Source organism: Ciconia boyciana, chromosome 21 (assembly GCF_034638445.1).
Source record: "Ciconia boyciana chromosome 21, ASM3463844v1, whole genome shotgun sequence".
NCBI lineage: Eukaryota > Metazoa > Chordata > Aves > Ciconiiformes > Ciconiidae > Ciconia > Ciconia boyciana.
The window spans coordinates 8,227,774-8,371,952 of NC_132954.1; the positions used below are offsets into that span (position 1 = coordinate 8,227,774).

The 144,179-nt window shown below is 40.6% G+C and overlaps 1 long non-coding RNA gene across 1 annotated transcript; it reads right to left on the reverse strand.

Moving 5' to 3' along the window:
* Positions 1–36,259: 36,259 nt before the first annotated feature.
* On the reverse strand, positions 36,260–106,576 carry LOC140662241 (uncharacterized). Its single transcript, XR_012046021.1, has 4 exons — positions 106,418–106,576; positions 61,253–61,396; positions 39,355–39,501; positions 36,260–36,585 (listed from the first exon to the last, which is right to left on the reverse strand). It is a non-coding gene; the product is annotated as an uncharacterized lncRNA (long non-coding RNA).
* Between the last annotated feature and the right edge of the window lie 37,603 nt (positions 106,577–144,179).

The following is a 144,179-nucleotide window of genomic DNA, read 5'->3' on the forward strand; positions in this document are numbered from 1 at the left end:
AGGAAAAAAAAAAAAGTCATTTGAAATCCCAGAACTTCTGTTTTCTAACAATTGAGTCCTAGATTTCCTTCATAGGGTACAGTGGGGTGCAAAATGCTACGTCTTACTACAGCTGTCAGTACGTTGCTGTACCCCAATATCAGGTCCACAGCGGGCTCCGGGGGTTAATCTGCTGCCTCAAGGCACCATGTGAGCAATATCATGCAGGAGCGTGCAACTGCTCCGTGCAGAAGGCCCTCATTTCCCACATCTTACACCTCACACAGCTGGCTTCCACTGAACAAGCACAGAAGTCTATCTGGTTTGATCACTCGGGTATAATATATACTCACCAGTAATATATATAATATTATTATATATATAATATATATATACTCACCAGTATAAAAGCAGGACTAGACTCTTTGAAATGGTTCACCCTGTTACTTTTCCATAAACTGTATAAACATTGTGTACCATGAAGTATATAGAGAGACATGCAACTAATGCATGATTAAAACTTCTCTAACTAAATTATTGTAAGTTTTTATTTTAAGAATCTCATGTTCTTTTCCTTTCTCTTTTAAAGGAGAAGGTTAGGAATATCAAAATAACTAAAGAAAGCAAAGAAGTCTGAGGATTGCAGTTATTATTCATCAGGCTCCCAGAAATGCATTATAATGTACTATAGGCTGTAAGACTAAAAATTATTCCCCACTGAAATGGTATTCACACAGCTTCTGCTGTACTGAGGCGTACATCGTAATATAATCATAATAACTAAAGTAAGTTTCCCTTGGGGATTATACCTCTGTGTGATTTAATCCTTAAATTTGTTTTGCTTTCATCCCCAGGAGAAGAGAGATTTCAGTTATAAAGTATTCTTCCTAGAAATACCAGATACTGCACATGCATTCATAATCTGCACTTACATTTACAAAGCCCAGGCCAGGGGGTAAGCAGAATTGGAAGCATAAGTGTTACCATTTTGTTTGAAGAAACATGGTTTATTTTTCAAAAAAAGAAGGGCATAGCAGAGGGAGGAGTCCTGCTCATCCGGGAAAGTTCCCCATATAACCCTCCCCTCATGTAACAGAGGAAATGATTTGCTTTCGAGAGGGCTGTCACTCAGAACGTCTGAAAAGTAAAGATCAGAGAGAAAGGGTTTTGCGTGATAACAAATAAAGTGTGGAATGAAATGTAAACTTAAGCGTAAAAACTTCAAGAGTTTCTGTGTAATTCTGGGTCTTAATTCATATCTTAAAAGACAGCGTAGGCACTTCAGAGGGTAGGTCACAGTGACTTTCAGTATGACACAGATATCTGAGGTCCAGGTGTTCCATTACATTTTGCAGCCAAATTTTGAGATGGACTTCCAGAAGAACTATATATCTAAAGCCTCTGAAGCTTGACGCACAAGCTCCTAAATCACTTTGCCTTTGCAATACTGATTGATATAACAGCTAAATCTCTGTAAAAGAGAAAATCTTGAACTAGGCTTCTTAATGATTTAGATACTTTGAAAATTTGTCTTTAGTGATCTTATTTCAACCAATTGACTTCTGCGTACCTGGATCACACAAAACAGACATCAGAATATGCCAGTTACATGTACTGTCCCACGACTATACAGACAGAAAGCAAACAGACACTTCCATGTTCTTGCTTGTCCTTCTAATACATACGAGAGACCAGGAAAGCAAAAGTATTTATCAGACCTGAGGAACGCCATTTGTGATGGTGAATGCTGACACAAGCTGCAGGCCTTTAGTTTTTAATACACTTAGCCATCCACTTCCTGATCTTTTCTTTCATCTACGGAATAACTCTAGACTTTTGTCTTTAAAATTAAAGCTTTCACATCTTTGTTCAAGGCCGTACCTACGACGTGGGATACCCACATAAGATGGGATGGCACTTCCAGCTCATATCTACACACGCCTGGTGTTTTCTGGTGTAACTACACCTGGGTTTCTGTGCTTCAATGATCTGTTAACAACAAAGAGCCAAAAGTGACTTCAGCAGGTTTTGACTTAAAGCCTCAGTCATAAAACCCAAAGGCTGAACACCAAAAAACTCTATCTCTGCAGAAGCTACCTAACAAAATCCATACTACAGAAACAGTTTGGAAACAGCACCTTAAGATGCACAATAGTCTAATAACAGTTACATCTGGCGAATGATATTCTAGCCCCATATGTAGTAATTGTTATCACAAAGTGTGAAAAGAAAAGCAGCCAGCAGCATATTGATAATGCAAGTCAAACTATGATTTGTTTATTCCATTGTTAAGACTGTTGTGAAAGACAGTGGTACTTTACGGAGTGATCGTACCCGATAACAGCGATTTTGTCAACAGAGTAATCATTATTCAGTCACCAGCACACCATGCTTTTCTTCTGTACACAAATTTGTTCACAACACATGTTCATAACACTGAAATGGAATGTATATTCTTCAACTGGGATAGAGTGTGCTCACCTTAAAAAAAAATCATTCACAATCCAGTTGCACTTGGGATATACAAAACCAAAAGGAAAGTATAGCCTAGTGCAGAAAACTTCATTTGCATCACACTAATCTTTATATATTTAATTATTTTCAGAAAGGTGCTCCTGAAGCACAAATTAGATCACAAATCAAGGCTTATCTGTCAGCAGCTTTCACCTATAGGAAAAGTTTACATTGTGTTACAGCTTTATCACCTTCTGGAAAAAGTACTAAAATAATTTTCTTCCCACGACAGTCTTCAGGGAAACTGCTCCAAATACTAATTTGATAAATACAATTCTTAATTAGCTACTTTCAGTAGACAGTAAACCACTACCCTCCTTTTTCAAACATCTACTAGGGAACAAAAATATGTAGTCATCTAGTGGAAATAATGAATGCCCTGCCATATGAGCAATTTAAAAATAGCCTGGGAAAAAAAAAAGACAGAAAGACACAGTTTGAATCATAAATATACTATTAAAGATTAATTACATGTGCAGTTGGTATGCATAGCTACATACAATCATCAGTTGCAGCTGATATGCAACACATCCCACCTGGGATGCAGACATCGCCTTTAACACCCAGGAATGACTTGTCTGGGATGACGCTTGTGGAAGGGGCAGCAGAGGATAAATGTCCCCTTGATCTTTAAGCAGTCAATTGTTTATACTACACCTTCAAAATCACTTGTCGACTGCCAAGATGTTCCCAGTTCTACTGAAAACAATGCGGAAGCAAACCCATTCTCATAATCTCTGAAGTCAGGACATAAAGGGCCTCCCCCCCGCCTTTTTTTCCTTTTAATTTGACTGCATAGCATCAGGAGCAAGGGCAAGCTCGAGAGCTCTGCAGTTGTGTTTGTCACTCTCAGAAGCACCCCCTGACTCTTCAGGTTGGATGTCAAAGCTGTGCCAGAAGCTTGTGAAGCCCTGGAAGAAAGAGGTCACAGCAGGAAAATAGGTCCTAGCCGGTTTCTCCAAGGCAGTTAATCAGATTGTACTTGTAGGAACATCAAACCAAGCATGTGCTTCTACTTCCTCATTGTAATGAGTTTAGAGTTAAGTCAGATGGAATGGGAGGAGACCTTTCAACATGAAAATCACCTGGCAGGAAGTCAGAGTGTGCACAAAGATCCACTGACTTCCCAGACCCCACCTTCGGGGCGCAGTGCATTGCAGGGGAACAGGTATCGGTCTAGCAATCACAAACTCCCACAGGGCCTCCGGCAGAGCTTAAAAGCTCAGACGTACGTTGCTAAAGCTTTATGGGACTTCTCCAGGGAGTCAAAGCAAAGGACAAATGCCTTCTCTTTAGAGTGTTTTAAACAAGCTTCTTACAAAGAGAGCTCACTGGCACCTACTGGCTTTATAGCAATGCATTTGTGCAATTGCATGCACCGTCATTTCCTGAGTTTAACCGTGACAGTCTGGGCCCACATTGCCCAAGGTCTGGGTCTAGCAGCACTGTGAGAGGCTCTACAGCATCGTGTTTTCACATATTTGTCTGGGCTGTCCTAGAATTCACTGCTCACAGGATGTCATTTTGTGATACTGTCTTGGGGTACACATGTTTAATAACGTAGATATAATGTCACACCAAGACAGCCTTTGGCGGTCTGCAAAAAATAACCTGAGATGAGATGGTATCGTGTCACTGCTGCATAGTACCGGTCAATACAGCAAGTAGCCTGAAACCATAGATCTGCTACAGTAATGCTTTTAGTGGCCAAATGATTGGCCAATTACCTTCCCCAGCTCACAGCTGCTGCTTCTTGCGGTCAAGTGACAGTGAAAGCCTCCCAGGTCATGCCCGTGGGCTGCCCCTCTGCCCCAGCTACCAGCATGACCACTTGCCAAGAGCCCTGCTGTAGCCTGCAGTATTCACAGGGCACATGCATGGCTAGGGCAGGCTTCACATCAATACACACCAAGGAAGAACGTCACATTGCCAGCCACATGCAACCTTCTGTTCTAAAGCACCAGAGTAAGGTTGTTAATAAGCAAAGAGTTACTACACTATTTATTTCTAACCATTTTTCTTCAGTCAACACCTATGTAGGCATTTTCAAAAAAATGCAAGTGAAACATTTGAACAAACATTGCTAATCATTTTTAATCTGGAAGACACCACAGAAATGTTGAACATGAGTCACAAATTCAAAGCAGAAAATAAGAAAGCTTGTAAATTGTGATGCAGTCTTATTGTGATTTGAGGAGAAAGTATCCTTAGCGCTTCTAGCATCTCTGGAATTCTCAAAGATCAAATCAATTTTGCCAGCACTGTGCCCAGCCTGGTCTGTCTTTGTGACTAGGATTCTGAGGCACAACAAATACTTCAATGGAGAACCAAAACCCCGGTCCGGTTATAGCCATAGCTTTGAGGAAATTACTCTCTTTCTGTAACAGGTTATGGGGCTATTCTAAGGTGATGTACAGTATGAAGTTACTGCACTGTAGCTGTGTTATTTATTAATAGCACAGCTGTATCGATCCCATAAAGCTTTCTTTAAGTATAGGGTGATTTGAATTAATAGCTTTTACCTTGTGCTAGCAGCCATGCAGACACGCTATAAATCAGACAGTCCCTGCCCCAAAGTGCTCACAAACCAGATTAGAACAAGATGCAGCAGGTGGAGGAGACAAACTCGAGGGGAGGGAGGAGGAGGAAGTGGAAAAGCAAGCAGCATTATGCACATTAAGCAGAACTCTCTGCTCAGCAACAGCTAGGCACTGCCAGCTGGCAGGGATCTGCAGGCATCAAAGATGAGTCTTCAGAGGGCCTTAAAGAAGGTTAAGGAAGTGACTGTTTTAAGGGAGTTTCCCTTATGTATGTATAAGAAATAGCCTGCGGGAAAAGCACATGGTGCTTGTGGGTGAAGCAGACTAGTAGACAGCTCTATCTTCCAAAGGGCTGGGTGCTACTGCTGGTCTAATGGGTCAAGAAAATTGGCCTGTGAAGCGTGCCTGATTTTCTTCCATTCACTCAGATACACCTCTCCGTCTCTGAATTTCTACCCAGAACATTTAGAAGATAGTGAAATAGACTTTAAAGGTGCTAATGATGTAATTATAAAGACACACAAAAGACATCTCAGCATTTCAAGATAAATTCAAGCCAAGTGCACTGCCAACTTGCCACACTCCGTGCTTCCCCTTTGAAATAAATGGCTTTACGCACTTCAAAGAGGGCTTTGTTTCACTTGTTTAGCACGAGATGCAAATACATTGTCAGACAGAGCAGAAGAGAAAATGCATTTTGCACCATGGGGAGCAAAAATACCCAACCAGCCACTCGGATGAGAATGATCTCAGGTTTGGAGGCACAGCAGGCAGGGGAGGCACTAGATTTCTTCTATCTAGTTTATTCCATTTTTAATTAAAATTATTTTTAAAAACAAATCTCCTTGCAACAAGAGCAGTAGAGAGATTTTCTTAACAGAGCTTCCCTTGCACGTACAAAGCCAGGGTAGAGCTGAACACAGAAATGGGAGCATGGCCATGACACAGTCTTCCGTTTCACTGCATAAGAGCTCAGATATTTTTGATTTTCTAGAAAAAAAACTAGCACTTTAACAGGTCACACAACTGAGACATGGGAGAGAATCTTCTAATACTCCCTGGGAAAAGGATCACCAGACACTTTCCCCCCCCCCTCTTTTGAGTGTTGTTCCAGGAGAGGTAACATTTGGAGGGCAGCGTCTGCCCTGAGCCTGGGATGAGCAGGTCTGATAAAGAACTTGTTTCCATACTGCTGAGGATGCTAGCATTGTTCGGGCCCCTTACACCAAGTCTCAGCTAGAAACACATCTCCCATCTCCCGGCCCTCCCTTCTCAAGGTAGGATACAACTGAGCTGGATCACCTCAAATCCATGCCAGAGAGGAGTTTCTTTTATCTGGCAGAAATTAACCGTTACCCCAGAACTCTACAATTAGCTTCAGAAGTGTTTCTAAAAAGTAGACCAATCAGCTTGCTCATTAGCAAACTTGCTTGCCCCTCATCAGCTATTACCCACTGAGCGGAGACCTCAGCCTTGACTAGGCTAGAACGGCAAATAAGCATTCACTCTGATGCTGATCGGAGCAGGGAGAGATGACGCGAGAGCCCCTTTAAAGGATGCGATATACTTGAGGCTGCTGTGCCCTGCGCTCTCCTCCATGGTGGGCTCCCACAAAAGGCGAATGCAAAGGGGCTGGGAGGAAAACAAAACAAGATTCACCTTCTTACTTCTCCCAGCTACTAAGAAATTGTCTTCCTTGAAAAAAACCTTCCTGTTCTGATTGTGGTCCTGTTTCAGCAGAGCTCATCTGAGATGGGAATTACAGCAGAATCATACAGCAGTGTGATAATATGGGAATTTCTAGGGAAGCTGCACAGTGGAGACTCTTGAGAAGGAGATGTGGCTTTTCAATAGCAGCTGATGAACCTAATGCAGGAAAGAAAGAAAAATTTGTGCACATTTGAGCAGGATCTCCACTGACACAAAGAAAAAAGTCAGAGGTTGGGTCTTCCCGTTACTTGCCAGTTCTGTAGGGCACGCAAGAGAGATCCTGAAAGACACTTCACACTTGGAAGAAGTTATGCCATCCTGAAATCGGTTCACTCCTGATCTGGCATCCATCTCCAACCTCCTACTTCTGTCAGGGGTCCCTTCACCACAAGGCAGGTATTTGAAAATGTTATTAACTCTCCTGAGCAAAGCAGAGTAGCTTGCAGGGTTCCGAAAATTTTAATCTGGGGCTGTCTGAAGAGAGACTGGAAGGGGGTTGAGGCCTTTCATCTTGAATTTAATAAGGTAGTGGCTAGGGTTGGCACTGCCTACCCTCTCTGTGCTCTCCAGGCATTTCACTCCACACCTACAATTTACTGGAGTCTTTCCACAGGCTTTGCCTTTCCCAGGCACACAGGTGGTATAACCGAGAGGACAAAGGGAAAGAACTTGGTATTGTTTTGGAAACACTCCCAGTTCAAACATCAGTTTCATTCCCCAGCTGCCCTCCACATGATGTAATGGCCATTGCATGTGCACTACAATTGTGTCCAGAACCTCTCAGGAGCACCGCGCCCGGGCTGCGCTCTCCTCACATGCACCCAGTCTCAGGAATGTTTTAGCAGCAGTAACTTTCCTCCACCTGCTCAAACTTGGCACCCCCCTCTCCTCTATCCCAAAACAGGATAGGGAAGCTCTCATGTATTTCTTCCCAGACATTATCTGGCTCAGCACAGCGATGACAGAACTGACTAAAGCTTCATTATGAAATATGGAAACATTTCAAACCTCCTGCTCCAACTTTAATTTGTGCATTATAGCTGCCGCAAGTACTGCATTTATCATAATAGAGTCCTTTATTTATTGGTTCATCCAAAAATAAAATTATGAAAATGGATTTAAAGAGAAAAATATGTTTAATGAGTAGAACTGTCTCTGCAGTCCTCTTCTCTGTGCTGGAAGGAATGGCTGAGATTCTGGCACAAGGTGGGAAGCTCAATAACTGCACTTCAGTGCATCTGCCAGAAAGAATGTACTCAAGAACAGAATAGAACCTTAACATTACGCCATATTTCTTCCAGCCCAAAGCTTCCTGTGCATAACCCTGTGTGGCAGGTAAATGCTGCAAGTGGAGTTCCTGAATCCGTATCTGGTGACTTACAGAGACCCCACAGAAACCTCCATTTCCTATTCACAACATCCATACAACATGTTCGTGACCTCGAAGGATAACCCAAAGCAAAACGGGAGCTAAACCCCACTGGGACAAAGTATCACTCGGCAGATGATCCGAATGAAACACAGCTTTTCCTCTTTGATTCTTTTTATACATTTTTAAGTCACTGTAATGGATGCTGAAAGGCGCCACCCTGACAACTCTGGATCCAAAATTGCCTCTTTGCCCACAGGGAAACAGGCAGCACAGACACACCGCGTGGTCGCGTCCTTCTGTCCCAGGGGACGGAAGGAGGACAGTCACCCTGGCCCTCGTCCCTGGGAGGCTCTGTGAAGGCTGCCAGAGGCCAGCCACTGTGGTGAGTGACGACGTCAGTCACGCACTCTCCTGAAAAGGAGCAGCTTGAGCAATGCTATTTGATAGCCCCTGAAACAACACCTTAGCTGAAAATAAAATACACCTTGATTGAACAAGTGAAAAATTCTCTGGCCAGAAACAGGTGTCTGGATGATTTGCCTGCATGTGCTGCTCTGCCACTCAACAGACTTTTCATATCCATTTCATATTGACTTACAGCCTAAAGGCCCTAATCTTTGTGGCCGTTCCTTTCAGGGCTTGTTAAAAATTGATGTCTTGAGAGGAAAACCAAGAGTGGAAACTCTAACTTTCCTTTCTTCATTTAGAAAGTGACATATCTTGTTGGATCTTATCTTCTGTTGTATTCTAATATTCTCAGTCTTAGCTTCTACGAACTATTTCCCATAATTCATACCCTTACTTGCAATTCTAGACACTGTTGATCTTGCAGTTGTTCTCTAACATATTCAATCAGCTTGAAGTGGTATGGCTGAGACCTCAAAGTTTATAAATAAACAGCAGATGTGAAATTGGCATCAGAACAGGAAAAGGTTAACGCTACTGCTCGCTTTCCCAAAGCCATGACAAAAGGGTTTATACAGATCACTAAAGCCTCCCTCATTCTCTAGTTCCTTTTATGTGCAAGCTGAGTCCTAGCCCAGAAAGCCAGTGGTTTCTGCAAACAGGAGAGAACGCGGATAGAATGACTGCGGGAAACTCAAGTTCCCAACTAGAGCCTCCATTGCAGGAGACTGAGGCCAGCTACAAATTAAGTATCAAGTGGATACTTACTTAGCAATAGGTAATTTATTAGTATTTTGGCTCCCTGATCTGTGTCTCTTGAATAAACAAGGTAGTGGCCTGCGTCACTGGGAATAAAAGGGAAAGTTCCTACTGTACATTCTGAAAGATAGCATGACCTTGAGGACAATTTGTTTCAGGGGGAAAAGCACAGTAAGACTTCTTACAGAGTGCTCAGAGAAGCAGACCCTGCTCGTTCCCCAAATGTATTCAGAACAGAGGCAAACACTTCTCACTGCAATTCAAGGATGCCTGAGTTTTCACCTGTAGATACGCAGATAAACTTATATCATCAGCTTCCAGGTTTCTGTGGGCTGGTATGTCAGCAACAGCTACAGTGATTTACTGCAACAGCTCCAAATGGATTAAATCACAGAGTCATTTGAATTTTACCCAGGCTTGTCACACAAATCTCAGAAACTACTGTCTTGCATAAAAACTTCCTCTTGCTACTCCTGAGGAGTCATGACATAAACCAAAAATTAGGTCGAAAATGAGAAACAAAGATCTCTAGCATGGAAAACAGAGGCAGCACAAACATCACATTTGACTGAAAAAATGTTAATGGCATTATTGTAGCAACTTCCTGTATTTTATTTAGTATATTTTCCCCATTTTTGATACATTATCATGAATCTTATAGTGTATTTTTTAAAATGAAGTCAGTTTTTATTTGATCTCCACTCAAATGGAATATTCTTCAAACATTCCACTCTTCAAAAGGAATGTTACTGTATATTAAGTTCTGAAATATTTTAGTAAGTACAATACCACTAGAATGTTACCTGTGTGCACAACCAAATATCTTTTCTATTTAAGAGCCTCCTCAAAGAGTGGCATAGCAAAAAGAAATTTGCTACTGACTTCACTGAAGCTAGATTTCACTTTCTATCTTGAGTGATAAAAGTTATTTGTGATTTTATGGTCCCCAAAGTTTAACTATATCTTGCACTTATTTCAGCATTGCCTGGGTAAGGATATTTGAATCAACTCAGTAAAAGGGCAGTTGTAATTTCTTTAAAAACCTATTAAAATGACTCCTAACAATAATGTATCTGATGTATGCACTTTTCTTCATCTCTGTTTGTAGGATTTAGACAGACACATCTACCTACAAACTGTTTAGTATTTCCAATGATGTTATGACACCCTCTGTGGATTATATTTACTCTCTGGTCCCCAAGTAAAGTTGCCATTTGGATGACATGAGCCACGAGACATCATTCCTGACCCCCGGTTCCCTGTAAGTTACTATGCATCAAAGGCTTTCAGGTTCAAATGTTTCCTGAAAAGATATTCTAGCTTCACTTTTGCAAGTACTGAACATGGAATAAAGACTTTTTTTCATGTAAAAATTCCTACTCAAAAAAGGATTACAAAAATTATGTAAATATAAGTCAAACACATCTAAGAAAACCTTTTTTTCACATGCATCTGATTTTTTCCCCTGAAGTGTTTACTCAACTTTCCAATTTTTTCTGATAAATCTAAAAAAAAAAAAAAAGGTTTTTTTGCTTTGCTAGTTCTACAATTCACTCACTGTTGTATTCATACCAGGTCACTGCTATAGCAGGTACCTTTGAGAAATGCATGTGAGCCTTCTAGGATTCATTGCCTTTAACTTCCCTAGCAGGAACGACCAGATGAGAAGGCTGCTCCAGCTACCCCACGCTTCCATCCTTCACAAGGAAGGCAGCAGCATATTTCTGATACCAAGACTCTCACAAGCGCAGTGGAGGTAATGACCACCTCTCACTGACCTCCTGCAGTAACTGGAGAGAAAGCAGGAAGCAGCAGATCCTAAAACACCAGCTATATAAATTTAGCCACACTACAAATGCATTCCTTACGCAAGTGCTCTCCATACACAGAACCTCTTCAGCTTGGATACCACAGCACACAGTTTAGCTTATTTGCCTTAGCAGGAGACATGGAATAAAGCTTGACTAAGTACAATTCATCAGAGGCTATTATAATCACTCTACCACACGCACGCAGGCTAGGTCCACTCACGTACTATTGTATTCCAGGCTTTTCTTCCGAGTCCTATCACACATCCCAAAAGGACTAAGAATAGTTGGCAGCAGCTCATAGAACAACAGCTTAGCCAGTCTCAGGACAAAAAACTAAAGCTGCTAAATGCAGTTGCTTTTATTCCAGTGAGGCCAACTGGGGAGAAGAAACTCAGGTGCAGGCAACTTGACGTAATGTCAGGGTGAAGGCAGGTCCTCAAAGAAACGATGCACAGGTGCAGGGGTTTCCCTCATGTCACACCTTTCAGGGGGCTTTTCAAGGGCTCTTTGCACTTAGACTGACGTTAGGAGATTAGCAGCACACTAAGCGCACAAGATCAGGTATTTGCCTATAGTGCACGTACACTGGAATAATCATGTAATCTCTTTTCTTTGGTTTTTGAGGCAGATATGACTGTACCTGAAGGAGATACTGATCTGTCTACTTAACAATCAGAAATACCTTATAAAATATGTCTGAAATGAATCCATTGTGCAGGTAAGAAGGGAAAACATAAATATCCTCATTAACTCATACATACATACACACACAAAACTTTACATAACATACAGAGTATTTGGAAAGATGCCCGCAGACATAATTGCATTTCTGTGTGAAAAGCATTTACACTCTCATCTCTGCTTTCCCCATTCATTTTAGTAATTACATGGAGAGAAGCAGCTAACACGCTTGTAATTAAAACCAGCAGTGAAGGATTTTTAGGTGTTTTGATACATGAGAATTGACATGGAAAGCAAGCAGAGCTAGCAGGAGGGGATTACTACAGTCATATAAAACAACTCAGCCCCAGAAAAGTCTGTGCTAGCGTGCCCACATGGTGCTCATGAGTACAGTGCATGGGTGCAGGCAATGGCAATAAAAGTCCAGGTCACACACATTCTCTGCATTCAGTGTTTGCTAAAAGATACTCGATCACAAGACCTAGAGCTGCTTTTTGCTGCTGGAGACCTCTTGTTTCTGTCCCCTAAATTCACAGAGTGGAAAACAGCCGCTTCGCACAACCTACATTGCTTCATTTTCTATCCATTTCATTTGGCATTTTATTGGCAAAGGCTGTAACAGTTATTTCAGTTGGGTGGGTGGAGTTGCTATGAAAACTCCAGGTCTTCTCATTTTGATGATGAATATTCATGATTCAAGCAGTCTGTACCAGGCAGACTTTGTTGCCCTTTCTTTCCCTTCCCTACTACCCAAGTAGTAGCTGTGCAGAATGTTCTATTTGATGTGCAAATAATATTCTCTTCCATTTTAAAATGAAAACTGGACAATGCCTGTGCTTAAGCTGGAAGGTCCTTGTATTGAGCTATAGTATGGCATGCTTGCAGCCCAAGTATCAAGAGCTCACACGAAGAACTAGATGGATGGCAGAAAGTGGGAACAGTAACTGAAGAGTCAGATCTTTCCCTGGGAGCTTCTGCCTCAACATAGTCCAGAAACTAGCTTTTGAAAATGTGCTCTCTGGGGCAATTTACAAAAAAAATCCCAAGATTTTTCCTCTAGACTGTTTCTATGGTCATCTGAGCATCTTTGCAGCTTCCTGCCAACTGAACAGGCAGGGAAAGACCTAAATCACATTAACACTTCATGTTCTTTTAGCAAGAACAGAAGCATTCATTCCAGAAGAGACACACTTGACCAATACAAGCTGTCAGTGATATTATGCAGATGATAACAGAAATATTATCCTGTGGTAAGTCACAACTGCACGATGAACCCCATGATAGGTGAGTGATTCTTGAGTATTTTTTATGAAGTCTGTAAAATAATCTGTAAAACACCCAGCTCTATACAAAGCACCGAATAGACAGAACTCCCCATTTTGTGTTCAGAGTTGCCATCACGAAGGGCAAGGGACCAACATCACGTTCTTTAGTATACCACACCATTTTGTAGGCTGGATTTTAGAGTTCACATATATTCTACTTGTAAAGGAAGATGCATTCCATAGTACAACATCTCAAAGAAATGCAGCATGGCAGTTTGCACCCTATGAAATGACACAATGCACTATACGTAATGCACTTGCATGTCGGTCCTGCGAAGTTATACCTCTAATATGCTCATAGAGGAACTCCACTCGCCTACTGATAGCTGTACAAAACTCTGAGATGTGGATCAGAGGGTGCATGCCAGAGCAGAGGCACTGAAAAGTTTTTTATCAAAATAGTTATATTAAGATAGATCTATATTAAGCCTGAACTGTAATTGACCCTTTAATGCTGCCCTGATGATCTGTTCAGCTAAACTGACTTTCATGGCTTTGGGAACTTCAGCTTGGTCACACACTGTACTGAAAGAACATTTGTCAGGAGCGACATATTGAACAGCATGATCAAGTCCTTACCTCAGATAAATATACTGAGACAAGTTGAAGCTTATAAATACATCCCGTTTACCTGGTCAGCACAACCCAGAGCAGTGGTCTTGGCTAGTATTATTCCTATACAACTTTGTCAGAATCACTCTCCTTCCCTGAACTCTCAAGTACAACACATTTTGTACTTCAGACTGACTGCAGAGCAATCAGATCTCCCATGCAGTGCTGGAAAGTTTTGGAGTGTGTATGGGTGTGGGGTGGGTTTTCTACAGATTCTTCTTAACTAAGAAAAGCTTACCTTGCTGCCAACATCTACAGAGGCTGGCTCTCATGATCCATACGTGGCACCAAGGCATCTGTAAATGCACATATGGATCACATCAGTGCAGGGAGGATCAAAACCCATGGCTCTGTTTTCACCTGCTAGAAGTACCTGGTTGACCTGGATGCCCTTCAGCTGAATCCTCTTGGGGACTGGGAACAAGAACCCTTTAAAAAGATTTCTTGTAGTTGCCATCCATAGCCTGGCCATCTTTTCTGTCTTCTCCGTATGGCTTGTTGCATCCAGAAAGTTTCAGCCTGTTCTCTGACTGTGGAAAGATGGAGGCTGACCTGTCTCTTGCCCTGAGCTCTGGGCTAGCTGGGGCTTGAGCAAAGCATCAACCGCTCTAAGGAAAGAGTAACCAACAGGCTTTTCTTTCTATTAAAAGTGATCTTTGATAACCAGTTTTATGGTTCTGTTGTTGCCTTGCAAAAAGTTTGAGTAACTGCCACAGCAGACTTACGTAATTAAAACAGCTAATGATCCATTTGCCTATGTTTTTAAATGTGAACTCTCAAAAACAGGATTTCTATGGATACAGGGCTGCACCCTCCTGATGAAGTACAAGATTTCATTTTGCATAGTGAACTAGTTCACCTCCAAATCATAGCACAAAGGGGAGAGAAGTCCCTGGCTTCAGCATGCCAATACTGCTGAGAATGTTCACAAGTGAGCGTGCACCATGCTGCATCGCTGAACATGTTGGCAACGGTCAGCCTGGACTGGAGCTCCTACCTCAGCAGGAATGAATTTAACACACGTTCTATGCAGCTACCCTCGTGGGTAACAGTTAAGCATAGCAAATATCTTTTAGCTGGAGAAGCAGCTCTTACATGGCCTCCGGTGGATTCAGTAGAAGATCAGTTGGACCAAAAATGCCCCATGTTCTTTAAGTCATTCCACCACTTCATGTTTTTTTGATAGCAGATAGCCAACAGTCACTGAGGTATTTTTGCCATAGGCTTCCTCACAATGGTTCAGAGCTGCCTAAACGGTCACAAATGAACATCTTGCAACAAGAGCAAGGACCCAGCCCTTCTCCGAGTTCTTTGCCCAACTCCCTGATCCACTTGTCCCCCAGCTCCTCACCTTCTTTGCTCTCCCCCATCTGCTTTCTTAGCTCTTCTTGCAAAACTAGTACTGATGGAAACCGAGGGAAATATGTTGTGGCCAGGACCACAGCAAGCATGAGGAACAGAACAAGATCTGAAGATATAGTGAGAGCCATGTGAGACTTGCTTTTGTAGGCTACACTGTATGAGGGCCAGTGCCCACTCCCACCTTTTTTCTTGCCAGTTCTACAAGGTCAGAATAAATACTCCAACAGATAGCACTTGCTATCTGGATACATAGTAGGGCACTGCTGAGGTGTGCCCAAAGCAGAGGCACTCAACAATTATTCCTCAGAGATGAGCTAAAGAGGTGTATTTGAAGGCCTGGCCAGATGAGAGGAACAAACTGAAAGCAGGATAAGAATATGGGAATTCCCACAGCTGCAGCAGGTATAGAAAACCCATAGAAAGGCTTATAAACACCAGAGAGAGATAATAAAAGGTGAGGTAATATGTGCTTTAGCAAATGTGGCTTCAGTGACCATTTTCCTTCACCAGATTTGTGGCTTGTTTACCTCTAGTTCTTTCACTAAAATTGGCAGTTCAGTTAAAAAGACAAGAAAAGTGTATGCTATGGCAGAGCCTCAGGGTACTAGCCTTGTTAGCCTGTGCACTAACAAGGTCAGGGAGCGTATTTTTTGTACTATTCAATAGAGAAAAATAGAGGGAAAACTACCCTACACCACACACAGCACATCACACGAGGCACAGTGCCTCCTGACACACACCTGCTCAGATGTGCGCACCCCGGCAGCAGCAGGTCACTGCAGACCTGTTTGTTCACCTGTCTGCAAATTCACATTTTGGAAAGAAGGGTGTGCTGGGACACTTAAGAGCAGTTCCAGCTTTCTAACTCGTACCTTTCTGAAAGAACCTTGAAAATATTCACCAAAGAAAGGATTTTTATCCTTTGTTTCCCTTTTTAGTGCTCTGCCCAGAACAGGGCAGCCGTCTCTGGTAACGGGACTGGGAGAACAAACAGCCGCTAGTAAGCATGGCTTTCCAGCCCCCGTCCTGCAGAAAATGGAGAGGCCAGCAGCTACCTTGTTGTCCTGCTTCAGGAGCTTCACCCGTCCTCTGCCCTACCTGTGCGCAAAGCCATCACTGCAGAGCTGTGAGAAAGAGGTGGGAAGCCTCAGCAACCGTGCTCTGTCCTTGCGGACCCCAAGCTTCAACCCACAGACGCTACCGAGGACCAGCAAAGCCAGGGGACATGACCCACGCCACGCTGCGCTCAGAATGGCACACGGTGTGTACAGCCGAGCAGCCCAGCCCTGGAGCGGGACCTGACCAGGTATCGCCCTAACAGAGTGGCTGCCTGTCATCCCTGTCTCCCTTTGCTGCTTCTGCCCTGTGTCCCCTTAGAAAAAAACTGCCGACGGGGACAAACTCGCCTGCAGTTCTCTGACTGGAGTTGCTGGCAGAGTTTGAATCCAGGCCTCCAAGGAAGAAAGGTCAGATCACAGCTCACTACCATGTTGCCACTGAGAGGAAAGAGTGCATTTTTTGTTTGCTGCAGAATCCTGCTGCACAGAAGTGCTGTGCTAACTTCCTTGGCCAACACAGAAGTCAGGCTGCTACAAGCTTATTTTGGACTCTTGCCACTGCAGAGTGTGAAAGAGTGACTGAAACAAGCAGCATACAAGTCAAATGTGGGAAACATGGAGCAGAGATAAACCCTTGTTTGCACCACGGGCCGGTGGATGGACACTAGGAAAACACACAAATCTGGAAATGAAATGTTGTACCTGCAAGGAAGAATGTGCCTTGGGGCTGCGAGACTAGCTGACCTTCCCAGGCACGTGGGCCCTACAGACTTGGTCAAGGCAAAAGGGCGGTGCAGCTGTTACGTACGTGAAATGATGCTCTCAGTGCTGAGAAAGCTGAAGATGCTGGGGTGAGGAGGGCTTGTGATTTTGTAACTTAGGTGATAAATACCCAGTAGGGAACTCACGAGTTTCGTTTGAAAGCGACCCCTGTGGTGATGAGAGGGTGCTCCCTGGGCTTTCTTTGCCAAGCAAATTTTAAATCAGGAATTCAGGTTGCTGTTTATTTTTCTCCAACAATGGAGTTTTTTTCATTCATTTTCAGCCTCTCTCCAGCCACGCCATAGCATAATCTGCCTGTCTACACTGCTGAATTTTCCATGCTTAAGGACTGTCCGCTCAAGACTAGCGCTGACCAGATAGGACAAAATTATTTGGCCATTACTTACTTGAATTTAAAGATCAGTTTTGCAATAAAATCAAGTCCGTAGTTTTGGGGCATATTTGTTTTCTACGGATATCTGAGCCAAAATCTGCAAAAGAGGTTTTCATATATTTTAAGTGGGAATGCACGAGTAAGAGAATTAATTCATGTACCGTCACCAAGCTCTGAGCTGAGTATTTGGCAAAGAACTGGCATTTGCACTTCAGGTTGTGCTGCTGACTTGCATTCCTCTGGCCAGTCATGGAACAGGCATACTCTACAAAAGTTAAATAATTAATTAATACGAAGTAAATTTCAAAAGTTCACATAAAAAATTTACTATGAAGTATTCACAAACTGTTTTTCCGATACAGAAATACCGAGCGGGAATCTCATGAATAAATCTAAATAATGAGGGCATTTGAAACCTCACATTTACTTGGCACCATTTAAAAAAAAAGAGAAGAAAAGAGTGAGACGGAGACAGAGCGAAAATACGGCAAAGAGCTGCGATTACTCGGTTCGGTGCGGTGGAACCGAGCGGCCCCCGGCTCCGGCTCGGGCCCTGCCCGCGCACCCGCGCACGCAGGGGCCGGCGCAGCGTTCCGCGGAGCCCGCCGGTGCCAGCCGCCAGCTCCCCGCAGACCCCCGGCAGCCCCGCGGGACGCGCCGGCCGCCGGCAGCGGCCCTCGCGGGTCCCCCGCGCCCGCTGCCCGCGCCCTCCCTCCCCCGCCGCCGGCCCGGGCCCGCCCCGGCCCGCCGAGCCCCGCCGGCTGCCGCGCCGCAGGGCGGGACGCGGCCGCTGCCCGGCCCCTGCCCGCCGCGGGCCCGCCGGCTGCCCCCGCTGCGCGGCCCCGGGCGGGAGGCCGGGGAGGGAGAGCCGCCCCGGCTGCGGCGGCGGGGCAGGGCTGGCCCGAGGGCGGCGCAGCGCTGCCGGCTGCCGCGGGGAGCAGGAGCTCGGCCGCGGGAGGGAAGGAGACGGCGCTCGGTGGGGACGCGCCTCCTCGGGGCGGGCAGAGAGGCTCGCCGGCCTCGGGCAGGGCGGCAGGCCGCCCGGCACCAGCCCCTCACCGTGGGCCCGGAGCCGTAACTCTCCAGGGACGAGGGTGCCCGGCGCCTCCGACACCGGGCCCAGCCCTTCGGCTTCCGACACCGTCCTGGGCGGCCGCGGCCCCGCATGCGCTGCCCCCCGCTGCAGCGGTGGAGCAAAGGGGCCGCAGGCTTCCCACGGCTCGCAAGGCGTAGAAACGCCTGCTGTGTTATGGCAACGTAGTTGCTGTCGAAAGAGAAGTAACGTAAGAGCAGAGGGCAGGAAGAGCTCTGCCCAAGGCAGCACGAAAATAAGAAACAGCAGGTCTCGCTGATGAGTTTCTCCAGTGCGCCCTGCCCCTCTCAGGAGACACATCAAAGGGAGACGGGGAAATCAGTCCACGGCAGCGAGCCTGCTGGAGCCCGCTTGCTCAGCACAGGCAAAATTAATTAAGAGGGAGGGAGAAAAAGAGCCAATGCGAGTCTGATTCTGTCAGGGAGCGCGGCACTGACAACCAGCAAATGCTAATTCAGGAGTTTTCCATCTCTTTCACACCTGCCAAAGAGGAGCACGACTCAGGTTTGAAATAGGCTGGATTTGGATACCTCTAACACATCGCACAATGCCATCTCCACCACTGCTTGCCTGGAAGCCTATGAAAACTAAAGGTAGCTGAAGAGAAACTCAGCCCCTGTAATACAAGGTTTAAGGGAAACACATCAGTGTGTTGGTTATTGCTGTTACAGAAAACAAAGCAAAGGTGAGGCCTCACACACAGCAGGAGAAGCCACAAATAGGGACCTCTTACCCTGCTATCGGTGAGCATCTCATCAGAACAAGGCAAACATAACCAACAAACAATTCAGGAGAAATTAATTCAATTTTATTTGACATAATAAGCACTAAGGCTTATTAATACTGCTTTTCTATGTACTGAACACTACAGGGTTGGAAACATGAGACCCACGCTAGCAGGAGGCAACAAAATATCAAATGGAAAACTCTTAAAATGCAGGATTTCCAGGCATTCAGGTGCTGTAGTAGGGAGTCCCTGGAAATGCTCATAAATTAATTAGATTAAAGATGTAAAGCCATCACTCCAGGGGTATCGTTGCTCTACTGTTTTTTCTTGCTCATAATTCAAAACGGAGATGAAGCATCTGAGCCCAGTTTGGGAGTAATCATTTCTAAATAAAAGATAAATATGTCACAGAATCACAAATAGAAAGGAGAGCATGGCACTATAAATAAGCTTTAAAATTTGTTTTATTGTAAAGTTTATCTGGTCGAGCTCCTGCCTTTTACAGAATGCTCCTATTACTATTATACATCCGGGTGCATTAAAAAATTCCACTGGAAAAGAGACTTGCTTTATGTCCCGAAGAATTCCTGAAGCACTGCTTATGGAGTACTCTCTGCAGCCCTATGGCACAGCTCCGCTGAGCCAATTGCCCGTGAACATTTAGCAAACAGCCATTGTGCTGCATCTGCTCTGAGCAGTTTTTTTGGACTATGCGACAGGTGTGTTAAGCTGTGTGTGTGTTGCCTTCTTTTTTTTTTTTTTCCTGTTCATGGATATTACAACCATAGTCCTCAAATCTATACAGTACAGTTAGTCTGAAGAGCTCCCACGATACCTTCTAAACTCATGGCCAAAGATGTGTGAGGACGATATCCCAACAGCTGGCAGTCCTTGACTACCAGGCACAAAAAGGCATTGCCCAAGAAACTGGTCCACTAGTGCTATGCTTTCTAGGGGCAGACGGATGACTCTTAGGCTACCATCTGCCCAGCAGTTAAGCAAAGTAATGCCTGTTTCATCTAGAGTGTAAAAGGTGCTTTGTTCAAGTCGAATAGAATCATGTATCAGCAACATACATTAATAACTGATAACACATAAATATCCAGTGCATTTAATACTATCAAACTAATTAGGTGTTGGTTTGCCAGGAATAAAGGCGAGGTTTAAAAATCCAAGATGGCATGATTACCACTGAGTAAGACATTCTTGCTCATCCTGAACACAGGCTAAAAGCATAGGTGACTGAGACAAGTCACCAGGCTGGAAGCCAAACTTATTTCATGCACTAAATTTGCAATGAAAATTCTAATGAAGCCATCCTGACAAGCTAAAACACTGCTACTCTGGCCAGAGGTCTCCAGCCAGCTCACTCTGAGGTAGATCTGGAAGCATTAACTTGCTGAAGGGTCACTCAGTGCATGGAGCACATGTTACTGCTAAAGCTAGCATTGCAAAAATGTCAAGACTGCCATGAAAACTTGGCAGTCCAGATGCAAGGAAAAAAAAAAAAATCACTTGCCACCCTTACTGCAATTGTACCAAAGAACGTGCTTATTAAACTCATGTACTTGCTCCACTCAGGCAGAGAAGTTCTTCTGAGCCTGAAACACTGCATGTACTAACCTTTCATTCTGTGTGAGAGCGCTGGTGTTAAATAGGGTCAGAACTACACTTGCTCTGGGGAGAAGAAAGCCTCACTTTGAAGACAGGCTGGTTACCCTGTTTTTCTTCCTACACCACAGCTTTCAGACTGCAGCTAGAGCTTGAAGGGAGTTGTTCCCACAAGCTCTCCAGCCCAATGTCTCCACCCGAGAGGCTTGAGTAAATAGCAGAAGCTCTGGATATGAATCAGATGGAAAAGATTCAGCCCTCTCTGCTAGGTCTGAGTTCAAAGGCATCCATAGCTGAACAGCTAAATCAAGATCACTATCTGCATGTGAGGGCAGAATGGAGCATTCAGTAGTAATGAACTGCTCACCCTTACACGCTCATTTCTAGATGTAGCGTAGCAGGTTGTAAGTGGAGTCCAGTTGAAGAAGTCCCTGTACCATTGTACATAACACTGAGAGAGGTGGGGAAGTCTGATTCTTTTAGGAGACCTTCTTTCCTCTGTTTCCTTTCTGTTCTTCTTTAACTGCCTCCAGCTGAAATCTTGGACCTGACCTCTCAGTATCAGTGCTCAGCCTCACTGCCAGAGGAAGACCACAGGTGCCACAGAACGTAGCACAGAGCAGAGAGCTCAGCCTACAGCACTCGGGTCCATGACAGACCTCCTCCTCCTTGTACGTGCTAAGACCCAGAGCGGCCTGTCATCACGAACAGTGTGCATGATCCATTCCCCATATGCGCGCATCAGACCTGAGTTTTGTTACGTGACATTGTGCTCCGACACACAGGTTACATCTACACAGGTGTTGGCACCTGAGCAGGTACACTCAAGCAAATTCAAGTGAATATAGCCATGCTGCAGCCACATCTCGCTGCATTACACCTACGGAAAGCAAGTTGTGCCATGATAAGCTTATGTATAAATGGGCAGAAGTCAGGGACAAAGAGGATGCACAAAGGGAAGGATGTGTCCATAGAGAACAAAGCAGCTCAGTGTCAGCGCTTGGGTGAGAGCACAGGGGCCTCTGAAGACCTCCTGCTCAGTGACAAATCTGTTCACCTGTGCCATTTCTGCAGGTCATAGCATCCATGTCTGTGTTCCCTTGTGTATGCAGGCACAGCCCTAACTCCTCACCAGCGAGGGTACCCTGCTTGTTAGCTGATGCTGGAATACAGCTGGAGCCCACAGCTAGGGTGTGCCTGTACCTCCCTCTGTGAAGCTGCCTGGTTTATTATCTGTAGAACAGCACACCTGGGAAGATGAGCCAAATGAGTATTAGATATAATCAGATACTTTCTGTCTTCAGGTGCCACCCATGTGCACACCTTCCCTACAAGCTGTGGAGTGAACATGCTAACGATTCTATTAATAACAAGCAGTATAAGTAGGTGAACTGGATGAACTTGTGTGAAAGCAAAACCCCAGAGGTAGATCAGTTGCTCTGTTCAAAGCAAACAGATAACTATCCCAGGCTGCAGGCAACTCTCCCCCTTTCCCACCTCCTCCTCTGGGACATCTCCAGGCATGTCCAGGGTGGTGCAGCCTGGCAAACAGACATTTAATCAGTGATTTATACATTTAAAAAAAGAATCACAAAGCCACCAATGACCCTGGGAAATGCTGAGTGCCAGAACGTCCTCTGAGGACTCTCCTTTGTATTCATCTTCACTGTACATGACACTGTTCACGCATGAAATAAAATTGTTTGTTCCTCAGGGGGTTGTGTCCCCCTGCTTCTCACCTGCTATCCGAAGTCCCAATCTACCTGCAGCATCACAGCCAGCTGACTGTGATATCACACAGAGAGGACTGGCTTCAACTGAGAATAGAGCAGCAGGGGTGGTGAGCAATGCCTAAAACATGTAGCCTACTTGCAGGCAAAGCTAGTCATTGACCGCAGGAGAAGAATACCGGATCACACTGCAGAGCGTCCACCGTTCCCTGGGGCCCTTTCGCTTCCAATGCAAAGTCTGAGTTTCGTGTCTGTGCAGTGAAGAACAAGGAACAGACTCTGGAGTGTGGGTTTGTTAGTTGGCGACTGTGCCATTCACAGGCCACTCTTGTTGAGACCAAACCATGCACAACCACACGCGAGCTGGCAGTCAGAATAATGGCAGATGGGAGGCGCTCAGACAGACATTGTTGAACCCTTGACAAGAATTAAAATCTGCTGCCTTGGGGGTTATGATTGTCAAGGGGCCACAGACTTAGCGTTAGTGTGATGAGTAGGGCACTGCCAGAGAGGCGGAGAGAGATGGCCTCAGGACCACAAGGACCGAGGAAGGGCAGTCTCCTCAGCAAGATTTCAGGTAGCTTGAGCTACTGGTATGCTTCTGAAATGCATACACTTTGCCTGCCTCTCCTCCCTTCTTCAGATCTAAGGACAGGACTCAAAGGCGCAGGCAGGGCTGCCTGGAGAAAATGTGGCATAACCTCTAGTACTGCAAGGAATGTTTGTGATGAGGTGCCTGATCTGAAATTCACTTGCACAAAGACCCTGCAAACAGCCTCTTATGCAGGAACAAATTCAAGTATTTGAAACCTAGTAGAAACAACAGGGTTTTTTTGTCCTCTGGTATTTAAAAGGCCTTTTCATGCAGCTTTTTGCTTGGCTGCACAAATCCAACACAAAGTGCAAAGTTCTATAATATCCTAGAATTTTACTGAAAGGACCAGTTCATTGACAGGAACTGGTCAAACATAATACTAGGAACATGTCATAACAGGAGAAAAGGTTTCAGAGCCAGCTGACGTATTTAGTCCTCACTGAACATAAATAGGGATTCCCATTCCTCTTCCTTCTCATCTAGAACAGATTAAGGTCTCCTTACATTTTTTTTCTGAAGTCCTCTTGAAATGCAGGTGCCACACCAGGGTCTCTCACTGAGATTCTTATGTCAAGCATGTTAAAAAAGGACAAATATTATACATGGTGTATATAAAGTAATTTAATAACATAGCTCTATTAGTAATGTCAGTGACAGTAACCCCTTCAAAATTATGCTGAGGCCGGGGCATTGAAATGGAAAGGATAAATGATATTGTTCTATTGAAAGGTGTTTTCATTCTCCAAATGGAGATTTGTATTAAAATTCCAGATTCACCTGGTAATAAATTATGTTGTTTAAAGATAAATATTACACCTTTTGCAAACTCTGAAGGGAAAGGAAGTAAGGCTGGACAGGCAGACTCCCTACTCAGTGCTGCTCTGGCTCTGTGCCATTCACTGACTGACAGCTGATAATTATCTTTGATTTAATGTCACTTAATGTTCCCCCCCCCCCCCCAACACCTTGGTTATTCTCCTCCTGTACTGACATATACTAGGAAAAGGAGGGTCTTGGAAGAAAAGGTGAAAAGGAATATACTGCTTCAGTAAGCTACAGAGAAAATGCATGCCGATTTTATTTATTCCTTAAAAATGTTAAACAATGTGCCAGCTAAGAAAACTATAATTAAAGCTTCAAACTTCAGAGAAGAGTGTAAAACATGGGTAAAATGACTAGCCCTAGATATAAATGAATTTAGGCAGTTTTTTTATTTGCAGAGCAGCAGCACTGAGCATTCCTGAAGATACATTCTGGAATCAAGAAAATCAAGGCTTTTCTGATTTTCAGCACACGGAACATCATTCATTTCATTGCCTTGAAAAAGTACCAAGGAGGCCTAAGCTTCTAGGCGAAGGAAAGGCAATGAGGAAGGCAAAGGGCTTTCCTATTATTTTCTCGGAGTGTGGAGCACAAGGAGGGACTCCCACTCCCCCCTCAGCTTTGCCCCTTCTTCTCTGGAGTTCAGGTCTCTCCTTTCTGCCTTCGCCTTTCCTCTAATGAGAGGTGCGTTTATAAGTTATGCTGAAAATCAAGAAAAGCCTCAAGTCTATCTGCTTCCCATCTGACTCGCAGAAGAAACTGAAAGCAACAACTAGGTCACTGACTGTTGTAACTTGGCATCTGACAGTGTCTCCCAGACCTCAAGCTCCCCAGTCTCTCTTTACAAATGTGATAGCCTCTTCTTAGCAGACTTTTGCCCTGATTTTTTTTTTTTTCCACTTTTTAGCTTGTATTTCAGAAAATGCTCGTGTCTCGTACCAAACAGTCCAATTAGCTGTTTTGGGGATTGTAAAATAATTTCGAGGTGTTACATATTTGTACTTGCAGTAGCTTCTCTAGGGAAAAAACCCCATCATTCTAATTTACTGAATTTTTAGTATGCAGATGCATTCTGGCCAAAGAGGATCCCACAGCAAATCCAGTTGGGGTCTCAGAGGGACTTTTTTGTTTTGTATAGTTCTCCATGTGAAATAAGACAATGTTCATTTCAGATTAACATCCATATGGCAGAGTCTTTTAGATTCTGGAGTTTTCTGCCTGTCATTATGGGTAAAAATTTCAACAGCTTTAAAAACAGTTAGCAGCCTAAAGCCTGTTTCAAGAGGGATTTTGCAGTCAACAGCAAGGATTTTTGAAAGCATCTGTGTAAGGTAAAGGTCCAATTCCCATTGCTGTTCAGTGGGGCTTTGGGTGCTCTGCCACTTAGCTGGCTTCCCAGGTACTATTCCAAAGTCACAGATAAGAAATAATGAAGAATCTTAAAACAATGCAATAAATATTATTATTGCTGTTTAGTACATACATATTGGGGTAACCAGAGAGAAGAGAGCAAAATTCATAGCTTAAAAATAAGTTCCTTTGCTTTGGGAACGCTCAGAGAACACAAAGAAAATTAATCTGAAACCAGAGCTGTATTTCCTCTGTGAAAAGGGGACAGATTAAGGTACCATTCAGATTATTTATATACTATTAAGTGCATTAGGAAAGGAAGGCAGGAGAGACCCGCATAAAGCCATGTGGAGGGATCCCTTAATACTGCAGTAAAGCAAACTGTAATTTGATTTCTCGCTTGGCACGCAAACCTCCTCCTCCTTCCTTTCCCAGTCTCCTACCCTTAACTAACAGCAGTTTCACCCAGGGAAATGTTTGTGTTTCAGCAATGAAGATGCTGAGCCCTCGCACTGTGAGGTGACACTCAGTAAGGTTGACCAACCTCAGTCCTCACATACCCCTCTTATGGTACCGTTGGCAACAGCACTCAGAGTGCTTTCTCCACCTATACTAAGCTCTTCAAAAAGCATCTCTTCTCAGTAGAGGGTTTAGCATTCCCCTCTTATGTTAGGAAATGATAGCTTCTGGCTCCATTGTGAGTGTTTACCTGATCTCATCATTACACCACAACTCTGTCTTCTTATGCCAAAGCCCACATGGTGCCATGGTACTGTCTTATGGCCCATTTATCTCTCATGCTATTCCAAAAAGTGTCCAGAAAAAAATATTTTTTTGTGTCTGTGCACCAAAAAAAGTGGAAGGCACGCCGGATTCTTCCTTTGCATGAGGATATGTATTCACTGATGGCATCGTTTATAAACACATCACGTATTCCACCTAAAGGTGCTGTGTGCTCTGAAAGAGCCAAATATATTAGCATTCTTCCACCATAACTTTTGAAGTCGGCATTTGACTATTTTTGCATTTCTTCCAGGTTGTAGTTAGACAACTCCTAATTCTATGGGGAAAGCAAAGACTATAAAATTCCAGAGCTCCACTCTGCTGAAATAACATTAGCGAAATATCAAGTCCTTTATGATGTCATGAGGGATTCCTTAATGTGACTATAGCCTCCTAATGACATCATAAAAAACAACTGCAGCATCAGAAAACAGCCAAGGGTCATCAATCAGCCCATCCTCTCTCCTACTCACCAGGGGCAGCAGCCCAACTTGCTCCTATCTGCTTTTTATGAGCAGTGCTGTCCGCTGAATAGCACACAGAGAAGATACTAATAATCATACAAATATCAGGGAGAGCGGTCAATCATCACCTGAAATGTTCAGTACACCTGAGGGAAATTCGGGTGCTGTAGCCTGAAGAGTCTGCAAGTTTAGCATGTAGAAGAGACAACATTACTCCCTTAGAGGTGACCTGGTGTTCTCTGGGCAACAGGCAACACCAGTTAGCAATTCAGTAATTTTTAAAATGTGGGGAGAATGGGACTAAAAATGAATTCTTTGGTTGCTCTCTTCGTTCTCTGGCCGTAAGCAAAAGGCTTTTTCATGTTGCCCAGATACCCATCTGCATGTCCCATATTACAAAGACCACACTGAAAGAAGGCTTTGCATCCTCAAATTGAAATGGGTGATAGTCCCAACGAGATGCAGTGGCTGCCAAATCCTCTGGCAAGAATGGAAGCAGCCTCCTCCACATTTGAAAATGCAATGCCTCAGAGTTAAAGCCTCATTATGCTCTCTTAGGAATGCTTGGAAGTTTTCCAGGGTTGGGGATGTCTCGAGGAGTTTCCCAGAGTCTCAGAAAAAAAAAATAGTGACAGATACTGTGGTCTCCAGATGTTTCACAGTCACTCTTGGAAGGTATTTAAAATGGAGCTTCTGCCAACATAGTGCTGACCAAAGAAAAGGGGGGTTTTTGCCAGATAAGAAGGGAAAGGATCTGGTTCCTTACCTTGTTCCTCACAATTTTGCAACTGTTCATGCAGTGTGCTCCTGAGTGGGCAGGCTGTAGTTGGGGTACTTTACAGTGGGCCGTAGAAAATCCTACTTAGGCATCATCGAGCATGACTACTGTTAAGAAATTGTAACTTTTACAGGCGTGGATCCTAAGAGGTAACCAAGAATAGGGGCACACTGTGCTAAGCACTGAACAAACAGAGCAACAGAGAGCACTACCTGATTAGATATAAGAACTTCTGTAGCTGGGAAAAGGGGTAAAAGAGCCCAGCAGAACAGGCAAGCTGATGGCAACAAACAGCATTAACATTGCCATAATTTAAGTAAAGGAGAGAATTCAATGCAACATAAATAAATAGGAAGGGCAGGAGAGGACAACCAAGAAAAAGGGTAAGAGGTGCACAAGTGGAATGAAACTGAGGTGAAGAGATGTGCGAGGGAAGGAGAAAGAGGAACGACACAAAACTAACCAGCACAAGGTAGTAACAGCCCAACATGCAGAAAATCTTTGAGATGACTACAAGTCCTGCCTTGGCTTATGGTCTGGAGCCCCTGACCTAGCTCTGCTCTCAAGTTTTCCAACAGGCCCAAGGAGGCAGGAGGGGAAGTAGCCCTCTGTACGTGCATGTGCAACCTGGCTAGATGACATCTTCCCAGCTTCATCTATCAGGGATCAGTGGTATGAGCTCCTTCACACACAAGAGTTTCCCTTTCCTATACAGGCTCCTGAGTCTTGTTCTCCAATACAAAGCAGAATTGCAACTCCCCAAAACAGTCCTATTCAATTCCTCCCTATTTTACTCATGAGGGGAAAGTATGACTTTCAGCTGGAGTACTGCCCTGTGTTCCTAGCTGGGTTAAGAAAAAATGGTCAGGAAGTTTCTCATACTCTAAAAATCTTATAACCTGCTCAGATGGTAACTACACACTATAGGAGTGTTCCTGAACTATTAACAAGGATTACCCATTACTGTAGCACACACCGTATTGCAGACTTCTCTCCTGTAATCTCCTAGGCAATCTATGAGATAGAAACAGATTCTAAGCCACCAGAACACAGCTGATTTACTTCCCTTTCCAGCACTGCCAAAGATTCAAATGTTTCAAAAAGAGTTTGGCATCACAATCCCCAAATTTGTTAACAACTACTGTGTTAAATTTTCAATTCAGCTAGCTTAGCCCCATTGGCAACATTTTAGGGTATCATTTCCCGCTTCGTTTAGGACCACACTGATGATTCTCACCACCTCTCTGTGAAGCAACTCTGGGTGAATTCTTTTCATGACATTTGTAAATTAGCAATACTTTAATATTAGGATTATCTTCATGTGAGAGAGAAAGCAGTAAACTAGGAAAAGCAGAGAAGTGTCTTCCTGCATCATATGGGGCACAAAAGACATTATACAAACTCCCTTGGTTAAAAGCAGTATGCCACTTCACATTCAATGCAATCATCATGACTATATCAAATAGTACTTTATCACTTCCATTCCCAAATCATCAGAATAATTTAAAAAATTTTCTGTATGCTTATTCTAGCCAAAACTATATAGTACAAACTGACATCAGCTCAGAGGGCACTCCGCTGTTCAGAGCAGATTTGAGCTACTCTGTGTCTGCTGTAAGGGCATTCTGCAGTTCTCCTATAAAACTTCTTGCAAGGAGAAAGATTCTGTGATGGGCTGGTACAGGCTAATGCATGCACAGAAAGAGACTGTTTCAGAACGTGCACAGATCCACCTGATCCTGTACCACTGCGATGCAAGCTGGACTGACCCTCATAATTCTAAAGTATAAGCTAGTGAAAAATCAACTGCTTTTCATATAGTTGTCTAACCCCTCTAGTCTCCAGATTCTCTGCCCATTTGGCCTTGCTTTTTATTTTCTAATATTCAGCAGCTGCTCATACCGATACTCAGAATGAACTTTTTTCTTTTCTAAAATATGTAGCTGCTATTTCAAGACAAGGCCATGGAGCACAACAGGCTTCAGAATGGAAAACCAAAGTGATATGCAACTATATGAATCAGTTAACCACCTTGGTAGTACTAGTAACAGAGAACACCAGACTCAGAAGTCATGAAAACTTTCCTTGTCAGTCCCCACATTTGGAGGCACTGGGAAGAGGAATTTGTTACAGCTCTAAAATTAACTGAAACTGGAGATTGTCTCTTGGCTTAACAGTGAGAGTGCACTTGAGCTCTCTCTGACTCTGAACTCTTTTAAGGGCGTGCAGGGTAGAACCATCACCAGCTTTGTGTTTCACCTGCTCCTCTCCCTAAGCAGCTGCAGGGGGAAGTCTGTTTTCATAGATGATTTCTGATTTGGAGGTTGTGTTTTGGCTTTACTTCGGGGTTCCAGTGTCTCACACCAGCCTATGGAGAAGCACACAGCACCCTTCTCCCCTCCTTTCCACATCCTTCGGTAGCTGCAGAAATGATCTTAGGGACAAACAACAAGGCAACAGCTCAAAGACCGGCCATTCTGGGGGCCAAGTCAATTAAATCAATAGAAACGAAAGTCATCCAATTAACTGGGTGAGGGAGCAGCAACCCCACTCCCTTTTCCTGGGGCTTAGAAGTCTCAGTTGCTCTGAGAGGCTTGTATCACCTTCCTTGGTCCTTGTAGTGCTCTGCTGGCTACCGTCTGATGAATGCCTGTCCATGCCAATTCCCCACCTTCAATGCGTGCTGGGCCAGTCATTTCTGTTTACCCATTAGCTAGTAGATACTAGACCACCCTCCCCTTTTATTTATTTATTTCACAACATGAGGTAAAAACAATTTGTGTATTTTTTAAACACCGTTGAGGAGGCTGGAGGGAGCAAGCCTCTGACAGAGGTGTGCAGAATGGGACAGTATCAATGGCAGGGCTTGGCTGATGCATGTTCACACCCTCACCAGCATAGCGATTCCTGAAAACAGCAGTTCAAGTGCAAATCAGTCTGAGAGCAGCTGCTATGACTTGCAGCCATACCCTGCTCAGGATGCCCCATGTGGCATTTTCTGCAGCGGGCAGTAGGCCACACTGTCTGTGTCCCTTTTTTCAGCCCAAGCCAATTCTCTGGTCAGAAGGTCCCCAGTGTGTGTCTCAGGAGAAAGTGGTCTCAATGGGGCCAACTGAACATGGGCTAACGACTGATTAGCCAAGCCCAATGGACTGGCTGATCCCTGAGTATAAATCTTGTCGCTTTATTTTTTTTACACCTTGCCATTAGCGTCCTCTTAGTTTCAGTCTTGTAGGACCAGTGCAACTGCCAGGCCACAAAGCCTGATGAGGTCAAATACTCCTGCTGCACAAACTCTCTTCCCCAGGGTTTCTTTCAGTTTCTCTTTCTTTTGTTGCAAACAGCAATCCTATGCTGAACGGTGCTCTCAAACAGTTCATTAATTTAAGGACACCAGAGCCCAAGCAGCTCATTTACAAGTCAGCAGGAAGGAGAGAGAAAAGGAGGAGGCAGTGCTGCTGGCACTTCGGATAAACAAGACATTCAGTAATTTTAATCTCAGTGTAACTCTGCTATTTCCAGATTATATAATCCCACTCTTGAAAGAGCGTTATTTGAGCAGACTGTCACAGTAAATAAACGCATTTGCCGCATATGTTAATTGCAGTAGAAAGCTGTTAAGCAAATAAGCTTGTTGCACCAAAATGTTATTCTTTTAGCAGGTCTGTTCCTTTCATGGATCTCCAATTCACAAGCCATGCTCTTTCAGAATGCACATTTCAGTTTAAGGCAAAGAAATGTGTTCACTGAACTGATCAATTTTTTTATTACGTTGACTTTTGGTTAAATTTTAAGGCATGCTGTGCCACAGAAGTAAATTCTTTTAAACAAGTTTATTTCTACAGCAAGATTTCAATGGAAAGATTTGAAACTGTATGTGGAGAAGGACTAACAAAAAATGTATTTTCTTAACAGATACTAGCATTAATAAATCCTGCAGCGTACTGCCCAACACACCCCACTCTAATACTATCCATTTACTAAGTTCTGTTTATTGCTTACTTCAGGGTCTATATTCTGTGGAAAAGCACCTGTGTTACAATCTAAGCACTGATCATATTTATTGTTACTATTTGTTATGCAATAAAATCCCCTTAGCCGCATGTTATTCTTAAAAAAAAATCATAGTTTTTGATCATGTATTTCCGATTCAGTGAAAAGAGGGGTATATATTATATACAGGGAGAGAATAATGGTATCATGGTGCTTCTAAATTCACACATCGTGGTTTCTTTAGGCAAGTGAAGGAGGCTGAAATGAAGCAGAAGCCTACGCAAATCGGAATACACACAATCTTCTGGCAATCACTGAGTCTGCATCTTTCTTTTGTGAAATCTAGTAACAGCTGGTTCATTTCACATGCAACGTAGGAGCATCATACAGAATAGAGAAATAGAGAGCAGACTGGAAGTGGACTGGTTCTAAAATGGTCATTGGCTTCTTTTCCTTCAGAGAGGTGGAGAATATCAGCGTTTCACATACAAACCTAAACATGAATTAACAATTCAAGTCATACATTTCCAAGCCAAGAGCCATTCTGCGGTAGCTGATGGCAGTTTTCAAGGGGAAAAGGAAGTTGCTCTAATAACCTTTGATTTTTGAAAAGACAAATCTGATCTTTGTAAGCCTAAATTTGCACATTCAAACTCACGCGCAAATTTTAAAAATAAATAAGAAATGTGGCCAAATGCATGTCCCTGGGATTCTTCATGGGATCAGAAAAAAATTCAGAGGTCTATGTATGTGTACCATGCATCCAGACACATAAGAAATTACATGGCATTCTTACCTGTAATAGGTGCCAAAGCATTCTCAGTCCATATTCACCAAAGTTTTGTTCTCTCTGTCACCCCAGAAAAATTCTCTTAGTTCTGTTTTTGGTAAACTTATGCATCCATGTCATTTCACCTGCTTATCAGGATCTCAGTCACACTTGTGCAGTGCTGTCAACCATATCCTGAAGGCACAGGAGTGCTTGAGGTATTCCTGCAACTAGAATTTACAGGGAAAAAAATAATCTACTGATGATGCATAAAATATCAAATTTAATTCAGTCTCTCAGAGAGCACAGGAAGACCATTCTGACAACAGTAACCACTCCGCTAATGTCAGCAGACCTGACTCTCAGGGAGAAGATGAGCTAAGTGAGGCCAGGTCAAATTCACATAATTACTTTTCAGAGCAGAAACACATTTCAAAAAGCATAGGCAAGCAGTTTTAATTTCTCCTTTTGACCATTTCCATGTATTATCAATGTACGTTTGCACTTCATGTAAAAGTCAAGATAAACTGAATATAAAGAAACTACCCAAAGCAATCTCCTTTCACAAGCAACCTGCAGGAAAATGTTTCCTTAAAGGGCCTCTAAATGAACCACATCGAGAAAATAAAGAACATTATGATCTGCAAAAGCTGTGTGCTTGCTAGCCATATACTGCTTAAGCACAGCATCCATAAAAGGGAAGCATAAAAAACCCCAACCAGCTTTAGGGAGTGCCGGAGTGAAGACAGAAGGAATAAAAATGGACTAAACTTGCAGGTGAGGAAAACAGAGACTCAGGAAGGTATATCAGTTTCAGAAATTCAGCAAGGCCCCTTAGCAGGACAGCACAGTGTAGGCAACATGTATGATATCAGCCAAAGCATGAAATGAACTAAGACTCAGTTCCGTCAAGTGAGTCTCTCTGTAGCTGATCTTATCTTAGCTAGAAGTCTTCCTCTTACACAAAACTTGGCAAACTGGACGGCTAATCCCACTAACATGCCATGAGAAAGACTGGGAGATTGTTATCCACGACGAGCACTACCTACCTCGGGCTACAGAGCTTCATCTAAGCTCATCTTCTCACAACTCTACGTCTGGCCTTTGCAGCAAAATCATGGGTCAGTTATGCTTCCCTGACATCTTGCAGTGTAACCTTAAGCAACTTGGTCAAACTTCAGAGTTGGTCCTGCTTTGAGTGGGGGGTTAAACCAAATGCATCTAGAGGTCCCTTCCAAGCTGAATTAACCTGTTTTTCCATGATTCCAAGGTGGTTGAACACAGATGTTCCAGAAAAAGGGATGGACCAATTTGGGATGCTAGGTTGCTCCTCGCTCAAGGGGCAGTTTCCTCATGAACCAAGCTAGTTATCAACTTATATCCAAAGGAGGTTTGATCATTAATATAATAATTTAACTGATGCAATTACATGGGCAACTAACATATGATCTCTTTAGAATCTCTACTGTTCCAATAGTATACTGTCTTCTCCATACAGTCCCACAGCCATGGTCACATTCCGCATCAAGCGACTGCAGGATTTAATTGCAAAACCCCCTTACTCTGCCTCACGCAACACGCTTAGAAATGTGCTAAAGCCTTGTCCTGCACTGCCAGCTGTAGTACTGGCAAGGTACCATCTTCGTATGTAACGCCACTGTCTGCTTCTCAGCCAAAGAGACATAATCTCCTATGTGCCACTAACTATGCATCCAGGAAGCTGAGGGAGACAAGTGAAGCCGGTTTCCTTCTAAACTGGTTGGCAGCCTCCCGTTTCAGAACAAATGCTATCTGCATTTTACCTTGGAACACCAAACCAGATTGTGGGGCACTCTAGTTCAGTTAGGAAAGGATTTGCTGTAGTCAGGGATGCCTGGGTACTAAGCTTCATTATTTATTAGGTTTGGTAAGATTTGTGGGGATGTCTCCCTGGCTACCCTTCTCTCAGTCTTTCTTCATCTGTGTTGAACATTGTTTCAAATGCATAATTTAAAAATGAAAAATGCCAGGCAAGCTCCATGAAGTATTTTTCAGAAAGTTTTCCAGTCCTTCCCACCTCCACCTCATCCTGTATTTTTAACTCCCCATTGAACTCACTGTCAAATGTCTGGTGGGACTCTTCTCAGTACTGTGTAGAGAGCCTGGCTAGTTACATTTGTATGTAAACCCTATCATTTCACCCAACAGTTCCCAGGAAATTGTGGTTTTGAGGTCATTCTTATACTATTTTCATTCCATATGTAAAACTCAAGTTAATGATATCTGGGTCCACGGCTCTTGTCTTAACAAAGCCCAGTGACTCAGATCTTAGCTGGATGGTGCTTGAATTCATTTGCTCGTGCTCCAGACCCCAGATAAATACATACAGTTAGTACAGCAGACTATGCAAAGTGCTGGGTTGAAGTCATGTCTCGGGTACTACTTACATTAAAGCATTGTAGTAGCACATCTACTAGCAGTAGGAGCAGATGTGTAGAACAAAGCCCCTGGTGCTGAGGACCTGACAGCAACATTACACACATTTGAGACTTTTTTTTGTCTGTTTGTTTGTTTTAAACTTTGGACTGTCTCTAGTGTGATCCCCCATGGGCCAGATACCATTTGCAGCTGTAGCTCATCATGAGCACTCCTGGAGTGCATCTTCCATTTTAGCGTTATCTGAAAGGAATCCAGGTCATGCACACCACGACCACCTCAAGATGAATACCAAGACACAGACAGCAACCGTAGACAGCTAGGACATCTCAGTTGAAAGCCCGCCACTGATCCCAGCTAAAACACTAATGTTGATGCAGCATCAGAGACGAACAGCTTTTGTACCTAAATGAATTGCAAACGTGGTTTTGTATGCTTCTAGGGCCTGTCTTCTGACAGGATCACCCAAAAAGGCTTCCACAGCTACAAACTACTGTAATGCCAGGGGTACTGCACAATGTGTAACTGTGGACATTAAGGTGAGTAGCTTGCTACCTGAAGCTTTCTCATTGCAATATTTCCATCGTCCTGCTCAGATAGTGTATTAATTACAGGTTGGAAAGGACTCATTACAAGTTCATAAGCAGAAGGAAACTAGGAAGAATCTTCACACAAATCAATAAACTAAAATCCCACTGACAGTACTACTGCTTACCGGAGTTCACAAGACAAAGAGATATCTGAAAAAGCTAAAAGGACATGAACAAGGGGTAATGCATATCAAGAAGAGAAAAAAAACCCCACAATGCTAAAATGTGGAACAGTATCTGAATATGAATTCCTGGCGAGAAATAAATTTTTATTTATAGGAATAATATGTTGCAAAATCTTCCGTATTCTTCAGAGCTTGTTTGCAGAGCAGAATGTGAGGCTGAGAATCATTAAAAGTTTCTGCCGGCAGTGGGGCATCTCCTGTTGAGGCACAAAATATAAATTGGTCTGTGACAGTAGGAGAGGCAGCAGGAAGTGAAACACACACTGCTGGGTGTTTGAAATTCCCGAGTCCTGCAGTCCTCATGTCTTCCTGACTTCTACCATCTTTTTAGGTTTTTTCCCTCTGACTTCTTGTTAGCGTAAGCTGTTATTTGTGTTCAGAATCAAAGAAGGAAAACTGAACGATAAGAACACAAACTATTTTATGTTCTTGTGCATATGTAGGACTGCAGAAGGTGCCAAGTCCTTGCATGCACCAGGTAAGCAGAACTAAGGCTGGACTGCGAATTTCCTCTGAGATCCTACTTGCACAAGCCCTGCCAGCTGCTTCTGCTCTACCTACAAGCAAAAAGCACAATCCTCCACTACACCAGAGATCAAAGTAACACAGCTGTATGCGGTTAGACAGGATTTAAGGTCTACAAGTATATGTTAGACAAATATGTATTTCGGGGATTTTTTCTCTCTGCTGCCACAAAAGGTTATTGCTGACAGCTGTATATGAGAAATTATAGTGTGTGTCGCAATCTTAAGGACACCACATGAAATTGCATTACAGCTGCGATGGCAAAAAAGCGACTATTTTTTGTTTTGATGGAGCCTATTACACAGGACTTCAAGTCACATAAAAAAATGCTGGCAGTCTTAGATTTTCCTATTGCTTGAACTGGTAGAAATCTAGCCAAACTAAAGGAACCAAGATGACAACTGCAGTGATCCTCAAAGTCTGTTCTGAGAGGGAAAGTTGCATGCTCTTGTAATGCCTATTCATATGCCCGAAACACTTAGTTCAGCTTCTGTGGTAGGTAAGAAAATGGGACATCTGATTAGTTCTGGTTTCCTTGCTTTTTATTAAGTGCAACTCATTAAGTCCTCATGTGACTTGTTGACAGAACTGAATGATACGATCAAGAGGTAACACTCCCTACACCTCAATTGGGAATGTCTTATTCTTGGGAAAACTCTTCCGTTAGAAAGAGAAGTGTGTACTGTGGGTCAAGAGAGAGATTCTACTCAGATGAGCTGCATTTTGTTTCCAGCTCACATAAAGATTCTCTGTATGCTGTTGAGTAAGTCACTTGATCTCCAGGTGTCTCAGTTTCCCATTCCTTGCTCACTTCGTCAAGCTCTCACTTTGGGCAAACGTGGCACCCACTTGACTTCACCTCAAGGCACCACTGTAATAGAAAATAAATATTAATAACAATTAAGAGTGCTTGGACATGCAAGGCTAACTGTGGCCTGCCTGTGGCTGTCATGAATATGAACTTTGCAGGTTTGTCCACAGAAACTACAGTTGTGTAAAACTGTCGTAACCACCACAGACATTTATCGAAGACACAGTCACACAGCAGCAACTCCATCGCTTTTCCAGACTTATAACTATTGTCCCAGCTTTGCAAGGTGATTTCTTTTCATGCACTTTGCTTTGTACATTAAAAAAATGGCAAACACTATGGTATAAAAGCTAATGGGAATGTCTCTGTCAATGTATCAGTTTATGTCAAACAAAAACCTCTGAAGTAATGCCAAATATAAAGCCAAATCTTTTAATGGAGATATTAATGATCTGTGAATAGAGGTAAAAGCTAATGACATTTGCCTTTTATTGGTGTCAGTAATCAGTGTTCTCTATATGCAGATGGCAAAACCCTGATAAGCCTTCATTTGATTATTAGTGAATCTAGATCGGATATGGGCATCTTATTCAAAGGAGTATATAAAATTGTTGATACTGTCTGCCCTTTTCTCCCTATAAACATTTGTCAATTCACTCGCCATCTGCTGTTCTGTGTATACACATGCCCAGGCTAACGTTAGCTGAGGTTGCAATATAGCTATGTTAAATAATTTTATCTGATTTGTTGGATGATGGTATTTCTAATGGAAAACAACATGGTAATTTCAGAATGTTACTGATTAGATGAAAATGATATTGCATCAAAGTTACTTCCTTAATTTATTCTGAAAAAAACAAGAAGGACTTCTCTATTAAGATGCTTAATTAAAATCTATCTCTCTCCATACAAAATCTATACTTCAGGTCCTGCATGTCATGTCTGAAAAGAACAAAGGCTGATTAGCATCTTTTACACTGTGCTGTTCTGTTTGTCACTTAGACATTCATTACAGCAATTCCAGCCAGGTTTAGAAGGTCTGAGAGAAAGGGTGCTATTATACGGACTGGCTGAGCACAGGCAGAAGGACAAAAGAATGCAGCTGAGCTTTTTGGGTTTCTAGAGAAAATGGGGGGAGTGGTTGGAGTCCAGATGGGACTGGGGGTGGGGTGTGATGGGGAACAGTTCCTACTTCGAGGGAATCTGTGAGAACACATCACATAAACAATGTCACAGGAGCTGATGCTAAAGTCAAACTGCTCCATCACTCTCCCAGAGTTTCAGGGTTCCCTCCCAAACATATAAATAAAATAGGAAAAAAGGCAATCTCAGCACCAGCAATATGGCACACACACACATGCATGAACAGAGACACAGACACACATACAAACTTATGCACTCTCACACACAGGCTGGTAAGAACCACAAGGGAAAAAAAATTACATTCCATCTCTCTCTCACTGAAGCAGTGAATTACATGTTGCTGAGTTGTAAAAAAACCCCTTCCTAGCCTTTAGTGCCTCTTTCTTTAACATATTACCTACAGAGAACTTATGAGAATATGAGAACTTTCCATCTGTCCTGTTCCTGAAAAATGAAGTTTGCATCAGCCCAAGTATCTACCTCATTGGATCTGATGCATCATTTAGCTGCAAACCAAGATGATGTTGGTTTAAAATAAGAAAGGCATATACTATAAAATTCTTAAAATATTCTCTTATATCATACCTTAAACAAGAGAAGGAAGCCCTAGCAATACTACATACTGTTATTTGCATGAGTGGAAAGGAAAATAATGAGGTAATTAGCTGCAAGTTGGGCAGAACATCTGGTGAAAGCCTGACATTCACTCTTACAGAAGGTCTAATTCTGTCCTTGCTTACATTTGTCTGCATTGGGAAAAGCCTTCTTGTAATCCATGGCATTTGCAGTGGTGTACAATGAGACTCATGATCAGCTCCTCTTTACTGCTACACCTCAGCAGATTCTAAGATATAACTGGTGGTTGGGTTTGGGAGCAGGGCACATGAAACCCACTCCCTCATAGTAATCCCTAGCAAATCTTCTGACAAGATGCCTCTTACTAGCCCCAGGGCATCCTGAACATATTCGAGTACTCCAGTCTCCCTGTCTGAGAAGCATGCCTGCCAACTCTCCAGCAGGAAATGTTAGATGAATTTGGGGAATACTTTGGTATGTAGAGCAGAGCTAGAAAAATGTGTATTTTGCTTGCCTGCCTGGGGTCAGTTGGCCTTCTCTCAAGCCTGCTTCCAGCATTCCTAGCATGTCACACAGGAGCTGGGAGCACAGAAGATTTTTCTCGAGTGTTGCAGGTGACCACTAAGAAATTACATTCCTCTGCTCTGCCCATCAAAAACAGACTGGGGGGGGGGGGGGGAGGGAATAACAACAAAGCAGTGTCCCCCTTGCAGTGCCCATTTTCTTTAGATTTACTAGTGTAAATGCTCCAGAGTCCTTAGAGGCAGGGCTCAACTCACGCACAATGCTGCATGCTGTTCTGACAGGTGCGTAGACAGGCAGAGAAGATTCAAAGAGAGGAGAAGGAAGGATTAGCTTTTGCTAATTTGTGTCAGCGTGACTTTGACCCAGAATTGTGATCAGCAGCCACGCTATTCATAAATGCAGCCAAGCTCCTTTTAGTAATTTTCCAAAGGAGCTGAAAATATCCTTGGTATCCAGCTCTGGGTGCAACACAGATTATCCCAAGCATCCATCAACTCACTTTATTAAGCATCAGGCAACAGACTTCAACTCTCTTTTTAGATCGAACTAAAATATATACAGGAGATGGTTCATTTAAGGTGTTACCTCTTGTTCTTCTCACTTAGCACTTGGGAGATGTGTGAAGAACAGCTGAGCAGGCTACAGAGCTTCTCCCAGGTCCTACACTGTGCAGGGCACAGAAAGCTTCCTGTTCTGCTCATCACCACAGAGGAAACGAGTGCAGGGTGCTGCCTGAGAACAGACGGGTGAGAAGGATCAGCACAGAGCAAAGAAGCTGCAAAGCAGGGAGGACACAGGGTTTAGGTGCAGACAATTGGAGGGATGAGAACAAAACAGATGTCCAGAGGAACGGCACAAGACAGACATAAGGAGATGGTTTTCTGAGGACCACTCCCTATGGACTGCCTGTTTTGAGACAAAAATAATAATCAGGAAAGTCCCATATACACCTGAATGCATAGGACCACCCAGTGTCAGCCTCAGAAATTGTGTTCTCCAAAGTCCTATATTCTCAAAATATCTGCAAATAAACAATTAAAAGACAATTAAAACAATTTAAAAATAAACAATTAAAATTTCAACATGCAAAAGTTGAAAACTCTGCGGTACGGTGTGCATTTGCTCGTCTCCTATATTTTTTTCTGTTATACATAGAATACAATTTTCCCACACTACAAAGAACTATCATCGAGTGCTGACATCTCCACCACTACAGGCACGCTGAATAGAGTTCCCTATTTCAGAGACTACAGATTAAGTAGGAAATACACTAATGAGACAGGAAACCAATAAGAGACCATTATGCCAAACTATTCAACCTGCTCCTGATGGCTTATTGTCCCATGCAATATAGATTGTCTACTTAAAGTGGTCTATATCATACTATTATATGATTTTTCACTGTGGTGTGCATTTTGCCACAGTCTGTACACTTCTTGGGAAGAAGAATTTTGCCAGTGACATCTTTGTTCAGAAGCACCTAAAAAACCAAGTTACCATTCTGGAGTTTTTCTAAACAGTTTGGTTTTTTGGGTTAGAGGGGTTTTTTTTTTCGGTTTTGGTCCTAGCCTTTATTAACCCTCACAGATCTGGCAGGCTCAGCCTTCTTAGGAGAGATCGGCAACCAGCCATAAATTATGTTAGGCAAGATAATTTTCTGAAACAAGCTAGAAATCATGGGTTATTTGGACACAGAGGACAATACTAGCTTTGCCAAATCATCAGAGGCGTGCATTTGCTCAAGGTTCCTTCTGAATGTGTAAAGTGATTATTAATGGCTGTCTATCTTTGGCAGATGTAATTTTATCTGTCTTTTCCCCTAATCTGATCATCAGCTCCTCCATCTTGCCCTCACTCATCAGTTTCTCTTTCACATAATATTTGCGTGGCTCATCCAGCAGTTTACTATTGATAGCCCAGTTAAAGTTATCACCATTACTTCCAGAAAGGCGCCTGTCTTCATTTCATCCTAATTCCCAAAGTCATTCCATTCCACGTGAAAAAATAGGTGCCAAAACTTGCTGACTTTTTATAATTTTGCCCAAAATGAGACAACGTACAAAAAGATGGGGAATTGCTCACTTATGTAAGTGTAACAACTTTACAACACATTCTCATGTTTTCTCCACTTACAAAAAAGTGTTATAGTCTTGTTGGTAAATTCGCTTCCATTTCCCTTCTGCTGGGGTAAGACTGTTCAGCTACCTTTCTAGAACACAGGCTAGTATGCATTCAAACACTGTATTTATTCCTGTGCTATCACCTGGATGTCACATCTACATCTGCTCTTGGGGCAATCACTGTCATCCAAGCAGATTCTCTCCTGCTCTTTTGTACTAAAAGAATTTCCTACATCATGAAGCACCCGTTGGGTTTCCAGGCCACACAGTGAAGGTATGGAACAAAGTATCTGCAGGACTGTTTGGTTGGCTGTGAGAAGATATTAGTGAACTAGAATTTAAACGAAGCCTCTAGAATCCTCTGTCATTCGGCTGTTCTGCTGTTTTTAGTTTACGTGGACACACTGCTCTTTTCAAAGAAAAAAGTTCCGTTTCTACCAAAACATGGCAATATCTACATCTTGTTGAATGTTGAGGTTGATGCTTGCTGTGTATGTTCTACTGCAGGTGACCATTCCTAGAAAACCAGTGGCTCAAAACCAAGTGCAGCTGCCCATGTCTGACCATCGTAATTAAGAGTGTTGTGGACTGAGACATTTGTACTACTCATGGAGCTAAAGAAAGAAGATAAGAAACAGGAATCAGCAACCCAGCTCTTCTGTGGGTGAATATACAGCTAAGTTTTTGTTGTTGTTGTTTTTGGTTTTTTTCAGCAACCATAATTTCAGGTATTAAATAATTGCACTTAAAACTGGAATAGCATGTATGTAATTTGTAATTGTATTCATACTCTAATTACTACGCATGATAAAATAACTTCACAACACATTCAGCCATATACTACTTTAGTGAGAATAATCCATTTAATTTCTATCAATCACAGATACACAGGCCGTATAAATATACAAGTATAATAATATGTCGGTTTAACCCCAGCTGGCAACTAAGCACCACACAGCCGCTCACTCACTTCCCAACAACTGTGCTGAGGTCATTCACAAAAAAACCAAAGAGGTACCAGCATTTCCGCAGACACCTTCCACTCTCTGGAATTAACCACTTCTAAGAGGCTGCATTACAGACCTCTCTTCTAACTCTGACATACACTGACTTCGGTGGGGATTATGGCAATGTTAGTGTAGTTTCTGTAGTCTGCTAACCTACAAACCGCCTTCTTTAAAGCCATGATGGATACAGCAGGTGATATATCACTCCTGTTCTCTGAAACTTAGGTACCCTGACAGGAATAAAACTATGACAGTAACACAGTGTCAGCACAAAGGCAGGCTAGACCTTGCATAGTGTTCACAACCTTATTAGTAGAGTAACACCAGTAACAGTTCACACAGGACACAAAGCAAGGGGAAGGAAAGAAGCCATCAGAGAAAGCAAGGCTGTAGTCACAGTACTGTTAGTACTACTTTTCCCTTTTTGCTTCTCTAAGACTCTGGCATCTTTACAAGGAGCCTGACTCCCAGAACTTGCACACGTCTAATTGGAAATCAGGAAAGTGTGTTCAACAGACACAGTGGAGAGACAGGCTGTTGAATATTCTTTCTTTCATCACTGAAGGATTCCCTGCTGGTTGTAATCAAGATCCATAAACTTGCAACTTAAGTCAGGCTGAATGCTGTGATCCCAGCCTCATTTATGGCTGCTAAATTCAACCATATGTACACATCCGCTTGTGTTCTGATCTACTGTGCAAGAGCAAGAATTATATGAGATTCACTGGGTTAACTTTTCAATGTCATGATGTGATGATACACGGCAGGAGCTCTAACCCAAGAGACACAGGAAAATGAAACTGGACAAAGCTCCACACAGAACAATACTGTGAAGAATGATCCTGAAGTGGTCCCCAAGGAATAAGCTGAACTACTTAACAGATCTTTTTTGTCTCTTCACATCTTTACATGCTGAAACTCCCAGTTAGTATTTGAGCAAAGTACGACAACAGTCAAAATCTTCCTCTGACAAATACATGCTCTAAAATTCAAGAAATTTACACAGTAATGTAAATGTAATTTAATTTTTGTTTCTTAAAAAAGCAAAGTGAAAACAAAAAAGTAAATGTCTTCAAACTGAAATAAATGCAACACCAAGTTTATCTAGACTGTACAGTCCCTTATAGACGATAATTTATTTTAGCAACATGACATCTAATATTGCTGCACTACATTTTTTTACACATATGCATGTAAAGATAGGAACATCTCCTATTGTCTGATAACTCATTGCTCAATTAATCGGTTTGTGTTTAGCAAAGTGGCTATTTCTCAGTGGGGACTAACCACACGCCAGCTATGAACTTTAAAGTAAAACCAATTATTAGTTAACAGAAAAGAAACAACCTGTAAGGCATCTTAAAGAATGCAAATCTTCATTATAAACTGCTGAATGGAAATGCACAAAAAGAAAGGTGGCAGCAGGCGAAGTTTTCTTGCACAGAGAAGAAAAATATGTACAAACCTAGCTTTCCCTCCACCTTCACAGCAGTAACAGTATATTGAAGCGACAGACTTCAGATTTTTTTTCCTCTCATCACTGAGAAGGATACCCTGCTGGGTGTAATCAAGAGCCATAAACTCAGGGCTTCACTCAGTGTGAATGCTGAGATCCCAGGACTGGCCTTGTTTAGTGATATTAGTTTCAGACCTATGCTTGGCATCCCATGCCAAGGCATTGCATGTCAGCCTGGGCTATTGATTCACATTTCTAGTTCATTTTTAGTTTCATTAACTTCACACCAGTATAAAGTAGTGAAGCATTCAGCTAAATTTAAGCCATTAACATTACATTTCAGTAAATATGGAGTGGAAGACTTAAAGCTGTAAGACCAAGGTGTTGCACAGACAAGCAGTGAGAAAAGTACTCGCATACCTCACAGCTTTCATTTCTCTTTATCCTTGTCTCACAGGCACTGTCAGAAATTAAGCCTGTCTGATAGAACTCCCTAGCATCTGTAAAACTTTTCTTTATTATAAGCAATCAAGCTGAAATTTTCATGTTATTTGACAATATTTTACCTGCATAGTTGCATTCTCTGAGAATTCAAGTTCCCTTCTTTATTTGCCACATACACATCACTGTGATAATTCCTCTTCTATATATCGATGATTTTCTTTTACACATTTGTTTTTCATATGTTATGTACATCAAAATGTCATTAAATGCTGGGGCAGGAGCAACAAGATAGCTATATGTACTTACTCTGCATGATTAATACTGAATGTAATCTTGCTCATAATATACTTGTGTATAATTTTGCCTGTAAGTTATTATAAATAGTCTGAATATTTTCACTTCAAATTACCCTGAAGATATCATAGTGTTTGCTTACTACTCATATAAGTCTTTCTATCTGTCACCATTTGTCAGTGGTGTCTAGGCCAGAAAACATCCATCCTTAGAAAGAGGATCCCCCTTAAAACAGTAAATGCTTTTAAAGTTGAAATGGTGTATTCAAGATGCTAACCTGAAGACCTCCAAGCGTGGGACTCTCTCTGAAATCGATGCCAATTTTTTGGTGTAGAGGCATCAGACATGACCATGGAACAAGAATAATAATGCTTACAGTAAGAGTGCTACATGTGAGCAATTCCCAATGCGGCCAATTGCACACGCTTTCATGATGAAGTGCCCGCTATCCTTGGTGCAAGGAGCTCTGCAGCCTTTCCACCATGCTCTGACTGCAGAGAGCTCTTCCAGACGACGTGGTGGCTCATCTCCAGCACATCTTCATACCAACTTAGTTGCTGCCTTGATTGTTCATTTTTGAATGCACAGAGTAAGCTTGTTGAGGAAAGCACCATGTTTTCTTTGTTTATAGACAAAATTTAGCGTAATCTGGCTTCTGAGGGAATGAAAAGAAAAAAAACTTGCCCAATTTAGTTTGCAAGTTATAGTCCTTTACATAATACAATACTCTACAGCAGTGCTTTTTGGAAATACTCAGAAGTTTTCATTTTTCCGCTTTTGTATTTCTCTCTGTCTGCAGTCTGCAATGCATCCCCTCTTCAGATGTACTAAGGCTAGTGACTTTTGCTGGCTTTGTGCGGATTTATGTTTGAGTGCTCTGTGGTTTATTTGCTCATTTGGAAAACACTGAACAAGAAAAAAAATTAAGAATACTTAAAAATAATATTAATTTTTTAAAGTGTACATTGTAGAAATTAATTCTATCTTGCTATTTGGCTGCAAATGAAATCAAGAATTATAGTTATGACATGGAGTTTCCATGCCCACATAAATCTTTCTCAAGATTCACATCATTTATGCAAATTTGTAGTTTGTGAAGTTGTGCTTAAAACAAAAAAAAAACCCCAAACCCAGAAGATTCACCAGTGGGACGTCTTCAACTAGCACAGCCTGATCCTTCTCCTATTCTCTAAGAACATAACTCTTAGGCTTTTGATTCCCTTAGTCTTGAAACTATAAAATTCTTATTTCTATAAGCTCTTTTATTGTTACCCACATAGTCAATAGTGTCATTTTCATTCATATCATTCTGCAGGGAAGTAAGAGGAAATGAACCAGACGGAACAGAGCTATAAATAAGATTCAGCTACCCTGTTCCAAGTGCAGATTCAACAGCATTCTTTTAAAACCACAAAAATACAGCTTGGGAATTATGGGAAGTTTTCTTCTTACTGGAGTTCTGAGATTAGCTTTCATGCAGTGGCCACCCTTTATTATTGACTTATGTGAATAAAAGATGCATTTGCTTAAAACTAGCTCTATGAGTACAAACAACAGAGCAGGCTCACATTGCAAGTACACATTAGCTCATGCTTATGAGAAAAAGAACTCAAGAATCATAGAATTCTTAAATACAAAGGATTCCACTTAGAATTACTTCTTAATGTAAAGAGTCTTTAGGCTAAAGAGGAAAATCTCACAGCAAATGGATTAGCATTGGTTTCTTACAGGCTTGCTGTGCAATATGCTGGATTGTTTGCTTTATAGCAAGATAATGAAGTATAATATGGGTTACCTTTTTGTGTGGAATTTGGGGGGGGAAGCACAAAGTCCACGGGCAATTTTGCTGGGCTGACAAAACACTGCAAATACCAGCTTTATGTAAATCCTTAGGAACAAAATAGGCCTAGTGGTGCTCTGCCAGAGACACATGGGCAGCAGCTTTTATTCTTCTCTCCAATAGCCTAACACGAGGGAACCAGTTCCATCCAAACTCGGCTGTCTGCGGCAGCGGAGGCGAGGTGCTTATGCCCCAGCACGACTGAGCCACTGGAGAAAACACAGCAGCAGCAGTTGTGGGGAGAGGGAGCAGGAGAACCACTGCGGGAGATCGCAGTGCATGCAAGGAAACATTGTGAGAGCCGCACATCCAAGAAGGGAGACGGGGAGCAGCTTCAGCAGTTTCATGACTGGGCACATGTTCTTTGGGAAGATGCATAGATAAAAACTCACTTGACAAATGCTGGCAGCTGGCAAGCTTGGTAAGTTGCCTATGGCTACACAAGGGTATGGATTGCAGTTAGTTTTCACAGGTTACTCTGAAACCTCGCAGCTGACCTTCATTTGCTAATGGTTAGGGATATCTCTTAATTTTATATTTCCCTTGCTATATAAAGGAGCAAGATAGCAATTAACACAAAAGTACAGATAAACATAACTAGACAGGTGATACAGACAAATGCTGAAAAGAGTCAGTTGAAAATCTTCTCTGGAATAGAAAATTTGTCAAAAAGAACCCTTTTGTTTCTGCCTACATACATACAGCTCCAGGATGCACGGCGGAACGGCTTTTAAATGTAAGCAAACAAGAATGGCAGTCTTGTGTCAGGCTGCAGGCCCACCTAGCCTGTGTCCTGTCCCAGACAGCTGCTCCCCACAGATACCTGGTGCAGAATCAAAGACAAGACATTCATGGCACAATCCTCCCCATGGCATCCTGGCTTAACTTTTGGCCATCAACATTTTAAAGGGACTTTCAGAGTCAGAGGTAGCACATGGAACATGCCAATACCTGCGAAAGGGCCTATATTTCATGAGTCTCTTTCAATCCCTTTTTGATCCTATTCACACTTCTGCTATCTCTGATATCCAATTAATTCACAATTAAGTAAAAAAACCAAAAAACCAAAACCCGCTTATGGATGAAAATGTAATTAGGTGCCTCCAGTTCTAATATCCCAAGAAACAGTGAATAACATTTCACTAGTCACAACATCACACATGAGTTTTTAGAGTCTCTAGCATTGCCTCTCCCCTCTTTTGCAAGCAAGTAATTCTTAGTCTGTCTATCACCATCCCGTGTGAAGGCAGTCTGTATCTCCGGTCATCCATGTGAGATCTCTCTGAATCTTTTCTGGTTTTCTTCATATTCTTTTTGAGACTAAATACAGCATTCAGGATGGGGGTACCACACGTTGTTTTTTCTAGTGGCATAATAATTTTTTCTGTTTTCTTCTCTATTTTCTCCCTAATATCTAATGTTTTCCATCCCTTTAAAATGTTACTACCGTGTATGTGTGGTGAATGAGCATATATAACCTCCAGCTATAGATACTCTGGGGAATATAATAGAGCTAAGCATTTTGTATGTCGACTGCACCAGCTGAGTGCAAAGCCATAACTTTACAGGCAGCCATGGCCACCAGAGGAAGGTGGGTAAGTTATGCACATCATTGTTCTGAACAGCAAACAAACGGGTTCCTGCATTCTGAAAATCCTGTTGGAGAACTGGGCTCTTCAGAGCAGCACTGAACTTCTTGGCCACAAGCAGATACGCTGTAGCTAAAGGCCGTTGAGACACAGATCATTCAGGTTCAGCCTGTCAGAAGACTGATACTACAGGAAAGCCTTATAAAACAGACATGGGTTTATTTCAGACAGCATCTTCTTCCTTGGGATTCCAGTTGTGCCTTCAATCCTGCCTGAGTCTTCCACACAGAAAGTAAGTTTCACATGCAGATATTTGTTTTTTGCAGAAACTATCAGTGCCAGTGAGCATCACTTGAGAGTGTCCTTTACCAAAGCAAACAATTTTTAATAGCAAGGCAGGAAACCACTAGCCAGATCCTCAATATGTACTTCTGTACAGAAATCCTAAATGCAAAATTAAGTTTGTTAATTTTTGATGAAATATTCATCTCCCTTCAATCTATTTCACTGTGACTAGATAACACTGAATGGAAAGCAGAAGCAACCACAGAAAATTAGAACTTGTGCAGAAATGCTATAAAAATGTTCAGAAAGCTGCACAGAAATGTACATTTTGATTGCTGTAGGTCTCAAAGCTTTCAGGCATGCAGATGTCTGTATAGCTTGTGAGTGAATATTCCCTTAGAAATTTCTAAGTTTCATGGTATTTCCAGCAGTGTGGTTCATTCTTTTTCTGTATCTTGTTGCCCAACTTGATATTTTCAGCTGATGCCTCTGTAAAACAGAATTTATGAAGTATATGCAAAGAGCCTGTCCTGACAGTCCTATTCACATTTGTGAAATGATGAGTTGGAGTCAAGTGCCGTGAAGACTCTCTAATTTGATAATTAATGCAACCCATGGACTTGCTAAAGTATAACTGATGCTATATTTTACTACCCTCTCCTAGCCATTCATTGTTTGAATTAGGGTAACCGGATAGATCTTTAAGTTATAAGGACTAGGTTGTGCTGAAATAAAGCATTAATGAAAATGAGAATTTAACGATCTAGAGAGAAACCTGACAGTACAGCTGAAACCGCAGGGGAACAACAACAGTAACCCTGAGTATCTCACCTGTAATTAAAAGTGCTGATAAGCCCAGGTATTGCTGGTCATTAATATTCAAGTGTAAAAATAGAAGACAGAGGCAAACATGGAATAACAATATTGAGTCTGTCCTCTCTCCGTACACCCTTGCTTCTCACTTCCCACGAGGGACAGCAGCATCTCAGACCTAGGCCAAGCCAAGCACTATGCTGCAAACTGTCACATACAAGCCAAAATAGCCATGCTTTGTGGAAGTTTAAGGGAGGGGAATTTTCTGCTCTTGCTGATTTATTCTGTGCTAAGAAGTTGGTATCTAAGGATGAGTCTTTTGTCATATCATGCATCACTGACAGACACTCCAGAGATGAATGATATTAAAAAAACCGAAGAACTGTTTGTTGCCCAAGGCATGTGCTAGTTTGTTGCCAGTTTATGTTTCACGCATAATGGCTCTGTTAGCTCTAACAACCTAAAACTAAAGCAACGAAACACACTCTGCAGATACCTTTGGGACCCTCATAACGCTCCAGGAACGGGGAACCTTTTTGAGACCCATCTCTGGCAATACTCTTTGACCTGTTAAGGCACATATTCCACCACTGCCCTGAGCGGTGCCAAGCCTTGGGTAGTTTCTACAGTGTAAAATTAGATTATACTAGGTGTCTGAGACTGCAGTAATCTTTGTAAGAACAGTAACCTTCCAGGGGTCACACCTGCGTGTCTGTCTAACTGTGGATGCAAAAGCCAAGCTTCAGACATCAGTCCCTCACAGCAGCATTGTTGGCACTCTGTCCCAATGTCGTGGCACTGCCAGCGTGCTCTGGTTCCACACTGCAACAGCTCCTAGCCTGTGCAGGCTTGAACATACTTGCTTCACTGAATGAACCTCCTCCCCTCGCCTGACTGCATGGCCCTGGCTAAAAGGAACAGAGAGCATGGTCTGAGCTGTGCTGTGCTTGCCATGAAAGGGAAATGTGGCAGGTCTCATAAACAGGGGAGGAGACCTTGCAACCATTCACAAAGTATGTAAGCCAACCACATGGCTCAACACATCAAGAAAGCTCCCACAAATGTTACACCCCTTTTCTGAAAACCATGCTTAGTCTTGAAAGAGAAACACAACTTGACTCCAACTCAGACAGGTGAGCCAAGACTTACATCCTCCTTAGATGTCTGCCTCTGTCCACATCTTCAAACACAACCAGTCTTTTGGCATTTATGAATCTAGCTACCACCTGACCCTCCTCTTTACAACACTGGTAGAGGAGATGATTAGTTAATGGTAGTGGTAGGTCCCACTGTCTCAAAGAGATAGCCATGCTGTTACTTGAACCCTAAGCCTATATACTTTTCCTATGCAACAATCAAGTATTAATTCGAGAAACTAGCATGACTAGCTGCCTGGGGCAATGAGCAATGATGCTCCTATTACCTTGTTTCATGCAAAAACGATTAGGAGAAAGGAATTTGAAGAATATGACTCTGCATATTCATCCATTTCTGACTGCTGAATGAATGCTTATCTAACTTTAAAACTTCCCCGATTTTGGCAAAACATACAAGAGGTATGCAAAACATTTGCGAAAGAGGAATCTCAATCAGTCTGAATAGACAGAGAGAACAAACTGGGGCAGAGCCAAAAGCCTTTCTCACACTTGGTACAATACACCTGGTAGCAGCCTACTTGGCAATGCCCCTTGCATGCATACCCTCAGACTGTGATGCAGAGCAGCACCAAAAACACCTTTCCAGCAAGCAATGGCGAGCATCCTGCAGTGAGGACAGGGAGATGCCCTACACTGCTGCAGGCTCATACCTGCATATGTTGACATTAAGTCTACTGCTTCACACAAAAACCTGGAGAGCACTCCACTGAGGAATGCTAGGGATATTTAGCGAAAACTTTGTCATCTTGTGTTGGTATAAACAACTTCCTGGTTGTTTTATTTTTGACAGTAAAACCATTAGAAATGATGCTATGACTGGAAATCTAGACAGCATTTAGTGTTCAAGGATTTTGAATTTTAGTATTTCTCCTATTGCCTCTTTTATGGGAGCTATTAACTGTAATTTAAGCCCAAAATGTTAAAAGCAGTATACAGATTTAAGGATTCTTTCATACCATTTAGAAATAATTTCTAGCTGCACTTCAATGAATAGGCTTTTACCTTTTGTTACAGTGGAAAATCACTTATCCACTGTAGCATAGGACATCTGCATAGATTTGTTTCTTATTATCTTTAATGGTATTGGCAAATACAGAGTTAACACATTTCTGCTAAATATATCTGCAGTTGTTGGAATACCAGCTTCTAAGAAAATTATAAGTTTAAGTATTTAGTTAAACCAAAGTTACAATTTAATTAACATACTAGTAGAATATTCAAAGATGATGTCACCTCATCATTCACACTGCACTTGGAGGCATAATGGAAGATCCTCTAACTTGACTCACAAGCAACCTAGAAATATCATGATTGCAATCTCTAATGTGCTGGAAAATGCTAACATATGAAAGGCCAATCCGTGCTTTTAAGAGAGTTTTGTTTCTGCTGTTTTTAAGCTCTATTTTCACTCCCTTCCTGAATGTGTAACTGATCGTGCATACGTAGAAAATATAACTCAGCACTGATAAAAAGGGCTTAATTATTTAATTTCAAAATTTTAACTGCCTATGGAGGAATAATGGAGAACAATGTCAAGTATTCACTATCACACTATTTCATTGGTGGTCTTTGTCAAACACTAAGGTTAACCTACTATGGAGAGTTAAATGTTTTTTTTTTTCCCCCTGTGATTTCTCTACACTGTCTCCCTGAATTGCCTAGTCAAGTCAGTTTGTGTGGGCTATGACCTCTTAGCTCTCTGCAGGCCACAAGATCATGACCTTATGAAAATTGTTTCTCTTTTTTCTGCCACTGTGAATCATATTCTTAGGTTAGTGGAGAAGAAATTTTAAAGAGAGTTATCACCATTTTTGGAAAAAACAATTCAACTATCAGATCAGAACAGAAAAGGCAATTTGCCTATCATTAGCTTGTATGTATATATTGTAAAGATCTTTTTCTGCTCTAAATGGCAAATGAAGAGAAAGGCTAAATGTTGGCTTGCTTTTACCAGACAATTCTGTACATCATCTCATGTGACAAGTGGCTACTGATGAAAGACAGCAGTAGCTTTGGATGTCAGCATCTAGAAGACATCTACTAACACAGAACACTAAATTGTGGAGAAAATCATAGAATCATAGAACAGCTCAAGTTGGAAGAGACCTTGAAAGATCATCTGGTCCAACCTTTTGTGGGAAAGGAAGGCTAGACGAGATTATCTAGCACCCTGTCCAATTGCACCTTGATAACCTCCAGTGATGGGGATGCCACCACATCGCCGGGGAGGTTGTTCCAGTGATTAATTTTTCTCACTGTAAAAAATTTATTTCTTATATCAAGATGAAACGTCTCCCAGTGCAACTTGCACCTGTTGCCCTTGTCCTCTCCATGTGTCTCCTTGCGAAGAGAGAGCTTCCGTCCTCTTTGTAGCTGCTGTTTAAGTACTGGAATACTGTGACGAGGTCCTCCTAAGCCTTCTCTTCTGTAGGTTGAAAAGGCCTAACTCTTTCAATCTTTCCTCACAGGGCATGTTCTCCAGCCCTTTGATCATCTTTGTGAACTCCCTATGGACCCTCTCCAGTCTGTCCATGTCTTTTTTGAACTGTGGGCACCAGAACTGGACACAGTTTTCCAGGAGCAGCCTGACAAGTGCTGAGTAGAGTAGGATGATCACAACTTTATTTCTGCTAGTAATGGCCCTGAGGATGCAGCCCAGGATCTGATTTGCCTTCGTTGCTGCAGTGGTGCACTGCTGACTCATGTACAGCTTGTCCACCAGGACACCCAGGTCCCTTTCAGCAAGGCTGATCCCCAGCCACACACACCTTAGCCTGTTACTGGGCTCTTTGGTTACTTCATCCCAGGTGCAAGACTTTGCACTTGTGTTTGTTAAACTTCATACTGTTCCTGCCAGGCCACTCCTCCAGCCTGTCCGGGTCTCTCCGTAAGATGGCTAGCTCTCCCTTCTAACATGTCCACCTCACCACCCAGTTTAGTATCATCATTTACTACAATAAAATGAACAACAATCCAGAGCAAGAGTCCAATGGTGTTCTTATATTGCTGCCTCCACACGAAACGACAAATGAATTCAGGGCTCAGAGGAGAGATTGAACTAAACATAAACACCACACCGGGATCCCAATCGCCCACACTGTGGCATTCCCAGGACTTTCCATGGCCCTGGCAATTGTCTTGGCTGCCCATCCCTCCCCACAACCCAGCTGCCAAGTGCATTCCAGACTCCCACTGGTTCATGCAATATAACAGCTAATGAAACATCTACAAGCATGGCTGTGCTGTGGGATGAATTTCACCCATCAGTGACATGATGCAGATCCTCTTCTGTATAGCTGTGTCACATGCTTCAATTTTCCTGCTGCCTTTGTTGTTAACAGACAATTTGGAAAATCATTGCTGGGGAACCATCTGCTGTCTCCCACCGTCATAGCTTTGAAGAATACTATGTAGCCTTTATCATGTGAGGCTTCATCAGATGATGTCCTAGCTGATGCCGGGAGAGCCTTATCTGCTTGTCCCAGCTCAATAAACTCCCAAACTAGGTTCTAAAGGTTACAAAATGTAAGAAATGCAGGCAGATTCACAACCTCCATAAACCACAGTTCACTTGTGTCCTCTGTTCCCTGTCCTATCACAGTACTGTCCTGGTAGGGCAACCAAAAGGTAAAAAAATGTATTTCAAAAAAACCCGTAGGCAATTGTGATGCCTCACAACTATGGAGAGATTAGGAGAAACATTTAGACCAAAGTTCTGTAATGACCAAAACCATGTATTTTTGGATCCTAGTGTCTTTCCTCCTCCTTCTCTCTCTTCTTTCTAAATACCAGTAGCAATCTGATAAAAACCAATCACAAAAGCTACTCATAATTTGTGCAGTTCTCAAGTTGTCTGGCATTTTAAGCAAAAAAATAATGTTTTACATCCAACAACTATCTAGCAAAAAACACCCAAGACTCTCCATTAATGTTAACGCAGCTGTAGTAAGAGGATTCGCCCCCAAACCTTTGACTATATTCTGAAGGGAAAACTGGTATTATTGAGAACTTGAGCACTGTTTTTATCTTTATTCATTTTTTTTTAGTAGCTCTACCCTCCTTTTTTTTTCAGCTCCACTTCAGTGACCGTATATAATCACAGAAATTTATTTTACATTCAGCCTTTATATTGTTCTCTGGCCCCTTTGGGCTGTTTCTAGTACCTCCCTACTCGCTGTTCCAGAATATATTATAAAAGCAATTTTGGCCAACTGCTCCCACAAGAGCGGGCCCTTGTCAATGCATTGCGTTGATCTAGCTGAATGAAGGAAGGGGACTCTATTTGTGTTTCCCTCATGCCTGATGCACAATGCCCCCTCAAACAAATTGCTTTCAAGTGCTTTATTTTGACTATGGTAACACAACTTCTGTTTTCGTTGGGGTTTTTTTGCCTTACAAAGTTATAAAGATTTCCTTTGGAAGATTAAAAAACAAAGTCTGAAATAATCAAATTTATTAGAACTGGCTCTCAAATGATCTGGTAAGGGCCCTTCGAACTCAAATCTTATTTGCTGTGGCATCATCTGTTAATATGCAGAGCGCAGTTTCAGCTCATCCTCTCGTACACGCTACACATGTACACAGTTTGCACAGTTGCACCAGGAATGAGAATGTATGCACCTACAAATAACACAATGCTTGTGCAAAACTTCAAGTCAATTAGGCTCATCCACGCTACTTAAATGCATAAAGAAGATACCAACTGAACTTAGTTTGCTCTCTATTGCACACAGGTAACAGGCTAGTGACCACTTCAGTACTAGTACAGCTATTTTGTAAATGCTTTAATACTGCTGCATCCCCCACTTAAGTGCATGTACTGTGATTTTACAGTAGAAATCAAGAAATCAGCTTAAAACAAGCATCTGGTATGACTGGAAAAAAGTCTGAAATATGCAGAAATGCACTGATGTCAAGTCAAGAGACTTAAGAACTGTGACACCAGTTCATTAAATGTTAAGCTCAGTGGTAGTGGTTTGGGTTTTTTTTTCTTTTTGTTTCACAGGCCATCATTATTCTATGGCAGAAATTGTTTCCTTTTAGCCACCACCATTGTGTGTAGTAGGTTAGTCTCAACCTCGTTGACAAAATATTTCATAATTTATAAGGTTTTTTTGGTGTTTTTTTTCCACACTTTTATGGGGCTTTAATGCCCCTACTTCCACCTGCAAGAAGCCAGGTACCTTCCTCATACTCCTGAGAGTGCTGTAAAAACAAACTGTACAGAAGGCAGGCTCCTATCAAAAGCTGGATTGTAAAATATAATGCAGACAGGTTGGAAACATGCAGCTTGTGGTTATACCTTTAACAATAACTTACAACAGATAATGCAGAATACACAGAAATCAGTGATGATAATTGAGAGATTATCCTTATATGGGAAATTGTTACATGGACCTTTCTTTGTCCCCCAAACTATTTTGAGCTGAAAATGCACTTGTCCTGGTTTCGGCTGGGATAGAGTTAATTTTCTTCCTAGTAGCTGCTATAGTGTTGTGCTTTGGATTTTAGTATGAGAATAATATTGATAACACGCTGATGTTTTGGCTGTCGCTAAGCGGTATTTACATTGGTCAAGGACTTTTTTTTTTCTTCAGCTCCCCATGCTCTGCCAGGTGCCCAAGAAATGGGAGGGGGCACAGCCAGGATAGTTGATCCAAACTGACCAAAGGGCTATTCCATACCATAGGATGTCATGCCCAGCATAGAAACTGGGGGAGTTGGCCGGGGGGTAGCGGTCGCTGCTCGGGGACTGGCTGGGCATCGGTCGGCGGGTGGTGAGCGGTTGTATAATTATTTTTTTTCTTTCTTTTTTTCCCCTCCCTTGGGTTTTGTTCCACTCTCTCTCTCTCTCTCGTTGTTTTCCTTCTCATTATAATTCATTATTATTATTATTATTATTATTTTGTTCCAATTATTAAACTGTTCTTATCTCAACCCATGAGTTTTCTTACTTTTGCTCTTCCGATTCTCTCCCCCATCCCACCGGGGGTGGGAAGTGAGCGAGCGGCTGCGTGGTGCTTAGCTGCCGGCTGGGGCTAAACCATGACACCACTTAATAAGAAACACGGGATGTAGGGTTAGAGTGTGTTACAATATGATGATTGGATGTAGAAACCTCACAGTTTTGTTTCTCATTTTCATTTTTAAATATTTTGTGTTTGTTTTCATTCTGGCTTTACTTTCTCCAGTCCTGCATGCCAACTGATGACAAATCTCACCATTTCTGGGCCAAATGGATAATATAGCTGCACAGGAGTCATGAGATTACTTTCAAATGTACACTGCGCTGTCATACCTCCACGCTGCTTCATCCTTGCTAACAGTAGAGGCGAGCTTGCAGCACAGAACTCAGTGAGAACGTTGCCTCTGGCATATTCAACAGGAGTTGGTAATGTCAAGGAATGACAGGCAAGCCTGGCTCTCTTCTCCAATGTTACAAATAAATGGTGAAACTGCATTATGAGTTTTGCATTACTTTTATAAAACTGTCTTCGAGAGGACCACTGAAATTGAGAAGTGCTATTGTCAAGATTTTACACACAAGGTTCTGAAATGCAGGGGCATTATGGTTTGGTTAATGCACAAAAGAAGTCAACAGGGATTTCCTATTAACAAGGAACAGAACTGCAGTATTCAGAATGCTATGCTAGTACTTCAAACATTGTCTCAGACTTCCCGTGTGCCTTCATTTCCCCTCCTTTGGCATTTGGAAGTAAGAGAGAAGAAAGGCTAGCAAATCGGCCTTCAGGTGCCAGCAAAAGAATTCTGGGGCAGGGACATAAATACTTGTTCTGGCACAACTCCTCAGAGCTCCATGTTTCTTTCGATAACAGCAAGGAAATTTTTTCTTATTGATTGCTTTTTGCAATCAAGCTTACCAAATAGAACTTCCCTCAAATGATTCTTCCAACTAATCTGATAGAAAACTAACCTTGTTATATTTATTGACAGAACATTGAAATAAATATTATAGGTCTAGAGGGAATGTTTCAGTTCATTGATTATTTTTTTTTGAGGAAATAACAAACGCACTGTATCCCCCTTGGCATGTTATGCTGGGAATAATCTGAAAAAATGCTTACCTTGTTGAAAATGCATCTCAAAAACAACTTCTTCCAGTCCCCAAAGAGCAGGTACCCTTTTGAATAAATCTGATCTTGAGCAAACAAGCACTTTGCAATTTTAATTGCAGAATTCTCCTTCTGTGCTTGTTCAGGAAATTAAAGAAACCAGTTCATGCTTTTATCTGCAGCAGTGAGAAGACATGAAGTTTGGGGGAATGTAATTTGTTTCTTAGGGAATGGGTAGGGCTTAGAGTCAGCTATTGGTAGCTTAACACATTTCACCGAGTCTTTCAGTATCCTTCACTGCTTGCTCCTAGTAGACTGCTTCTTCCAAGGCTTGTAGTCAAAACACTAGCCCAGCCAGCATCTTTACTGCTCATAACTCTGCTCTGGAACCTTACAGCAGGATCATTCATTTGGCAGAGAGTGGGATAAACTAAAAGAGTTTTGAGGCCAAAGAGGAGAAGGGTACAATGGAAAAGTGCTGAGGGCCCTTGAATGTAGGGGAAGAAACTATTTGAAAAATTATGCATAGGTCTGAAGAAAAATATATGCAGCTGAGCAGAATTTTGCTCAGTTTTGCTAAATATGGTACTTGGTATGAAAAAGCTTTTCACAAATAAGGCAGCACTCAGATGCTTAAATGAGACTGTCTCTCTTCAACAGCATGAATTGAAGAGCCACCACACACAAATAGCCAAATGGCCTCTTTTGCAAGATTTACAGGCAACACACCAGTATTCAGTCAAATAACCTCCTAGGGCAGGTTCTCTGACTTCCTGAAGACAATAATTTGAAATAATATGAGATGATAAATGCAAATGTATTACAGTGCAATGCCACAAAGCTCCCCAAAACACTGTCACTTTCATTATCCAAACAGCCTGATGTTACCTATTTCACTATGAGGACCTAAAAAGACATTAATTTTTTTAGAGGTTTTAAAACCTGAAACTAGACCTCAGAACAGAAACAAACAGAAAAAAACCCAACACAAACAACCAAAGGATTCTACAGTTAAAGTCTATACCACATGTGAAAGCACACTGCGAAAATTCTACACGCTGCATCTCAATTTTATTCACCTTGAGGGTCCCTCACCAAGTCAAAAGCATTGCTAAAATTGTGAGGAAGCTTTCTGTGATTAGAAGACCAATGCCTAGTTTGACCAGAGATAGAATATGATTATACTCCTCCCACAGGACCAAGCATGAACCTCATCTGTATATGGCTTCTAGCTAAGGAGCATTGCTACTGAAAGTAACTTATTCCTTGCCAGGGGTTATATCCAGTGTCTTTTCTGGGGACATTATGTACAGAGACTTTGTACGCTACTGAAAAAAGAGACATATGAAGCCTTCTGGATAGTATCTGTTCATGAAGATCTACAGGATTCTTTTCAGCTCTGTTCACTGTTAGAGCTTTACTTACTTATTGAGCATGCAGACTCAGAATTCTTGCCATAAAGAATTATTTTGTACAAGTTTTGCAGCAATAATGATTTCTTCCCAGCATACTGTATTTTGACTAACCTTGGAGAGTATTTATGAATTCACACTGTCTATGACTGTGTTATATGGAGATTAAGCCACTGCTTTTGATGCAATTTTTCCTACCGTCATTGTACAACTATTCAAAAGAATAAACACTTCTTGGGAAAAGAAAACAAGAAGTACCTCTTATTGGCAAAGCTAGTCATCATTTGGTGTTCATGGTTCCTGGTTACCCACTAACTGTCCCTCCTTAGAGATGCATACGGTTTTCCCAAATATTGGCGAAGGCTCTTTTAATGGTCCCAGTGAAAATGTTTTGGAAACAAACATGAGCATAGTTTCTTTCTGCTGGCTGTCTTGTTCCTGTTTGCTCAGCATGTGTGACTGTCCACACACATGGACAGGGGAACGCCCCGTATTTCTCAAACTTTTCCATTTAACACAGCACAGTCTCTTTGCACTGTGTACTTCAGGATGTGGAGGGTTAGTATAGGAAGAAATGGAGAACAGTATGGTCACTGTTTCTAAAACCCTTTTCTGATCCTTAAGTAAGGGATCACAGTCCTTCGCATGAGCAGCATGCAAACTTGCTTTGTATTGACTTGAGCATATACTGACTATCAGTGCATAACATTATAAAGTGTACTTTGTAAAAACAGAAATCCTTCAGGATCTGTGCATGACCTTTTAACATCTATACTTACTGGAAAATACAGACTAGAATAGTTCCAGCTGGAAAGGACCTACAACGATCATCTAGTCCAACTGGTACCTGGTCTGATAACAAACTTAAAGTAAAATGAAACTAAAAAAATCACCATATACTTTGGGCCTTGCACACTGCCACCTCGTGGTAATTCAGACCCACATTCTAGAACTACACGAGCCCCAAACACTAAACATCCTCTTAAAGCTTGAATATGAAAAGGCAACAGTATTTCCTGGCAGCATCTCCTAGAAACATCGATGAGCCAAAATAAGCATGTAAGTTATACAAACCCTGCTGTTGCTTTCTACTTTAAAGGAACTGCTCTTGTTGCATCATGTAGCAGCTGCCTCAAAAGACCAACTCACTAATTTCAGGCTTCTCCATACACAGACAGCATCTGTTACATTGAGGGTCTATAAATTCCTACAGCACCATTCATGAAAGTCATTAAGAGGGCTGTATACTGAAAGGTAGATCATCATTTACAATGCCATTTTAGACAAAGTTAAATTGAAGCAAGGCAGTTAAATGACTTTTCCGAACTTCCAAGTGGGTAGAAATGGAAATAGGAACCACTGGAGCTGACTATGGTAACATTTACACTAGACCAAACCTGCATTAACTACAGTGAATTTGAAATCTTCACACTGGAATAAAGACAAGACACTTGCTTGTAAGACTTGTAAGGAGAAAAAGAGCAGGAATACCTTTAGGAAATTGAAAACCAAGCATTGCTACATCTGCACATGCTGAAGTCCTTCTGAGGTAGTGCTAATACCCTTTTGCTTGCTGGCATGCTCATCAGTGAAAGCACTGTCACTACAGCGGAGGGTTGGATTAGTCTGGAGCCTAACCTGCGCTGCAGTAGCAGCTTTGGAGAAATACTGTACACAGATGCAGTATAGGGGCATCTTCAGCATTTATGTTGCCCCTGTAATCTGGGGACAGAGGAAATAAGCATGTTCTACCTGCATGATGCTGTGCTTTGTATCACACCAAGTCAGATAAATCAGGATGTGGATTTCACTCTGCTTAGCTCCTCAGACCATACTCTACACCACTGTATCACATACTGATTAATGCAGACCCTTTGTACATACATAAATAACAGCTGTTGATGATGACATCTTAGTGATATCTTGGAGAGGAGCACTTAAGATCTGTGAAAAAATGAAATACAGAGACTAAAACTAATGAAGTAGACTGGAGAACTGTTCAAAAGGGGTCTGTCCTAATACCAGTGCCAGTACTCATAACACCAAAATTAGGAAATATGTAGGAGTGAATATACCAAGCTAAACCAAAGCTGCATACAACTCATGATTACATGTCTAACAGAGACTGATAGCACACACACAAGAAAGACTGCAATAACCACAGAAACATTGCTTCCCCTAGATAATTCCCAACCTCCAGCAACCTGGTGCAATTCCTTTCCTTCAGGAACTGGTCCATTCATTTTTGAAAACACATGGACTTTGAATTGAGGTAAAAGAGAACAGAGGGATAGGTCGCCATTTGGTGTGAATTGGCATAATTCCATGGACTCCATTGGAGATACCCAGGTCTCCAGCAGGTAGCAAACTGGATCAGTGTGTTCAACAAAGAGAATTTGTACTTTGTGTGTTTAAGAAAGACCAACATCTGGGCAACCATATCAATTTAGGTATGTATTTACCCAAGTTTTTCCATAGTGTCTTGCTCCTCTGTATCTCAAAGGTAATTCACAAGAGTTGTTCAAATATAAAAAAGACAGCTATTGCCACTTTTTTATATTTTGAAAATGTAACATTGAGGACAAGTCAAATATTTTTTGCAATACTTTTTCTAATAGTAGCTTTGGGGTTATGTGAATTTCTACTTGCACATGGACTTAATCACACTGCTGTGCACATTTCGCTTTCTAAAACCTCGGGTAATTGGCAGCACAAGGCAACCCTTTACAATGTAATACCTTATGCTGGGCCACCATACTGTGAGACCACAGAGTTGATAACTCACCTACCAGGAGTTGACAGACTACACTGAAAATTGGAGGGAGGGAAAAAAAAAAAAAGGAAAGAGGGGGAGGGAGACAGAGAAATACATTTTTAAAGATAACCTGGAGGCAAATATAATATTTATACTTATTTATCCTCACAGCACAATCAGAAGCCCCAAAACATGTCTAATGAGGTGGAATTGCAAAATGGCCATGAGCCCTACTTACTTGGCTTCTCAGTGGTCTCTTAGCAGTCACATGGATCTATATTTTTCAACTATGTGACTGCTGCAGGCAAAAGTCCTGTAAGTAAGACTGAGAGTCACAGCAAGTCCTTAACTCCCAGTGGTATTCATCCACAAAAATGCCAACCTAGGAAAAATGAGAAGACAGACAAAAAAAGTTGCAGGGGCAATTAAGCACTGCAGACAACTGTACTTAATGCTTGGTTCACATTTGCAGGGCATGCTCTGCTCAAATGAACTTTCATTCACAGCTTTCCTCAACTCTTTGAATGGCCTCAACTCAAGCCTTCATAAAGAATCAGAAATATGAAAGAAATCAGAACATGTCAGAGAGTTCTTCAATGTCATCACAGAGGAACGAGCCCCAGCCTGGTCAATATTGTGTCTTCCACCTGTCATTTAGCAGATCCCAGCTTTATTTCAAGCCCTTTTAGAAAGTATCTGATACTTCATAAGAACTCTGGATTTCTCTACTGATGTAATCCAATCTGTACATTAAACCAGCTGCTGAGTTAGAACTGTTAGAGGTTCTAAGGTGACCAGGTTAACCATCATGGTTTCCAAAAGATTGTCCTAGATTCCTAATGTGCTGAAAACATTTCCTTTTGTCTGAATGTCCTAGTTCATAGAATCATAGAATAGTTTGGATTGGAAGGGACCTTTAAAGGTCATCTAGTCCAACCCCCCTGCAGTGAGCAGGGACATCTTCAACTAGATCAGGTTGCTCAGAGCCCCATCCAACCTGACCTTGAATGTTTCCAGGGATGGGACATCCCAGGCAACCAGCTCTCCAGGCAACCTGTTCCAGTGTTTCACCATCCTCATTGTAAAAAATTTCTTCCTTATATCTAGTCCAAATCTATCCTCTTTAGTTTAAAACCATTACCCCTTGTCCTATCACAACAGACCCTGCTAAAAAGTTTGTCCCCATCTTTCTTATAGGCCCCCTTTAGGTACTGAAAGGCTGCTATAAGGTCTCCCCGGAGCCTTCTCTTCTCCAGGCTGAACAACCCCAACTCTCTCAGCCTGTCTTCATAGGAGAGGTGTTCCATCCCTCTGATCATTTTTGTTCTTTCCTAAATGTCCATTTCTTAGATGTCAGATTTGCAGCACTTTAGAAGCAAAAAAATTCCCACAAACAAAAAAACCCAAAAAAACCACAAACCCCCCAAACAACCCCAAAACCCCCAAACTACCTATAAGGCATCTTTGGCATTATAGAAGTATGAGGGTCCGAGCTGAGCCAGCTAAACACCACTTATTTACTTGGACACCAAAACATTTTGCTGTGGTTATGAGGAGCTGTGGCTTCCAGTGAGAGCAGAGAAAATTGCAGTTGCTTCAGAGCATTTGGAGGTAGGGACGGACATGTCCAACTACCTCAACATCGGCACTGGAATTGGGGAAGTTTGTCTCAAAGATTAGTTCTGTAGATTAAATAAGGTCTGTAGTGTTACTTCTTCCCTCTCCAAACATCTAAGAAATTCTAAAGATTCTCACCTATTGTTAAATGAGTTTTCAGGCATGTTTTAGCTTGGCAATTCAGATACTCCATGCATAGGTACCACCCAGCTGATCAGGTGATGGGTACATATGTGCATTCCCAAAATGAACTTTCAAATGAGGAAGCAGAGTCAGAAAAAAGGGGGAGCAACTTTCAGGATACTGTAATATGGCCACAGTAATAAATCACTGATAGTCCCTCAGAAAACCACACTTTGCAGGCTGACATTAGAAGCATAAGGGAAAAATTTAAACCCACAGCTAGAAAAGTTACTGACAGTTTTAGTTGTTACTGTTTGAGTATCTTCAGAAGTGACTATCAAGTCTGATCCTGCCATGACATCTGAGAGGTCCCAAGAGGCAACAGTTCTGACAAACTGTCAGAGCCATGAACACCCTCAATTCCAGCTGCACAGCACCACAGGTGCTGAGCACCAGTGCACGCAAAAGTAGCACTTCTCAGTCTCTGCACTAAAGGGCTTATGTGACTTATTTTCCTCATTGCATTGCAATCTTTGTTGCAGGTTCAGATATACAAAAAATAGAAATTAATACCTACTAAAGGCTGTAGAAGACAGCGTGAAGCTACTTTTTAAACTATTATATGAATGACTCATTCACATTTACTTGGAATAGACAGCCTGAGATGATAGAAATAGATCCCCAAGAGGTATCATGTCATATGCTGTGCACTGAAAAGATGCATTCTAATCTCCATTCATACTTGGCGTCACAATTAGATTTTGTAATCATTGAGCTTAGTATCTTTTAAACTTCCTCTGATATTGCAGATTTCTCTCTGTTTCTCATCCAATTTACCAGCCTTTTTTAAAAGACAGTAAGAATAAACTTTATCCTTTCTCTTTGGAAAGCAACAAAAATGTTCTTCTCCTCTTTGAACATTATTTTTTAGATATTTATGTAACTAAACAATAAAGATAACAGACAACTTACATTATTCTGATATAGAGCTGATTTGGTGTTGGCTTGAATTCCTGTGAGGTACAAAGATGACCTGCCATGTAATATAACAGCCTGAAACTGGGTGCTGTTTTATAATGTTTATAATTAAAGAAATACTTAACTGTTTCATGGGATATGACAAATCAGCCTTTTACATTTATTTGTGATCTCCTGTAGAAAACAGAGTACTACAAATCTGGAGCCAATAATTTAGCTTAATCTGCTTGATTCATTCACTGTGTCTTTCACTTCTAAGACATAATTTCAAATCTAGCCCAGACCAAACTGACAGAAAATCTTTGTGATCTGAGTCACTGGAAAGGTCACAGTTAAAGAATTTCCTAAGCTTTAGTCTGATTTGAACCACAGCAGCCCATAATGTAGAATAAGTAACAGAGTCACAACACCTACAGCCATGAAATCTCGTAGTATCCTTGATCTTCCTATGCAAGATAACATTACTGACTGGGATCCTAAAAATCTTCTAATTAAGAAAAAATGTGCAGCACCCCTACAGACACACGCCTGCTGGCTCTCAGATGCCTTTTCCGCTGGCCCCGTGCCAGCTGGACGGTTCGGTGGTGAGATGTTGCTCGTCTGCTGTCTCTGATGCACTCGGAGGCCCTCGTGTACTTAACTTGTGCCATTACCACCTGTGTCTGGGGAGCTGACCTTTTCAAGCCAGAAAGGCTGGCAGCTGTGACACAGGTTACATCGCTTCAGCGCAAAGTCTGTGACAGTCACTTGACCCTCCTTAGCGGTAAGCGAGTGCATTGTCTGCGGACAGAAAGGGGAAAATGAAGCTTCTCTGCTTTATGGATTCCTCACCCTATATACACTGAGCCACTTATCTTTGCCTGTGTGCTCTGTGTACAGTCATATTTATGTACCTGTGGGGGCTGTAAGGAGCTTATTTATTATTTGTTTTCATTTAATGATCTCTGTCATTCTCCCCTAGGAATACCCATAGGCACTATGCAAATCATATTAAGCCACTGGCAATCATGAGAATACCTTGAGCGGTAATATCTGGTACATTAGCTCTTCGAATGTAGGCAACTTGGTGACTGAACTAAGTCCTCCCCTGCACTTCCCCCCCCAGCCACCTTCATTTGCTGATAGTGTCTTTCCCCTCCCTGACTTACAGTCTTTTCCAGGAACTAGTTAGGGCTTGCTCCAGGCTCCCTTTTCCCCTAACCGTAGCATTGAGGCCAGTGGTTGCCAGACGGTGGTCTGTGAAGCCCCTCATCTCTACAGAAAGCGGGTGTTTTGCATGCTGAGAGCTTACAATGTCACACCAGGAGGAGAAAAGCAAATCAAACACTTTTCTAGCAACTATCTTTAATTTAGGCAATGACTTTGACTGGATGATATGGGAATTGTACAATCAAATATCTGAGGAAGATGGTGAAAGAAGAGGTCAACAAATTATAATTAACCCCTATGATAAAAGAGCATCCATAATATGGAGAGAAGTTGTGAGAATTGACAAGAATTCCTTCTCTCTAACCACAGCATTGCAGAAACTTAGGGACAGTGGATTGACCCTAAGACTTAGAAATGTGTGTTTCTTCGCAATGACTTCTTCCATAACCTTTGCCAATTCACTTAGCCTTTCTAAATCACATTTTCATATCTGTGATACAGGGATAAAAATCATGAGTCACCACTGTAAAAATCAGGGAGGTCTGAATTGCAAACAAAAACATGATCATAGTAAGAATCACTACTTTTGTTAAAGGAAAAAACTGATGTTTCTCATAACCCCTTGTCACAAGCTTTATCATGCCCAGAGTGTGAGCGCCTTGCTAAAAGTCAGGTCTAACAAGTCAAATAGCACTTTCGGATGCATTATTTTGAAAATATATACTACATTTCAACTTATCCTTCATTATCCTTATCCCTGTCTCCTTTTAGCTCTCTGCATTGCTGCCTTGCTATTCTAGTCCACATGATCTGCACTTTGATTAATTAATTTATTCTGATTATTTAACTCCTTTTTCATTTTTCCATATTCTTCTTCCTTGATTTTTCTTCCCTTATCTCCCTGTCAGTCTTCTCTTTGTATTTCTTTCTATTTCTGCTCTCAAGTAATGGTTTTTCTTTTCATCTCTGCTTCTTCCATTTGTTATCTTCATATATGGAAAAATATACACTAATACCTCCAGGGAAAATAATCCACAATGCAGACACTCAGTGAGAGAGAGAGGAGATCCAAAGAAGCTGCAGTGCTGAAAGATCTAGCAGAGACAGCAAACTGAAGATTAGATATGGTTTTGCAAGAAGATACGGCTACAGAAAAGGCTAATGAAATCTTGTCAACATATGCAGAGGCATCACCTTGGGTTACAGACCAGGGAGATTTAAATCTGGCCTTGTAGGGATTTCTTGTTAGCTCACATGGAATACTGCATTAGGTTGTATGTAATATGTTGCCTTAGCAATATACCCATCTGTCCAGGTATTTATATAGACTGTATCACCAGTATTCACTACAGAACCCACAACAACCTAAAGGGAATTCAAAGAGGATCAACAGACAAACAACAAGAAGCTGAAAGGACAACTGCAAAAAACGATGGGAAACATTGAATGGCACTCTTAGCTTGGTCAGGAAGGGGTTAAACAGCTCACAAAAAAAGTGGCAAGTATATATCACATATCTGATTATCAAGGAGGGAGAAATGCATTTTCACACTATGCACAAAGAGATAAAATGAAAACAGGATAACCTAGGTTAAATTTAATGAAAAACTTGAGGCTGTGGAAGAGTCTCTCAGGTGAGAGGCTTGTAAGAGCCATCACTGGGGACTTTAATGGCAAGATACAGATTTTATTTTTTTTTAATTGTCCCCAACCATGTACTGAGATGCTACACTTCAAGAAATGTTTCTATTAGAAACAGTAACTTTTAGTTTAACTTTCACCCAGATATTAGAATCTCTCTCTCAAATATTTAAGTCAACAAGTGCCTCATTTCAGTGACCTTCTTCCAGATTCACTCTCACAGAAATCAACACAGGATAAGAACATGGAAGTTATCTTCCATTCAGCAGCAGTAGTGTTGTTTGAGACGCATGTTCAACCTTGGAGCATAATGAGCTTTATCTGCTACTTGACCATGCTGTAAGTCAGTGTTAATAAAAATATACTATAAATAATTAACAGTAATTTAAATATTCATATGTTGTTGGGGGCAAGGCCTTTTATCAGGCAGTTGAAGCTACATTAGTGAACCATGATATATTTCACCAAGGTTAACTTCATCCTAAAAATGCTACTCTAGTACATAGAGTAATAAGATATCAGAATGGCCATCAGACAGTTTGCTAATATATAACTACAATATTCTTACTTGATAAACTACAATTTCAGAAGTGGTTAATTCATATGAGCAAGCTTTAAAAAATATTGGAAGCATTCATTTCATTTGACTAATGCTGATATTATGCACTTATATAATTTTTTTTTTTTTAAAAAGCATTCTTTCTTTTTTTATCCAGGAAAGCGATTTTTCTTCCACAGCATTGGAAATGTCATCTCAAATTGTCATTTAAAGGTAGAATTGCTCCAGAGCCAAATGATACTGTATATAACTGCAAACATCGTCTCCCCCAGGTGACCTTAGGAGCTATGGTTTCCTTTTCTGTAAGTGTTCAGATATGTAGCTTTGCCTCTGGAGCTGAACAGAAAGCCAGTATTGAGTGTACGCTCTCCTACCCATATGCACACATAACTTGATATTAACATGATCCATACCCACACAGCGATAAAACAAAACAAAAAAGTCTTAGTCTAAATATAGAAGTGATGCTGGAAAAAGTGCTACGAATCTCCCTCTGCATGTAGTCTTACCAAGAAACTCCTCTCCCTGGGTGAGTATGCAATACTGCCAATAAATTGGATTCAGTGGTGCTACTAAACCCCTACTATGAAAATGCAATACGAAAATGTTCCTAAGTGCTTTAAAAAAAGCACAACGAGGTAATAGTTAAATTTTTTTTAAAAAATCTGAAATACAGAAAGTAAAATTTTATAAATGTGGAAAGTCAATGTTCCAATAGCATTGTTAGTTCATTTGCATTTCTCACCTCTAATATTGACTACTCAAACTTTTCTCGTTACATGAATGGTCTGCTGCCCTTCAGTTCATGTTAAATTGATTTACTAAAGTATACAAGACAGACTTAGTAGTGAGAGAAAGGAGGCATGGTTAGCCAGGCCACCCTGTGATACCATATTGCTTTTGCAAAAAAACCCCAAATAAACAGAAAACCCAACTCAGTTACTGAAATCATTTCACTGAAAAAAATAATTTCTTCATAATACAGTTGCAGAGGATGAGCAGCAATAAGTGCGATCAGGTTTCCAACAAGGAAATTAATCACAAATGCCATCTCTAATTGATTTGGCATGAGTGGTCCAGCGCAGTTCAGCAACACTGCTCCAGCCCTTGGTATTTGATGGCCATGTATTCATGGCCTAGTCCTGCACATGAGGACTTAGGACCAAATTAAAAAGTTTGCAGTTCTCACTTCATTTCAGGAGGGACGTCACTCAGCTCTTTACAGTACATCCTATTTGCTTTAATAAGAAGTAAAATACCTGCTGTTAATGCAGGTATGGTTGCCCAGTGTCCAAGAAGAGGTAAAATGTGACTTGACATAGTTTATCTGTTGGACATTTTCAAAACAAAGGACTTCTGTTAAGCTTTTCAAAACAGCTCGTATCAGGAAGCTTTAGCTTTGCTTCTCCCTCACATTTTTTTCCATGGTGAGACCCCAAGTGCTGTGACCTCCTGCACAGAACACAAAGCATTGCTCTTGCAGTTCATTTGCAAGTGTGCAATGTTGACAAACAGCATTCAAAGCATCCTTTAAGAACTGGGTCTTTTTTTCCTATTATCTTGCAAGTAAACCAACAGAAGAGCTCATACAGAGCAAGCAGAAGGAAGAGGTCACTGTAGGACAGCTGTCTCCACTCGTGCACCTGGGTTCATCCCAACAATTTGTCACCACTTCGTAAAAACACTGACTAGGGACATCAGCTCCTACTCAGGAATGGAGACAAATCTTTTCCCCCTTTCATTCTTGTTCATACTTTTCCGTCAATATTATTTGTTCTGAATTAATCCACAGCTAATCAACAACTTAACAAAGGAACAATACACCAAATAGCAGGTTTTGCACTTACTTCCTAATCCCTATTCTGTTTCCCATTACGTGTAATAAGTGTGTATGCATTCCGTATTTGGAGTGAACGATTAGTCTATGGTTTGCACAAAGGAAAAAGGGATAGAAAATCCAGATTTCATTCCTGAGTTTGCTACGCTAGTGAGCAAAGTACTCTCTGTCTCAAACAGCCCACTCATATAACAGGAGTAATTAAACTAGCAACTGACAAACTTGAATTTGTAAAGTGTTTTGAGATCTCTGAATGACCAACACTAGGAAAAAAAAAGTGTACTACTGCACGGTGAACAATCACAAGCATATGGATACAGGAATGTCATTTCTGTATTAAAAACAAAAGCAAGAAAGGAGAATCATGTTACTTCTCTTGAATGGTTACAAGATATTTGTTACCAGAGCTTATGCTGGAAGGTCACAGCAATCCCCTGACAGGCTTGCCTTTCACTGAACTAGTTTTCAAAAAGTAGGTGGGTTCAAGAATCACTTTTTAAAATCCGGTAAGGAGCATTTCCAAGTTCATCTCCTGAACCTGTGACCCACCCTTTAAGTCACCTTCCTGGTATTCAAAACCTCTGTTAAGTCTGCCCTGTTGTAATTACCGGGCAGCCACTGCCTTAGGATAAATCTAATAGACTTTTTGGCACTGTCAGATTAAAACTTACCTATCAACTCACTGCGGTGCTTTAGCGCTCCCTAAATCTGTACTTGAGAGAGAATTTATGACCAGGAATTGCATTTTGCAAAATGATTAAAGTTACCAAACATCCATAAAAAGTTGCAGTTGTAGATAACATTTTTTGAAAGTCTGCTTAATTTATGAGAGGTGGAAGGTTTATTGTCATTTAGAGTCCACAGTGATGCAGCAATTTAGCATTTTGCTGAGGCTGTACATAGCTGCTGTCTCATTTATGATTTTTACATGTTTTTAAATTGCCATGTTTGTAACTGGGGGCGTCTGCATACTGGGAAGGGGGGCGGGGGAAACAGACTCTCCTCAGTGTTCCCTACTCTACTGTTAAAATGCGAAGCAGGTCATGTTCCTTCTAACAAGATTGTGAACTATGCAGTGAGCTTCAGCACTTACTCTAAAGACAGAGTGTCCCTCTCTCCTCTCCATCCCCCTTGAGTTCTGCAGTACAACAAAATTAAACACAGATGTAAACTCCTCTGCTGCCAGTGCAGCACTGGAGACCCGACACGCTGCAAGGACAATGAATTGCCACATTAACACAAATGGGAAGTGTTTTAGTGGCCCCATTCCCAGCAATGGGAGGCTATGTCTGACAGACACAAGCCAGTGACCTGCACATCCATAAAGTAGGGTCCTTTAGCCGTGCAGGGAGTTTAACTCTGTTGTCCTAACAGAAGACATCCTCTAATTCTGCCCTGCGTTGGTGTTTTTACCCACATTACAGGCAGCAGAGGAAAGGATCATCAGCTTACAGTCAATTGCCCATCATTTCGAAGTAACAGCTGAAGTGCTTCTCTGGATGTTAAATCCGCATTGTGATGTCAGGTTCTCTGTGCAGGGGGAACTGCAAGCTTCCTAAGAGGACAACCGCTGTCTCTAAGAGCTACAATATAGCATCAGAAGCCTTATGCAACTCAAATTACATTTCTTTCAGTCGTCCTGACAATCTTCCTCCATGGCTTAAGACTTCTTCCCCTTATATCACTTCCTGTTTTCTTCTAGATCTCACATCACTTACCTCTCAGTCCACTTCCACCCAGGTATGTATACTTTGAAGCCTATCAGATGGAAGCACTCCAACAGGCTTATCGCAGGATCAGAGAATGGTTGAGTTTGGAAGGGACTTCTGGAGGTCATCTGGTCCAACCTCCCTGCTCAAGCAGGGCCACCTAGAGCTGGTTGCCCAGGACCGTGTCCAGACAACGTTTGAATATCCCCAAGAATGGAGACTTCACGACCTTCTGGGCACTCGGTGCCAGTGCTCAGTCACCCTCACAGTAAGAAAGTGTTTCCTCATGTTCAAACGGAGCCTCCTGTGTTTCAGTTTGTGCCCATTGCCTCTTGTCCTGTCAATGGGCATCACCGAAAAGAGCCTAGCCCCGTCTTCTTCACATCCTTCCTTCAGATACTTATACATTGATAAGATGCCCCCCCAGCATCTGCAGCTTAACAAAGACTCTGCAATGTCATCGGGTAAAAAGTAATACTTGTGCTGTTCATTTGCACTTGCCGCTTGGTGTGAATAGGCAACCCAGTATAATACCAGGTAATGAAGTGGCATCTTTCTATGTTTAGAGGTGTATGTATCAAAAGCTAAGAAGCTCTTAATATTGCTTACAGTTCAAGCTTTTGATTCTGCATGCAGGTCAGTTCCTCCCCCACTGTGAGGCAAATTCACCCTGACCCTTCAATAAACTTTGACAGAGACCTGGAGAGTTTTGATTAAACAGCAATTAAAGCTACCAACACTGTGTTAAAGAAAGACAACGACAATTGAAATTGAGTCAGTGTAAATGCTGGACATGGAAAATGTGCAAATGCCCATTTGGAAAATGCTTATTTATTATCTATTGCTTTAGAAGATTTACTCCCATCTGCAAATCGAGCCAGTTGTAGATGTGAGATTGGACATGTCTTGATCGCCATCCATGACCTTCCAGCTGCTCTCCATACAGTTTGCAGCTTGTTAACAAGTGAGGTTCTGACAAGTATCAGCACTGCCATGTGCTCATCAGAACTGAACCACTGAGATTTCCAAGGTCAAACTAGTGCAATGCACCGAACTGCAAGCTGAGAGGTGTGCAACGGAGTATTGGGATGCCTCACCTACCTGCCTATCCTGCTATTAGCAATGATTCCTTTATCTTATTTTGTGTTAGTTCATTTTTTCATTTTTCATTTTACCAAGCTAGACTTGTGTTTATAACTGAAAACTAATTAAAGACATTTTGATTTATCTTTGTAAGAAATCCAGTCTCTCCCCCTTGAGCATTATAATTTTCCAGCTTAATTGAATTCTACATTGTGTTTATAATGTAATTTTAAGAATCCCTAAAAACAAACTCAAAAGGCTCTTTTCATTACTTCTGAATTTCTTTTGCAACAGGCAGCGTTTTATCTATGGAGAAGGCTGGAGTTCCTGTCAATTGTAATAAAATCCAAATGCTTCTTAATAACTGGAGTGAAGTCAAAAGGAGCCACAACAATGAGGAATTAGAGATTAGCAGCAGTAATCATGGACTAATTGAAACAATAACCTATTAACTGGTGTCTTGGCGGTCCTCGCAGACACAGGAAGCTATATGTAACTGAAGCTGGCATTACTAAGCATATAGACTTGTCCTTAATGAAATCCTTGTATTGCCAGGAAGAGACCTCACACTTTCCCTTTCTGTGAGAATATAAAATGCTAATCACTGGCATTTAGTTAAGTTTCACAGTGAGGAGCACATTCATGCTAAAGAACTACAAATTAGCTATTTTTTAAAAAAAATACAGCTTAGCTCTGCAGTTTTACCATTAACAGTCACAGAGATGTAAACTCTTGCTCTGTAAGCAAATTATTTTGTTGTCTGAGTTTGTTTCCAGAGTAGGTGGATATCATATCATTAAGATATGGCATGTTTAAGTAATTAAATCAATATTAATAGAGTGAACATTAACATGTTAGCTTCAGCAAAGCAGCTACAGCAAGTGTTTGGAAAGGTCATCCCTTTCGAGGATGCCCAACAGTATCCGTCCTTTCCAGCTTATAGCACAGGGCAATTTCTTGTATGAGGGAAGCTGTTGCCGTTGTGGAGTGTCCACCGCAACGCAGGGAACACTTCTGCCACTTGACAGGAACTGAGCGTCTGCCCTTCTTTCATTCCCCAAGAAAGGAGGAGGCAGATGTTTGATGAATAGATATGGCTAGTGCCCTTAGCCGTCTCAGCAATCCATAGCCAAATAATTAACTGCAAAACTCTATCTACCTGTGCAAAATACAGTACCTGTTCACTAATGCAGCTGATACTGGAGAAGAAAGACCTGGCAGAATTTAACCCTTCAAAAATAAACAATCCTTGGAAACAAAAAGTGGGGGAAATTGTTAACATTTACCTCAATAACTCTAGAAAGGGACCCAGCATCAGCACAAGCTGTCCTGCAGAATATCTGTGCCAAAGTTGACAGGCTAGCAGCCTAAAATCTGTAGACCAGAGCAGTATATGATGTAAATGTTGTCCATCATAAAAATCAATGGTTCTTTTGCTAAGTGGTCAATATTTATTGAGCTTTAGCATTGTTTAATTCAATGCATCAATTAAAGACAGTGTAATGTCTGATTTGGTCCCAAGCTGCTGTTTCTGTTTGTCGTTACCTCATCTGTTTGATATCACTCATGTCTTTAAGTCTCTGCTCTTTTGTCCCCTTGCATAACTCAAGGACAGGAGTAATTGACGTGAAACTTTTAAAAATTAATTTCACCGCGTATGCCACTAACAGAGAGTGCAAGTCCTCAGAATCATTTATAACTTCATGGTGATTGGCCCTGACAAAACAATACCTTAAAAACTCACGAAAGTAAATTATGGTCCAGGCAAATGGCTGAATGCGAGCTGGGCCCAAGGCTTGGAGCGCAGCCAGGCAAAAACAAAGTAATGCGCTTTTGATATTAATAACAGAGATGATATTGATCTGTAAGCCAGTGTCACTTCTATGCTCAGGCAAGGAGATTGCTTCAGGCATTTAGTCCACTGAAAGCCACTTTCCATATAGGCCATTTAATTCTGGGAGTCTTTAATTATATGAAATGGAACCCAGTTAAAGGGCCAGATACCTATTTACTCATCTTAGATACGGGCTGTGATTCAGGAAGCTGTCAAAAAGGTATATAACTCAATTCTTAGATTTCAAAATGCAGCCGTCTTTTTATATGTTTATTTCATCTGTGTATTTCTTTGGCTCAGAGCCTGCTGGGAATTTGTAGGTACATGGACTCAAATTATAGGATGATCTTTTTCAAAAGACCTGAAGCTAATCTTCCTTTTTTGTTTGTTTTTTTTTTTTTTTTAAATTTCATTTTATTTTTTTTTACACAACAAAAGCAGCAACTCAGATAAGAGAGTCAGCATCTCTTACTTAAAACACAGGATGCACTAGAAAAGAAATAGTACAGATCTACAATTTGAAAATACCCTCTGTCACGCATGCATTTGCACACACCTGAAAATGTACTTACTATCCTCAAACAAAAGTCATCAGATTTGCATAAATAAATTATTTGCCTTAAATCTACTAGAAGAGGTTGTCCCTTAAAAATTTTTCCCCAGGGAAGGATATTGAGGAGTGTCAGGGATTGCTCATATTCTTGCTGTGTCCTTACCTGCTCAGAGCACAGAATTTTCTAGGGCTAAGGGAAGGGGAAGTGGAGTGCATATGGGACCGCATAAAGGAGAAACCAGGGTAACAAATGCTGATGAAGGTCTGCTGCAAAACTATACTTCTATTTGACTTCTACCTATACACATGACCCTAATGATCCTCTTTGAACCTAATGAACGCCAAAGATCCCTCTTTCTAAAGCTGGAGTACCTTATTATCTGTAGCATGAATTTGTTACCGACAGACTGCAGTAACCATTTTAGTATATCGTTATGTCTTACATATAAGCTACCTGAGGTGTTCAAATCTCTGTGCTTGTCTTTAAGCTAATTTTGGAAATTAATGTTGTTCTCTCTCTCCTCTCCAAGGGGCATGAGTACAACTTTCCATGGTCATTTCCACCCTCATTTTTCATTCCTCATGTCCCTTATCGGAGAATTCTCCTATGACATGTTCCCTTGCCAGCCTGGCGGGACATCATTCTGACAGCATGTATATATCAGTAACTAAACAGGGGGCAATGCAGGAACTAGGTGCTACTTCTACAACATGAAAGATATATTTGTAAAATAACAGATACAATTTGAAAGCACGTCTCCACAAAAAAGCAGCAGAAAAACCCAAGAAAAACCCAGCAACCTCCCAGAGCCCCAGAGGAATGCATATGTACCACCAGCACAGTGGACAAAGAAGGTCATTGTATTTCACTAGCCTTCAAAAAGGTTTGCTGCCTCAAAGGCAATTCTCAAAATGGATGGAAATGCCAGTTTTGCCATGTTCTGCCATAGTGAGAGAGTCCCCAGAATGTATAAGAGGTGGGTAAAGGGAGATGGTAATTTAGGGAAAGGGTTTTCCTTGATCACTCTGTCATCTCTGAATAAAAGGCACGGCACCAACATTAGAAGAGCCACACTAGATCAGTCTAAGGATCCATGTAGATCAATATTTAGTTTCCAACAGAGATGCACCATATTCACGAAGATGGTTTCCCCAAGGAGAGGCACGCACTTACACTCCAGGTGTGCCCCTTCAGTTTCCCTGGATGCAACAAACTTGACTGCTTTATTTGTCATAGCAGGGGACTGCATTCCCATGAACAGACAGGTACATAACAGTAAAAAAAATTAAAAATTTCACTTAGTAAAGACAATCTACAACCTTATTCAAACAGACCACAGTGCTTTACAGAAAGCTTTTTAAACTTTTTCTTGCAGTGTCTAACATGTCTCCTACAAACATTTCCTTGAGAACCAGTTAAGTCTCATCCAGCAGTAGGCAACACAGCGTAGAGCACGTCTGGTCAGAGACTCCATCAACTGCTTACTTCACTGGGCTTTGCCATTAGCTTTTCACCGAATCACAGAATCACAGAATCATATAGGTTGGAAAAGACCTTTAAGATCATTGAGTCCGACTGTTAACCTAACACTACCAAGCCCCCCACTACACCATGTCCCTAAGCACCTCATCCAAACGGCTTTTAAATACCTCCAGGGATGGTGACTCCACCACTTCCCTGGGCAGCCTGTGCCAGTGCTTGACAACCCTTTCACTGAAGTAAAATTTCCTAATATCCAGTCTAAACCTCCCCTGGCACAACTTGAGGCCATTTCCTCTCATCCTATCACTTGTTACCTGGGAGAAGAGACCGACCCCACCTCTCTACACTTTCAGGTCGTTGTAGAGAGCAATAAGGTGTCCCCTGAGCCTCCTTTTCTCCAGGCTGAACAACCCCAGTTCCCTCAGCCGCTCCCCATCAGCCTTGTGCTCCAGACCCTTCCCCAGCTCCGTTGCCCTTCTCTGGACACGCTCCAGCCCCTCAATGTCTCTCTTGTAGGGAGGGGCCCAAAACCGAACACCGCATTCGAGGTGCGGCCTCACCAGTGCCGAGTACAGGGGCACGATCACTGCCCTACTCCTGCTGGCCACACTATTTTTGATACAAGCCAGGATGCCATTGGCCTTCTTGGCCACCTGGGCACACTGCTGGCTCATATTCAGGCGGCTGTCGACCAACACCCCCAGGTCCTTCTCTGCCGGGCAGCTTTCCAGCCGCTCTTCCCCAAGCCTGTAGCGTTGCATGGGGCTGCTGTGGCCCAAGTGCAGGACCTTGCACTGAGCCTTGTTGAACCCCATACAACTGGCCCCAGCCCATCGATCCAGCCTGTCCAGGTCCCTCTGCAGAGCCTTCCTACCCTCCAGCAGATCAACACTCCCACACAACTTGGTGTCATCTGCAAACTGACTGAGGGTGCACTCGATCCCCTCGTCCAGATCATTGATAAAGATAGTAAACAGAACTGGCCCCAACACTGAGCCCTGGGGGACACCATTTGTGACCGGCCACCAACTGGAGTAAACTCCATTCACCACCACTCTTTGGGCCCGGCCATCCAGCCAGTTCTTTACCCAGCTAAGAGTACACCCGTCCAAGCCATGAGCAGCCAGTTTCTCCAGGAGAATGCTGTGGGAAACCATGTCAAAGGCTTTACTGAAGTCTAGGTAGACAACATCCACAGCCTTTCCCTCATCCCCTAAGCAGGTCACCTTGTCACAGGAGGAGATCAGGTTGGTCAAGCAGGACCTGCCTTTCCTAAACCCATGCTGGCTGGGCTTGATCCCTTGGTTATCCTCTACATGCCATGTGATGGCACTCAGGATGATCTGCTCCATCAGCTTCCCTGGCACCGAGGTCAGGCTGACAGGCCTGTAGTTCCCCGGGTCCTCCTTCCCGCCCTTCTTGTAGATGGGCGTCACATTTGCTAATCTCCAGTCAGCTGGGACCTCCCCAGTTAGCCAGGACTGCTGGTAAATGATGGAAAGGGGCTTGGTGAGCACATCTGCCAGTTCCTTCAGTACTCTCAGGTGGATCTCATCAGGCCCCATAGACTTGTGAGTGTTTCTCCTCATCACAAAGCGGAAAATTGCCCCATGTTTTATTTCCCTCTCAATTCCCATATTACACCCCACCATTGAAACTCACCTGTACAAAGCCCAAATCTCTGGGCTTTAAGCAAGGATTTAATTCAGCAGAAATAAGGAAGTGAAGTGTCTCGGACTAACCCAAGTACAGGCTGCAAAACTTCTGCCCATCAGCCAACCTCTGCTGTTCCAGCCGTACCTTGCCCTTCTGCCACAACCAAATTTTAGCTTTAATTAAAATAGTGATCAACATAATTTACCTCAGAATACTGAAGACTTGTGCTCCTATTAACAGATTGTTAATTCCATCTCTAAACAGACACTGAGCTCCAAGCTCAAAAGTAGCAACAATTTACATATTAAGTATATGACAATGCTTCACAAAAGCAGGGGCAAGACAGAAAGGGAAGCAGGTGGTCAGCAATGCTTACCTAGCATACTCCATCTGGAGATCCTGAATCAATACAAGGAAGTTAAAAGAGATCATGTGCTCAATGTCAAAGTGTAGCCAAGTTCTCATGCTGTTAAATAATCCATCAACTTCTGTATAACACACGCAACTTCTGTCTAGCTATGAGGAACAAGTTTGTATGTTTTTTTATGGATGTGAAATGAGCTGAATCCTAAATGCGGCTGTAGCATTTCAAGAGTCCTGTGCACAAAAATACATAATATTGCAAAAAACACACTCTTCACCATTCTTGTGTTTCTTGATGCCAATGTTTATGCCTGAGGATGTCAATAAACAGGGCACTTTATCCTCATAATTTTAGAGTCAGATTTTGTGTAAACATGCATCACAAAGCAGTTTAAAGAGTAGGAGAAAAACTAATCTAAAACGTATGAAGTTCATAGAGGTTTCAGATGCTGCATCAGCAGCAAAATAGGAGAGTAGATGCAAACTGTGTTCAGGGTGATCAGCTGAGCTCTTAAAACTTGACAGACCCCTCTCACGGTGGGAAAAAATAGTTTAATAAAGATTTACATTGCTGCTGACTTTCAGTGGATGACGATACTTCCGTTTAACAAAAAGAGAAAGAGCAAAACAAAACACAAACACGAACACCCATTATGCTACTTTATCCATCACCTCCTCACTAAAAGGATGGAGTAGACCTAGAGAAGTACCACAAAGTGACCAAGATGTTCAAGCAGTATGGAATAATACCTCACGTCTTTATGAGATTAAATAGATTAGGATGCTTAGCTTGCAGAATGATAGGAGCCTGTAAATCAGTTTGGGGAAAATGAATGACTCTTTACCATTACCCCAGCACAAAAGCTAGGGCTAGGTGTCTTCCCCGCTACCTGTCCAAAATGGTCAGGGAGAGCATTTATGAGAAGGAAAGAAGCATTTTTTTTTCCTGCAGCATATAATTACTTTGTGAATCTCATTGGCACATGCTGTCATGGAGGCAGTAGTTATAAAGAGCTACTAAGAAGGGATTAGACAAACTCACGCTATTTTCCACACACAACTTGATGCTAGGGAATTCCCTGAACCAGAGTGTATAAGAGGGAAAAGACGACTTTATAATTAAAATAATACAATCATTTAGGTTGGAAAGGACCTTTAGAGGTCATCTGGTCCTACTTCTGCTCAAAGCAGAACTAATTTCAAAGTCGGATTGTTTTGCTCAGGGCTTTGTACAGGCAGAATAGCCTTGCCCAACCTTGTCCTGCTTCTAATACATTTCCCTAGCGTCTGCTTGCTGCCGATGTCAAAAGGAAGATACCAGCTTAGATGGACTCTGCCTAGTGCACCAGTCATGCATAGCAGAACACAGGGCCACTGAATCACAATGGTCTACTAACAAGAGGCATGTGTGGTAGGCTCTCATAATTTAATACTGCTCATAACATGTTTTGAAGATGAAAAGATGAAAACTTGCTTGGTAATAATTCCAAGGCACTATCTGAACAGTATGAATGTCGTCATTTCAAAGACTTTCACACTTCTCATTGACACTGTGGTCTCACAATGGCAAAGGATTACCAAAACTACTCACTTTAGACTGTAGAACTCATTAAGCTCATAAGTTCAAACTTCTTTTATGTCCCAAATGAGAAGAGTTTAAGAAAACTCAATGTTATTGCTAGTCTTCATATCACAAAAATACATTTCTCTCTGTTGTAAGCAGCTGCTGTAGTTCATACAGCTGACTGAGGAAGACTGTCGCATGTAACATTTCTCCTGTAACTTTCAACAGTTTGTCTGTTGGGGTGATTCTAAGTGGAAAGCTTTTAGCTCCTCAGTCAGCGTGGAGGGTAAGTTCAGCTCTTGAAGATGGGGAAAATATGGGTCTACCAGCTGACACATTAAAAGACTTAAAATCTTGCCATGTGGTGGTGGAATATTATTGTCATTCTATATAGACTTTGGGTCAGATAGAAGAAGACAGGAGCAATCAAGATCACCAAGAAATGACTAATTGCTTTTGTTGGTAAATTCAGACATTAGAGAGCCTGCAAGAAAGGGAGTCTGCTGATTTGTCTGGAGGGCACCCCTGCTGCATTTCTCAAATGGTACAAAATGAGCAAAACATCAAAAGACAAAATGTGTCTGAAAACAGTAAAGGACAAAAACACTGTGTTGCAAATGCTACCAGCCAAATGTCCACAAATATGCTGTCTGCAGTCAACATTCATTGAATTTAATATGACTAGTTGGGAAGGAGAAAGGTAAAAAGGATTTGATGCTATGCCAGCATACGTTTCCTCTGTAATCTGTCATGTTTCTCTCTTAATTTCTGTAAATAAACAAGACTGGCCATCTGCCTACTTTGGGTGAGGTGTTTGCGTGCCCTCTTACATTCTCTCCTGGTTTTTGACTGTAAACCTCCTAAATGAAAGAGTTAACTCACTTTCTATATTAAATATTTACATAAAAATGTTCAGGAAGGTGTGTGTAAATTATAAATAATGTAAGGCAAGACTGGTCTCGGTTAGAGCTAAGAGACCCAAATTGTATCATCATAATACATTATTCACATATAATGCATCTATTCTCCTCCATTAGTGTTACTAGAAAAAGCCCCTGAGTGCTTAACTTGAATTTGGAAGAGTGTAATAAATGTGAGATAAACAAATAGCAGTGGGGATGCATCTGTAGTTAAACAAGTGTAAATTAGAGCTCAGCCTAATTCCTCCAAACTAAACGTAGGACAAATATGACACTCTTCAGAAACAAGAGATCAGTTACAAACTGCAAAAAAAAGACACAACAAATCCAGATTATTTGATATAGTCGTGTGTCCCCCCCAAAAAAAAAGTTTCCATGGAGAACAGCATTCTGCTGAATATTCTCCAGCAAAGTTACACTTAAATAACCTTCATGTTGTGACAGAAAATGACAAATGTAGAAAATACAAATTAAAAAATCACACTTGCTCCAAATTGCCCAGTATGTGTGCCCCTTTTATTGACACAAGAACAGAAACATGCTCCAAGTCCTTTTCTACTGCTGGCCTATGCTATACAGCTCCTACCATATAAATGCATTTTAAAATAAGTGACTTACAAAAGTGCGATTGGTCCTCCTTTTTAATATAAACCACAAGTATATGTATGAAAATGTGAAAGTACCGTGAGGGGGCTACAGTGCATAGGTATTTACTCAGGACTGTATCTGCTCATACCTAGTTTATACCCATTTATGGTTGTACTTTTATTTCCTGTAAGCTTTAATAGGTGGCTTCTACCCCATTCTTCCTCCCACCCTCGAGATGGACAGAAATTCTACTCTCCCTCCCACCAGTGGGCTCAGTTCCTGCAGTTTCTACCGTTTGGAGGTCCTCAAAATTATCTGATAAATTTAAGATCCTCCAACTTTGTGTGGTGTCAGTGAGAGACACATACAACTGAGTGTGTGCCCTCTAAAAAGGTCTGAGGTGCCAAGTTCAGTTTCCCAGAACAGAGGCACCCAACATCTCTGGTCACTGTACTAAGTTTCAGTTAACAGAAATATCACCTGCACCAACCAGGTGAACAGAAATGATCTCATCTTTGAAATACCTCCTTTGTTAGTGCAATTTAATCTGTGACTATTCTCAAACCGTGCAACTTTTAAAACATACTCTGACCAATTCATCTTATTCCGGTTTTGTTGGTGGGTTGGTTTTTTTTTTTTCATCTTTCAAACAGAACCAATGGGATGGAAATTTCCACCCTCTAAGCAGTGCTCTGAACACTGGAAATTGGTTTGGGAGTGAGACTGGAAGTGGGCAAACCTGTGAGGTAAGAGTGAGTGTTCCCAGAGCAGAGAGAGCGGGGGGACGAGAGGCTGAAGCAGCTGATGATGAATTGTTGTGTTTCCCCACGCTTCTACTTACAGCTTCAATATACAGAGCAGGAATCACGTCATTACAAATCACCCAAAATTCTTAACCTTGGTCTTGACAAACGTAAAGACAAAATGCAGAATAAAAAAACATAAACTGCAATGTAAAAATATATATAAAAAAGTAAGTGTGTTTAAAAGTTACCAGATGAAAGCATTACCACAGGAAAAACTCCATTAAAAAGCATGTGTGTAAAAAGGTCATATTTTCAGCAGGCCCCATAAATGACTAAATCCCCTGCAGAACTGGCCAAGGGTGCCGGGTACAAACACAGCCCTCCACTCAGAAATCAAAGTCTTTAAACAGGCTTCCTGATATCAGACGGTCAAATCCGGACGATGACAGAACTGGGGCCTGAAACACTACAAATACTCGTTGAACACTGGATCCCTCTGGTCGGTCTGTGAACCAAACAGCAACGGTGAGAGGAACAGTCCCAGGCACAAAAGAAAAGGCAAGAACAGATGACGAGGTGCTCACGCTGGCCTAAAGTGAGGAGGGAAAGCAGACACGGTAAATCCTTGAGGGATGCGTTTCTGTAACAGGCGCTCTGCAGACAGGATTCCAGTCTCCTGCAAGCTCAGGAAAGCCATCCCTGTTGCTGTCCCATGTTTTCTTTTCAACTAGAGAGCTTCTTTTCCCCAGGCCCAGAAAAATATCATCAGCTGCTCATTACTGAGAGCTTGAGAAGTGATTTATTAATTTCCCACTTGCTTTCAGCTTTGGAACATGACTGTACTCAACAGCAGTCACCCGACTCCTTGGGCTAGTTTTGCCAGGTGTTTCCTGGTGCCTCGAGCCTCTCTGTTTCTTTTTCACACATGTTTGTATTACTGCAATACACAGAATTCTTTCAGTAGTTCTTGGGGCAATTTTTTACTTTTTTGGTGTTTTCCTGGAAGTGAAGTAAATAAATGCCCCCTTCCCCTCAACAACACAAATATTTCTGCCTGTTTGGAGCTCTGACTCATTTCTCTAGGTAACACTGAAGTAACTTATATGTGAAACCAACTCTGATGATGGAGCCAAGCAGGCACAGGGGAGTACCTGTTGATAAACGGATAGCTTCTGCGGCCTGTGACTCACGTTCTGCTGACTAACCCAGCAGAGGCCTATTTCACACAGTGAGGGTGGCAAAGTCACTTAATTCAGACGGTCACTTTCTCACTCCAAGTGATTTCAACAGAGGCGTCTTTCCATTTTTTATGTATTCTCCCACAATATCCATCTCCTTCATTGAACTGCCCACAAGACGACCATTAAGCCAATGCTGGACATTACATTTGAGAGGGACATTATTCAGAGAGTCCTCTGCTTCCACCCATACTTTCTTTTAACATGTCTTTTACAAATCATGTACATATCTCTTTTCGTTGGAGTAGGCTGGGAGGAAGGAAGAAGATTCTGATAGACTAAGTAATATTTTTCTCATACTTTGCAAGCTGCTGCTGGTCTAATAGCAGGGAAGTTGCCTGGTGAACACTTATTTGTTGACTCAAACATCTAGCCTGAAAAATCAGTATGCATAGTACTGGTCAAAAACAAATGATGTGTCACAAAGCCTGAACGGTCACAGTGCTAGAGGAGAAAAAAAAATGTTGCTTGAGGCCAGCTTCTTGATTTGGTATAGGCCAAAGAGCTAGAAAAAACCCCACTTTTTGCCAGTGTGGCACAAAGAATGTGGTGAGCAAACACTACTACAGCAACATTATCCAGTGACTACAAAAGGATATCTTGGTGTCAGAAACAGAGATCTTGTTTCTGCCACTACCCCAGTATGGAATTTCAGGTGTCCTTTGTACTACTTTGTACTACTCTTTCCTTAGCTGTGAGGAGAGAGAAAGAGTTTCCTAGGCCTGTAAAGTGTTCAGAGATCTTCAGGTGAAAGGGCTACTGCAAGCACGCAGAATATTCTCATTACTAATTATCAGTACACATAAGTGGAATTGCAGTGCAGTATGTTCAGTTCAGCAGATCCTAGAAGACTACACTGTGGTGCATAGACATAAAGTTAATATTTAGGCTTAAGTGCCTCTCAGAAAGGCTTCATAAACTATAGTCGTTGAAATGAGAAAGTCAACCACTATGTGAATAGTGTTACTGCTGTTCTGCAGGGTTTTTTTAAACTATTTATTCCTGCTAACTATGGATGTTCAAGTTTGAGAAGCAAGCACCTTCTCTGAACTGCATCTCAGTTACAATTTGAATTACTTTTGTTTGGCAAGGAATTTTGCTGTGAGGATGAGGCTTATTGCAGCGGCACAGTCCTTTTGCTTCCTTCCTGCAGAGCTCAGAGACCTTTGCTAAAATAATGAAATTTATTATTCGTGCAAGTAGAACAGGAGTAAAATAGTTGTCTGGTTAGTGGCATGTCTTGAACAAGTAACATTTCCAGCACAAGGGAATTTTCAGTGTCTGAAGAGTGAGTTGGGGAAACACGTATTTAATAAAGAATCTTCAGTGGGAATTTTTAATAGCATTTATAAGTAGCATTGTAAGAAATTAATAGGTCTTATGCTGACAAACTGCACAGTGATGAACGTGCAGTTGACAAACAAGAATTTCCCAGGACATTGGAAGAGTAGAAATGTCAATAAATTAGGAAAATGCACACAAGGAACACTCTGAAGTCATACCCTGAATACAGGAGACCTCTAGACATTAAAGTCTGCACCCATCCAATAGGGAAGGCTATAAACTGCTCTGGACATTTCAGGTAAGCTAAAGACAATTAAATCAATTTACTAATGCTTGACGGGAAGCTCCTCAAAATTGCTTCAACCTGTGAGCTTGTGCTTAGGACGCTCTGGCTTTGATGCAGTTCCCGTACCTGAAATCTGTGAATGCATCTACTGCAGATGTCCAGGGCACCAGAAAACAATGAGTTACCACTACACAACAGGAGATAATAAAAACATGTATACACATCTATGCCTCTAGATGAGACAACACAGGTCACAATCTGGAGTTATGTCCCAAGAAGGTAGTATGGTAGTACTGTCTGATTAACAGGACTCTCCAGAGAACGCGGAATGAAGTGCAACTTCAAGGTCATGGGTCTTGGGAACAGGACGAATAAGACAACCACCACAGGATACAATCAAAGAGAACAGAAAGGAATTGCAGTGAAAGAGGCGAATCATGAACAAGTCAGCCTTAGGAACACTGTTCTCCAGACTGGAAGCCAGAGAAGCTTCTAGTCACAAACCATGCCAACAGCTGACTGTGCAGGCACCTGAGAAGTGATGATTACAAGTGCAGATCCCAGGACAAAGGTCACAAACTCATAAGGGTGCCAAGACAAACAAAGACTCCAACAAAACTTCAAGAGATTGCCAAGCAATTCTGACTGGCAGTAGAATAAAGAAATGTCAAAGAAAATGACTGCCATCTGCATCCAGAAATGGGGATTAAGATTTAATTTTATGTATACTTGAAACCTTCCCCTTATCCCTGAAGCAGAGAAGGGCATGCTTTCTGCTGTAACATACAAATATGGCAGGGGTGCAAAGTATCAACCAGGATTCCAGCAACAGAACCTGCAGCATTCCTTAGAAATCAAAGGTGAAGACCTAGCTGGGTGGCTCCCTCCAAGAGGAACTAGCTTCCCAGAAGCTGCCACCTTCAAATAAGTAAGAAAATTAAGTCTTACGAAGTCCAAGTTCTCAACCGGTAAAGTAAAGCAGCGATCAAGAAAGATTCGTGGCTGAATGCAGCTCTTATTTGCACACTGACTCTATTCACTGTCTAGTAGCATGAGTTCTGAGGACAGAAAATAGAAGGTAGATGAGGAATGTCTTGCGGGTATGACAGGAGAGGCAAGGGGAGTCCCATGCTTAGGCATGCATCATCTTCTCCATGCTTTCCTCAAAAATCTGTTGGATGCCACATCAAAAGGCTTTATATGTCACAGAAAATCCTCAGAGCCAAGAAATGTCTCTAGAATGCCTCAACAAAGTTTAAAAATGTTGATGTCACCTGAAAAAGAGCAATAAAAATAATAAGAAAAAAAATGATAATAAAGCTTCCCAAACAGCTACTGCAGAACCATATGAAGGACTCAGCCTCACTGGTTTTTGTGGTGTTACAAATTGTTTTGCTATATACTTTTAAGCTGTATGTTCCTCAGATGAAGGTATTCAGACACGCATACCTTGGTAAAATGTCCAGCACAATGGGACACAAATTTCAAGTGGGCAATGTGTATGTTAATTTAAATATTATGTAACAATTTTATGATATCCTAGAATACACCCCAGGCAAAACGTACAGAAAAACACCCCAGAATCACTAGAGAAAGTGGACTTCAAACAGCAAATGTCTTTTTTCCCTGAGTAAGGTATTTGTCCTCCTCCGTTCATTAACATCCAATTAGCTCCCGAGCCCTTTCTCCTAGTGCTGAGGGTTTCTTTTCAACAAAATAAAACAGTATTACAACACAAAACAACAAAGAACCTAACCCCAAACAAAGCCCTCGGGGTAATTAATTAATATAGAGACAGATTCATAGAAAAGCTGAAAGCACAGTAACAGCAACAGAGAAATCCCCATATAAGCTACTGAGACTCCCAAAAGCTGCTGTAAACTGAGAACTGCAGCCTTACAGCCCAGAACAGATTACTTCACATGATGATGATGACGACTATCCTACAGATGTATTTAGCAGTACAAAGATCTGGCAGATCCACTGTCATAGCTTCTCCTGCTATTCCAGAGCATTTCCCTGGCATTCATGTGCTGATTGAAAAGTGTGCATGAAATTAATGCACGTACGTATGCCAACATGTGACAGAGTGTGTGTAGCGATAGAAATGTTACCAAAACCTCATTTACTAATATAGTTTAAATTGTCAGTTAACAAATTAAGCAGTATTTTCTCTATCAGCATGCTTTCTAAATATGTAACTCTGTGTTGTTTTCTTCAATCTTTATCATAAGATCTCGGTCTCTCTCTTACTAAGAATTTAATAAACAAATAACTGGAATTACTTATAAACAACCTGATATAATAAGACGTGAGGATGACTATAAAACCACACTAGTTCTATTATCACACTAAAATCAGCTAAATTATTCACCAAAGATAATTACATTAAGTGAATTTATAAAGTTGCATGAAATAAAAAGGAGAGGAAGAACCAGACAGATCTGAGGGCCTCATATTTTAATAGAATTTCTCCTGAAAAAGACTAGGTTAATCTCATTAAAATGCTTAGTTTTGTTTATGTGCTTTAACTTACAAGACCCATCATTAGCAAATATGCTTTTGGCCTCTTTCCATAAACAATTCACTAGAAATAGAACCGTCTGGTTTAAGCCCAAATGCTCCCTTACAATATTTGCATCCCAGTCTCCCACTGGGGCAGCACACAATATTCAGACCCTGAATGCTGACTAAAATTAAACAGTAAAATAACTGACTTGTTTTCCTAGCTTTTGAAAAGTGCTGTGTAAAGAACATCCTGAAGTGTGAAAAATGATGCGATTTTCACAATTACTGTATCGCAAGCAGATGAAGGTGTTAACTAATGGTGCCAAGAAAAAAACATTTTTTCCAAAATTTCAAGAGTAATAATATTACTTGTGGGTATATTTATATGCTTATTTAATGTGATAGTGTCCCTTTAAGTGAACTTGTCACAGAAGATTTATTTTTTTCCCCTATTGTCTAAGAGTATAGCGTAAGGAGTACAAAAGGTCCACTGCCCAGGATACAAACCCTAGAGGCTTAGGCTAACAAAGCTGCTGACAAGGAGAGACCGGGTGACACAATGAAAGAAGTGTTCACAAGATCCTTTTGTTACAGATAGCAGAAATATAAAAATAAACAATATTTGATTCAAAGAAATTAGGAATAATGTTAGCATCAAAAAATACTAAAATTGCAGCATTCAAGCACTGGAAAAGGTAGTGGATATCAACTATTTAATTATTTCCAAATACTTTAACATGCATCTAGATTTAATAACCCAATTTTATGCCACTTTCATGGAATCTATTTCATTATTTTCTCACTTTTTTAAATTTTTCCATCATTCTGTTTCATTTAATGGAAACATGGATTTTGAATACTAGGTGAATAGTCCTTGCAACTGAACACAAAAGGGAAATGATGCAGATAACATTATGGTCCCACTTCTCCTTGCATTAGGTTGGAAATGATATGCAGTAGGGATTATGCTTTGTTTAAAGCTGAGCCTCTGCCTCTAAAAGAACACATTATACAAATCTTCTAATGTTGTTGAAATTCCCCAAAACTTGGTTGTGTCAGACATAATGTGGCAATGAGGTTCTTATCCCTACCTTATGCCGAATAAATATCTAATATCAGAGAGTATAACCTTGGAAAAGTATACGCTAGGGAACATCCCTCATGTCAATAATTCATAGTGCTGTTGGTGGGAAGGTACATTCAGCTAGCCCCTAACATTATACGGAATACATTAATGCCCACGCAGCCACAGCTCTGAGGAGAGGCGGTGGGGGAAGGGGAGAGCACAAGAGGGGTCTGACTTCCTTTCAGGCCCATTAAAAAGAAAACCTCGGAATTATTCAAAGTAGCACTCTATCTACAAAAAGCAAAACAAACAAGACCCCCTCCTCAACAAGTCCGTAATCGGAATCATTTGAGGGAGAGAGCATGCGTAATATACATCTTCACACATGCACGTGCTACAGAGATTTGTCTTACATTTTCTAACTGTAAGAAACACAGGGTTAGCTTCCCTGATTCAGTGCAGCCAGAATCATACTGCCGAGCAACTGGAATAATGCGCTGATGAATGAGGCCCCCAGGAGTCCACATACTAATTCTACCAATGTTAATCCAAAAATCAATACATTCAGGTTCAGTGATGTTTCTATAGGCAAAAATACAGGTGCCATTCAAATGAGCTCAAAATAAAGAAGATAATTTTCTGATAGTACGTACCTGCCTTAAAGATGATTGCAATTTTAATTAAAGACAAAGCGAGAGTAGATTTTAATACAGTTTGGGGTTTTTTGCATTCCTATTTGCTCTTTAATTGTTATCGTTTTAATGATTTAGGAACCAGAAGAATAACTAAGAAACCCAACAGTCATTATCTCAAATAATGAGGCTTTTTAATGCAAAATCAATGTTTGTTATAATGAAAATAGATTCCTCAGCTCCTGCAGGGTGATATGTACAATTCTTTTTTGCTGTTAAATAGAATGTGATTGCTTATTTTCACCAACATGATGAACGTTTTTATTCAGGAGTAAAAATAAAATGTCAGAATTTATTTACTGTTATTAAGCACATATATTTAACCAGAAGCTCCCACCATATGACTGAAGCTGAGGAAACTGGGAATAATTTTCTGTGAACTTTCAGAAGCTTGAGGAAGAAATGCAAAATTTCCAACAGGTAATGAAAAAGCTTACTCTGGGAAAAAATTGTCTGGTTGCATTCGAGCTTCTGTTCAGATGGTTGACCAAACTCTTCATTTGTTATGTCAAATGAACCAAACTCAAAAGCTAATTAAAAATATCTTAAGCAGGCTTAATGAAGTAAAATAAAACACTTCTTCCATAACAACATATCAAAACTGTTATCAATGCTGAACAAATTATTATTATTATTATTATTATTATTATTATTATTATTATTATTATTATTATTTTGATTATTATGATTTAGAGTCGATGCATGTATTTATGGTCATTTTTGGTCTCTAAACATTAGGAAAAGCATTCATATTAATACTTCAGAGCCATATTCTAGTGAGTGTCCAGACGCTCTAAAAGAATGCATAGCAACTCATGGGCTTAAATGCTTCATTTGGAAACACTCTGTGCATTTCTCAGCAGTCTTATTTGGCTTGGTTTTTCACGCAATGCCTAAAAGGTGTAAAATCAGAACACAAAAAAAGAAAAAAATGAGCAGCAAAGCTGCCCATATCCTTGAAAATGCTTTCTTAGGTCCTTCTTTGAGTAACAGGTGAAGAACAAGTTCTCACTAGAACAGAACTACAACTGGCAGCAGATCTGCGTAGGATTCTTCAAATACTACTCAGCAAGAGGTTTGAGGCCTGGGCGGGGTTTATGAGCTCAGTTTGCATTGATTATTTTGGCACTGCTATCCTGAATAATACACTTTTTGGCAGCTGCAATCTCTAAGGAGTGCCTTTTGCAGAAATGACAGCGACAAACTGTATCATTCAGACATCTATGCATAGGAGGAATTTCTTGTAGTGATACAAATGTTTAGGAAAAATGTAGTCTGTCTTGACTGGGTGCCCAGGCAGGGCTTGGGGAGCCTTGAGAGCATATACAGTAAATATAGACAAAGCAGGGCTAACTAGAGCAGGTTGCTCTGGGCTATGTCCAGTCAGCCTTTGTTATTGGCTACTTTTATGTTATATATTATAATCTGCTCATGAGGCACACCACTGTTTGAAACAGATATACTCTTATCTTTGGAAGTTTTAACCGGTGTGAAATTGGTGTGAAAACACTGGAAATCCTACTTTTCAGTAACAATAAATGTGAAGAAATCAGGCACATTTTTTCCAAACTGTTAGCTGAGGCTACATCCACATGCAGAAAAGTGCTTCTGGACTTGTGTACACTTCTGAAGCAATAATACTTATTAACCAGTTCAGCCTTGGTTCCAAGCCAGTCACTTAATGGTGAAGACTCAACAACTAGAATTATACAAAAGAGTTTCCACAAGGACGTTTTTTACCCCATGTGATTTGATAAAGCTGTGCCTTTCCTTCTTACTAATGTTCATTTTTCATGAACATTGGAGAGATGGAACATTGAGTGAATCACTTATTAATGAGAAACAAATTGCAATCCACACAGAGGCATTTGTGGAAATCAACATAAGAGTTCCATGAGCAAGAAACTCTTACTGGGAGCTATTTTGTGCTTATTCAGTAAAACAGCAATAACTTTATGACAGATAATAATTTCAGTCACAGCTAAACTTTACAGGTCAAACTTGATGGTTCATTCTCAAGGTTGATAAAAAAATATTAGCAAAATATTTTCAAGGAAGAGTGTTACTTATGTATCATTTTGAGTAAATCATGATCTGTTCATAGGTAGGATGCAGACAGACGTAAAGCCTAAATTCTTTGAGTAAATTACTCACTGTGATGTATTTTTTCATTTTCAAAGTAACCGTGATTGACACTAAATAGAGAACCGTCATTTTTGCCTACAACGGCAGATTTCAGATAATTAAAATAATATATAACTAACCAAGAAATGCAGTTTATGAAGGAACTTTCCTTCATTTACACGTTCCTTGTAACAAAACGTACAGGGCCTCACATTACGGAATCTGTACACATTTGCATAAGCTGCTCCATTGTGGTGCACGCTCGTATGTGCCTTTCTGAAACAGCTTCCAGAATTGAGAAGTATTTTCTTTACAGCATACCAGCTACCTGTGTTGCACTACATCTGGCTTAATTATTACATAAAGAATATTAAATAGTTAAATGTTTCTATGCCATATAACAGATTTGTTAACAAATTACATATATGGAAGAATTAACCCCATTCAAGTATTTGTGAAAGCATGGGGTCCTCCAGAAAGTGTCACAGACTTATGCAGTATTTCAGAAGACTTACAGCAACTTTCCTCAACAGCCAGCGGCTTCCTGACTAAATATCTAAAATACCTTAAGAGAAAGTATTTCTTAGAAAGATGAACATTATTAAAGTTTCAGGATGGAGCTACTTTCAATGAAGGGGTTTTCCTAATATGATTCGTCTTTGTTGTTGAAATCACACACTTCAGTAAGAAATGGGACAAACCAAGAGTGATAACCAGGAGTCATATTTGCAATACAATTTCTGGTACATGAATATATTCACTTCAGAGGTAATACTGAGGCAGCTTTCAACAGAGCTTGGAACAAACATATATATGAAAAACGGAGCTTTTCTTGAAACCTTTACTGTAGTGGAACAGCTTTTTGTCTCTTCTTTCTTTCTCCTTTCTCTTTAGCATTTAAGAGTTTGAAAATCCGTAATGCATCTTTTTCAACATGCAGGTGTATTCACTATCAGCTAAACTGAAGGCCCAATCAGCATACATAAACTCTGCCCCTAAGCAGTCTGTACTGGTTTATACAGAGATTAGGATTGCTTTGAATTACACATGCAATCAGGACATTTCATAGAGCAAATTGTGGTCATTTTGACAACTATACAGCAAGCTTAATTTCAGGCCCAAGTATATATGATATTCAGAGATACAATGAGGTAATTTAACATTTAGAAAGGGGAGTATGTAGTATAAATTAGTAGAAAAATCATGACACTTACAAACTTGTTCTAAAGATGTATTGTTCCTTTTTCTTCAGAAAAAAACCACCAGTTTCTATTACGAATAAATTAACCACTAAAGAAGAATTCCATTGATGGCCAATTCATACTGGAAATCTACTTTAAACTTGGAAAAGAAAGGAAGGGAAAAGAGGGAAGGAAAGAGGGAGGGAGAAAAGAATGCAAATACGAGCAGAATGCGTACAGAAATACCATACTCCTAGCATGCAGTCTGCAGAACAGCAGCCCACACGACAGCAAACTATCCTTCTCAGAGGATATCAGCTATTCTTGTAACAGCCAGTTTTTCAGAAAAAGCAGACAGTCCTCACTGTGTATATATACATATATATACACATACGCATACATACCTATGATTTCAGAGACCTGTTCTGTTTTTCAAGGTATGGGAATCCTAAGCATGGAGAGAATCTCATATGAGGGCTTGCTCCTGCCCTGTAAACCAGACTACGAAAGCTGCAGTGATGAACATAATATTGACCAGATGTGTCTAGAGATCTTGATGTTGCTTATGCCTTTTATCCCAAAACATCCTGCTGTGTGATTAAAAAAAAAAACCCAAACAACTGACATGCATTTGAACCCTGATCTCTTTGAAACAACTTTTTCCTCTCTTACTTTGAAGGAGTATCTAGACTACTTTATATGCTTTCACTACTCTCTCTATATGCTTTACCAACTTCTTCAGAATAAAAATGTCTCTTCTTCAGTCAGGGACTCCATAAAGCACTTCAAGTAAGTGTGTGTGCGCGCGCGTGCACGCCCATGTGCTGAATCAGGTATTCTGAAGGCAAATGGCTAAAAGCTGAATTTACGCAAACTGAATTCCTTAGCTCATACAGTAAAAATTCCACCTGTAATACCTTACACAGGCTTGGAAGATTTGTTTTCGTCATTCTTCCCCTCCAGCTGAGTGAAGATCTGTTATAGTTCAAACCTATACTAAACAAGGGAATTTCTCAGGCTTCGGTGTAAGAACTGGATTGAATGGTCACAGCAGTTCATCCTGTTCTTAACCTTTATGAATCTGCATAGCCCTACTTCAGCTCCCAGCTTATATGCACCACAGAAGCTCTTTTTGGTGAAAAGAAACTTTGGGCTGACGTGAGGTTACGTGCTATCAGCTCGTGCACTCTGTAGCTGTGATTTTTGCCTTCAAAAAGCTGGAAGTCCTCTGAATATCTGATTAGTACCATAAATAGTGGATCAGTAAGAGATCAAATGCCAAGAGAAGAACAGGTAACATAGGAAATATTGATGACTAGGCCTTACCACGGCCTTTAGCAAAGATAAAGCAGCTCTTAACTACACAAGTCTCATATTAGAAGCATCAATGTTTTTTCATTAATTTCTGCTACAGTCTGTCATCTAGTACACTATCTCCTTTCAATTAAAGATTTGTGTTAAAAGGCATAAAAACTAAACTTGTTTTCCAGAATTGTTATTTGGAATTACGGACATTTTTTCACATTTTGATTGATAGCAACATCATCATCTTAGTCCGATTTATCACTCATCATTTTATACTCCTGACAAAAAGGGTTAAAAGCCCTCCCTTTCCAAGCATTTAGTACCTGACCTTTACATGGCTAATTTTACTACCCTGACAGAATTTTTAGATTTCTGTATTCCTTAAAATGCACCATGATAGTAGCTGGAATCTTTCTTCAAACTGTGTCTTCCCAATTATTTATTTAAGAGCTGTGTAGATAAGCTCTCCATTCTCACCTAGATCAGTGATAAGAGAGGAAATGGCCTTTTTAGAGTGTCTCTGCTTTTTAAAGCAGATGGAAATAATAAGGTTGACAAAGGAAAAAGGAAAATTGAGCATTATGAGGGTAATAACTTAGAAAGTGTCAGATTCAGAATAATTTAATTCAATGACATTTAATGCTATGGAAAACAATAGCAGCAGCCCAGCCGCCCATCTGATTCATGTCTAGTTCATGTTTAACAAAACAAGGCTAAGGGTCATGCAGTCATGAGTCCCATAAATAACCTGTTAATGGGATTTCCAAACAAGCTGTCCTCAAAATGGTTTTTCGTCTCACAGAAAGAATATTAAAATGCAAATGGATTCGGGCTGTGTCCTCATAAACAACCATGTTCATTTAACCTCTGACCTCAATGTTTAACTGCCCATTCCAGCAATTTGTACAGTATTAGCCACAGCATGCCACTCCAAAGTGCTAACTTTGAGAAGAGAGGACTAAATGTATGGGTTACTATCTGTGATGCTCAGTTAATCACGTCAAAATGACTTTATAGGCATATTCTTTTAAAACTTCCCTTTAGTTAGTTGACAGTTTTGCTAAGGGAAGAAAAAACAAACATGCAAAAAAATGACAAGCAAGTGCCAAGAAAGGTATTGTGAAACACTATTGACTGCGCGTTGCTGTGCACCAGCTCAACCGATGAGCAGCCAGAGCATTTCAGCAGAGGCTGCCATGCAGCGTCGCCTGCCCTCACTCACCCTCCCAGCCGGTCGGAAGCGCTGCCTTCGCTTGCCTGCTCTCCTCGGCTAACAGCCAGGACCGCTCGTGTGAAGCACTTAGTATCACTGCTCACAGTCCTACCGTGCTAAGTCCAGACTTTCTTGCCCCTTTCCTGAATCAGGGTATTCCCGGCATTCCCTGCAGCATTTTCAGTCGCATCTTTAAAAGAATGTGGCTCTTTTTCTTACAATATTAAAAAAAGCCCACCTGCCTGACATGAATAATTTATAAATCAGTCTTCGTCCAAATTCAACAACATCTCTCCTCCCTGCTACTCCTCACAGATCTCAAGGAGAGCCCTTCAAAAGGCCTACGGGAGCTTGTCTGACCATGGACAATGTCAAATTAAAGCAGCAACATGCAAAATATCTGGTAATTGTTCCCAGTTATAAGTATCATGAAAATCACAGTAAATACTCAAACCAAATTAAAATATAAAGGTTGCTCTTAACAACTTGGTTTTAAAGGAAGTAAATCAAACTAATCCTTTTGCCAAGCACATGGCTTCTGAGAAAGGGCAGGGTAAGAGCCCCTTTGCAGTGAACTATATGTTACAGAAGGGGAAGGAGTAGTTGGGATGTCAGAGCACTCTTACCTGACAGGGTGTCTGTATTTTTTCATCACAGAACTACTATTCCAAAATATTCGTAGCACTTCAGAGTTTATTAAATATTTGTAACTTCTAGAGAAACTGCCACAGTTGAGACTGGATCTCAGAGTTGTTTCAAAGTTTGTTGCACAACTCAGTGAGAAGGAGGAAACAGTCGGAACTAATGGTGTTTAGAAAGTAATTGTTATTTTTGTGGTTTCTAACGTTGGACCATGCCTGTACTCTCAGTTGATTATTCAAATAGGCTGATTTTTCATGTCAGTTTTAGATTTAGACTTTTTCTCAGTAAGTAAATTCCTTCCTGTAAACAGCTCTTTGGGGGCTCAGTTTCAGGTATCGCTCATTGCAGGTAACCGATTTGTCTTATTTTGCACACACTGATTGGCAATAAAGTCTCTGAATATTTAGTATCCAGAGTTTTACTTTTCTGAAATGTGTCCACTTCCTTGTCCAAGAAAACTCTAAGTGATGACTTCCCTCCTAGAAGAGGTGGTAACAGGTCTTCTGTCTTTGCTGACAACGTGGAGCATCAGGGAACAGTTTTATGGCTCATTCAAAACTTAACAAAGCTTTACCTTCTCCAGTAAAAGCACATGGGCAGTCACTGTGCAAGAAATGCAGTGGTATTTACAGACTGAAAGAGAAAAATAATATTGCAAGTTGGAATAAATGTTTCATTTTGAACTCTGACAGAGTTCAACCCTTTTCCAATTGTCCTTCTTTGTCTACCCCAAAGGGTAAGCAATGGTTTCAGAACCCCCCCTTCACCTCTATATACACACAGGCATCTGATCTGCTGGACGGCTATTCCCCAAATGCAAACGAGAGAAGCCATGCCATTCAAAATTAACATTTTCTTTAGCTTATTCTGTTCTAGACCTTTTAACATAACAAAACAGACCATTTTGCCACATTCAGTGATGCAGAAATCTGGCATTTGAGAATTGCATTAAAAAATGCCTGACTTTATCTATTTTAAGTTGAATGAATCTATTTTGACTTGAGATTACAAATTTTTTTCGGTACACACTAAACTCTAACACAGTAACTCTACACACTAACTGAAAGATTCTCAAACTCTGTTAACAAACTCCAGATACAGAGTGGCTACTGTACTCCAGTTAAAAAAAAAACCAAACCTGATTATTCCTCTTGTCTGATTTTCAGTTTGGAAAGGAGGCAACATAGGAGAAATATGATATTATCACAGGTATATAAAATCATGAATGTCAGGTACAGAAGTCAGTAGACAAAGATTATTCATTTTTTCTTGTGAAACAAGACACAGGAGTCATAAATATATATTTTATATATAGTCATAAATAAACATATTAAAAAACTCAAATGGTTAAAATATATTTCTATTACTCAGGTTCTCTCATTTCTGACAGGCACTAAAGCAAGTTCCTTGCATTTTTTTGGGGTCAAGCTACCTTACTCCTCTCTAAGTAAGGCAATTCTTTCTCTCCCACTTTTTCTCTGCTCTAGATTTTTGTCTCTTGCATGCTCATTTTTAATTCTCCCTCTCCTTTCTCTTTTGGGAAAATTTTATTAATGGGCCTACAGGCTCCCACTGACTTGACTGGTTTTGAACCTAACCCTTCAGCTGCCTTTTTGCTTTATACCTCATCTCTTATTAACTTGCAATTTTCTTTTTCCCTATTAAACTCTGAAGGAAAAAGGAGGAGAGAAAGGTGGGGGAGGAAGAAAAATTGTAAAAGCAATAAAAGAAGGTATCTCCTTATACATACCTCAGAGAAGCACCACAGTGCATTATATGTCCTATTCTCAGAGCACATTTTAGAGAGATTATTTTAAATTACAAGAGTTTTTACTATGATCGATCATTTTGCGCTATTAAGATGATTCCTTTCATTGTACAGGAAAATAATACTGAATTCATTGTTCTGCCAGTACAGCTTTGGTTAAATAATTTAAATACCCCCAAAAAAAACATTCTTAGGAAAATATCCTCAGAAAAAGTTTTAATCTGCATTTGAGTTTTATTTGTACTTGAATTCCAGTTTTATTCAGTGTTTTCAATACGTCTGAATTAGAGAAAAGCAACGTGGTAAAAAATGCAAAGAGAATAATAAATTACTGTCTTGGCAAAACAAGAACAAATTTTTAAAGTATTAAGTCATGCTATTATTAAGAGGAACATTTTTATATCAAGGAGAATGGAAAAAATGAGAAATGTATTTAAATATCAAAACAGGATATGTCCAGGTGTTTTCCTTTGTCTTTGTTATTGGTATCAATTAGATTCACCTTCACTTGCAGATATAAAGGGGTAATTAGTGTTTGATTACTGACAATTTATAGTTTCAAGAACAGATTTTTTTTACAATGACAGGAAAAGATCATAATACATTTTTGCAAGAAACCCAAAACACTATTTCTAAAGAAAAGTCTCCAGCTTTACTGAGATGTCAAGGCATTCCATCTCAAACAGAAAGCCCCATATTTTATAGACTCTTTCTTCTTCAGGTTTTTGGCCTTCTATAGTATTTCCTGCCAAGTTTTTAAGTTAAGGAAATGTATTTTCTGTAATTGTGTGTTGTGATTTTTATTTTCTAAATTGTGTGATGAATTTATTTTCTGTTGAGATGGGTGTAATAGGATTAGGCTGTAAGATATTTGAGCCATTATCATCAGCTTCTTAGAACCAAACTCAATGACCCATGGATGAAGTAGATCAGACTCCATATCCCAAAAATGCATATAAATCCCCAAAGCCTAAATCTAAAAATAATTTTGTCTGGGTTTGTTTTAGGAAAAAAAAAGACAAGATTTAGCACAATGCCCCTCTGCTTCTAAGACGTCTGAAGCACTTGATCTTTGACAGAATTGATGAATTTAAGTTTTCCATCAGGAAGCCTGTTTCAGCCACCTTTATTAGCTGATATATTCACTTTCATAAATTCCCAGTCCTCCTCCTACCCGCACGAGAAGGTTACCTTGCAGGTGTGACTCAGTCCATGCATTCCCTCCTTCATCCACAAGACATCATTGTGCACAGCTCAGGTATAAGTTTGCACTAGAGTGTTAACTCTGGAAATACCACAGCTGCTACTGAAGCATCCATGTATGATGCAGAAAGACTTCTTCAGCACAGAAAAGAAATGCTGTCCCAATCCATTTCTCAGTAATACCACAAAAAGATCTCAGCACGACCTCTTCCTGTCATCTCAACGTGCAGCTTTCATCACTCATGACTTTTACCAAACACAGCACACACGAAAAAAAGAGAGAGATGAGAGGAAAGGAGGGTGTAAGTGAGAAAACATTCTACATACTGCACTTTTGCTTTTTGTTCCCAGATTCTTCAAATATAAAATTTGCATGCCAAGATCTGAAGGTGATATGCAGACTAAGATGGCAGCACTAGTAACTGGTTTATCAAATGCAGGAATGGCTAGGTGGACTGTACCGAGTCTTGTGTTTAAAAGGAGTTTTTTCCTGCATATTACTGACAGTGTTTAAGCTGTACCTCATGGATTCACTTCTGATGTATTTTTTCTACGCTAAAAGCCTAAATGTATTTTCAAATCCAACACCGATTTCACGTATCTTAAAGGCAAAAACAAACGGCAGAACAGGCAGTACATGGGAAAGCCATGCAAAAACTATCATGTCTAAGAACGACATTACAATGCTCATATCCTAAACATGGTGGAAGGTAGATTTGCCCCACTGTTTCACCGATATGCATTTGGAAAAAAAAATGTTTTCAGAGAAGTCTAACTTTGGCCATGAGAGTCTTTACAGAGGTCTTGGATTGCTCAGTGACCCTGCTGACACAGTGTGTATTAAAGATTTACGTTTAGTTAGCTGCACCATTGGCTTATAGAAACCATACCTTAAAAGTTAAATCTAAGCCCAGAAAAGTTAGAGCTGGAAACTTTTTTTCTGTAACGGGCTGAAAGCAGAGTCATTAATGCTGCGATCGGTCTAATCCAGAGCATTTGTCACTGCTAATTATTACGGACAAGCCTCTTTATTGAACCACATCCTCTTATCGACATTAGGATGCATGAGCCGAGGCTGTTGTTTTAAACGCACTCATTAACCACACAAATCAGCCCTGTTGACAGAGCGCTTTTGAATTAAGCTTCAGACTGTAGTCATTGGACAAGGAGCAATTTATAATGCCATTAGCAACACTTGCGAAGGTTACAGGCATCAAAAATTGTTCAGCCGTAATTATTCTTAATGGATACAAGGAATAAACTGACGCAGGACAGCTTTTTCATTAGCTTTCAATCAAGGCTGATGGCTTTGAGAAATGTACAGTAAGTGTGTTTTGGGGAGAAATAATGATGTTGCAGCACCTTTCATTGGAAAATGCTCTCAGTTCAGAACTTAACTTTTAATAACCTTAATTTGATATAATTAAAAAATCTGATTTGCTTTGAAGATCTTGAAATGAATTGTTCTGGCTGCTGTTTAACCCTTTTTCAAGTACTCATCCCAAACATGCTAAAAAATAAAAATAAAAATATTCAGATACTCTGCATTCTCATGGAAAGCATTAGACTTTTGATTTCCTACACCCCTAGCAACTAGTACAGATTTTTAAAGTAAACTCAGAGCGCTTAGAGAATGAAGGGAATTTTACAAAGTTTATCTACCCCTGAAAAAGTACCAGCACATACACAACATTCTCCACAAAATTCAGTTGCAGATTCACAGACAGGTGATCTAGTGGTTTTGTTCACCTACACAGCAATAAATCTTGAAACCTTGCGCTCACTCCTCTTCCAGAGACATGAGGGCAGACATATATATGCACATGCTGTTCTAACCTTCATCCACTAGCACCTCCTCTTCACCCCTGTTAGCCAGGCTTCTGAGCTATGTGGACTTTTGGCTTGATGCAGTATGTGTTCTTATGTTCTTTGTCCAGTGTCCCCTTACTATATACTGTAAACTTGTATGTGAGATGATGTCATTTATAGAATTTAGAATCATTGCAAGTATTGCAAAGAGCACAGTTAACAATGCCATTTCTCTCTGAGAAGCAAACCAGCAAGAATGACTGATTATTTCACTCCTTCTTCTCATACAGCAAGGTACCAGCTTTTGGTTCAAATATTTATAATCGTTGGATCTAACGAATCAGCTTGGTGCTTTATAGGTTAAGAATAACATTCAAACTGTAAGGGCTGTGAAACAAGCACAGGGGCTGCAACAGAGCGTGCTTTCTCTGTTGGGACATCTTAATCTCATTCTTACAGCTGACTTCTTATCACTCAGCCCCTTTGGGTGTCTGGATACTAACAAGATGGAATACTTAAGTCAGGAGGGTAATAAGCTTTGCTTCAATCAAGAGATACTAGTGCACTGCACAGAGTGATGCAAAGAAGTCTTGAAAGAAGTCCCAGACAATAAACCGGAGAAAACGTACAGCTGGTGTCTATGCTGCCTTGTTGGTTTAGGGAAGTCTGTGAAGAGACAGCAAATAAAAGGAAGAGTATTCGTCAAGATATAATTTTTACTCAGCTTTGCTACTTCTGAAGACAGAACATGAGGAAGAGTGAAGTCCCATTTCTTGAATACATACTCTACTTACTAGAGTCCAGTGTGAGCAGTTCAATCACATGCCATATCCCACTGTTAGCCAAGACATCTCATTTAGCTGTATGCCATTGTTGTGCATTTCAGGTTGAAAAGAACCAGACATAATAATTACTATTGTTACAGAAGTCTACACAGATATTCTGTAAAGAATCAGTGAAAGCGTTAGTGAGATTTACTCAATTACGATTAGTAGAAAGTTAACATGAATAATGTCTGACTTCATTCGAGTTAACTTTCCAAACCTAGGAACTGCTAGTTAGATCTAACATTCGGATGGCAAGACCACATATGCACATATACAAAATAATACATAGAAATATTCATCCTTATTCCTTTAAAGCACAGGTAAAATGGTGAAACAAAGCAAAAAAATAACTTAGGTTTTAAACTGAATTTGCTACAGTTAAAATCACATTACCTTATTTCTGAAAAGCAAAAACCTTCATAAATTGGTCCTCATTTCATATCTCATCACAGCTGCTAGTGACAGTCCACGTCTCTATCAGGAATACCTTCTTTGTAAGACAAGGATCTTTCCAGACAGATTGAAGCTTTTGGCCCTATGGCCTGTTAGCCACATCTGGCTCAAGCCCTAAAAACAATAAGTTCTTTTGTCCTTTAGCACTACATGTGTTTTTGGCTCCTATGTTTCCATATTTTTACGGTATAGGAGATCTCTTCACTATTCTTTCCTTATACTTATGCAGTTCAAAGAAAAGAGATAGTGAAGAAAGTTAGTCTAAGAGAAGTCAAGAATGTGGTTTACTGTCCTTAGTCACTCTGTGCTTGTAAGATTACAGGTCAGGACAGAAATACAGCAGCAGCTTTGCTTCTTAAGCAGTCTAACTGAACAGTAGCACCACTTTGCAGGTGTGTAATTCAAACAGAACAACAGAAAAAAGATGCTTTTAAAATATGCTGTGCAGAGAGCTGCTGAGAGTACAGAAAGTCTGACACAAAGCTAATGAGACAAAATAACCTGATCCCAACTGGTGTACTTCAGTTTCAGTCAGGAGATGCAAAGACAAGGCCTTGAAATCAAATTTGAAATTGGTGGGTGCCGATGCAAGTAACAAACAAAGGAGGGATGTCAGATTTGCTTTGCACCAAAGTGAGAGATCAATGGTGACTTCATATACAGGTGAATTTCAGCAGTATTTGTAACAAATTTTATCATGCAATTTGTGATATTTTGTGCTTTGTTTAATCATAAATACTGGGACCAGATTATTACACAGAGTAATATTCCTTAAAGGATAAAGTTTCTAACATACACACATGAAAACAATGAAAAACAATGGGTGTAAGTGTGGGCAGTTAATAAACCAGAAACCAAACGAGATATCTAAATTTGTTGTATTTTTAAAAATATACCTATTCCCAAGAAATCTTATGATTTTGTTATCTAGTGCATAACGTTAAAGCCAATTTTGGTCCAAAAAAATTAGATTACCCTTGCAATGCTGTGCACCAGTCGTGATGGCTACCCAAACAGACAAAAATACAAAACCTGTATTTGTCTGTATCACTTATAAACTACTACCTTACTAAAGGTTAACAGTACAGGAAAATTATTCAGGGGAAGCACTGCCTTCTACTTCAGTGCTTCTTACTGTGGTTTTACTTATATCATCATAATTTTGAGTCTCTTGCTCACTCGTACTAGGAAGCAACCAGGATCATAACAGTATTCTAGCAAAACAACTTTTTCTGACCAGAGGAAATACACAGAGATGAGATGTCAAATCTCAAATTACAAGCAAAATTCTTGCATGGCAGACTCTCTAGGACTGATCAGATCCTATTTAATGTGAGTTCCTACTAAAGCTCTTCGTATTTTTTGTTTACTGTCCCCTGGCAGTGTGATTAATTTTGACACAAATGTGCACTGGAGGGTAGAAGAGGTGATACTCATGTTCAGGGATATAAGTAGCGAGGAAGATGAAAAAAGCAGAACGTAGATCCACGTTGCAGAAGAATAAATTGCTCAGAATCTAATAAAGTGCATTTCACTCGGTTTACAGAGGTCATGCATGTGATGGCATCAAACCCCCAATCTTGGGTTCCGAGCACTCTGGGGGCACAAGTCCTTCCTTCCTCTTTTGATCCTCCCCTTTCTCATGCTGGGCCACCCCTGCTGGTATTATCCCACACTTACCCTACTGAGTCCCAAATCCCCATTTCCTTTCCCCTAGACTGCAAGATCTAAGAAGGTCTATGCTTAACCCAGTGAACCTCTTTTCCAATGCCACACGCATGCTCTCGCTGATTACTTCCCAAACCATTCTTTCTGTAAAGACAGATGAATTTCTAAGAGCAACACTGAGATTAGATTCAAACCTTACTGCATATATCGTTACAGACCAGCAATGATCTTACTTCCATTCTCTATTTTTAGAACAATCCATCTCACTTGTTAATGACTGACCTTGACATTATTCCTCAAGGGCACTATGGAAGTTTGTTTCTGTCGCGTTAGTTCAGATATCAGGCTCCATACAGAACAGTTCCAATCACAGTCACAAATACTGTAATTCTGACAGTTAGCAACATGGTTTTGGCAGCCATCCCTCTACTGAGAAATCATTTAAGTAAAATGACGTGCTTAATGGCATTAAATCAAGGTAGAGGGAGCTAAATTCTCCGATTTTTTAATATATACGCATGTATACCGACACACATATATTATCAAAAGGAAGTCTTGATAAATGAAGCATTGGCCCTGCCATCCTCACTTTGCATCTAGATTGCAGATTGATTACACTTTGGAATGAACCAGAATATGCATAGATTCCAAAAACAAACAAACAAAAAAAGCCCCACAAAGCTATAGCAAAGAGCATGACAACTTTGGTCAAACATCATGCTTGTACTCCATTTATGTATCATCCAAACTTTTTCTAACTATGCTCAGTAAGAAAATTAGAAAGCTAAGGACTGCAGCCTGATATCAAAGATTCTTCTTCTTGCCTCTCACTGACACATCACAGTCCCAAAAAACCCAAACCCATACCACCAAAGGGTATAAAATGTTGTCTCAATTGGTTGTACTTTACTGAATCTTTGACAGCTGGATAAAAATTGCAGTGGGGAAATCAGGCCCACAGCAAAGAATGTATCTGAATCTGATCTGCCTCATCATTTCATCTTTGGTGACAAGGAGTTAAAGCTGTTTTCTCCAACAGTAATTTAATATTTCCTAATGATCTGGAAATACAGATTTGTAAGAAATTTAATTCAAGATTAACATTTTCAACCAATGCTTTTGCAAACTGAAGTCTTGAGAGAACTGGCATTTGACAATCTAATGGTAAATAACCAAATTATGCTGAGTGTGCAGTTATTCCTGACCAGTTGCCTTTTCAAGGTGACGAACAATGGGCCTCCAAAGTAACTGGAGCTTGGAACTTCATTCAAATTTCTCTATGGATTACTTGTTGCTCACTTTACCCATGAATAATATAGCCCCTCTTTCCTCAGATTTAATGATCTCACTCATCTTTGAACCCTCAATTTTTGTCCAAGAATTGAAAAAAAAAAGATAGTAAGTATTTTAACGTGTAACCACTGCTACACATACCCTATACACACCATATCCTTATCAGGTACTAAAGAGGAATTCCCTATGCGCATACACTATTTCTACATGAAATTTTCCTCAAGCCATAAATTTGCCTCTGCATCAATGCACACATGTGAGCCGGACCTTTTTACAACAAATCATTTACAGAATCCACAGCTTGAGTCATCCTGCAAGATTCCATGGAAACCACAGTCCACAATCCAGAATGGGACCCCAAGGCAGTATATTCTAAGCTGTACTATCATATTGGTACATGCTTAATTACAGGCCATGTGATCACTCAACACTACCCACTATTCTGTTCTAGATAAAAGCAAACTACCTATTGTATGAATCTGAACATTTGACTGGTTATTTGGAAAGAGATGCCATGGAAGAATTATGGCAATATTGTCTATTTAGCACTACAGTCAGGTGCTAATAGCAAAAGGAGAAAGACAACTTTCCAAAAAGCAATAGTAGCTAACTGCATTTCTACCCAATTGCCGAAACCTGGGCTGGGGGGGGACACCAAACCAAACCAACCCCAAATCAGCATTTCAATAGATTTGCACACCAAAGTGTTAACAAGTTATCAGGAAAACTGATTTTCTACAGAAAAATCTATTTGCTAATTAACTACCTGGCCTTCATAATTACTTCAACACATTACAGCCTTTCTGAAATATTGGTTCAATTTTTTAGCAAATTGAAATTTAAGCTGAGGAGAACATGGTCTGCATTCTTCCATCACAGTAGTATGAATCAGGAGGGGCTGTTTTTTGGTTTTGGATGGGTTTTTTTGTCTGCTTTCTTTTTTCTTTTTTTTTCTTTTTTCTTTTTTTTTAAAGTGCATTACTATGAATGCAGTAATCAAAATTACTCAATCTCTAGCTCAAATCTCTAGTTACATTTTCAGCAGATTCAACTAAAATAAAAAACTTTTGATTAATATAGAATAACTTTCAATTAGGATTCAGAAATTAACATTTACATGTATCTTTTGCAGTGGATTTGTCCTGCTTCTTGAAAACATGTATCTGCTCTCATGTCAGAACTGTGAAAATTTCTTTAGGAACTGGCATGCAAACTTCCACTTTGGGGGGGGGAGAAGGAGGAGTGGGTGGCGTTATAATTTTTTTTTAAGCTGTTTTTTGCATTTTGGGGGGGGGTTACCCCAAAACTGGGGTAAAGCCTGTAGGTCAGCTGCCAGCTGAAATCCTATCAATATCCGTGATCAATCTCTGTTCTAAAATTCTTAACATCTTGAAGCGTAAGCAACATCAAAGTATTTTAGCAAATGGGAAGGTCACTACAGAATTGTTCAGAAAGGATTATGAAACAGCTCTACCCAGTACTCTAGTGGTAACATTCAGCCCACCTGGGCTGCTCTACAGGGATGAGTAGAGCTGGAGAGATGTCTCAGTTGCGAGGAACATAAATATCTTCCCAGCTTTTTTGGTGATTAAGGTGTCATAGGTCATGTTTCTCACATAAACAAGTGAACTAAGAGATGAGATTTCAGCCATTAATAGCAAATTTGACCAACACTGCAGACACTTCAAGAGAGCTCAGCAGAGGACCAGTAATGTTGGAAGCAGACAGAATGAGACAATACTGGTTACTTTAGCATTAGAACAAAGCGTATCTTTTGGCCTCCATGAAACAAAGGGCTTGGAGAGCAGAGGTAGATCTTAGAATTCTGAGTCAGAAAGGGTTCAGCAGAAGGACATACTTCTGAGGGGGGAAAAACAAAATAAATCCTTTGAGATCCTGATTTTAGGATGCAGTAAGTCCAGGGACCTTTAAAACAGCAAGGAGTACTTGAAGATACTGAAATTCCCTGGCGATACGGAGAAAGAACATGCTCATACGCAAGCTAGGAAGCTATAGAGAAAGGGCGTAATCTATAACATTAGAAAGAATTTAGATGACAACGGAAGAATTTTTAACATCAGCTGTCATCTCACCTCCCAGCTTCTGTCGAAGCAGTAGTGAACAGTGCAGTATCAGCCAGCAACCTGATTTTGTCAAGTAGGTTACACAGTTACGACTTAAGAATAGCCCTCATCTCTCCACTCTATTCAACAACAGTACACTGCTTTCCAATATTAGCAAAATGACCAACCAAGTTGTATGGAAGTTAGCCATTATCATCCCGGACAGCAAGCTAAGAGCCCTCTACACCTCTATAGCACCTGGACATTTCACCCTGGTTATCCAATTTACCCTTGCCAGGCTCCTTTCCGTTAAGGATATTTTACTGTCATTAATTTTCATAAAAGGGCCTGCAGTACATTCAGACTTTGTGACTCACCTGTGACAGCAGATGATGTCCAGCATCTTTACATGTGTGGAATCTGGTGTTCCTGAATCCCAGTCCAGTGCCTATGCATTGAATATTGATCCTGGCGGACACAGCAGCACTGTTTGCTGTGCTTAAAGGCTGCCCGCCTTTAAGACAAACAGAAAACAAAGGCCCTGAAGAAAGAAGATGCGATCAGCTAGTAATGAAGGAAATGAAAGGGGGAATCAAGCAAGCTGACATCCAGATTTGGGATGATTGTGCCTGCATGGTATGTTAGTTACTAATTAAAAACCTTGTTGTGGTTTAACCCCAGTCAGCAACTAAGCACCACCCAGACGCTCACTCACCTCGCCCCCCCCCCCTCCCCCCCCGCTGGGATGGGGGAGAGAATCAGAAAAGCACAAGTAAGAAAACTCGTGAGCTAAGAACACTTTAATAATAATAATAATAATAATAATAATAATGAAAAGGAAAATAATGAGAGAGAGAGGAACAAAACCCAGGGAAAAACAACAGAAGTCATGCAACCGCTCACCACCTGCCAACCGGTGCCCACCCAGTTCCCGAGCAGCGATCGCCTCCCCCCGGCCAACTCCCCCCAGTTTCTATACTGAGCATGACGCCATATGGTATGGAATAGCCCTTGGGCCAGTTTGGGTCAGCTGTCCTGGCTGTGCCCCCTCCCAGTTTCTCGTGCGCCTGGCAGAGCATGGGAAGCTGAAAAGCCCTTGACTAGTGTATACACTACTTAGCAACAACTAAAACATCAGTGTGTCATCAACTTTCTTCTCATCCTAAATCCAAAACACAGCACTGTACCAGCTACTACGAAGAAAATTAACTCTATCCTAGCCGAAACCAGGACAAACGTGTACCTTCACATTGCATAATTCTTTTCAGCCAGTCTGTCAAAAATTCCAAAGGCTACAGACTAAGGATTTCTCTAAGCATTTTCATGAAGAATTTCATAACAAAATATCTTATTCATGGAGACAGAACTTTTGTCCTGAGATTTCATGGAAAAACTGCACTTATTTTTGGGAAAGTAAAAACCAAAAAAAAAAGCATAGACCGTCTCACATCAGAGAAGAAGCTGCTAGATGCTGTGCTTTCCCTGAGACTGGACTGAGAACATGATTCCTCCCCGCCTGTGCAAAGCAAGCTATTCTTGTTATTACAACATAACAACTACAGACTGCATAAACAAGAATTCCTAACATCTGCTGTAATCTCACCTATCAGCCTCTGCCAAAAGAGTAGTGCGGTGAGTGATACCAGGAAGCAGGCTGATGTTCTCAGGTAGGAAAGCAAGGAAAACTCTTGAACTGATCTTGGGAGAGAAGAGGAATTAAAGGTTTATATAAGTGCCTAAACTTATAGAACATCACAGACCTCACTCCTCTAATGTTAGTCTGTCTCACCTGGATCATCATCTCACCCACCAGTACAGAACACACGTTGCTTTTCCTCCCTTCTGACCATTTCCGTGAAGTGTCTCCAAAATCTTTCATTTACCTAACATGTATTAACATACAGACACTTGAAGACTATGGTGCAGCAGCCTACACTGTAAAAAACTAAAGTGCATGGTACAGCATATAATAAAATATTACACCCAAATGAGCCTATCTGAAGACACACAGTGTGGCCGTTTACGTCTCCACCTAGAAGACTGTACAGGTTTTCAATGAGTGGAAGTAATATTTAATGACTAACCCTGTTCTCGTAGACATTAAACGCTTATTATGCAGCCCAACAGTTCACATATTTGGCAACTGGCTTGCATGAGTTAGGTATGCGCCTTGTATGAGGATGCAAACCTATATTCAACAATCATTTCTTGACAAGAGTACTCTCTGCTCCTCTCAGTCCAGCACGGAACTACTGAAAGCTTTCTTTTGCTTTCCCGATCAAGAACCATGCACTTGTACCTAACTTCAACGTTATTCCATGTGGCCTTTCTTCCAACCTAGATGATGTCACATCCCTCCGTAAGGCATCAGCACAATACTCATAACAGGCCTTCGCATTCTTGCTGTCGTCTCAAAAGACTGGTCTTTTCCTGTTATGCTGTTAAAATAACATTTGTGACAGCAGGAATTCTGTACCCGTGCTCTCCGGTGACTCACATTTTCAATTACTCCCACAGACAGCACCCCTGACATCTCTATGTTTGTGCTCTGCACCATACCTAAAGTTCCACTGTGCAGAGAGAGAGTGATTCCTTCCTGAGCGTATCGCCAAGAAGGCACCACTGAACAGTCCCTTGTTACTGACAATAGATTTCATTGATTAAAATCATTATTGACGACTCTATTATTGGCTTGTATATTATTCAAAATGCCTTCTGTGTAAGCTTAAGAGATTATTAAGACCAGTAACTGTTGTCGTTTCATCATGTCAACCTAGCCAAAGATACTACCCAACCAGAATGGTTTTGTCAGGCTTACTATGCTCAGAGTAACTTTCAGATATCGAGCGACATAAGATTTGCCCAGAACTACTGCAAAAGTAATTGTAAGCCAGCAGCTCCCCTTACATCAGCAGGTGCACTGAAGTAGACAAGCCTGGCTGGCCAGTCTACTGCAAACTTGAAGGCTGCTGGAGAGGAAAGAAATACCATCCACTTGCCCCTGGGGATATCAGAGGTCCTGGGTTGCAGCCTTAAACACATCATTAGGCCTTGAGCCTTCTGAGGACAAGCACGAGTCACGGGCTGGGAGTCTCCTCTAGTCTGTAGTCTTTGTTGCTAATTATCAGAACTGAGGAATGTATTTTTCTTCTAGAGGCTCACAGTCACAGTTCAATAAGATATAGAAAGAGTATTGAATAAAATCTATGGAATCAAGGACTACATCTATCGGCTTAAGTAGGTCCCTGCAAAGATGTACCCACATAAACCTGGCTGTCAGCTGCATAATCAACAATGATACTTTCTTTTTAAAAAAAGTACTTTCCAAAGACTGATTCACAACTGTTAAAATCCATTTTTATACTGATTAAAATAGTCAAATCTAGAGGAGTCATCCTTTTACCACCATGCGTTCATGTTAGCCAGCCTGTTCTCTTATACCTATGCTCTTTTCCACCCTCACCACCCTACTCAGCTGCCTGAAAAAAATGGCTACTACTGCTCATCTCTCTTTTGCACATTCATTAAAAGACAAACATTGAACCTGTAGCAACAGGATTACTATGAATCATTGCCCTGGTTGAGTTCATCTGGTAAAACTGAAGATGACCCTCAGTGGAAGAGCCAAATGGTGAGGTTTTAATTTAGGGAGTTCTTTTTAGGTTTATGCTATGAGTTTTAAAATATTTCTTGTTTTAATAAAATAAATTCTGAAGTCCAGTTACAATAACAACATCATGTCTGACTCTAATGCTATCCTCAGCTCCAAACAATGGATGGGATAGAGGTCCTGCTCCAGTCTATTAGAAGAATTTAATGACATTAAAAGGCAAGCACAGATTTGTATCACTCAGTTGTTCAGTGTCATTGTTCCAGGCCTCACAGTGGAGAAGCAGCACATTTCTTTTAAGTAAAATATTGCTGGGAACTCACTGCTTCAGCAATTACCTCTGAAACACATTGTTTTCTCAAAGCCATTAACATGTCAGATCATGGCAGTGCTTGACATCCAAACACGCCTTGGAGGGCTGCAATTCAATTTAAGGATCACCTCCTCTGAACAGGCCAACCTGCAAATTTCACAAAATCGGAGAGAAATTCTCAGGACACACTTTGATCATGCTGCTTCCTAAATTAAAAACAAAACTGTAAGTGTTAAACATCTTTAACAAGACATTAAACCTCAGCCATAATCCAGGAAGGGTCCCTTAATGAGTAATGACATATGTTGTGAAGGCAGTTATCTCCTAATGTTCAATGCTGAAACAGTACGATGGAATGGCACAGCGTTCAAAAGGGATGTATCATCACTAATGAGAGGATAATTTGAAGCTGCTCTTCTGAGAACCCCAGAGGAGACTTTCTGTTGCTGCAGGATGGCAAAGGATGCAATACTGCATCTTATCACACACTTTAAAGAGGAATGGGAAGTGACAATGTGATAGAACAGAAGCTGAGATGGAGCCAGAAAATGGGCTAGGTCATTTGGAGAGTCCCTAAAAGGGCTACCTTCCTTTGCTCCCCAAAGTAAGACTTGGTGCAAATTAGTCATATCTCTTTACTCCTCTTCCCTTCACCCAGCTAAACACTAACGGCGTACCAGACACAGTACAGCGCTGCCCTAAAACGGAGCACGTCATTGGTATAGGCCTGCTGTAGAACACACAAAATACTGCAAAAGAAGGTGAGATAGGGGAGGAGTCCAAGAAGTGACAAGTGAGGGCCGTGCTCAAAAGCAGGAAAGGAATCCAACTCCTCTTTTATTAAAAAAATAGAAAACTCTTCAAAATTAGGTTTTGAAGTTCTTCCCCTCATTTCTTAGCACTATCTTCTTCTAACATGTTACAGTTAGTCATTGTGTTGGGAAGACTATAATCCCCGCAGGGAAGCACAGCGTGAAAGAGAGGGGTCTTGCAGATAACAAGCAGACCTTAATGGTAGGGACAGGAAGACAGAGGCCACACAGAAAAACAGAAAAACAGAAGGGGGGGGGGGGTGTGGGTGGGTGAGAAAAGAGTTTCTAATCACAGACAGCCTTGGGTTTGTTGGCAAGGTCTTTTGTGGGGCTGGGGAGAGCAGGGAGTTTATAAAGTTTCAGCTGTTAAGTTTGCCTTCCCATTCTTACTTAGAGATGTGCCTAGCCAGAGAGAAGCGTTGTAAGGTGTGACTTAGTCACAAGACAGCCTCTCCTGGCTCCAAGATGAACTGCTGCAAATTCAGGCAGGTTATTTATTCCATGCTTCTTTTCCCTTCTGTAAACTGTGACTGAACACTAGCAATGACTTTTCCAGGTGATACAAATATTCCATGACTGTACGGTACCCTATAGATTACATTTTTATTTATCTTTGCCACCCCCACCCTTCTCTCCCCCGAGGAGATGAAGGTGTCTATTTATTCTTGACTATTTGATGTAGTGGAAAATTCCACTTCCGAGGTTTGAGCATAAAAACTCTGTTTTCAAACACTGAAAAGAATCTGCTCAGATTTTTTGGTTGTTTTTTGTTGTTGTTGTTGTTGTGGCAGGTTTGGGGGTGTCTGTGTGTGTTTTAACAACAAAACCAGAAGTACCTCAAAAAACTCCGTGAAGCAAAGTAAATTAGCTCACTAGAAATGCTCCAGCACCACCTGGGTCTGACCTGAAACCACAAAGCTGAAGAAATCAGTTAAGGCCGTGCTACGCTCTCGGTCCCACTGCCGTGCACTATTCCAGGGGACCTTGCTAGTAGTTGCAATACCAAGCACGTGCACAGCGCTGTAAGAGAATGGAAAATGGAAACTGTACCTATCGCATAGAATTTCCTAACCTGTACTCATTTAAGATAAAACCTTCCTTCAATTATCTTCCAGCTCTTCCTGTTGAGTATGAACACCAATTTAAATATCAAGCCACAGGATTTAGTTTAGAATAAGAGCTTTCCTCATTTACATATGCAGGTAACCTGATAACTGAAGGACTGTGAATTAGGAACTGGGCCGTGGTTTAAACAACTAAAGGCCATTAAAAAAAACACTCCAAAGCTCTGGAGCATAAACAGACCACTTTATGGACAGTAAAGGTAGAGAGTGTGCAAAGATGGTGCAAATGCAGAAAGAAGGCTTGATTTTCTTTTTTTTTTTTTTTTTTTTAAGAAGAATAACACAAAATATTCTGAGTTCTTTCTTTCAGTTGAAAGAATTGTCTTAGGAATAGGAAGAGAGAGTAGACACCCTCACACAAGCTCATCTCATCTCTGCTCCACATCATTATCTTTAGAAGACAGACATTTAAATAATATTCAGGTTGTGACGATGATGTGCTGCTCTGAAAATGAAAACAAACAGTCCCAGAAACAAAGGGCAAAATGCCTAACTTCACACTTCCTGACTTGTCAGTTTGATACAACTTTAATATTGCAAGCACAAAGGTAGAACAAAAGGGAGTTTATTTCAGAGATTTATCTTGTAGAGAAAAATGAGCAGTTTGTGAAGAAAGAAAATAATTATGAAATAAAAAGATTATAAGAATTTCATAAGAAATGTAAGTATTTACTGGGCTTACTGAACATATGTGATAGTCTTGGTTCTGGTTCACACATGGCTTACCAATTGTATATGACTGGATTTGCCATGTGCAATTTAGGGAGAGACAGAGTCATTCTTTATGAGCAGAATTAACAGGGAAAAAGACAATGGGCCTAAAAATTTTGCACACCATTTCTTTATGTGAAAAGCTGTTAGATAAAGTCCACAGAACCAATTAATCCCCACACATGCTATTACTAGAATTTTTACAGAATTCTAATGAGTTTATCTCCTGACCGAAGGGACTAGCATTCTCTAAAGCAGCACACTGCTGGCATCTCTTTAGTCACTAATTCCTTGCTCTGCAAGACAGTTTTGCATACAGAGGAGGGACGTGTCAAAATGGGCTTTCTGCTCTCACTGTCTGATTTAAGGCAGAGGAGCCAGCTGTGCTCCTCTAACACTGAAGGAACACATGGCTGGGAAGGGATAGGGGATTCAATGAAGACAACAGACGCTCAAGTCAAAGCCTGCCTCCGATTTTATTGGTATTCATGCAAAATCATCATTCCCTGTCCAGCACCTTTTTTACTTTGGTATTTTTTTGTTTGGTGGGGGTTTTTTGTTTGGTTGGTTGGTTTTTTTAAGGCTTATCTTCAGAGATTGAAAAGGAAAGCTGCTGGAGACCACTTGTAAATGGTTCTTGCATTACTGAAAAAGCCCTGATTTGGTGACAGAGTACTATTTAATAATCATCGATATGAAATGCGTAACTCAGCCCTCCTCCCTTGACCCTTCCCCTCATGTAAAGACATATGCAAATTAAGTGAATAACAATCAATTTGAGATGTTGCCATTTGCTGAAGCAGGCATTACTGGTTTCTACCTGATTGTTCCTGCGTCTAAATCAAAGGAACTGCTTCCAGAGACAATGATGACTTGACACTACACTGCAAAAGTTATGACAGGCATCAGAGCTTGGGTGAACCTGTATTGTGTTTACTAAATCACATTTGTTACTTCTGCAGCACCCCTGAGCTCTGCAGAAAAGGTCTTTTAGATGAAGACCCAGCTAGCCTAATAGCTTGTCCCTGGCAGCGGTCAATAGCTTAAGCCTAAGGAAGAGCCTAAGAACAGGCGTACTATGTAGTGATTCTTTTCCGAAGTTCTTTCCCACCTTCTAATATTTAGTAGCCTGGGGGCTTCTTGAGCCCAAGGTCACATGTGCTGATGTGAGATGTTCTACAGCTCTCTCTTTCTGTTAATTTTGTACATGGTAAATAATAGCTTAATCCGACACCCTCCAGATTGTTCACTGACGGAAACAGCGCACAATCAATCTTTTTTAGCCTCTCTCTGCCACTCCATCACATTTCCTCTGATGCCTTTTCCTAGCTCACTCTGTCGTTTCTCATACAGAAACAGTGTAAGGCCCCTATCTAGTGTTGGTGTCATTCGCTGGTTCATTTCCAGTTCTACTATGTCCCTTTTAGACAGGGGCTCTAGAACGGCATAATATTTACTGTGCAGGAGGCCACAGACTTACACACTGTTACAGCAACCCTTTTGCACTTTGCTGTCTGTTTTTTTCCCAACAGTTTCAAGCATTTGGATTCCTTTTTTTGTCTACTGTCAAGTGCTGGTTTGACATTTTCACAGATGCACCTATGGTAAGTTCAACATCTTGTTCACTGGCAAGAGCAAGCAGCTCAGAGCACAACATTTTTTATGTGGAGTTAGGATTGTTTTTTTCTTAAATGCATCACTTTGCATTTATTTACATTGAATTGCATTTGCTGTTTTAATGCCTACTCAGTCTCATAAGGCCTGTTTGCAATTCTTCAGGGTTATTTCACTTCTCTTTACCTGAATAACTTGGTAGATCAAAAGAAATGTTTTTCACGAGTAGTGCAGAGGAATCTGGTTGCTAAAGGCAGAACCTCCGCTATCCTTTCAGTCACCTTTCCTGACTTTTCTACTCTCCCTTAACCTCTTATTCTCCTCAAAAAATGCTCAAAAGGCCTAATCTAACATCAGCATAGAGATGAACATATAAACCTTCGGTGCCCTTCATGTAATAGCCATTTCAGCAAGCTTTTTGCTAGAATGCCAGTCTGTGCTTTTTCCTCAAAGAAAGGCAACAACCTCATGGCCAGCTGTAATGCAATGTTGTTATCTCAGAAACCTCTTTGATGCAGGACTTAACAACTTTCTACCAAACTCACTAGTGTTTCTCATGTGCAGATTCCAAACCACCAGATAACAGCCAAGAATCACTACACTTCCACATTCAAACAACAGTGCTCTTGTACTATGGAAGTAAATGCAATCATATGGAAAGCCAGTTTCCATAGGGAAGTTTCCACATTTGGAAGAGAATCCAGACCAGCAAATTTCCAGCCCCACCTCCTGCCTCCTCCAAAACTGCCAAGAAGGGTAAATCTGTGACTCTGTGTCCAAGCCTAGTGGATCACCTCTACCATCCATCTCAAAACACACAAGCCACCTGAGCATGATACTACAGACAACATGGATTATAGATTAACTTCAAGGATTAATTGATGAAGAAAGTATCAAGAAAGCAAATATGAAGAACTCCCATTTCTATCATGTGTGGAATTAGAGAAAGCATGTCAGATTCTCCTTGTGTGACAGGTCAGGAAGGCTCATTCATTAATCAGGACTGAAAGCCTCATTTTCAGTCTTCTAAACCTCTGCATGCAAAAAGGGTGGGTTGTTTTTGTTTGTTTGTTTGTTTTAATATCTTTTGACAGAGCTCTCTAAAACTGAACTGGAAGCAAATCTGTGAGATGATCTCCAGTTAAACATTTCAAGTAAAACATGATTTTGACACAAACTTGTGAGAACATTTACTATCATGATGAAGAATCTACCAGGTGTTCCAAAATTGCAGGAAAATATGGAAGTGAATGAGACTAGGACAGTTTAAATGAAAGGGATCTTGGTTCCCTTCTCCCATTCCAGAATAAACTCTCATCTCAGTTTTCTTACTGAAGTCTGGCATGGTGTAAAAACCAAACTCCATATTTATTGTGCATCATCACTTAAATCATTTATTGTGCACTCCTAATTAAAACTACAATAGGGCAAAAACCAAACGCTAAATTCTACCAGAGTTAGAGGTTCCCATCTCTCTCCATAAGACTAATGTGTATTAAAGCTTCCCAGAGTTACATTAATTTAGCTAGTATTTTTCTAAGACAACATGAGGAGGCCCAGATGAGAAGTCAATATGACTGAGTTAAAAATTGCAATACCTAGGATTTGGGATGATTATGTGGAATTCAAACTCCAAACTCAAATTATCGACCAAAAGGTCTCCACCTCTGTTTTGGGTTGGGTTTTTGGGTGGGTTTTTTTGTTTGTTTGTTTGGGTTTTGTTTTGTTTTGTTTTTTCTGGTCGCCTGATTCCCCGGTTTCCTAGATGACTGCCCTACTTTAAGCAGGGGAGAGTAACCTCTTTTTTCACTGCGCAGTGTACAGCATTCACCCTCCTCCCAAGTGGAGAAACAGCAGGGGGGCTTAAACACTCACAGGGGCAGAAAAAAGGACAAGAAAACCGTCTTTGTTCCAGGCAGACAGTACGAGGTCACGTTACTATGGCAGCATGAACCATTTCCCCTCATCCTAGCTAGTAGTTCAACTTTGCCCATAGTTTATTCCCTGGGAAGCCTAATCCAGAGTTCAGGTTTGTGTATGCGGGGTTAGAGGTCAACAGCAATATGACAATGCCCTAGTCAAAAGAAAAGAAAGCTATGATATAGCAGAATCAAAGAGCTGGTTCACCAACCACTGAGGGCTGGCTCGGACAGAGAGGTTAGAATTCATCCCCTCACTTTAGCCTAAAGTTCCTGATTTAGCTATTTTGTGCTCAGCATACAGAAAGCCTGAATGGTGAACAATAAAGATGAAACTGGAGCAAACAGTAAACGATGAGAAGACAGTGCTGACAGAAAAACTGTGGATCATGTGCCCAGTGCTGTGTTGTATTTACTAGCCAAATTACTGTTACATTTACAGGCATCTTAGCTTAATGCAGTTATTTTTCCTGCATCATTCCTTACAGTTGTGAATAACATACTAATGGGATATAACTTCTCCACACAAAGGCTGCAAGAAGAGAAGCAGGAGTTTCTGAATAAACACATGTATATGCATGCATGCACCTGTGTGTATGTAAATTCTCCAATAAAAAGGGACAAGTATAGACTCTAAAATATTTTTAAAAGAGCAAGAGGTAAGACATGCATGTGAGTCAAAACACTCATTTCATAAACCTTAAAAGAAAACAAAGAATTATGATTGGTTTTCTTTCACTTAGTATGCCCAGGTATTCAGTTTCCATTTAGTTTACCATATTCTTTTCCCACACAACTTCATTTTGTTTTAGAAATTGTAAGTTGTCTCATGTCCCAAAGAGGAGGTTTCAGGAAAATGTGTCCATAACTAATGTTTCTTCAGGCAAATAACTGAGAAAAGGAGAAAAGCTGAGATCAACGGACACACCCAACAGGCGGCTGTGTCATATTTGTTTCTGTTACCGTGGTCCTATGCTACTTGATGGATTGGAATTGCTTTATTAAAATGTCCTTTCATAAAACTCAGTATTTTAGGGTTTCTTTATGGATTATTTTCATTTAGATAAGAAAAATAACTGTTTTGTTCTGAAAAAAAGAATCTTTCTCAGGAGAAAAGTGACTTAAATTTAAAAGCCACTTACAACCAAAGTGTGTTGCTCCTCTTTAATTGAAAAATTATTTTAGTAAAAGGTATGATATTTTTGTGAGGAATTTTCCTGAGGATCTCCCATGAAAAACAAATGCTGTTTTAACAGCTTTGATCAACATAAGGGCCAGGCAGCTGTATTCTAGCTCTCAAGTCTCCATGTGGTTCTGCACTTCACAGCATCTTCACTGCACATTCACGTAGTGCAAGGAGAATACAAGACAAGAAAGGGGGACATGAGAATAAGCCCAAAAAGGCTATTGTTTCAGTCCCTGGGATGAATTACTCTTTAACCTGTCAGAGTTGTTCAGTTGTCAGAATGAAACCACAATCAAAGGGAGCCGTCTGCTGTTGGGTTTTCTTGAGTTCGTCTCCACAAACGCCATAGCCGCTGCATGTCCTGCACTCCCTCCTTCCCGTTCCTGCTTCCCACCTACAGGTGGCAGTTGGGAAATGTGAAGGGAACACGAAAATGGTAGTGGCCAGAAATACATTCTGTCCAGAGCTGATAGACAGGTGGGGCCAGTTCACACAGACTGGGGACCCCGTTTCTCCAGATCCACCGGAAGAGTTCTGCTTGTGTTTCCACCAGCAAGAAGTGAATGACAGTAAGAGGCAGGGAGGGATAAGGTTGAAGTTTGAACTGCATTTGTTGCATGACTTAGTTGGAACCTGCACATTATGCCTGTGATAGCAATTCTGCCTCTCACAAAGTGAGCCCTTGGGATGGGGAAGAAAGGAAAGGACCTGGCAGTCCAGGGAAAAAGAAAAAAAAAAACACACAAGAAAGTAAAGAAATTCACTATTAAAATAGGCAAGAACAAACATCTGTGAGATTAAGGTTGCTCAAGTTTCACTGGTCTTTACACTACAATCCTGAGAAATATTTATGAAGAAATCTGGAATTCCAAGAGCAACACAGGAATTGCAAATGATTCAGGGAAAGCAACATGTAAAAACATCAAAGTGGACAACTGTTTTCTAAATATTCACAGGCATTAGTCCAAACCAAAAGATTTACTTTTCTCTTACACAGGGCTACGAGTATTTTCATCATCCAAGTAAAAGGTCTGAAATCTCTTTTAAATCCAGCAGCTTGTCACCGAACACTTCAAATGATGAAGAGAATTCTACTAATGCCTCAAATATGGGAGAACACCATAATGGCATATCCTTAACTAATGGCCTATGGGCAGTACTCTATTTCTGGACAGGGGGGAATTGCTACTACAGTACACTAAGAAACATTTCCAATTACGGAGGAAAGTAGCGTAAGACAAATTAAATACACTAAACAGCTGCTGTTGGAAAGCACTGAATTTATTAACATAAGACACTGCAGAACTGTCCACTTATGGTGAAACATTGATTTAAAAGACCACTCCAGTCTCACTGGAGCTCAGATATTTAAGTGATATTCCGGCCTTTCAGCAGCTGACATTATGAGGACTTCTTCCACACCCTACCCCCCCAATATTCTTCCTTTAATATGTGAAAATAAGGCTCGCATGCATGAAGGTATTCATCGCGTAGCTTGAATTAAGCCATTCAACCTCCACTGAAATCCCATCAGGAAAAATGAATCCAGACTGGGCTTTATACTACAGAAACTAAAACACGATTGGTACCTGAGCTAGACAGCCTAAAGTTATATCAGGTACATCTACATTGTACTGTAATCGTTTCTGTGACTGCAGGGTAGACATCTGTAGCCTGTGGAGATTCACTGTCAAGGCCTCAGGAAAAACCTGTCCAGTGCTTTTCTGTAACAGATGAATGCAGATTGCAATGAGGGACTTGCCCAGAGGGAAAGGTGCAAGTGAGTAAACTGACATAGTTCCTGGAAAAACCTAACATGCGCACCTTATTTCCTTACCTGTAATCTGAAAACCGATTTGTCTTCTATTAGAAAGGGAGTTGGCAGCTAGAGACGTTTACAGACATAATTCCTCTTGCCCTGCACATGCTATGGGATGAAGGGATCTTGTAGCCTATCCCACAGGAAGCACCACAGTTATAAAGGGAAATGGAAATGCATCCCTGTTTCAAGCTACAGGACCAATATTCTCATTTACAGCACAGTTGCATTCTTGGACGGTGTAAGACAGTTCCCTGTCATCGTTGTCATTGCACCTCAATTTATTGTGAGAGGGGGAGCCCGGAGGGACAATGGGGTATGCTGAGGTTTAGTGACCTAAGTTAGTTGTCGTGTTCACATGGAACCTTCTTTCATTCTCTTATTTGGAAAAGAATAGAATAGTTCAGTTGGAAGGGACCTACAACAATCATCTAGTCCAACTGATGTTAGTCATCAGCAGAGATCACGAGTAAAGCCTCATTGCAGAAGGCTAGTAAGGAGAGCAAATTGCTCTATGGAACTGAAGGTGAGAGGAATGGGTGGGTGTTAACAGCAGAGAATTTTCAACTCTTAAGTGCATAATGAAACTAATCAGACCACTGAGTTTACTTAGAATGAAGCATATTCAATCTTCTAAGAAATACTTTCATTCAAACAATAACAACAGCTATTGACAAGGATAGCATAACAAATAAAATCAGCTCTTTAGGACAGACGTGTTTGTAAGACTAAAATGCATCTTAAGGAGTCAACTGCCAAGAGATTCTAGGTTACACTTAGGTATCTTAGTAGTAGTTTAAATATTTTGGCTATAGCTTTTAATTCAAACTTATGAATTGTAAACACTGGAAATCAACATAGGCAAGAGAGAAAAAAGCATGTAAATGCTTACCGCCAAATGGAAACATTCCACAAACAGTCCTTTTTTCTCAGGCTGTAGGACAGACACCACTTTCCTCAAGGAAGACTGCAAAGATTCATATGTATGTATATGCAAAAGAAATAAACTATTTTTCTTAATTCTGTATTGGAAGCTGCTAAATAATTCCCATTTTTCAAGTAGAAAAATATTGAAACTCAACTTCTTAAGGATGTTTTATCAATTTCTGTATTTACTAAATGCATAGCAGAAGGATTAAATTGGCTAAAACACTATCTAAATAAGTTTTAAATCTCTCTCTGGTCAAGCCATAAAAAAAGATAATTGATGTAGGTCTGGGGCCAAATTATCTTCAGAAGGATTGGATGTATTTACTGAACACGCCAGATGCACAGAACTCAGAAGGAAGCATTTATTCATTAGCCATCGACAGCACTGTGTCACCCACGTGCGCCATATTATTGACTAAGTTCACTTGGTCAATGTGCATCTCTAAGCTATTGTCTCCTACAAGCAAACAGCACAATGGCTTTTGGGGAGAAGCAGGACTGGAGAATACCAAAGGCATAAAAAGTCTCCATGACAAAGGGCCCAAGGCAGCTGTGCTCAATTCCTAGACTGAGAGAAGCAGAGATAATCCATTAATCTTGAACAGAGTGGGATAGGGCATGCCTGCCACCCAAGCTGAGTTCCAGAAAGATTTCTGTACAAATAAAGAAGCACCTTTCCCTTTGAGATCAGAGGTCATGGGTGTTATTTCATCTGGCGTTGGCTGGGAGTAGTAGTTTTTTTCATCATGATCATTCTTTTCCACTGAAGGATGAGTCTGCTGTTTTCATAGCACTGACTGAGAAGGATATACTTCCAGTTTCTCTGTCATTTTGAGGAATACAGGATATACAGGAAATGAAGCAATTTGGTACTCTAAGAGCCTGCTTTCATCTTTTTGTTGCATTTTGAAGTGGTTTTGCTATGTTGCTTTTTTTAAAAGTAAGTTACGGCAAACTGATCCATTCTTAAGGATGGGCAAAGCATGCCCTTTACCTAAAGGTGTGTTAAGCGATTGAGACGAGAGAAGAACCTGCTTTAGCTGTTGCTACAAGTCCAACAAAATCTTCAAATACTCTGCTAGCTTTGATATAATTAATGAAGAAATCCCCTCTGTTCTGGTGGGCACTTCTCAGGCCCATTTCTGTGCTACAGTCCCACACAGACAGACTTAGTTACACAGTAGTATTAAGTGTTACACTTTAAAATCTAAACTTTTAAGTTCTAAGGCACTTGTCTGCTTCTCACAGGTGGCCTGACTCATTAACCACCTGTAGAAGCTGCATATCAGGTGTATTCTATTTAATGAATTAGGACTTAAGAGGGGAAGCTCATCAAAGACCTATACGTTTAAAAAAAAAAAAAGTGTCATCCATGCTTTCACCACCTGCAGGCTGTCCTGGCAACTGACCAAGAGTCTGAGGGTTGTATTTAATTTGCATAAATCAGAGCTGATTACAGTTACTTTTCTCATTAATACACTGAGTACTGATTAATAATCGGTAACACACAGAATTTACTGATGCATTTGTATGGGTCTGAATGCATGGCTGATGCCAAAAATGTTTCTGAAAACAAAACTCCCATTCCAGAGCGCTCATTCTCAGCAAGGACAACCAATCTACATCATAATGCAGTCTTTGTCCTGAAAGGACGAGAAAGACCTGACGGTTTCCTTACTTCCTACAGGACACATCTTCATTTTAAACCCTAGGGCAGGGTGGAGAGATGTGAGCTACTTTCGTGGTCCCTGTCTGGTTCAATACAGATGCTTCAGGCAAAACTCTTGACACCCCTTACTGCTATACTCACCGGTCCGTGGCCTGGATCTTCTGCTCTAACAGCTGGGTTGCATTCAGCAAGAAAACACTGTCAAGTATACAAGGAGTAAACTGTTTTCTTCCTGCCTATACTGGACAGATACAAGAAGCTTATTCAACACAGCACATCTCTCATTTCAATATGACAATACGTATTATCCATCAGCATATTTATTGCTTACATAGATGTGAGTTATTCACATGGAAAATTGATTTATCTATCAGATAATTAGTAAACTTCAATAATTGCAAAAACCTCTTAACAATCAGTTGACATTTAATTAACATACAATAACTGTCTTATTAAATCTCCATTAAATACCTGTTGGAGTTAATTGAAACACATATGTAGGATTCCACAATTCCTGGGGAAACCACATTATAGTTCAACAATAAGAAGCCTGGAACTTAGTTGCTTGCTTATTTCTATTGCACTAAATTGCTCTAGTTTAAGGTAAGGACAGTGCTATGTTTCAGATTCTAACACTTTATGTAAAAACATTACATGAAAAACATGAATAAAAAAACATGAAATGCTCTAAGATTGTCAGCTGGGCTCAGCTGCAAATCTTCTTTTTTTCTTACACGTGTGTGAAGTTCATGTGGGGGCTTTGGCTTACCTCAATTCCTTCAACTCATATTGTGGCTAATGTCAGTTGAGTCTTAAAAACACTGGGCCAAATTCTCCTTCTTGAATCAAGGAAAAATCTCACTGACTTCACTGGGAATTCTGCATGAGTAATGTCTGAGTATAAACTCAGTAGTAGTTTCAGGGATTTGGCCCAATATCTGTGAAACATGAATCTGGCCTAAGTGTTTCTGAGGAATTTTGGAATTCAGAAACATAAGAATGAAAAAACTGGAGTGGAAAAGCCAAAGGCAGCTCTGGCTCTGAAGGCCTGTCTTCATAGGAAGCTATGCACATGGTCACAGAACAGATACACTGTAAGAAAGGAGGATGTTAACCATTACGCGTGATGGAGCCCTGCTTTGCTGGAGATGGCTGAACACCTGCCTGCCCATGGCAAGGAGTGAATTAATTCCTTGCTTTGCTTTGCTTGCGTGCGCGGCTTTTGCTTTACCTGTTAAACTGTGTTTATCTCAACCGCGAGTTTTCTCACTTTTACCCTTCTGATTCTCTCCCCCATCCCACCGGGCGGGAGTGAGCAAGCGGCTGTGTGGTGCTCAGTTGCTGGCTGGGGTTAAACCACGACAGTCCTATAGCACTTAACATAAGAAATTTGGGACCCACTTTCTCACCACACTTACAGAGAGAAGCACATCCGGTATTGCTCAAGGAAACCCAGTGCTCATAATTTCTGAGTTGCCATGGGCCTGCCCTTTTCCTGATCTGAGTCACTGTCTGTGAGGAGTCAAATGAAGCTCAATGTTACACAGTCTAATGCAACCTGATATGACACTGATACACAGTGCATTGTGGCCTGATTTGCCTCAACACAGTGTGACAAAGATACAGGCAGTGAGGAACTCAAATCTCTCTCACTTGCTGCAGCATCCTCAATGAGAAATAAGAAAATAGAAAGGAAGAACTCCATAGGCTATTATCCATCCATCCACGTCTCTGATGACACTAGCTTTTGAAGAGAAAGCTTCAGAACAGAGCATGGAATCTTGCACAAGGGAGCAGGGAAGCATACTCTACACATCCTTGCCTTTTCATTGAACTATGCACATGAAACCCTTCCTCAGGTCTATGCTAGATTACATGCACAACACTCCATATTAGGTCACCTATACACATGCAAAAACTAATGTCTCCTTACTCAGCAAAGACAACATTGTCTGGGTCTAAACATGTGCTTTGGCATATGGGTATCTAGTATTTTGGTTATAGATCAATTAAAAAAAAATAAAATTCAATGATGCCTTCCATATACTTGGGTCCAAACTTACTGAACGCATGGGTAACTCCGGAAGCATCATGTCATTTAGTAGTTGGAACTGATTGTTTATTGCTGCTGCTGTGTGAGAAGATAAATAAGCATATTCTGTAAAATAGATAAAATGACACAATCAATCCCCAGCATTCACAGTCTACAAAAATAAAACTCCTTGCTGCACAGGAGAAAAGAGATGCTACTTACAAGCAAGACACAAGCCTCTGGAGGCTAGAAGACAGCATAATAATGCTGTCTGTATCTATACTAGACTAGATCATCTATGTCAAAGAGATCAGAGAACTTGGGCAACAAGTCTATAATGGCTCTTGTGTTACAACAGATCTTTAAAAACAGTGCTACACGTTCATGTAGAGGGACAAATGATGAATAACCCACCATGTTCTTTTGTATGTCATTCTAATGAGATTATTTGGAACTAACAATAGTTTGGTCTAAATTTGTCCCCTTACTCACTGAGGCTTACTTTGCTGGCTTCTGCTAAGGTAGAACCATCTTCAGTATGATCAGATAGACAAAAGATGGATGATACAGAGAACTTCCAAAACACTAGGCAGAATAAATTATACTTGGGTTTTGCTTCTACTCAGCCCACTCAAAGATGCTCATAAAATTAAAAAAAAATCCAAGAAACAAAAAAAACCCCTAGCCTTTTCTTCTTGCAAGAGACAAAAATGCAAACATTTAGCACTACTGTTTCATCTGCAGCACATGAACAACTCCGAGCAAGTACGAGATCCTTTAAAATGGAAGTCAAAACTGTGTAATAGCACTCATGTTTGTGCTGTAAAGTAAGTCAAAGTCAGAATAAAGTCAGATCCCAGAAAACATCAACAATAAGAATTTGGAAATCTACCTCCTTGTTGTTGACCTAGCTTTATAGTATTCAGGACTTCTCTTCTACATACAGTAATTTTCTGAACACCTAAGCATATGTATAAAAGTTAAATCAAATGACTGCCTCAGACTTGACAGAACTGCTGAACTAAGAACCATGCATTGTCCTCTATTAAAGGGCATCACCTTGAGAAGATAAAGCTTTGTAAATGTTGCTCTAAAAGTTAGTATTCTCTGCTATTGGCTATTATATATATTTATAGAGGTAATAATAATGATCGTCAAAGAATGATGTTGCCTAACCACATTTTATGTGACCTTTACAAAACCCAGAAATCAGTACTCTGTTAGCAGAAATACAGATTTATCCCTATCAAGGTACTAATGTATATCTAAAAAGGGACCCTGTTTTTGAATATAGCAAAATAGACACTAAAAAGGAAAACAAACCTCTAATCATACAGAAAATACTGGTCTAAGAGCGAGGGGCAATACTCATAGTAATCTAGGGACATTCAGGTTATAATGAGAGCTCATGATGCATTATTTGTGACTTAACTTATTTTAGTCTGAGGTCCCTGAATAATTAACCTGCTTTGTTTCAATTCATTTAAATGTCCATATCCTACTGCTTATGAAATTGGAATGTGTTCTACAAAATAAACAGTCCCATTGCATCCAGAGCTGTACAGAGACTGATATGAAAAATGGTATTCATTATGATTCTTAAGGTTCAAGTATTTTGCTCAAAACAAAAATTAACATTCCTTTGTTAAAAAAATTAATTTTGAGAGCAAGTATTTTATCCTAATTACAAAAGAATACAATTTGACGGTTTTATACTGACGTTGTATCCAATTTATTGTTTATAAAAACAGATTAAGTTATTTTATAAAATTATCTCTATTTAGAAATTAAGTGGTTTAAAATGAATAAATTATTGTACAATATCAAATTGCAATTATATAAAGATGAGTGCAGCTAATAATACTGTAATTCATGATCACTGATAATGTGCAACTGAAAAGGTACTATGCTTATGTAAATAGAAACTAAGGTAAAGGGTATATGTTTACACAATCAACTTTTCCAGTTGCACCATGAAGGGTATTGAAAATTTCTAGCATTTCACTTGGTGTTGCTATCCTATTATATTTTAAACCATGCCTTTCTAATTCTTCTGTTTTTCTTCATGGCTGCATCTCTGCAATACAAACCTGTTTCCCTAACTATTAAGAAATATTACTGTTGCTGGAAATTCATCTGTCATTTTACAAATCTTTTTCAAAGGAAGAAATAACAGGTTGTCTCAGTGAGAGAAAATAACATAGAAACAAAAATAGTATGCTCTTTGCTCCCACAGGGACAAACCAAGTAATATTTACCTCTGACATGATAAACAAAAGATCAGAAAGGATTAGAACTAATGGCTCTGTAAATAGTATATTCATAGGAGAGGAATCCTGCTAGAATCGCAAGAAAATTGTATCCACTTTCAGCTGCCAATTTTTGAGGAACATCCTGATTTTTTAACTCTGTATTTATGGAACAGTGTATGATGGCAGCAACTCTGCCATCACCATCATCTTTTTACATTATTGCCAGGATTTCTCCTGAAGAATTATTAACAGTCTCCTGCACAGAAGCAACTAAGGCAGATTCCGCAGAGGTCATTTTCAATGACAGCTATATTTTTGAGAGCAGAGTAAAAGCATAACCAGCAAAAGAGCCCGCCTTCCAAAAAGAACACACAAGTATCCTTACGTAGCACTCAAGTCAAGGGGACCTTGGACAGAGAAGACTAAATACCCATTTCTCAATATTCATTTCTCTCCAGCTGTGGGTCAAAGGCAGGATAGGCAGGATATACCTAAAGCACAGCATAGGCAGTCAATATGGATGTATCGGAATGGTTGAGAATCAGACACACATGCCTGTTAGATATACCTCATACACCTAAGCGTGTTATTTTCTAGTAAGGAGTACACGAAGCAGGTTACGCCAAACTACTTTCTGTTTACAAACAATGGCTCATCATTTGCAGATCGGTAACTGTCAATGCAATTTTACCCTGCTGATTTCTATTGCTAATGTATTCATCAATAACTTGGCTAGTTTATGCTGTTAAAGTGATTGCAGGACCATTCTGGCTGATAACAGTGAGCTAATTTCTGCCTAATTTCTGCCCTAACTGATCTCTGCCTAAACCCTAATTTCTGCCCCATCTACTTATATCAGGAAGACTACTGACCCCTGATGCTGCCACAGCCTCTAGAACACACATCCAGCAAATGGCCTGCTACTGTGCAAATCACTGCAAGCACACTGAAAATAGCTATGGTTGTGCTACAAGGACTATGATCTTAAAGATTAACTATGCTTGGAAGAAACAAGGAATGCACAACAATCTTTGCATACACACTAGCTATTTGTACGAATGGCTCTTAATTAGTAAAACTGATAACAATCATAGCAATAAATTGGCTAAATAAAGACATATCCAGAGTATGAAGTATACAGAAAAGTGTCACACACTTGGGCACAGAAAGGAATTAACTTGCAGGGAAGAAGCTTTAAAGAGCTTAGACAAGTGGACAGGGATGAAACTTCTTATTTCTGTTCTGCTGGTTCAAAAAATCAATGAAGCTGTGAAAACAAACGACGTGTGTATTCATCTCCATTAAAAACTTACCTGCCACTGTCATTTTTTAGTTTCACATTGCACAAAGCTGAAGAGTTACAGTGAGATCTTCTACAGAGCATTTGCTTGGACTCCTCCCGCAGCCCATGCCCGGCATTTGATACATAGGAGTTTTTATCATGTTAGGCTTTCCTATTTTTTTAGCTTCTTATTTAACATAGGCACTGCAACAACATCTTATAGCCCATTTTCTCAGCTGAAAAATTACAAACCTTATCGTTTTGTAAGAAACCTGCTCAAATCTCTGACTAATAGAGCCCTCACAGGAAGCTTCATAGAGTCTGATGATGTGCTCTGCCTGGCTGCGACACTGTTTCTTGACCACCAGTCTCGTGCCTGAGGTGAACTGGGACACATCTGCTAAGAGTGCTCAAAACAGAGCTCTGGGGAAATCACACACAATACTTTCTTGGTGTCACCATCCTGGCACGATCTCACTCTGCTGGTCTGGTATCACAGAAGTACAACACAAACGCCACTTGCTAAGGTCCTGTGATGCACTGGAATGGAAGAGATGCTTCCTTAGCTGATTTTCATTAATTGCATGTATTTTAAATTTAAATGGAAAAGGCAACAACTGAACACAAAACCAGGGCACATTCTCACTTCTAGTACATGTATGTCCTTTCACAAATTTGTTTAAAACCAAGAAGCTAACAAAATTCAGGACAGAACATGTTTGTCCTCGAATTACAATAACCCCAAATTAACCTTATGGCACAGAAAAAAAAAAAAAAAATAGCCTAAAGTCTATCTAACCAAGACTGGTTTGGCTAAAAAGGTGAGCATCAGGGAGGTCAAGGCGAGAATGTACTTTAAACACCTGCAGATACTCAATAAGAAGTGGAAAAATCTTCTGAAATTCTGTCTTTTTTATTTGAAGATAAACTCACAGCACCATATTTCTGAATATTTCATTCTCAGAAAATCTCTCAGGAGAGTATTCTCCATGAAGTACAGTTTTGTGTTACAAGCATGCGTGATTTCTGACAACTGCACTGATGCTACATAGGCCATACCCACACCCCCAAATCGAAAACTCACTGTGGTGTGAATATGCCCCCTTCTCCATGATCAGTTCTAGCGGGTACAGTGTATTTCACTTTTCTCTAGTTAGTGTATTGTTTAAGAAATGTAAGTTGAGTAGAGTCTTAGTTTCTTTCTTTCCTGCAATGCCAGATGATTATTAAACAGGCATACTCAAAACCAAACGAAAGAATATGCAGTTGTGTAAAACCTTACAACACAGCTTTGCATTCATCATAGGTGGACACAAGGTCTTCTCACAGCACTTGCAATATAATTAGAATTCAACACTAAAGAAGAAAATTCCCCGAATAAAGGATGCAAAGATTACAATCTAAATACAATGTTGTTAGTTGAAAGAAATTAATGTAGAGTATTGAATGTTCAAAATTGTGTTGAATTAGATAAGCAAATCCCATGTAGACTTTGTTAATGATTCATAATCAGCTAATAAGCTCATCTCTAGTAGAATAATGATCCATGGACCTGTTAGCTCATTTATCACTATGTTTTACAACACCGGCAAAGAAACTAATTAAATCCCAGCATCATTACACAGAATTCCTTTTAATAGAGATACAATGATGCACTAGAGGCTACAGATTACACTGCAAATTGTACCAAGAGATTCCGGACACTGAGTTTTAATTAACATGTTAGCAAGAAGCTGCTCACTTAAATAATAACTAACTAGGAAACATCTGCACGCTCAAAAACATTGGAGGAAGGAGAGAGTAAGGAAAGGAGCATTATGTGAGGCATTGAAATTGTAGACTTTTTCTATCCACAGCAAAAAGCTGTCACTGTTCACTGACTGCATTCGTTATCGGTGTTCAGCAAGGGTTCATCAGGCAGAGTACAGTAACTTGTTATCTCATTTTGCTCATTGTGGTAGAGAAGACAGATGGGTAACTGCCCAGAAGAACTGTTCCCTGTTATGCAAGCAAGAGAAAACAGTACTTTTCTGAAGGAATAAAGGAAGAACTTAGGGACAGCACAGAATGAAGAAAGAGTGAGATGACTGAATAGTCCACCAATACTGGTATTCAAAGCAAACACGACTTTATAGTGGGAAAAAAACAGAAAGTAATCACTAAGTATTCCCTTTTCACCTGAACATCCCAACCTACAGTAAGAAGCACACACAAATTCTGCAGTGAAGCTGAGACAAGAAACGATGTTTGCAAGTATCTTTCAAATGCACATGTAAAGGAATATGCAGCCCCATAGCCCCTATGCTAGCTTCATTAACTCCTTTGACAAAAGCCTGTAATTAGATCCTTTCCTTGTACATCTGCTCCTTACCACCGATTTCTGTATCTTTTTAACATTACACATTCACCTTTTCATAGCTACCTTTCAGAGTACTCAATTGAGAGCAACAGCTTTGCACATCATTGTGGGAAAACTCTACAGAGTCTTCTGCTGAAGTGCAGCACAATCAGAAAAGCAAAACAATTGTTGGGATCCATCCAGAATGACATAGGAAGCAACAGTGCTAATATTAATGCCACTGTTTAAATCAATAGAATGGCCTCGCCCAGAATACTGGTTTCACTTTTGTTTGCCTTATCTCAGAAACAACCCAGCAGGAAGAGAAAGAATTCAAAGACAGGTCACAAAAATGGTGCCAGGCCAGCAGGAATTTAACTACAAGGCATAATTAGAAACCGGGTCTGCTTAGTTCAGAAGGAAAAAGATTTCATGCAGTTATACAACACAATAAACTGCATAGGGAGTAAAACAAAAGTTCCCACTTCCTGCATCTGGGAATACAAGAACATGATAAATAAACCTGAAAAGCAACTAGTACCTTTAATGCAATCTTTAAAAAAACAGAGGGTTTGGGGAATGAACGAAATTGCACATAAAATTCAGTAGGGCATAACACAAGAGATATTGCTACAGATAAAGAAAACATCTGCAAATGAAGTGCTGGTAGCACCAGTGACGTTGTGATGACTCAGATATAATTTAGAGACCATAGCCATGCCAGGCCGAATGACTGTTCTAGAAATTTGAGATAGAGGAGAGTCTGGCTGCTGAAACTATTCCACCTGTTCAGTGTAGGAAAGGGTATGGCAATTCCACAGGTGCAGAAAGCATATGCTGTAGCCCTCTCTGTAAGGGTAAAGGTGGTGATCTCCACAGACCTGGTGCATCAGGCTGGTACCAAGTCTGTAATCACTGACAGCACAAACGAGGCTTTTCCTCCAGGTTCCCATGATTGCAAGAAAGCCACATGATGGGGCTCCCGGTGGGATGGAGGAGAGAATCGGGGGGGGGAAGTAAAACCCATGGGTTGAGAAAAAGACAGTTTAACAGGAGAGCAGAGGAAGAGATGATGATGATGATGATGATGATAATAATAATAATAATGACAAAAGAATGTATAACAAAATGACAAAACAAGTGATGCACAATGCAATTGCTCACCACCCGCTGACCGACGCCCAGCCAGTCCCCAAGCAGCGATCGCTGCCCCCCTACCAACTCCCCCCAGTTTCTATACTGAGCATGACGCCATATGGTATGGAATAGCCCTTGGGCCAGTTTGGGTCAGCTGTCCTGGCTGTGCCCCCTCCCAGTTTCTCGTGCGCCTGGCAGAGCATGGGAAGCTGAAAAGCCCTTGACTAGTGTAAGCATTAGTTAGCAACAACTAAAACATCAGTGTGTTATCAGCATTATTCTCAAACTAAATCCAAAACACAGCACTATATCAGCTACTACGAAGAAAACTAACTCTATCCCAGCTGAAACCAGGACAAATGGGATCTATTTTAAATGCATAACATGGTTTATAAGACATGTTAAAAGTACCACCCACATGTTTCAGAATGGTCCTTTTTAATGTGGGTGCAGACAATTTCTACACCTTGTCCACCTCTAAGACTCTTGCAACAGCAGGTGTTCTAGCAACAGTCAGCTTACCATAGTATGAGAGGTAAGTCCTGATTCAAAAGCAAAGATGCAGTCATTCTTAATCATTTTAACACTAGGTACTCCAGCAGTAACAGAACAAAAAGTGTTCAAGGAATGCTGTGACCTTACTGCCCCCTATTCTGAAGCTTAGAAAATTACAACTTTCCCTGAGCTATACATTCTGAATGGTTCAGCAGGGACAGGAGAGAATTCCCCTGAAACGGAAATGACAGTGGAGATGTGGTTTCTCTTAGTTCCATAAAATTGTAGTTCCTACATGCTATCTGTATTCCCTGATGTAGAGGCTTGTGGCCACTTTATGCAGAAAGCACTGTGGGGAAATGAGCTCATTTGTATCCTGAACTAGTCTCTGTAACTCTTTGGAAAAAAAGGTTAGCAACATCCAAACACAACCAACTAAACAGACCCAAGACGCACAGGGTATATCACTCAAACACTTCATATCATACTGGGGTATTTTTTGCTTCTTGGCACACATAATATATTATATAGTCCTTCATGCAATGAGGACCTCAGGAAAAAGTCCAAGGATTACATATGTTCCCATATTTGCTTTTTTCTCCCCTCTGTAAATATCTGCTAGCACGTCAGTCGCATCTGTTATTTCTTTTTTTCTACCTCTGTTGGCCTGCTCACCATCATCAGTTCACGTGGCCAAAAGGTAACAGGTTAGTACATGCTGCAGCAGAGGTATCATCCAACTAGTTTAACTGAGAATATATGGGACTATTTCTTTTGAACTACTGAGTGCTCTATACATTTAAACAATTGAGGGTGCTCAGCAATTTATACGGCAAGAATGGGATTCAAGATTTCAAGGTCCATGTTGTGTAACAGCAATGGATATTCATACACATTTGGTCTATTTCAATCTATTTCAATTTCCCTGCCAGCTTATTGGACTCTATCTGGAAACAGATTTGTTTATTCTATTTGTTATTATAGGAAACAATAACCCCACATTTAGCTATTGTTTATTCTTTTTCTTCAAACTCAGATGTTACAAACATAGAGCTACCAGAGGAAAAGGATCATAGTTTTATTAAATATATCCTTTGGGGTTTGGTGGGGTTTTTTGGCCTACATTTCAGTAAACAACTGGGGGGAAAAAAGAACCATGCAACAAACCGAACAGTCCTTTCCCAACAAAAAGCATCTGAGTCTAGCATCCACCTCTTTGTCTGTAACAGAATCCTCAACCTCTAAACAGTGAATGTGAAATAAATGAACAATACCAAAATATTCACTGGCATTTGCTCAGCACGCTGCTCAGACCCTGGTTGCACGAGTACCGGGACTAGGAGAATACCTGTATGAACCAACAGGTACGTTTGATATTGTGATTAATCAGAATAACCTTGGTGTTATGGGGTTATTTCTTTGTAAGCGTATTTGTTAAGTGTATTTCCTTTAAGGTATTGCAGACTCCAGCGTGGCAATTCTTCACCCCTAGTTTTCTTTCTCTGCCTGTCCAAATTACACCGAGTGGAATGACATCAATATTGCAAATTCTACAGGCAGTTAACTGACACAGCAGTTACACTTACTTCATAAGTCATGGTAGCAGCAACTGATTTTACACTCACATTGGATTGTTTCTTATTTTTAAAATTAAAAGAATTAGCTTTTGAGTAAAATGTGATTTTTTTCACAAAATCTAAGATAATTTTTTAATACAGAAACCAGTTCTCCTCACACTCTCTTCTTTCATCAAAAAAAGTCTTAAATTTAAAGTACAACTCATATCAGAAACAATCCTAGTGCACAATCCTAATTCACAATTAAGTGAATTAATGCCAAGTTGATTAGAATGCTTGTAAGAACACATAATTTTGGGGAGGAACAATGACAGATTCATTATTTTCCTTTCTAACTAGTAAACATGTTTACTCTTTCCTCTAGAAGTTTTCCTTATTTTCTGTTTTAGAGTTTTTCCTCATAATGCACATATCCCTCCCCTTCCCTGCTCCCAGTCTCACGTTTTGCCTACATTCCTTACACGCAAAAATTTCTATGCCAGTTATCCCATGAGCAAGAACTTCCCAAATAAAGTAAAGCACGAACATATTACTTTTCTTATATCAAAACCTATTAGGCAGACCTCACAGCCTCTTTGTTGGATTTTGAAGGGGATTCTGGAGGAACAATGAAGCTTAGGCTTTGAGCAAAGGTAATTTTGGAAGGTGGAATCACAGCTTAAGAAACTCTCCAGAGAATTTTCTTGATGCAAAGCTAACAAGACTTTGTGATAATTTCTTAGGAACTGGCCTCATTCCAAGTTGGATTTTAAACACAGATTATAAAGCAAACACCATCCCCCACAAGTATTAAGAAAGAAGAAAATAACAGAATGGGGGCTGCAGAAATGGTCTCTATTGTGGGACCAAAACCTGTCAATCAAGCAGGTTGACAGGCATCAGAGATTGACAGACAGGCCCTCTCTCTTGACTTCAGTTATCTGGGGGAATGGGAAAAGTGTCTGCAAGAACATGTTAAATTGCCAAAGTCATTACCAGTCACCAATTACCAAAGAAAAGATAACAAGGTGTATTTTAGAAAAATCGATGCAACAACATGCATTTCAATAAAGCGAGTTTTTCAGAACTTTAGAAAACAAAATGAACCATTTAGGGAATACATGATGGTTTTTTCATAGAATACCAAGCACTTCTCTATGCCAGCAGGCTTTGGAGATTCATCACTATTCTCTCTATATTTTGTATTGGGGCCAGAGGTCAACCAACAAATATTTCCCTTTGTCTTTTCTTAGGCTTCACCTAAAGAAAGAAAGAAAGCTCTGTGTCCCAATGATTAAATCTAGGTTCTATGCTTGGCAAACTACAGTCCAAAAGCCATTCTGATTCCCAAGAGCATTTATTCTAGTTGCAGGAGTAAATTCTATTATATGTTAATAAGTTACAAAAAAAGACCAAAGGACCTTGATATTTACTGCCAGGTTTGAATTTTTCATTCACCCAGACTGAAAAGGCCCCTTATGGATTGTGTCGGACCCACTGCAAGATCTTCAGACAGGCTGCCTAAGCTTGGAATACCACATTTCTCTCACATCACTCTATTCAAAATTTTTCTGTAGTTGTGACCTAAAGTCAAGTGAAATGAAATTTCTTCTGACAAAAAAATTAAGAAGCCTGCAACTAAAGCTCTGAGAAAATAAAGTCTTTGCTGCGATGGAAGGAGGCAGCCTCCATGTTCCTGTCGCCTTCCTTCGGCCAGCACAATCAAGAGAAAAGCAAGACAACCCTTCTCAACATAAATAAAAGTGTTCACTTATGAATTAAAGTTTACTTGCTTTCAGATTTTCCAAGCTCTCATAACAGTAATTAAATATCATTGCAAATATGTTGAACATGTAAAATGAATTAATTTTTTCTAGATTGCTGCCCACTTATTGTTCGTTGAATTATTACAAGTGCTTTTCTTCTTTTAATTTAGCTGGCATTAGGTGGTTCACCTTCAGGAGCTTCTTCCACTTTCAGTGGAAACAAAAGGAGGTTTTTTATGACTACTGCTCCAGCTATGATCTCCAAGAATGAGATTATGGTCTTGTCATGGTTTAACCCCAGCCAGCAACTAAGCCCCACACAGCCGCTCGCTCACTCCCACCCAGTGGGATGGGAGAGAGAATCATAAGAGTAAAAGTGAGAAAACTCCTGGGTTGGGATGAAGACAGTTTAATAGGTAAAGCAAAAGGCGTGCACGCAAGCAAAGCAAAGCAAGGAATTCATTCACTCCTTGCCATGGGCAGGCAGGTGTTCAGCCATCTCCAGGAAAGCAGGGCTCCATCACACGTAATGGTGACTCGGGAAGACAGACGCCATCACTCTGAACATCCCTCCCCTTCCTTCTTCTTCCCCAGTTTCTATACTGAGCATGATGCCATATGGTATGGAATAACCCTTTGGGCAGTTGGGGTCAGCTGTTCCAGCTGCATCCTCTCCCAGTTCCTTGTGCACCCCCGGCCTGCTCGCTGGTGGGGTGGGGTGAGGAGCAGAACAGGCCTTGACTGGGTGTCAGCACTGCTCAGCAGTGACAAAAACATCCCTGTATTATCAACACTGTTTCCAGCACAAATCCAAAACATAGCCCCATACCAGCTACTATGAAGAAGATTAACTCTATCCCAGCCAAAACCAGCACAGTCTACAGCAGATGCACAGACAGCACTGAATTCAAAAGGGTCCTCTTAGGCATCATATCTCTCTCTTACTGTGTCTGACAACACATGACATATCCCATATCAGCTTCTGCACCCACCATGATGGCCCATGGAGGGATGTATGGAAACTGCTGCTCCAGGCTTTATTTGCATACCTCTTGGATACCTCCTCAGGCTTGCAGTGGCTTCTCTTAATCTTTCTGACGTATGTCATTTTTGTGGCTTTTTTTTAAAAAGAAAAAAAAAAAAGTACTTTGCAGTCCAGCTTGATGATCCCGCACGCATCTTACACCCTTTAATTCCTGCAGCTCTCTCAAATTATTATTTTGGATAACGTACAGCAAGGAACTTAACACTTCACCTCAAGAGCCACTTGTATCCATGTGCACCAGACCACATCTCTATGTTTTCATAGAATCACAGAATTGTAAAATAAGTTAGGTTGGAAGGGAAGGGACCTTTGGAGGTCATCTAGACCCACCCCCTACTCAAAGCAGGTCTAATCAGATCAGCTTGCTCAGGGACCTGTCTAGTCGAGTCTTCTGAACACCTTCAAGGATGAAAATATACCCGCAGGGGAAAAAGAAAACAACCAACAAAAACCCCAACCAAACAACAACAAAAACAAAAAAACTCCAACAATACCCCCCCCCCCCCCAAGTGGAATGTCTCATGTTCCAACTTGTGTCCATTGCCTCTTGTCCTATTGCTGTGCAGCCTTGAGAAGAGTCTGTCTCTGCCTTCTTTGTATCCTCTAGTCAGGTAGTTGCTGACAACAGTAAGGTTTTCCCTTAGCCTTCTCCTCTTAGAATATTTTTTTTTATTATTTAAATAAAAGACTAAATACAGCATTGAAGTTCTTAGCTCTTGACTCACTAGTATTAGGACAAAAATATTCAGAATGCTTACTTTTACAGTGAAGGGGGAAAAAAAATCCAAGACTGAAAATGGCTTGCAAAAAGACCTCTCAGAATCATTCAACTCAAGAGCAAAATATGACTTAACTAGCTGAATTAATTAGCTGAATCACAGATGAGGGACCATAAGTGCTCCGGTATTTCTAACAGTAACCTTGTATGGATGTGCATTCAGAAGAACACGAGCATTAGTTCTCCTGAACACCAGAAAAATGCCTGGATAGAGAGCACCTAAGTCCTGCTTAAGCTCTGTTTTGTTGGCTTAACCTTGTACTGGTCATCTCTAGCAGAAAGATGTCCCCAGAGTTTCAACGTTGAGTTGACTAGCTCCTTCTAACATGTATGACCCTGATCTTCAAAGGGGAAGCCATCTCTGACACTCAGTATTAAAGCTGAACAAATGCCAAAACCATTTCATCATAGCAGAAGAAGAATAAGATATTAATTCCGAAAATGCTTTCCACTGTTATTTTTCTTAACTTTCATGACAGCTTTATTTTTAAAGAAACTTGGGTGGAATAGAGATCGATATTCAGTAGCATATCTGCACAGTGACTTTGGGGGCAGATTTGCTTACAACTAATGTGATATATGAGGGAACAGGTCTGTATTCTAAATAGTCAATTATTATTGTGGCAGGTAAACAATTTTTTAAAATTAAAAAAAAAAAAAATCACACCATGTAGACAGAGCTGAGTTTTCCGAATGCTCAGTACTGACCACAATTAAGCTGTTAATCTGACCACAGTCAACAACGGAACCACTACAGGAATTCCATCCACCACAGAGTTTTATATACTTAATATAAATTTTAAAACAAAAACCAAGGAATAAATCCAAAAGAGAGGGAAAAATTATGAATCATGAATGACTGCTAATTTGCAATCTGCTATTAAACAGGCAATTAGGAATATTTATTTTATAAAACAAATTATTGTTATCAGTTCAATAACGTGAACAGCTTTGTTACATTTGAGCAGAAACTGAGACCCACCTCTTGTGTTTCTACTAAAGAAAGTGTGCAGCATCACAAACAGTTAAGACTTCAGAGTCTAAATTTAATTATCTAAATTCCTTACAAGAATCTGAGAAAAAAAAGCCTAGTTAATTTCAAATCTCTAGCAGATTTTCAGTTTGGATGCTCAACATGACTGCTGTTCTTGCACTTCAGAAGGAATCTGTTGAACATTAGCGCTTCAATTCTCTGCTCATCACTGGACAAAACAAAGGGTGAAAAATTTTCTGTTTAGTCCAACAGAATACAAAGTTTACTCTGCTAATAGTCCCTGTATGGAGAAAATACTCTCCTTTGGGAACCTGGACCCTAGACAACATATGAAAACTGGTCCAAAGATGTGCTCTTTTTTCTTTATTCTCTCATAGTTCCCGTATCTGGAAGCAGGCCTTGCAGCAAAAGCTGACATGTCCTTTTCTTGCACTGCTCTTCTAACAGGAAGAGCAAAGAGGAAGGAAGATGAAGCAAAGCAAATCATGTACTGAATGTTACATTTTAGAGGGCAGGAAAAAAGCAATTGGTGCTGCCACATTCAGACATGGGAAAGGGGGACCGAGTCTCTGTTTTCTCAGCAGCAACTTCTGAGAATCAAAGACCAAAGAGTTTCACTGCCAGACAAGCTGATGCCCTCTGATGCAATGTTGGGAGCTGCAGTGACAGCAGCAGGAGCTCCTTGTAAGAGAAAAAAGGATGTATTCAAGAAGAATCATTTTGTTCATGGGAGCAGACTTGTGTGACTTGCTCAATTAGTAGAAAGTAGGACAATTGATCTGTCTGTGCGCTTTTGTTCCAAGTCCAACGGGTCCTAGTCATTGAATTACTTGGGAACAAGAGCTGGTCCATTCTCCATGTATCTGTAATTACGTATGAACAAATGTACAGCACTCCCGGAGAACTGCCTAGTGTATCACAACATAATAAGAACAGAAACCGAGGAGGAGAGGATATAAAAGGTAGCTTCCAAGGTTTAGTACTTTAAGACCGAATTTTCTTTGCTCAGGGGTATATACTCTTACTGCCACACACCATAGAGAGAAAAATACAACACAAATTTAGCCTAAAATTTCAAATGAAAGCTCACAAAGACAAAACCAACACAATTAGGAAAACCAGTCAGTAAAGAGCATTCAAGAAGAGGGGTCAAAACAAAAATGATGTAAAAAAAATTCTATCAAAATTATTTTAACAATAAACATGCATTCATATTAAGATGCCATTTGCAGTCTTAAATCCGATTCTTCAGCATGCGTATATTACGATGATTACAACGTCCCTTATAGTTTCTCTAACAACATACAAATTTTAAGCCAGCTTTTCTTCCCTACAAATATAAGAAATATGCAATTCCAATCATTCATGAACAGCTCATCTGGACTGCAGATTCACCGTGCCACAAATGAACAGACAACAATATAGTTCATCTGTAGTTTCTTCTTGATATGGTTGCCTAAACTCTACGCTGACACAACCTCACTTGCAGGACGCCATCCCATTTTACTGAGGCACAGAAAGCTAAGTGACTTGCTACAAACCTGAAAACAAGACACAGGTCTCTGACTACCTGTCTGTTAATCAGTATATTAAATATTTTGCTTTCCATAAATGTAAGAAGTATGACCATAATTCTGCTTTCAAACGACTGGATCTTTCATTCTTGGCATTAAAGATAAAATTAATATCCTCAGGAAAGTAGCAGCTTTTGCAACCTGCATTTTAACTAAAAAAGGATTATTTCCCACCTACCCCACCCCCAATTTATACATTCAGATGTAAAGAAAAGACACCCATCCTCAACCATCAATAATATGAGCAGGATCTGGCAATTATTTCTATTTTTAAAAAATCACCTAGGAGTAAGATAAACTAAATGACTATTAGAAAGTTTTTCCAAGCTCCAAGAGTAATTCACATAAAAGGGCTAATTATTGCTTGTAATTCACACGTGAGAAGTAAGGCTGGCACAACAGATACAGCACAGAGCTGGTTTGTATTTCCTAACAGTCACATCCTATTAATACCGCTGCAGTGTCATGCAAACACATTAACTGTAATGTGACACACTCTGAAAAGCTAATAAATTTCCTGGAATAAAAAAACATAAATAAAAATTCTAGAAGAATCATTCTATTTTCAAAGTATAAGCAAATAGGCAACATATCAAAAGCAAATGTTTTGCATTTCACTGAGACTAGAGCTGCTCTCACCACTAATGAGGTCACTGCATATGTATGTATTATACACGTTAGTCTTTTATTTCATATTAGGAGTGTGCTTTTGAAGGAAGACACTTGATCAGCCCTTTTCACTGTACTTCAATTTGTGCTGCAGAGTTGTCTTGGAGCACACTAGCTGAGTTCCTTTGCATGAAACTAAATCAGTAGATACACTCCAACTAGTTATGGACACCAAGCCATCAGAATCAGACTAGAGCAAGTAAAAACAAAAACCCTCTGAAAAACACAGTTTGAACCGGACTCCAGTGCCAAGTGGACCAAGTCCAGCACTATGTATAAATCTGCACTTATGGGGCTCCACTAGGTTCTAGAGTGGCACTGCTAATGTATGCATAGACACAGTAGTTATATTTCATATGTGGACCTGTTCTCTCTGATTTTGCACTGATTTAATCTAAATGAATCAATTCTATTTTCCAATAGTTTGCATCAGGGTAGAGTCAGTCTAAAGCAGCCATACTTTAGTGTAAAACATTCAATAGCTCCTAGTTTTAAAGTAAGAGATGCTTAGCAGCATATTTCAGACTCGTAGCACAACCTCTGCCAACACTTCAAAGACTTACTTGGAAGATCTTAATTTACACTCTTGATCCTCTGCAGTCTCCATACCCAGGCAGGCTGACATTTGACTCATGTACCTCTGCCTTCCTGCAGAACCCTCACACCAAATAATGTGATCAAATCAAAACTACTTTCCATACAATTATAAAACATAACAGGCCACAGCAAAAAATGTAAAAGCTCCAAAGCAGCTCAAAGCTAATTAATTTCTATTACTAGTGAAAGAAGAACCACTTAACGTGTCTTTTCTTATTTAAATTACCATTGACAGCACCTGCTTTTTTTATTCTTGGGAAATCCTGCTACAATACTAGTTAAATTATGTAAGACTGTAGAATTTATGAAGATAAGGCAATTACCATTACAAAAACAATTCCAGGTTACAATTTATGGTGAAAAGAAAAGAGTTATGATGCTCTGTTAAATCATTCAGTGATGCATTACATACTTAGTTAATCCTTCTAGTTGTGAAAATTTAGGGCTAAATGGTGTCATTGTGTTCAGTAATTAATTATTTTGTTTCATTTAGTGGATACTTCATCTACATTGTTAAGGAATAATGCAACTTAATGAACAGCAAATGCACAAGCCTATGTGACAACCATGTAATATGTATAAATGACCAACAGGAGGCAGGAGAAATGACCGAATGCCCAGGAACATCAGAAGTAAACTTCGTTATTAAAGTAGAAGGCATCTCCTGGTACCCGGATGTTCTGACCTCTCCGACAAAAGAAAGTTTATTTAGAATTTCCTGTGTGTTCTCTTCTTACAGCAAATCCAAATACCTCTGTTGAAAACACCAGGCCTGGACTTGCATCTGCTAACCTGCCTGTACTTCAACAAGAGATTGCCCATCCATAAATATACCTGGTATGTGGAACATGGTTCTAAGTAAAACAACTGGAGTGTCTGAAGAGGCTTTGCTGAGAAAGGACTTTCCAGGTATGTATGAAAGACGGAATGCACAATTCTGTAAACCTTTGATTTCCTTTCATGGGAATGGCAGAGGAGAACTCTTCTTGGAATTTTAGATTTTTTTTCTTCCTGCCACAGACTTTTCCACCTTCAGAAAATAACAGCTGGACTCTAGTGCTAAGTGGACCAAGACTGAACATCAGATTGAGGCATAAGACCATGGACATCCATGTCCCTTTAAGCTGATCATAAATATAAGTCTTCAGCCCTCTGCCTGGGTAAATGGCAGCCATCACATAGAAGAGTTAATCCTGTGTTCAGAGGGAGCTTCTGGCTGAGGAGTCTAACACTGGCTAGTAAGAGTTGCTCTTGCTGGCAGGGAACGCTGTCCCTCAATTTAGAGGGCGCACTTCTTCGGTATTTTGTACTAAAAAAGCATACCAAAAATTTAAGGAAAATTATAAAACAGGAAAATTTTTATCTTAAAGTTGTGATTGCAGCTGTCTAAACTGCAGCATTACATTGTCTGGAAGAACCATGGTATACAGAAAGAAGAAAGGCAATGATCTTTTCTGGACTGGTTACCTTCATCCTCCTCTGAACTGCTCGCTGCCAGAGTTCACCTGAAAACACATTAGGAACCAAAGGTGCTTTGGTCAACAATTTGCTGCAAAGGAAAAAATTCCTAAGGCAGAAAGCTTTGAAATCCTCAGTCATGCTGATGTTAGAAACTAGGTTCTTTTGCATGTGCATGTGGTTGTTCAGACGCTTGCACAGCTTACATTTAAAGGATTCAATAAAGAACGTGAACGACTTTTTATAGCAGGAAATTGCTAAACATCGGCAAGAAAATGAGATCTTTGGTCAAACAACAGATGGTTACTCCAGATAGCCGGAAATATTTGCAAACCTCACACAAAGGCAGCTTTTGCTCCATTCTAGTTCAATTTCTGTTTACTAGGAAAAGACAACAAAACGCACAAAGCACCTTCTCTATTCTTTACCAAAAGTATCCAACAACTTGGGTCTGTACGGCCACATACACAACAAATGGAGAGAGAGACAACAGGTGGATGGAGAGACACAAGACAACTTCTTGGTAGAGACTTTTCTTAGGTTAGCCATAAGAGAAAGAAGTAGCTTGTGTAATATTTACTGCCAGGATCCCATGTGAAAAAATAAGCAGCCCCATTTTTAGCCCTTCAGAATTGAAGACCGTAGCATAAGCTTTTCTATTGTCCACAGCAGTGCTAGTCTCTACTTGCAGCAACTCACCTCATTAATGTACACCTCTGTCCTGGTTTCGGCTGCGATAGAGTTAATTTTCTTCCTAGTAGCTGGTACAGTGCTGTGTTTTGGATTTAGGATGAGAAGAAAGTTGATGACACACTGATGTTTTAGTTGTTGCTAAGTAGTGTATACACTAGTCAAGGGCTTTTCAGCTTCCCATGCTCTGCCAGGCGCACGAGAAACTGGGAGGGGGCACAGCCAGGACAGCTGACCCAAACTGGCCCAAGGGCTATTCCATACCATATGGCGTCATGCTCAGTATAGAAACTGGGGGGAGTTGGCCAGGGGCCGCTGCTCAGGGACTGGCTGGGCATCGGTCAGTGGGTGGTGAGCGGTTGCATCACTTGTTTTTTTGTTGTTTTTCCCTGGGTTTTGTTCCCCCCTCTCTCTCTCTCTCTCTCTCTCATTGTTTTCCTTTTCATTACAAATATATTTTTTTTTTCCCAGTTATTAAACTGTTCTTATCTCAGCCCACGAGTTTTCTTACTTTTGCTCTTTAGATTGTCTCCCCCATCCCACAGGGTGGGAGGGTGAGCAAGCAGCTGTGTGGTGCTTAGTTGCTGATAGGAGCTAAACCACGACGGTCCTTTTTAATTTATGTATTTATGTAATTAATGTACACAATTTTATATCACCTTTATTTAGATATACACAGTTTTGCATCTCTCAAGACAGTCTCCTCTGCCACATGCTTCTCAAATCTGTGGCAAAGGAAAATACCCATTATCTGTGTAAAAGGTTTAGATGTTAAGAAACAAACTTCATAAAATTTTTTAGTTTAAATTGATCACCTTCTGCTGGCCTGAACCTCCCCATGGTTCAGGCTCACATTTCAAAGCTGCCTGATGTCTCCAGAATCAGGATCTGATCTCTCTGTAGGATGACTCGGTGAATATTTATTAACAAGACTGGAAGAAGCAGCCTCTATATTAATCATCTTCTGTGAAAAAAGAGAAGGCCAGCAAGCAACCTGTGGAGTAGTCAATAGATTTGCCTTTCTTAATTCATTTAGGAAGGTTTAAGTCAACTTTCCCCAGAAGTAATTAGTAAGAAGCTTGCCCACTGTTCTCAAAGGCAGCAGTGTTCTTTGAATCTTTGTAGATTTAGAGTATTTCTTAAGAGAAATGGCACTTCTTCTAGGAAATGAACCAGTTATCTTGCATTGAGGATGCAGCCTTTTTTTTTTAAATCTGAAAATCAACCTGAAATTGGTGAAATCTGAAAATGCCCCGTCTGATAGATTCAGAGGGAGCTATTTTTAAGAGAGTTTATTTTTGAAAAAGAAATATTTTGGGGGAATCGTAATCCAAAACAAACTTTCAGGAAAAAAAGCAAACAATGACATCCTCTAGAAATAAGCAATGATAATAATATGTAGATCTCAAGGCAATTTGAAAATACAAATTAATTTGGGAGGAAGAACATATTTTTACTTTGAAAAGCCCCCAAATGTATTTATTTTTATAACCGTTCATGTCCAAAGGGGACCAATACAATAATCCGAAACTGGTTCATGCATAGCAAGGGAGTTTCTTCAATAACTAATCTCCCAACTGCAGACCCAGCTGCAATCCCTTTGTAAATGTAACTGGCTCTTATGAAGATTTTGTGAATGTAGTATGGAAGTGCAGGGAGCTGTATGAGGTCGCATACACTTAACAAGGGCTGGGGTGGGGAGGAAGGAAAAGAGATCTATTCTTTTGACTCTTAGCTATAGGTACAAGCAAACAGATACTCTTTCTCTT